Here is a 101,351-nt window from a genome sequence, read left to right as displayed (position 1 = left end):
CTGGGCATCTGTTGACATTTATTTATTTATTTTTAATTGACTTTGGAGGTTGTAATTTTATTGCTTTAACTCTCAGGATCTAATTTGGTTATGCCTGGCAGGAAAAGCAAAAATTATTATAGTTGGATTGGAACCCTACCTAAAATTTCCATTCATAGAAATATTTCCATGCAAAGCAGCACAGCTTCCCCTTTTGGTTGGTTGGGCAGATTGCAGCTGGCGCACTGATCCATGGATAGCTGATTATATGGAAATTAGAATGAAAAGGTCAATTTACTAAATAAGGATCTGAATACTCCACTTACAACTACTATGTCATCTTGTTATAGAAAGTAAGACATTTAAAATAGAAAAAGAAGAAGAGTTGGTTCTTATATGCCACTTTTCCCTACCCAAAGGAGGCTCAAAGCGGCTTACAGTCGCCTTCCCAAGCATATAATAACAAAGCCAGGATTCCTGGAGACATTTCAACTTACTCATTTATAGTTTGTCCTCTGCTGTACCTTACAACTTTACTAATCCTGAATATGATGCTGTGGATAGTTATAGCTGCCACTGCTACATCATAGCCATCTGCACAGATAGACCCCTAGCATGGCTATAGTATGGCCTTGTCTTCAGACACAGTCAACTCTGCTTTTTGAATTTTGACATATTATGTGCAGCTCTCTTCTATCCATGCACATAGTGGTCTCCATAGTCTTGACATAAAGGTATATTTCTGAAAGGACAGCTATCATGTTTTAATTTCAAAAGACAATAAATGGAACAGAATCATCTTCCATTTCATTAGTATGGATGGTACCACATATCTTTTAATTATTAACCTAAATGACACAAATACTGAGCAAGATTTTCAGTTCTCCAGATGTTAAATAAAGATGGGACATGAAACAGCACGCCATCATGTAGAAGCATCCTGTAGGGCAGGCGTAGTCAACCTGTGGTCCTCCAGATGTTCATGGACTACAATTCCCAAGAGCTCCTGCCAGCAAATGCTGGAGGACCACAGGTTGACTACCCCTGCTATAGGGTATCTACAGAATTCTCCAGCTGTCACATAATAGATTTTCCCAGCCAGACAGGCACAAACAAGAAAACAATGGATGCCTCCAATAGAAAATAAAGGCTTGAAAAACTATTACTTTGTTTGCTGCTTACATCCATCAAAATAGTGAAACCATCTTCAGTTTGCCTTCTAAAACAGGCCAAAGGTAGACCCAGTTTCAAATTCAGTTTTTCCAGTTAACACAGATCTGAATTGTGTAAAGATTGCCATGAATATCAGAGTAGTTATACATATAAAACCAGATGCCTCAATAGTAACTTCTAAGAGATATTTCTGTTATTTTGTATTTTGCATCTGGACACTGATAAAATACTCTTAACATTTCAAAAGTACAATTTAACATAATTATCAGCATGTGTACTCATAAGCAAGCCCCACCATTATAAAGGTTAGGCCTACAGCTATAGCAAGGCAGAACCTGTAGGCAAAAACAGTGGCTTTTCGACTGGATCAGCTTTCTGCCTGTTTGTTAGAATTCTAAAAGCCTGAACAATATATTTATTATGCATCAAAAACTGGCATGATCACAAAGCAGTGTTTGGTTTCTTCATGTTTACCAGAACTGAAATGGGTTAGTATATTCCTGCAGAAATTCTTACTCTTTCATACTCATTACATCATGGGCACTATCAGTATGATAACTCACAGCTGAATATGCAGTCTCAAAGTTTCTTCACTCAAAGCTGATTTTTCATTTATTTTCTGACGCTGTGCGCCACAGAAAGATATTAATGCAAAATTGATATGGAATACATATACTTACTATGAAATTTGATCGTGCTTTAAGTTCAAACAGCGTGACTATTTTTGACCATTTTTATTGAACTAGCATAGAATACTACTGCTTATATGGTAGCAATGTTCGAGGAGAAAAAAGCATTGGGTAACATTCAACATTTCAATATGAATAAACCAGAATGCTCTTGCAGTCCTTGTGTATCCATTCAACATCTGACATCATAAATCATGCCAATGATCATTGCATTAACTGTACAATAAGGTATTTTCCCATGTAGAATTATGGATGCATTTAATTTTGAAAGGCTAGAAAATTTTTCAGGCACACAAGCTACTAACATACCAACATCATGCTCTCAAAACAATCCTAGTGACTATGGTTTTGTTCAGTTATTACTGATAATATTTCTGGTTTATATCAGGTTTAAGCATAGGCAATAAGTTACTTACATATGCTAACCAAAACAATGTTCCCTCTAAATTAACATTTGTTGGAAGGAAAGCATTTGAAATTTATTTCATTATTTTTCTACAGTGCAGTGCAAATAAAAGTAAAACAGCTTTTCCTGAGTTTTCATAGAACATAATTTCTTACAGTATCACCACAATGTTTAAAATATGCACTCTTTAATCCTAGCCTTAACAAAACTTGATTAAAAACAGCCTGGTAATGCAGGAGGAAGCAGAAAATGATTAAATCCTTCATTGTTACTTTCTGCATATGATTACATAGCACTGGAAAGGTACATTTGTCAGTCTGATACCAGTCTTTTTAATGGCTGTAACAAATTATTAGAATATTTAAATTAGAAGTTCTGATTCATTCTTCAACAAATGCAGTAATGCCCAACTTCCTGTTCCCTCTCTGGGAAACCAAAGTAAAACAGCAGTCTAGAAGCGACCTGGGAATGTATGTTGTTGTATAAAGAATCTCAAGATAAATCCTTCTGATGTTGATGATTACAGACTATGTGTTTCTAATTCAATCTTATCTTCAGTTTCCAAAGGCTGAGGTTCAATTTGAGGAACAGGTGGCCGTAGTATGAGTTCTGGTCCTCCTCCATAGATTGATTGGAGAAAATTCCATGTTTCCTCAGAAATCTGTCCAGAATCAGCTCCTGAAAAAATCAAGGTTTTGTTTTTATTTTTTCTCTTTTGTAAAGCTTGTTGAATGAAACTGGGCTAATCAGTGTCTCAGCCTAACCACTGTATAAGGTTGCTGTGAGAATAAATGAGAGATGGGGACAATGCTGCCTTGAACTATTTAGAAGAAGAAGAAGAAGAGTTGGTTCTTATATGCCGCTTTTCCCTACCCGAAGGAGGCTCAAAGCGGCTTACAGTCGCCTTCCCATTCCTCCCCCCACAACAGACACCCTGTGGGGTGGGTGAGGCTGAGAGAGCCCTGATATCACTGCCCGGTCAGAACAGTTTTATCAGTGCCGTGGCGAGCCCAAGGTCACCCAGCTGGTTGCATGTGGGGGAGCGCAGAATCGAACCTGGCATGCCAGATTACAAGTCCGCAAGGCAAGAGAAAAATGTGATAATTATTTGTTCAAACTTTCTTCACAAGAGGCAAAGTTTCAGCCTTATTCCAGGGAAATTACAAGCCCAGCAGATTCTAAATTATCTTGTTCCAGGTGAGAATGTATCCATAGATTTATATGATGTGCACGTAACTCCAGCAAAATTACAAATTATGTGCTTATTGACTACTTCTCATTTATTGTTACAATGTGATTTTAGATTTTTTGTAAGCTGTTTTGAGTCTGCCTTTGTAGAAGAAAAATGAAATAAAATGATAAAGTATTCAAATAAATTCCTACCACTAAATATTACAATTCAAAAGAAGTCAGAAAAACAACAAAAGGTTTGACAACCACTAGGAAGAAAAAAAAATCTAATCCCTAAATACTTGTTCATTGCTCTTTGGTTTTAAGCAAGAAGAGTTTCAGCCTGCATATGTTTTAGATGAGAACTGTCATGCACAGATACCCCTCTTTGCCTTGATGTGCCTGTGAGAAAGTATCCTGGACACAAGATATTTTCCCAAAGTATCAGACTGTTAACTTTTTAATAATGGAAACCAGAAAAGCTGAAACAGCGTACAGACTAGAGAAGTGTGGCCAAAGTGCTTAAACAAAGTGTTACAAGCAAATATATAACATACAACAAAAATAGATAAAGCAGCAGCCTTGCACAATAGGTCCCATACCTTGTTTCAAAAGAACAGTTCCACATTTACTGACAGCAATTTTGGTATTGTCAATGGGCCCTGGAGGATCTAGTAAAAGAGAAAAGTATGTAAGGATTTTAAGAGATATGACAAAATGATAAGAATTTCACACACTGTGTGCCTTCAATTTTTGCTTTAAACATAGCATAATTTGTTAAGGATTATGCTCTGTATATTCTGGCCCTAGTGGTAATAACATTTTAATTATGCTTAGCATCCAAACATGCATTTTTGAAGAAGAGTTCACTGAATTGTAAGTCACAGGACATCTTCAGCTTGACTTCTCTTCAGCAGCTACCCTACTTTTTATTGTTCACGGTTTGAACAGAGAATTGTAAGCAGACTATCCTTCACAATTCTTATGAAGATTTTAAGATTTTTAAAATTAAAAAAATTCTATGCTGCCTTTCAACCTACCCCTAGGGGTCCCCCAAGGCAGGGAACATTAAAATGTATTAAACATTAAAAACAGCCTTTAAAATACAAATAAATTACAATTTAAATCTTTTTATTTAGAAATATGCTTGCAAGCAAACAAGGTGTCCCTGATTGATTTAATAGAGCATCATTGATACCAATGTGATCTCCTGCAATGTGCCAAATTATGCATTAGGATCTTCTATTTCTGTTTGTTATTATTTCTAAATTTTGAGTTATTTCTATATCACCACAGCAATTATTGAGGCATACAAAACGAACATACTATATAAAGCATGTTATCTTCTTGGCAGAATTTTAAAAGCCACTCACCACTTTCCTTGCCCTTCACAAATCCCTCCCATTCTCTAAACCACTGCATACTTATACAATAGAATATGGACGGAGATGACTCCTCTTGGAATGCTCTATTGAGCTGAAAGACATAAAACAAATTCTGTTATAGGCAGGGCATCCATAAGGAGTTGCAGAGGTTACTTCATTTCATTTAGTAGCCCCCACTGCACCCAGGTAAGTTGTGCATATTGCATGACAGCAAGTTGCCTAATGGTTACTGCTGGACCTACCTCTGATGAATCCTTCCTCCTCCACAATGGTCACTAACATCTCAGAAGACAAGTATCTCTTAAATGCACTGATTCTATTAATTTGATGAAGTTAAACAATCAATGCATTTTCTGCAAACTAGGGGCTTTCCCCAGGTTTGCAGAATGTTTTCTTCTATTCATGGCTACAGTCTCCAGATTTAGATATCCATAGATCAGTGGTTCTCAACCTGGGGGTCGAGACCCCATTTGGGGTCACCTGGCTCCTTCCCCAGGGTCACCAGGTTGGTGGCCAATGCGATAGCAGCGGTGACAGGCAGCAGAGCCATGACACTGGCCGCCTCCATGCTGCCTCCCTTCCCAGCCACTGGTTTTTGCAGAGAGGCGAGGGCAGCGGTGGGAGGGTCAATGTCACAGGCCAGCAAGGAGCTCAAAGCGACCCCAAAAGCACATTTACTCACAGGTAGCTAGGGTGCGCAATGTGCCTTCTCCTCCTCTTCCCCACCACCCCAGGGGGAACACTAAGCAGCTCCCTTTCCAGCCATTGGTTTTTGCAGAGAGGCGAGGGCAGCGGTGGGAGGTCGTGGAAGATGCCCCTTGAGCTAGCTGCTTCCTCCGCAGGCAAGGGCTGGCTTCTTGTCCTGTCCTCTCCTGTCCTGGGCAGCCAGTCGGCATGGGGATGGAGCCAGCAAGGCAACCAAAACAAAAGGGTGGCTGGATGCTGTCCCCCCCCCCCCAGCCCGATGCCAACGCCAGCTCCTGTGGCTGCGCTGGACAACCTGCCCTTCCTTTCTCGCCATCACGTGCACGCCCAGCTACCTTTGCACACATAGCTTCTGAAGAAAGAGACGGGGGCTTCTCAGCCCCTTCCCCATCTAACCTCGGTGAGGCGACCCTCCAGCCCGGCTACCTGCCTGCCTGGCGCATCCCCCCTGGTGGGCGGTGGTGGGTGGTAGCTGGCGGAGCCGGGGGCGCCATGGCGCTGGCCTCCTCATGCCACTGTTCAGGCACTGCAGACCCCACAGGAATGGCCGCTCCAAGGCCACCTGATCCTAGAATGAGGCTAAGCTGCAACGCAAGAGAAGAGGAGGAGATGCCACCAGAGCAATGGGAAATGCCGATGTCGCCCTCAAACTGGGGATAGAAAGGGGGCTTGGAAGAGGGAGGAAAGCAGGAGTTGGGTGTAGGGGGAAAGTGTGAGACACTCCAGCAGACAAACCTCAGCTAGCCAGGGAGAAGGGAGAAGGGTGGGGGAGCCTGGCGTTCCCCAGAGGAAGGGGTCATGACCACCAGTGGCAGCAGCGGTGGCAGGAGTCCTGGCATTAGGAAGGTTGATAACCACTGCCATAGATGGAACCATGTTGAGAATTAGATGTATTTACAACCTAATTTTCCCCTTCCCCACTATTTTTCCTTCCCTTCCCTAAAAACCTCCGCAGCTTTCCCCCTTTTTCCTACTTCCTTTCCTCCCATCTATCTGCTCCCATCTTCAAGCTTTCTTTCTTCTTCACTTCACTTGGGAAAACTTAAGTCCAGTTACACAGTATTGGCTTCTGGGCTGGGAGGTACCTATATTTTCACCTAGATCCCTTTCCACAAATAATTTCATATTTCCTTCTTCCTGGCAATCCCTATATCCTCACGTTTCCCTGTTTCCTTCTCTCCATCCCTTTTATCTGCCCCATCCATTCTTCAACTAGACTTATTGTTTCATTCAGGTTCCACTTTTCTCCAAAATGACTTGGAACAATTTTTTTTTTTTGCTTCATTTTACCCTCGCAACTATGCTTAAACTAAGAGTTGGCTGAGAATATGTCACTGGCCCAAAGTCAGTCAACTTGAATTACAGAATGAAGATTTCAGTTTTAGTCTGGTGCGGCTGCTGGAGAGCAAAGGGGGAAGGAAGTGATGGCTTTGGTTTCGACTAACTGAGTTCTTTTATCTCCCAGCAACCAGGTCAGCCCTCCTTTCTCCTTTCCCACAATGGCCACAATAGAGGACATTTGTTTCTTGCAGGTACAAGTGCTGATTCTATTATTTGGGGTGAAGGAGTTAACCATCCTTACATATTTTTGTATTAGATTTTACTGCAAGCAAGAGTTCTACTCTTAAAAAGAAGAATGAATGACTATGCTTAGTGCTACAATAATCTTGCTATGCAAGATGCATGAATGAACTGGCCCCATAACACTTGAGTGCACAGTATACAAGGCTGTAAGCTTCTTCCCCGCCCCTCAGCTTCATGCCACATGTACAGTATTTGCTGGCGTATAAGACTACTTTCCCCCCCTGAAAAACACGCCTCCAAGTGGGGGGGTCGTCTTATATGCTGGGTGTACTTCAGTTGGTATAGATATAGTTGCCCATAGTAGCCCGTAGTACTGTATTTTGAGTGTAAATGTTGGGGGGTCGTCTTATACGCCCAGTCGTCTTATACGCCGGCAAATGGTAATTATTTCTTAACACAGCCAAGACTGCTGTTTATTATGACAGAAAGAACTATAACTTTTATTTTAGAAATTTAATCTTAAATATACCCAAGGAAGTAGACACTTGAAATTTGCTCTACTATGAAAACTGTGAAACTTTCTTACCCTACTTATTAAACAGTACTTCTTAAAAGGATTTTACAGAAATGTAATATTTTTATTAAGATAGTTTAAGAGAGTAGCTGTCTTTGTCTGCAGTAAAAAGGTAAATTCAAGTCCAGTAACACCTTAGAGACTTAACATTTTGAGATATAAGCTTTCAAGAGTTACAGTTCCCTTTTGACTCCTGAAGCTTTTACCCTGAAAAACATTGTTATCCCTAAAGTGCTACTAGACTTGAATGTAACTATTTGTATGAAGTGTGCAAAACTGCTTTTAAAATTCAATAAAATTAGGCAAATTACTACTTTAGTAAGGGAGAAGAAACATTTTACCCGAATAAACATTTCCAATTCTGTTTTCCTTCGTTTCTCTATTTTCTCTGTTTCCACTTGACAAGTATGACAAACATATAGATGGTTAACAGCTGGTCCTCCACCATACCTGTAACAATACATTATATTATTACATATTTCTTTATTGCAAATAGTAGTGAATGTCAAAAGTTGTACATTACAAAAAGTTTCTCTCAGCTTGAACTACATGGCCTATCATTTTTGCTCTCGCTTTCTACATATTTACTTGCCTTTTGTCACTAGAAACAAACCTTTCTACACTAAAAATCATGTATCACTGTAAACTATAATAAGAAATAGGATCCAATTCATCTTATATCAACCTTCAGAATACATATTTTAATTTGCACACTAAAACCTAATAAAAATTCAAGCATACTGCATGTGTAGTTTCACCTGTCTGACACATACTACTTTAGAAAGCATCTTCCATCCAGGTGAAATACACCTGCTTGTGGAAAGCTACACAGCAGAGCAAAGTATTGCAAATCCATCTTTCTCTCATGGTTGGGATGAGCTTTAAGAATACAATCTCAATTAATCCAACCCAGGAAGACTCTACCATGAGATTCTGTGGAGCATATGCATCATTTTCTTCCAAGGATAAAAACACCTATCAATTGTTGAATTTTTTTGACATGTACAGATTAAACTATTCAGGCTTCTTTTTTTACTCACTTCATTGTTTCAGCTTTTTTACTTTTATTTTTTAAAAATCTCCAAAAAGTAAAACTGATACATGATGGACTAGCAAACCAAAGGGTTACACATAAATGACCAAGAGGCATGGGTCTGCTTACCCCTATAACAACTGCAATGGTTTCAATGAGACTCCAAGATTCATTTTTTTACCTAGAAGTTTATGATTTTTATGGGTTTAATCCTCCAATTGGTCAAACCCACTGTTTTAGAAATGGGAAAGTTATTTCTAACATTTTGATGGAGGTAGAAGATTAAAAGTGAATAAAAATCTGTAGGACAAGAATGCATTGTAGTATAGAGTTATTATGGAGAAAGGTAGTATTTCATACTTTGGGGATATGTCACAGATCTACTTGTACTAATGTGACATTTCTTTAGCATATGGACCAGAGGACAAAAACATTCAGTTTACTTTACAGAAACTGGAGCCTACCTGCTATATAGGTTATCCCAGATGTTTTGAGGTAGCATTATTACTAGGTCCTCTACAGAAGTAGCCTTGTGTGGAGGAACTCCTATGAAGTAAAGAAAAGATTGAAAACTTTTACTGTTCTTGGAAGTCACAGCAAGTGTTACAAGAGTAAATCATATAGTTCAAAAGACCTTATTTTAAAAGAAACAAATGAAAATTACAATGAAAGATAATAATTAAGCAGTCTGTATTATCAGCAGACTTGCACAATGTGGGCAAATTATGTAAGATATATTAACTTGAAGTGTAGCTATGATAAAGTTATCTTGATTTGTATAACATTTAACTGGTACTGTCACATTCCAATCTACAACTTTGCATTATTATCTCCCAGCACTCTTCTGCAAACAGTTTGAGAAAGCAGTGTCAAGTTTGATTTATCTTTCCTTTTTCAAAAATAGGTGAGGGGAATCAGGACAGTTCCCATTTCCAAATAAAAGAACTTTGGTCAGCCATGCATAAGTTTACATTGTCAACTCAAGGCAGGTGTTGAATTAAATAACCCACTTCGTCAAATAGATTTCTAAGAATTAAGTTGTAAAACAGTGTTGCACTTATTCATTTAGTTCTGTGCAGGCACACATGAGACTGCACATGCACACAAGCCAGCCACCCCCTCTACCTTCCTCAGTTCTCCTTAGCCATTGCCATGAGCCAAGAAATAAAGAGTTATGAAATTAAAACGAAGCGGGAGTTATCTTTGACTAATTGTGCCATTCATGTGTGGGTTCCCCTAACTTGCTGAGTAAGTTTGCTTTGATATTTTTCCAAATCAGCAATGTGGATGGCCTGAAGGGACGTCTGAATCATAATTGCCCATTCCCAAATGGCAGTGGCTTCTTGGCACAAAGGGAGGGAAGCTTTATCCCCCATTTCTTGATATAAAACCTGACTATGGTGTTATCCTTCTCAATTTGGACCACATGTTCACATAAAATAGCTGCAAAGGAGTTAAGGGCAAAACAAATAACTCTTAATTTCTAAGATTAATATGAAGATCTCATTCAGCCTCTGGCCATGTGTCTCTGACACATTTATCCCCACACTGAGTATCCCAACCAGAAAGGAAGCATCTGAGACAGGCAGAGGGAACCACAAAGACGGTGGACGCCATAAGGTCTAAGGGCTTCTGAATAGTAATAACCCTTTAAAAATGATTTAAAATTATCTGTTTGACCAGCCTTTTGATGGACAAGGCTTTGTCTTGTGATAAGAAAATTCACACTTTCAAGGAGTCTAACAAAGCTCCATCAAAGGACACTTGCTGCAAGGGAACCAGATCTGATTTTTTCCCATGTACTTAATATACCCAACTTTTGACACCTCTTGAGGGCATGGCAATTGCATTTATAACCCAGTCTTAGAGAGCGGACATTAAATAGCCACTTGTCCAAATAAGGGAAGATGAGGCATTTTTATGAGAGTGACCACTGCTGCCATACATTTAGTAAAAATTCAAGATGCAATAGCTAAAACAAAAGGCAGGACCATTTACTCATATGGAACTAAATTTAAAATGCAAATATTTCCTATGTTCGGAATGAATGAAAATGTGAAAATATGTGTGCTGGTGGTCCAAGACAGCAATCCAATATTCTGGGTTAAGCAATTTCAAAACAGAGCTCAAGGAGATCATTCTGAATCATATGAACCATTATGAACCCTGAGGAAGAAATTGAGACCCCTTTGATCCATATGTGGTCTCTCCATCAGCCTTCTCTCTTTAACGTTCAGTGAGGTAGAAGGAGGAGTATTGGTGTACTAGGCCTGAAGGTGCCAAAAGAAGTGGTGGGGCAGGAAACATGACAATATGTTCCTTGAGTAGATCCCCAGAGCACATGACTGTTAACAGCTTCAACTGGGAGAGGTCTCTCCTGTTCTGTTACCAGCTGGCATGTGTCCATGTGCATTCCCATGGATAACTGCACAGAATGATGATAATGCCATATATAATTCTGCCCTTAAAGGTTGAGAACGAGTTTGGTGTAGTGGTTAGGAATGCGGACTTCTAATCTGGCATGCCGGGTTTAATTCTGCACTCCCCCACATGCAGCCAGCTGGGTGACCTTGGGCTTGTCACAGCGCTGATAAAAGTTGTTCTGAGCAGTGATATTAGGGCTCTCTCAGCCTCACCTACCTCACATGGTGTCTGTTGTGGGGAGGGGAAAGGAAAGGTGAAGTAAGCCGCTTTGAGACTCCTTCGGGTAGAGAAAAGCGGCATATAAGAACCAACTCTTTTTCTTAATTCAAAATACCATCCAGAAGTAATGGCAAGGAGCTGATCTCTAAAAGGAAATCTGCATGGTAATAAAGCAACACAGACTAATACACATTAATTTCTAACTTGGAATGGCTGAATAGAATGCTAGGTGAAAAGCTTTTAAGTGGGATGAACTAACTTAAGCAGCACTTCTATAGATAAAATGAAACAAACACCAGACAGCAAACCTAGCATTTACAGATATTTAAAATAAAACTAGCTATTTACAAGATTGTATATGTTCTAAAATTCTGTTGTAATGTTCAGAGAAAACAGGATTAGAAAATTGGGAATGAACCAGCCTGCACCCAAACACAAATGTTTAAACCATATATGTCCATATAATCCTTTTTCGACCTTTTGATCATGGAGGACTCACAAAATAATTTTTCAGACTTGGAGGGGCCCTGGAAATGATGTTAGCTGGCCATGCCCCCTACCACACCCCTAGCAGTGACATCACTACCTGCACCCTTAGCCCTCCTTTTTCTCCCTCTCACTGCCTTTACTACTACTATGGTGGCTCTGCCTCATGTAGGCCAGAAAAAAGAGTGGGAGCTGAAAATACAGCCTGGACCCCCCCCCTCACACACACACCTTGGCACTTTAGAGTTTCTGCAGACCCCCTTCAAAGCTCCCACAGACCCCTGGTCTACATAAAACCATTCTCATCTTCATTTCCCAAAATTTGATCAAATTATCTTTGTGATGACTAAAGTAGTAAGATTTTCACTTTTTCTCCATAGCAAACTGAAAACATACTTGGAATAAACCAAGAGCAATTTTATGAACCATAATAATGGTAGAGTAAAAATGTTTACAAGATTCAAGCATAGACATTCAATGAATTTTCAACAACAAGTTTGCCTTGCAAAGGCACCATAGTAGTCCCATTTCATGCCAGTGACATTCACTATCAGGTGATTCAATTCAATGTGCTGGTTTTGCCCTTAGACAGCATGGAATTACAATATCTCTGAACTCACACAATAATTAACTAAGGCCATCTGCCCTCATCAGTTGTGTCAAGTGAAAAAGGTGATAAAGGATGGCTTTTAGAGTGATACGAACAAAAAAGCTGTGGAGTTTTCTTATGAAGAATGTTTAAAAGCTACATTTTTCAGAAAGGATGTAAAGCAAAACACATTTTGTTGTTTTAAGGCTTCTATCATGGTTTTTATATTTATTTATTTATTTTACATATAGGTAACCTACAGAGAAGCAGCATACATTTTTCAGAAAATAGGAAGACTTTGCAGGATGACCTTCCATCTTAAAAGGCTGATTCTTTTTCAAAACTGAACTCTCACCTCCATGAATACAGAGAAAGTCATTATTTGAAATAGGTCCTGGTTCTGCAAAGGTCCGGAATTTATTTAGCCATTGTCGAGAAATATAAAATTGGAGGAGGCTTGGTTCCATTACATTAAGGCTTGATAACCTCTGTCTCTCTTTTTTAGCTTCTTCATTACTTTTTCTATTACAATAATGAAACAAAAACATTAAAAGATCAAGTATCATCATGCACTGTCTGCAAAGTTATTATACTGTCTGTTTTCTTAGTCACACATCTTAAAGCACCCAATTAAAGCTTCCATGAACAGGTTGTAAGTATTTCTTCAGATCATATTGATCTCAATGTCTGTAGAATTTTAGTTTTAGAGATGTCTGAAGTAATGACACATGAAGCATGGCAACATCTTACTGGAAAATGCTAATTAAAAATAAAAGTAATGTCAAATATTGATGTATTCTAAACAGAAAACATTTTAGAAGTATTTTAAGCTGCACTGTTACTTTATCATGTAAGGTATATACAGATGTATATGCACTTCTGGCCTCACATGAAACTCTTGAGGGCATGGGTGATCCCATTCATTCTAATAGATGGACTCAATCTACATACATTTCTGGGACTGCTGAATAAGCACAACTGAAGTTAACTGCAACATGTATTGATAAATAACCAGATACATCACATAATTTTGTTGTTAGTTTGCAAAACTTACATTTCCTGTCCCATTTATAGAAATTCTTTGCTCTTAAAATTTTAATAGAAGCCTTTTCTCATGACCAAGTTTCAAGGAAAGCTCTACAATAAGCGCTGGTAAGTTTCAGACTACTACAGTAAAATCCCTTGTTCTCCAACTCCCAGCTGATGAAGTGCCAACAATTTCTTCTGCTGAAAAAGCATTTTATTGGCTTGTAGAATCCTTTCTGCATGCATCCTCTTATGAATTAAAATGAGGGAACACAGACTATCCATTCAAAGTGGTTTATAAACAGAGGTCAAACTGCAGTAACTTATCTGAAGATCTGTGTTACTATCTGTGTACATGTGCTAGAATAGAACTGGATATTACACTTGAAAATATCTGGACATTTAAACACTTCAGCTTACATCCTGATTTTACATACGCTGCTGTGGTACAACAGTGCTCTATGTAGCCATAGCTAATCTATAGACTACCATGTTACAATGAATACCAAGTTTCCTAGCACCAATCTCTACTGAAGCAAGATGAATACTGCAGAAAACCCAAGGCATGACTTTACTTGTATAGTAGCTTGGATTCCATCAAAAGTTTTACTTTCTATCAGTGTAACATGACATCTTTGCTTCCCTATTCCTGCTATAGCTCCATAATGGTATTCCTGGGAGAAGCAGCATGATGAGGTCCGGAACAAAAAGCAGGAATAGGTGAAAACTGCTTCTCCATTAGAGGAATCTTTTCACAGGATTCAACCCATATTAGGAAATCTTGCAAAAATACAGACCCAAAGTAGGGAGTAGGAAAAGAGAGCTTATAAAAATTAGTCTCTGCAGAGAGACATTGAACAGACATGATATTTATCTTGGGCCCCAATTATACTTAACAAAGAACATTAATTGGAAAAAATGTTACCTTAAAATTTATGCAAATTTGTACAGACCAAAATTTAACAACTGTTTCTGATATATGAGTGTGATGAGATTTGTTACCTACTAAAATATACCCCAATAAATATCATCAAATTTTCTCACCTATAGAAAAGAACATAAGCTTCTGCATTTTGGACAGCTGATTCTGGTACTTCTGTGACACTCTGATCATCAAATTCATACCATCGATTATTTAAGTTGTTCCGGCAATAAGCTATATAATGTCCATCTATACACAAAAATAACAAGGAAATTCAGTTTAAGTAATTCAGTGTAAATCCTTGATTCTGTCAGCTGTATAAAATGCAGCATGCAACAAGACATAGACCTGGAGAAAAAATATATAAATGTACTTACTGCTAGCAGTCCCATGGTGGCAGATAACTGATAAGAGATTGTATGTCACTATTTGAGCTGGACTGTCCTTAGCAAGAAAAGGCTGAAGATCAAGTCCTTCCAAAGGAAAGGACACATGAGTTCCAATTTTTGTTGAAAACATAAGTTCATGCCTGAATCTTTTTAGATGAATACATAATATCTGTAATGAAGAAATTACAGAATCTTTAAAGAATTTATTAGCATCTTATCTCAACATAAAGTTACCAGGCAATTTAATGCTACCCTCTTGGTTATTATATACCATGTCTACTGCCTTCTCTTTAAAAATGTGATCTTTGCAGTGGGTGGTGATTAGTTTAAAGAATTAGAGAGGCTTTCCAACACAAGTATACATTACAATTAAAGAAAAAAACACAGAAGCAGTCATGTATGAATCTCATAACTATTAAGCTGGGAATTTATTCAAAAAAAGCAACTGGTATGCTACTCATAAAATCAAGGCTACTTTTCCTCTTCTTATGTGTAAGGAAACCATAATGTCTACAATAACTGTACTATTAAATATAGTGACTACTTCTCTGATAAGAAATTTTTCCAAAGCAATATTGCACTGATTCTTCAATCATCTTTGCTGGGGTCCAAATATTCCTTCTCATCCCCTAAATAATTATTCACTCCCTAAAGTACTAGTAATAGTTCTTCCCTAATTTTCAGATAGATGGGAAGGATAATTCTTTTCACTAACTGCAATTTGTTTACCCAAAATTACAGCTATAAAGTTTCTAGATATTTAATGCCAAACTCCCCCAATGTTTTTGCAGGGAAAATTGATCAATACTTCAAATGCACTTTGGGCGTTATGTTGCAAATTTGCTGGAAGTCCCTGGCTCAAGAGAAGTGCGTCTGGCCTCAACCAGGGCTAGGGCTTTTTCAAGTCCTGGCCCTGACCTGGTGGAATGAGCTCCCAGAAGAGGTGAGGCCCCTGACTGAACTTTAGCAATTTGGACTATATAAAAATTAAAATACCTCAGGAAAGCGTTGAACTTTGCAGAACTTTACTCCATTTCTTAACCTACAGTAAAACAAATATTTTAGTTAGATTCAAGTGGGCAGCCATGTTGGTCTGAAGCAGCACAACAAAACAAAATCTGAGTCCAGTGGCACTTGTAAGACTAACAAAGATTTATTCAAGGCTTGAGCTTTAAAGTGCAAGCACTCAGCTGGTCTGAGCAAGAGTGCTTGCAGACAAAAAAGCTCACACCTTGAATAAATCTTTGTTGGTCTTAAAAATGCCACTGGACTCTGAAAATATTTTAGTTGTGAACAAGGAATAATTAATATTTTACAAATGCATTTTTGAAGTCTTATATTGTATGCACATGTTGACTGAGCTGTTTTACTGTCCCCACTTGGAAGTGGAAGGAAGCAAAACTGACCAGTGAAATAGATATGAGCCATTTTACTCATCTGCTTTGCTTCCCCCCTTCCAAGAAGGTAATGATGAAATGGCTCACTATTAGGCTGAAATGACTGTGAGCCATTAAATATGTCAATTTCACTCCCCCCAACCCCCACCTCACACACCACTTGGAAGTAGGGGGAAGTGAAATGCCAGCCATTTTATCCATACTGGATGACAAACGCACCCCTTACTCCCAGCTTTGGCTTGGGTCCAAACTGTCTAGTTCAGGGAAATTCCAACTCAGTTCAAGCCTCACTTCAGGGGCTGCCCTGAACTCAATCTGAACTGCAATTTTTAGGTCTGTATCCATCCCTAGTATTAAGCATTGAATCCTTGAGCTAGTAGAACATAGGGGACACACATCAGTTTTATACTGACACTCCCCGCTAACCAGCTGCAGTTACACAAGCATTCCAGAACCTCCATATCAAATGTACAGAAGGGCATGTTAGGGAGGGCATGTTCTCTCAGAAGGGAGAGCCCTGTTACATGTGCGGGACTCTGGTCATAATTCTTTGGCGTAGATTAAATCAAGCTTTGGAAAAATGAAGTCACCCAAGCTGGCTGCATGTGGGGGAGCACAGAATCGAACCTGGCTCGCCAGATTAGAAGTCCACACTCTTAACCACTACAGCAAGATGGCACACTGAACTGGATGTTGCTTGTAAGGCCAGACCCCTTTTGCTATAAGAGATACTGTTTGGTAATCACTCCCATTCCCCCTTGCAAAGGGCAAGCTACACATATTCATATTTGAGATGTTCCTCGGGAGGTGGTGGGTTCTCCTTCCTTGGAATTTTTTAAGCAGAGGCTAAATAGCCACCTCAAAGAAATGCTGATTCTGCAAATTTAGACAGATGGTAAGTGGCTTCGCAGAAGGGCTTGGCTCTTGTGGCCCTTTCTTGCATGTCCAGGGAGATGCCGATTGTCACTTTGGGGTTGGTAAGCAAATTTCCTCCAAGCCGGATTCTGGGGATTTTTGGGAAGGGTGCATCATCTAGTCATGGAATTGGGGTCATTGTGGTGGGCAGATATTTGTGAATTTCCTGCATTCTGCAGGGGATGGATTAGATGACCCTGGAGATCCCTTCAACTCTATGATTCTATGTTAACTAGGTATTTCTACCTGCCCTATGAATGAAGGAAATTTCAAGCCTAATTTTAGCAGGGTTAATTTACTTTAAAGTAAGTAAGCTTAGAACTGGATTCTACGTTAAAAATGTATTTTTAAAATAAGTGATTATAAATCCATAAGAATAACTTATTTTCTAAATGTACAATTATTGTAATATACAATGTACAATTATTGTAATTTTTTCTAGTTGGGCTTTGATCTAAGAATTAAGAGATCACTTACTTTTTACACTTCTCACAACTGTACATATTGTCACCTGCGGGCACAAGGACGGATGCGCAACCATTATTATATTTAAAAAACATCTCTCCAACAATGTAAACTAAACCACTTCTGATTGTGTAAGACAAAAGAAAATTATAGTATTTTATCATCAAGAACACATTTAATGTGTGATTAACAAATTGCCTTTTATAATTTCTTCAACAAGTTACTCTTCTTGATTAGGATATCTTTTTATCATCAATAGTAGCTTTGCTCTCCAATTAAAGTATTGCATGATAATAGGACAGAAGAAATTCCTCCATTGAATTTTCTCAGCCTTTGTCCATTTGTGGATATATATTAGGGTTGGGCGCTTTTGTGTCCGAAGCGGCCATTCCCGCGCGAAGCAGCCAGCGTTGTGGGGAGGGGAGGCACAGGCATCAGTGTGCTGACTGGCACACACATGCAGGCGCAGAACTCTGTGCCTGCGTGTATGTGCCAACTAGTGCGTCCGTACCTCCCTCCCCGGCAGTGCGGCACTGGCTGCTTCAGGCAGGACTAGACACTTTGGACACCAAAGCACCCAACCCTAAATAACTGCAATTTCAATAACAGCTTAAAAGGAGTATCATGAAACATTTTAAATCATTTTAAAACCTGTAAACTTGTGCAGAAAGTAACAGAGATATGACAGACATAATATGAAACTTAATATTTTAATAAGAGAAAACATAATTATAAATATAATAATCTCTTACCTTTTAGTTCATCTCTGGCAAAAAATGCAGCAAGACAGTCTTGTAAGGTTACTGTTGGACCCCAAAACCAGCTAGGAACACATGAGACAACAAATCTGAAATATCATTGATTAAAAAAACAGCAAATGTTCTGCCAATACAGCAGAAACATCAATTTAAGGTACCTAAACATTGGAAAGAAACCAACCTTTTAAAGTATTCCACAAAAAAGGCTATCCAGCCTTGAGGAGCATATGCTTCACCACATGAACCTGCTTTAACAAGAGAGGTCTGATGACTTGCAGAATGCAGCTTAGCAAGGTCTTCCTTACCTGGAATAGGTAATGACAAGTCCTGGAAAGTCTCCAGGGTAATAGAAATCTATGGCATTAAAAAATAATAACAACAATCAGGTCAACAATAATTTCAGTTCATCAACTCATCAATTTGTATCTCTCCTGATAACATCCTGCAACACATTCACACCTGGGGGGGAGGGGAAAATGATGCTGTGGGAAGGGACCACTGGATCCTCATGGATAATAGTCACAGGAATAAGGGGCAGAGATGAAAAGGGAAAATCAGATGAGATCATTTATTCATACTTCTAAAAAGGTAAAGGTATCCCCTGCGCAAGCACTGGGTCATGTCTGACCCTTGGGGTGACACCCTCTAGCGTTTTCATGGCAGACTCAATACGGGGTGGTTTGCCAGTGCCTTCCCCAGTCATGACCGTTTACCCCCCAGCAAGCTGGGTACTCATTTTACCGACCTCGGGAGGATGGAAGGCTGAGTCAACCTTGAGCCGGCTGCTGGGATTGAACTCTCAGCCTCATGGGCAGAGTTTTCAGACTGGAAGTCTGCTGCCTTACCACTCTGCGTCACAAGAGGCTCATATTCATACTTCTATTTATGCCAATAAAGGTACTCTGAATCTGAATCTTCATACTTCTATCAGGCAAAGATGGCAGAAGAAAATGCCAACAATCAGGAATTATCACAAGAAATTATTTATACAAGATGTCTGAAAAATCATTTTCTATCTAAGGGAATGTAAGAATGCAGGAGTGTACATTTGTTCCCTATTGAAATAGACTGTTAAGGGTTAATGCCTTACAGAGTCTTAGAACCTTTGAATGACAGGCTGTTAAAACAAAATTCTATGGAGAGCGTCAGTTAAAGAAATGACTGTTGAGAACTGACAGTTGAAGTGGTGACAATAAAGCACTGACTGGGAAAGAAGAAAAGAGTGTCAGGATCAGAGAGAATCCCCATTGAAGGCAAAAAAGGAAATTGCTTTTAGTTAAGAGAAGTAATCCCTGCCCAGTGAAAAGGAAATATCTCTTTAAAAAGGAGTGATCCCTGGGAACTTGGTTGTACGTTCCTGCCTTCCAAATGTGCAGTGTCAGTGAAACTCAAAAAACTATGCTTGTGAGTTAAAGCAGAAATTGAAAAGAAAGTCTCTCTCCTCAAAGTTTCAAAAATGTTATGGAACAGCAAAAGACATTTATTTGTTTGCAACATATTAATGTGATAACAAAATTACCTTAATTTTTAGTATCAGTTTACCTCATACATCCCACCCCTGTTCTACCTGACCTTTTCCCCTTCAAGTGAAATAATTAATTTTTAAATTTTCAAAAGCCCCTCATGTGCCATCACAGAAGTAAAATATAAATAGGTTATTTTGTCTCTTCTCTAAAGTCCCTGGGTTTGGCCCATCATCAGATATATAATAACTTGACAGGGTGGGGCAACCAAAGGCCAACAAATAAGAAGAAAATAGATATAGGGGAGGGAGAGAGGAGGAAGGATCCTGTCTATGGAAGATGAAAGAGGGTAATATCGCCGTACTTACTCGGTCACATGTTAAACACTGAACTGAACTTATGATAGTCCCATCAAATATGTCAGAGATAACACTTCTATATTTTTTGTGTTTCTTCTTTCTGGGAGAACATACAGTTGGAACTGAAACAGAAGGTTAGAAAGGGCATAGTGTAGTAACTTTTGATCTGCTTCCTACTGTTTCTTTGGACAAGAATACCATCATATGAACCTGCTCGAACAAAGATCCTTGTCAGAAGCTCAGCTCTGCATGCCCCACTTCCCTCAGTCACAGGTGATGCAAGTATATCTGTGGTGTCTCATCTAGAAAATTCTTTCCTAATGTTCATTTGATTAATGCCTATCTAGATAACTTTTAGCTGGCAAGTTGCTTACCAGGACATTCACTACCATTTAAAGCAATTCTAATTAATGTTGATGTTGTTATCAATACAGAGTAGCATTGTATTGTACCTTGTATTGTATTGCCTTGTACCAATTATCTTATATTCATACTGCCATATGTGCTATAAGCTGTCAACAGTAACAAAAGTTAGGCATGGTATGTATCATATACAAGTGTGTGTGTGTATATGTGTGGAAATTTTAAGATGGATGTAGGGAGGGCAGAGTTTGGAAAAAAGATGAGGCCCTTCAAAGCAGCCATTTCTCCACCAGGAATAGATCTCTCCCATCTGGAGATCAGATACAATTCAGGCCCCACCTGGAGATTAGCAACTTTAGACCTGGCAAACATTGGGTAACTTCATACAATCTAATTTACATGTCTCAACTAAACATAGCTGCTTCCTACTGATGATTTTTTTAAAATGCTTCAAGCAATAAACTGAAGCAAAAAGATTTTTGACACCTCTTGCAGAAATTGTTCATTATACTTTAAGCCATAATTTGCATAGGCATTTCTTTTGCTCTATGGCATTGTACCCTGTTGAGATCACTTCTCTCCCCAAGCCTCACATCCCAAGGCTCTGCCCCCAAAATCTCCAGAACATCTCAATCTGGAGGTAGCAAACTTGAGAAGAGAAGGAAGCAGAAAATTGCGAGAGTCTGTAGGGACAATCAGGAAAGGGAAAGAAAAAATAGTGGGGGGAAAGGGAAATGCAATGTCTCCTACAAGGACATCCTTGTAGAAGATTCCCTTCTGCAAGTCCTTGTGGTTTCCTGCTTGCATTAATATATTCCCCTCTCACGTATTAGATACCCAAACACTAGCTTTAAGAGCAAGATTATGTTGCTATGATCATGTAGTACTACATAGTGGACCAACAATTAAGATTTGATACTACTACAAAACCTTGCTTAATTCAGTGGAGCAAAGCAAGGATTGTTGAAAACTGTATATGTACAAGGCTCTCCTTCAGATTTGGATTTTGAAGATGTCATACCACCAGAAGAATTTGAAAAGGAGTGGCTCAGTGAGAGTAAAATGATTACAAATTATAATCTCCTCAGAAAATAATATTGCAAAAACAAATGTGCCAGAATGATGCAATTCCCCAATGCCATGCAGAGAATAAACAGAAGCTACAGTGTTCGTGTTTGGTCCCCAGGTATTTGTATGTTCACCCTTGTTCTACTACTTGTTATTGCCTTAGTTTGTTGTTTGAAAATAAAACCAGCAATACACAAAAGCATCAATTTAACATCAAGGGTCGATGCACAGAACTCCTAGTGCTTAAGCACACATAGGGTTTTTGCTTAAGGATGCATAGCTTTGGGATACTAAATCAATGGAAAGCTGTTTGCTTCCAATCTTGCATTAGAGATATAATGTATTTTCTCAAGGTACAAAGAAAGAATTCTCTAAAGATAGCCTAAGAAGGCTCAAAACAGAGCCCGCTTCAAGCATGCATATGGTGCTGGGTGACAGGGCTGACACCAAACACATTTCAAATTCGGAAGATTGCATTCAAGGTTTCTGTGCACACTTGATACCCAAACTATGTGATGCACAGAAGCTACAAAGAATTAGCATCTACCAAGACTGAGAAAAATACTGGAACTTGTATGTAAACTAGAGACAGAGTGACGCATGCTGCATTTAAGCACCTACAGCAGCCTTTTTCAACTTTAACTATTGAGAACCCCCTGAAACATTTATCAGGCTTCAAGAACCCCAAGAAGTGGCATGATTGTGCAGAATATGGTTGGGAAGCAGACTGTACATGCCCACCTGGGGCCCCTCCTGCAACCCCCTCCAGGCCCATCACTGACCATTTTGGGGGTTGACATAACCGTATACGGCAGTGGTTCTCAACCTGGGGGTCGGGACCCCTTTGCGGGTCGAATGACCCTTTCACAGGAGTCACGGCAGGGCAAGCAGCTTGGCAGGGGGGCATCCACACAACAGCCTTGCGGAGTAGATAGAGATGGAACGTTGGTCTGTCTGGAGTAGCGGAAAAGAGAGATCGGCATGGTGGGACAAGAGGCAGAGCTGAACTGAGAAACCCTGGGGGGAAATTTAATTTCTGTAAAAGAATACTTGCATAATTTTATAGTTGGGGGGGTCACAGAATTAGGAAGGTTGAGAACCACTGGTATACATTCATATCACTTGATAAATGTTTAACAAATTTACAAAATATATCAAATATTTAATTAACTCCCACCCATTTGGGAAACCCTTCCAAGGCTGTCAAACCCCCCAGGGTTTCATGAAACCCTGGCTGAGAAAGCCTGACCTATAGTATCTCTCAGCTAAGAAATTAACAGCTTATATCTCAGAGGATTTCTGCAAACATAAGGGTGAATGATTTTAGCTGACTTTTCCCCACATGATACTCCTTCCACTCAGATGACCAGCATTTCAAGGTGGCAAATGGGATGTCCTCTTCAGAGGGAAATCTCTTCCCCCTTCTGAAATTATCTGTGGGATACAAGCCAGAGCTGGGAGCAATACTACTGAAAACTGACACTTCTAGAAAATAGTTATTTTTACTCATATTTTGCCATACTACTACAGCTTGTAGTAGCTGTAGTAGTATACTACTACAAACGAGATCTTGGGGTACTTGTGGATTGTAAACTAAACATGAGCAGGCAGTGTGATGCAGTAGTAAAAAAGGCAAATGCCATTTTGAGCTGTATCAACAGGGACATCACATCAAAATCACAAGATGTCATAGCCACATTGTATACGGCACTGGTCAGACCACACCTGGAGTACTGTGTGCAGTTCTGGAGGCCTCACTTCAAGAAGGACGTAGATAAAATTGAAAGGGTACAGAGGAGAGCGACGAGGATGATCTGGGGCCAAGGGACCAAGCCCTATGAAGATAGGTTGAGGGACTTGGGAATGTTCAGCCTGGAGAAAAGGAGGCTGAGAGGGGACATGATAGCCCTCTAAGTATTTGAAAGGTTGGAGGAGGGCAGGATGCTGTTCCCATTGGCTGCAGAGGAAAGGACACGCAGTAATGGGTTTATACTATAAGTACAACGATATAGGCTAGTCATCAGGAAAACATTTTTCACAGTCAGAATAGTTCAGCAGTGGAATAGGCTGCCTAAGGAGGTGGTGAGCTCCCCCTCACTGGCAGTCTTCAAGCAAGGTTGGATACACTTCTTGGATGCTTTAGGCTGATCCTGTGTTGAGCAGGGGATTGGACTAGATGGCCTGTATGGCCCCTTCCAACTCTATCATTCTATGATTCTATGATTGTTCCTTAACATTTTATTTGGGATTTTCCTGTCAGGAGCAAAACTCCTCTCTTTCCTCTCGCAAGGTGAAACTCCTCACTTGGCAGAAAGGAGTGGTAGGATTGATTTATCATTTATAAATATCCTTGCAATTATTGCCTAACTTGAAAAATTCCTGTAAGGCAGGAAGATTTTCACCATTTCTATAAAGTATTTACATATACAAATGTACATTTCTGGAGAAATTTAGATCCATCACCTGGCTTTGTATTCTATGAAAGTGTACCGCCAGTCAGATGTGAATACGATACATGATTGGCATGCATATATTCTGAGGAAGGATGGGCTGAAGACTTGTTTGGATTCACTTATGCTATGATTTGCTCTGCTATCATTCAATTGGCATCTCACAATGTCAACATGAAAATGCTGAGGAGGAAATCAACAAATTAACTTTTAGGAATATGCAGAATGATCAATGAGGAAATAGTAAAACTAGGAAATACCTTTTTTGTGTGAGGATACAAGTCCAGACCAGAAGGAACCTGATTTTGGAGGGCTGGTTGATAAACGTGCATTCCCCACATCTTTGGAAGGCAAACTTTGTGGCAAAGACACCTCATTCATAAGGACGTCATTGATGTAGTCTGTAAAATATACACACATCACCTTCACAAACAGCATCATGCCTTATATTTTAGACAAAGCAGAATAAAGGACTCTGGAAATGTCAGCACTACCTGCTGATTTGTTTTTAGTTTAGGTATGCAGTGAAAATTCAATATCCTTCAGAGAAACTAGGGAAAGACTAGCATAAATAAGGGACAAAATAAAAGACTATGGACAGACAGATGATGAAACATTGCGAGGCAGACAGCCAATGATGTAGTAACAGTATAACAGCAATAACTGAGGGCAGGGAAAGATTCCTGTTGGCAGCTGTGGAACAGGTTGCCTAAGGAAATAGTGAGCTCCTCACTGCCTGTCTTCAAGCAGCAGCTGGACAGATACTTACCAAGGATGTTCCTGAACTAAGCAGGGTGTTGGGCCGTATGGCCCTTTACAATTCTATGATTCTAATAATTTTTACATTGTTAAATTAAGGGTGCTTTTTTCACCTTGCTTCTGGTCCAAGTTTTATATTTACAGTATGTACCAGCATCCATGATTGCTACATATACCAATACGGTCATATGATCTTTATGAGACAGATAGGTTAAAACAATAAATGTTCCTTCTATGATTGGTATTCCAAACTGAACAATAAATGCAAGAACATTCCATAACAAAAATCACAAGTGGGATTATTCAAGCAATGTTACACCATAGCACAACAACCCAAAGTGTTGAGGAATCCAAATTCAAGCTAATTTATATCCATTTTTCTATTGTAGCCAGTAATATAATTACCTGAATGTTTGCTGTGAATTTGCACTTTGACAGTTTCTTGGTTATGCAAAAATTCAGTTGTTTCAAAGAAACCATTAATATCTTTTTCTAAGTCTTCCATGGAACCGGTTCTGTTCATGTTGGTACTGAAGGACTTCTCTTTCTGGAAATCTTTATATATGTTTTCATCATCCTGAATTAGCATAGCATCTTCTGCATGGTCCTCTGTAACAGATTTTGACCAAACCTCATTTTCTCCCTTTTCAGTGTTACTACATGACTGAAAGTCTACTTCAGAATGGCTTTTATCTTCTTCCATGCTGTCTTCTGCATTCACTAGGTTAGTATCTTCAGCTTCCATGACAGGTTCCTTTAGCTCTTCATGGAGTAAATCCATTAAGCAACGTAAAAATTCTTGTGCATCCTAAAATTAAAAAGCATACACCTCTTTTAATCAGATTAAAACCTTTATAATTTCTTTTATAAATTTCTATTCTGCACTTTTAAAATAATGCTTGTTATTCATTTAAGCTAAAACTGCCATAAATTAGTCACTTTATAGACCAGGTACATAAAACACCAGATTAATTGAACAGTACTATTTATCTTTAAGCACAACATTCCTGACAATTGCTAATATTGTTATAAGCAAAAAAAAACAAAACAAAAAAAACTAGCAAGTTGCTCATTCCTTTCTTGGGCTTCAACCAAATTTACTGTCTCCAGAGCTTTTTTCTATACCGTAAAAATCTACATGGTAGGCACAATGAACTGCTTTATATGAAAAAAATAACTACAAGTTTGGCAGTTTTCCTGTAATCTCAAGATTCATATGCATGGTCATTACCCATGTATTTTCTGTATATGCTTTAACTTTTAATATTTTTAGCTCTCCGGATTTTGCAACCGTATATGACAAAATAATTTGCCACAGCTGTATGCATAAAGAAAGTTGTAAGGAATGCTTACCTGTTGGGAGTATCCACGGAATGCTGGATTAACTGTTTTAATTCCTTGGAACAAATTTGTGGGGACGACAGCTCCAGGCCTGGGAAAAAAAGCTTTTTCTTTAGTAAAACTGCAACTACTAAGACTTTTTCAGTCTACCTTTATTCATGTGGGCAATGAAACGCAATGCAAAAAATATTCCCTCAATGTACTTTGTATTGTTGACTCTAGAAACAAATGCTTACTTCTCTGCAACTGTTACATTATGTCTAACAGAAGCTGGCTTCAAAGTTACATAAATATAAAAAACTTAACAATAGCCATTATTTGTTAACAATAGCCCCACTCCCATCCCATGACCTCAAAATAATAAGCCACTGAACAATGATTGTCACAGTGAGCAGAAATCTTCCTCCTGAAAAGGAAACCTAAGTTCTTGAAACATTATGGTATTCTGTGGAAGGAGAATGATCAAAATCGATTCCCTCTCTTCACTGCAACACAATGAAACAGGCCGCAGAACAGGTCATCACCAATCAGATATCTGTAGACAGAAGCACCAAAAGTAGAACCTCTAAGGGGGACTAGTCTGTAACCCTGCAACATTGAAAGGCTTAACATGTACAAAGTAACCTGCTATTATTATGAGACGTTTATTTCTTCAGTTAAGTGTAATCCAAAGTTACCTGTCATCAAAACTAGCCAATTTCAAATTGCAGCCATTTTTCATTAGCATGGTCTTGTGTGTATGAATATGCTAACTGCTTAAAATATTAAGCCTTTGATTTTATGTACATTATAAAAGTTAAGCAGCTGTTACATCCATCATAAAATGTCTCCAGTTAATTCTTTGTCATGGTACATGAATAAGCCTGGAAGGAATCATACCTAAATAGTTATCCCCTGATTTCTTGTAGACTAATAATGCTTAAAATGTTTTTACTTGCCCAAAAAAGAAAGGTTGTAAATCAGGAAGAAACAGATTTAAAAGGCAAGCACGGTTAGTTTATAGTACCAAAAAGAGAAGAGATCACATGATTAAGCTTCCAGCTCTTTCTGGGGATAACCTAATTTACAGCATCCTAAGCTCTTTGGAGGAAGGGTGGAATAGAAATGTTATTCATATAGTGCCAAGTCATGCCTACAGCTATATTCAGACATTAAGCCAGTATGAAGCTTATGTTGCCAAGTCCTCACTTATGCCTCTTCCTGCCCTAACTTCTTATACAGAAAGAAGTAAAGAAGCTTTGGTTTAAAAACCAACTCCAGTTACTCATGACATACAAATGCAGATACTCGAGTTAACAGGAATTCATATACCCCATCACAAGCCATAAATCTAAACCACATCTCCCTCCTAATAATTCCAGACTTGTGTCTGTGACAGCACACCATGGCTGGCCTCCTTATCAGGGCCAAAGGGAGATGCCAGGTGCCACTGAAACCAGCCAAGGTGGCAGTGGCTCTCTTCCAGTCGGATTATGGACAGCTGCTCTGGAGACAGGCTGCCAGTAGCAGGGTTCCTTAGTGGGAGTCCTACTGTGCTGCAATTACACCTGTTCCAGCGCTGCTGACAGCACAGGGACCCACCATCTCCTTCACCACCCACAGATTTTTTTTAAATTATTTTAAAAATATGGAATGCTTCACGAATTTGCGTGTCATCCTTGCGCAGGGGCCATGCTAATCTTCTCTGTATCGTTCCAATTTTAGTATATGTGCTGCCGAAGCGAGCACTCCACCCACAGATATTGACTCCCCCCTGAACAAACCTCAGGCAGTGAAGGGCAGCCCTATGACTGACTGGCTGGCTCTGAGTTCACCCACTGCCTTGCCTTTCACCTGCCGACCTCTCGGGGTTGAGGTGCATTGCCCAAGTTTTCTCCAGCCCATCGTTGCAATGTTACTAGTTAGGAAAACTAATTGAGTAAATCCAGGAATGTCACTGCTAACAAGTTTATTTTAAACCTGGATATTTTTCTTCACATTCTGTGAGAAAAGAAAAGAAAGAGGAGAGGAGAAGATGTAACATAATGTCAGCTTCACAGACATTTATTTATTTGTTACATTTCTATACCACCACCGCCCCTTTATGGCTCAGGGTAGTTTACAAAGTACATGGAAGTACTTTGCCATGCATCTTCTACTATACAGAAGTTGAACCTTTCAGTTAAATTCCTTAGAAAATATCCCTGCCACTGGAGACTGATTTACAAAAAACATCCCACAATGTAAGTGCCACTATACCTGCTTTTATGCCACAGTTCTGTCATCAGCTTGTAGTAACTTTTGCAAATGGCTGGTTTCTTATCAGTCTGAGCTAAATTTCCACAGTCAAGGAAAAACTGTCTTAACTGTGGACTGTTAATATGGAAGAAAAAGACCATTAGTATTTTAAAGTAGCATAAAGGATCAACACCTTAATTAGAGATTGATTCAGGTAAGTTACTGTATTGGTGTGAAGAGGCAGAACCAAATATGTCTTCAGAAGTATGTATGTACATGAAAGCTTATACCCAGAATAAAACTTTGTTGGACTTAAAATGTGCCACTGGACTCAAACTTTATTATACACTGTAACTCTGCAGTTAGCAAAGCAAATTCACTAATAAAAGGTATTAAATACCTCCATGATGGGAATTATAGGCTCATACCTTGTTTTGGCAGGGCAATGTTATCTAAATCAGGGGTAGTCCACCTATGGTCCTCCAGATGTTCATGGACTACAATTCCCATGAGCCCCTGCCAGCAAGCTGGCAGGGGTTCATGGGAATTGTAGTCCATGAACATCTGGAGGACCACAGGTGGACTACCCCTGATCTAAATGACCTTGTAGAATCATCAATTTAATATACTTACAATAACAGAAAGGTTGTCTCCACCATTAAATTAGTACTAGTACATGGTCAAAGTTAAGTCCTGGCGAAGGCACAATTTCATAGTGTAGCATTAAGGGATGAAACTTAAGAAAAAAAATTCAGAGAATCAGATTGTTGCAGATTATGCGGAAACGAAGCGAAGGCGAAGGCAACAGTGGCTGGGCAGGGCCAGTACTGAGCACCGGTCAATGCTCCTCGACCGCCCCTGCCACCCGTCCTCACACTCCGGATGGTGGAGCCAGCCATGCAAGATGGGCGGTGGCAGCACAGCAAGCAGGGGTCAGCACTGGGCCTGGCCAGCTGCTACCTCTGCCACCCATCTTCTGCAGTTGCCTCTAGTGCCACCTGTATTCCATGGTCACAGGAGGAATGGGTGTGGCAGAAGCTGGCGAAGCCCAGCGCTGAACCCTGCCTCAACCATGCATCTTCTGAGGCTGGCCCCACACTCCTGATGGCGGAGTCAACTGTGCAAGGTGGGCAATGTAGCAGACAAGTAAAACTTCAAAAGTCACTTTCTTGCCCCCAAGACTATTTGGCTTGTCTGAAGATAGAAACGGCATGTAACATCACAGAATCAGAGAGTTGGAAGGGGCCATACAGGCCATCTAGTCCAACCCCCTGCTCAACGCAGGATCAGCCCAAAGCATCCTAAAGCATCCAAGGAAAGTGTGTATCCAACCTTTGCTTGAAGACTGCCAGTGAGGGGGAGCTCACCACCTCCGTATTCAGGCTATTCCACTGCTGAACTACTCTGACTGTGAATTTTTTTTCCTGATATCTAGCCTATATTATTGTACTTGCATTACTGCGCGTCCTTTCCTCTGTAGCCAATGGAAATCCTGCCCTACTCCAAGTGACAACCTTTCAAATACTTAAAGAGGGATATCATGTCGCCTCTCAGCCTCCTTTTCTCCAGGCTGAACATTCCCAAGTCCCTCAACCTATCTTCATAGGGCTTGGTCCCTTGGCCCCAGATCATCCTCGTCGCTCTCCTCTGTACCCTTTCAATTTTATCTATGTCCTTCTTGAAGTGAGGCCTCCAGAACTGCACACAGTACTCCAGGTGTGGTCTGACCAGTGCCATATACAATGTGACTATGACATCTTGTGATTTTGATGTGATGCCTCTGTTGATACAGCCCAAAATGGAATTTGCCTTTTTTACCGCTGCATCACACTGCCTGCTCATCACATTCACAGTGAGTCCCATACTTCACACCAGAACTGAATAACTACAAAACCCTGTACAAAATATTCATGCTATTTAAATACAAATCAACATGAGGTATAAGAACGTACAGTCTGTGTATATCCATTACTTCCTGCAAGTTTCATAGAGGCAAGACTATGAAAAGGTACAAAAATAATTATTTTTCTTACCAATTTGAAAGAGCTTGCAAAGCTGCATTCATGTAACAAGTGTTTCCAATGTTCTTCAAACCTGTCAAACCTACAGTGAAGGAAAAACCACTAAGCAAACTAAAACAAAAAGTTTAACAAAGCATACACAAGATATAATAATAGTGCCTCGCAAACATCCCACCCTGTTATGTCTGCAAAGCTTCTCAGAAGTCAGTATTAGCTTGCAAAGATATTACTATACCTTAAAACAAATATATAAGCTGGTTAAGTCTACCAATCCCAAGTTTTATCACCCCTACCCATCCCATCATAGAACTATCTGATCACAATGATCTTATGAATAGTGATAATTTCCCTTTTCCTTACAATTCTTAAAAATTCTGTAACTCTGTCAGGATGTAGACTTTATACCTAGGAACCCTAGTCTACATCCAGAAGTCCTTGTGCATTAGACCTTGCTTTCTTCAGTTCTGTAACTGCTGCCCTTTTCTTTAATGTTTCTTTCCTTAAGATTCCCAGTTCTCAGCAGATGGCCTGCTCTAAAGCCTTCCTGTCTCCCATAACTACTTTCACATTCCCCAGTCTGCCAACGTTAATCCTAGCCACATTGACGAGTTTCCGTTTCTGGAGAGATGAGCTACAAACACTATGTCAATTTTTTCTCAATCGTTTTATTCATGTTCAGTTGGATAGTTTTTAAATATTGCATTTCATCTATGACAGCCCCTGTCTACTTCCCTCCTTCAAAGGCAAGATTTTTCCCTCCAATTTTCTTTTCCTTCTGTAATTGAGCCACTCTAGCTGTCTGTTTTCCTCTTTCCTCTAGAATTCTGGTTGTCCCACCATGACACAGTATGATATTTTGGCTGTTCTCAGTCCAGGAACCTGAGCGGAGGAATGTGACCCCCCCCCTTATCTTATACAACTTAAATGGCACTCAAAAAATTTCCATATTCCCAATTAACAAAAGATTATACTCAACGTAGAGTAGAAAGGTCAGGTGAAATCAGGAGTAAAATTCTTGAAGCACAGTAACTTAATATAGATAATGAGGTAAAATATGTGCTTTAATTCTTTCATTTCAGGATACTAAGAGTTTCTTACGCTATTCAGAGTTACTTAAAATCTTTATGCTGAGAGGCTTTTGTGTCAGTGTTTTTCAAACATGCCAGCACTTTAATATCCTCTGACTCCCTCCCAGAAGGCTGGTATACCCTTTCCAGAACCCAAACGCGTTCTCTTGAAACTCCAGTTCTTGTCTTGAGTTTTTAACTGACTCTGAAGGTCTCTAAAGGCAGTTTGTATGCACACCAGAACAGGGATCTCTGAACTCCCTCAGTGTTAACTCCCTGTTTCATTCAGTAGGGAATTTTCTTCTCTCTTGAATGAGAGTCTTTATTCAACTACCCACTTGTCCTTGCCAATTTTCTCCAGTTTTCCTGTCTGTGATAAACCGTTCTCAATCAGCGTGAATTCCAACTGTCAGTACTCTTCTCTGATAGGGCTGAATTCAGACTCAATCCTCTTCTTCATCATCCAGTTAAGAAGGTTTTCTGCTCAATCGGATTGTTTGGATCAGCCTGTGATTCAAGGCTCTGGCTCTATGCAGAATCAGACCTCCACAGTCTTTAACTGTTTACACAGCACTTCTAACCTTTTAGAAGTGCAATCCGACACACCATCTCATTCAACTGATTAAGGTATCACTATTATAAATGCAATGCAAATTCGCACAAAATTTGTATTTTAATAATGAATAATTCTTCTTCATTCAAACTAAATTGGATTTAATACATTCAACATTTGGGCTCTCCCCCACCCATTGAATTCTCAATCAAAAATCATGATGTTAATATTGTTTCTTTGCCACAGAACTTCAAGATACTTTTACAATACTTTCAAATTTCCTAGAAAACTAGTATTTTCTTCCTATTTTGCTATCTGGCTTATGGTTTGACAGACTCTAAACTTACTATTTAGCCAGATAAATATTTGCTTGGGACAAGGAGAGTGAGATAGCATCAGATTTAATAAAGTGAAGAAAAATCTGTATCAATTATTAAAACTGGACTTTCTATACTATAGGAACACATAGCACTAAAGCAAGGAACAGGTACCAAGGAAGGAGATATAAAAGCTCTTATAACAAACAGGATTCTTGTAGCACTTTAAAGATTAACAACACCTTAAAAATCAGCCCACAGTAACATGCTTTGCCAGGCTGGGTAGCCCACTTCATTTCACTCTTCCTCCTTTCCCCTACCATCATTAAGTGCTCATTTGTGGAAAACAGCTCAATTCCTCACACCCACCATCAGCCTCAGACAGACATGAGCAACACATGACAGCTGGATCAAAACAGGGGAACTGAACCACCATATTCCATCTTGCTATCCAATTAATTCTTACTTGCTGCCACAGGCATTTCAACTGGACAACATGCATCAGGCTAGGTGAGAAGGCTCTACTCTGATTTGGGACAGTCACATCCTACTATTGAGCAAGAACTCTACTGTAATTTCCAAGGGATGGCTGTTTTTCCCAGCATCCACCATAAGAGACAACTCAGCCTAAAAGAGTCAACATTAAAGTATCTTACCACTTCAAAGTATTATGAAGGTTGGATATTTTGGAGAAGTAGAGGCAGTAGTTTTTATGAACCCAAATTACATCAAGCAACAGGAGGTCCCATGATAGGAATAGAATACTGTGGTGTACAGAATGTATGCTCCTTTAAGAGGACTGCATATAAGGATCAAAGAGTTGGTCAGGCAAGCGGCAGGTTTCAAGCGTGTTTTATGCTGTTACTGCATTGCATTCTATGAAGTTGTTATTGACTGAATAAAGGAGTTTTGGAATTAATCTGGAGGCATTATTATAAGGCCCATCAGGTAAGGATAGGGAAAACATAGTTAAGAGTTTGTTTCTCCTCCAACTCTTTTCCCAACAGAAAAAAAACCCCGTGTCCTGTCAGCTCATTGTCAGATCAAAACAATCACTGAATGTAAGTGGGAAATGAGTTGGAGCCTCAATCACATGTATCACTTAGATCTGACTAAATGAAGAAATGAGGTACTAGGCTGTCATCACTTAGCCTGCAAGAATTCTTGGCACAACAGCCCTTACCAGGCACCTTGTTCAACAGTCCCCACAGTCTGAGGGCTTGTTTTTGGTGTGTGCACTTAAAGACAGACTAAAGATTCTGTTGGTGCCGTGTCCATCCCCTTTTTGGCTGTCCAAATTGTTACTGACACTGCATGTTGGACATTACTAGGTTGACCATGTCCTAGTACAGGATTTCACCTCCTCCATCCCTTTCTGGAAACCGTGAGCTACTGAGAGGTCTTAGTTCCCTGCCTATGCACTTCTTAGGTACTGCAGCCTTTTTGGAAAACATTTTCTTCCCCCACTTCAGATTTTGATCTCCCTTCTTCTCTGGCAGAAACTGCTAGAGGCATCCTTAAATCTTGTTCTCGCTCTGCCTCCTAGTGTCCTGAAGAAGAGTTGGTTTTTCACTGTCTGAAGGGGGTCTCAAACCTGCCTTCCCATCCTCTCCCCACAACTGCCTTCTCTTCCTCTCTCCTACCCTCTGTGAGATAAGTGGGGCTGAGAAAGCTCTGACAGCTCTGTGAGCAGCTGGCTGCATATGTGCAGGAACAGGGAATCAAACCTGGCTCGCCAGATTAGAAGCTGCTGCTCTTGACCACTAAGCCAAGCTGGCTCTCACCAAATGGGGTATGCTTGATTGGCCAGGTGAGCAGGTAAGAATTTCAGTACAAGCAGGTCACTATGGGAAAAAAAATTTTTTTTCTGCCCTTCTCTAAGAATTCAGGGTGGATTACAACATTAAATAAAATTTATGTATATAAAATTATAAGTACAAAGAGAGGCATATAAATTATATTAGGTTTTAAAGCATTAAAAGCAGATGAATTAGAAACCAAATTGCCCAAGCTCTCTCATCATATGAAAAGGAGGCACTGGTTTATACAATGTAACCCGTCTATTGAAGCATTGATGGATGGATCCTGATGGGGAGGGCCAGCAGATTTTGGTGTTATTTTAGGTCTCAACCATAGGTCTGGCAGAACAGCTTGTCTTGCAAGGCCTGCAAACTGTCCCACAGGGTTCTGATCTCATTTAGCAGAGCATTCCACCAGGCTGCAGCTGAAATGTTGCTCACTAGATCTTAATGGTCTTTTGAGGACATGGTGGGAGAGGTGATCCTGCAGATACAATGGTCCCTGATTGTTTAGGGTTTTGAAAGTGAGAACCAGAACCTTGAATCTGATATGCTCAATGTGGAGCCAGTGCAGCTGGGAGAGCACAGATTGTATATGGGCCCACCATTGGGTCCCAGTGAGGACCCATGCAACTGCATTCTGGATCAGTTGAAGCTTTCAGAGCAACCTCAAGGGTAGCCCTGGATGTGACCATTGAATGGATCATAGTGGCTAAATTAGATGACAACAGATAGGGTGCTAATTGTCATACCTGGCGAAGGTGATAAAAAGGCTGGTGGGTCACATTTGTGATCTGGGCCTCCTTGGATAATGAGGCATCTCCAATCACACCCAAACTCTCGACCATCACTGAAGTTGTTAGGTGGACCATGTCAAGAGCTGGGACTTGCAGCAACCTACTTGTGGCATGCTGGCCCAGCCAGATGACCTCCATCTCAGCCAATTCCACATGAACCAATCTGCCATGGCCTCCAGAAAGTATGGGCGTGTAGATGGATGGCCATCCATCAACAGATATAGCTGGGTGTCATCATATGGGTTTCAGTCTACATTAATTCATACTGTCTCCTTGGAACAAAGTTATATTCTCTGTTTACCAAAGGGGACTTTTGATATATTCTTCAGTAACAGTATCCTGTTGCAATTTGATGGATAACTTCGGTAGAATGGACCGGTGAGGATCAATGTTATGCTGATGTCACACCTCCTTTAAGGGGAGTCTCCAAAACATGGTGTTGGCAACCTTTAATTCAGTCACTTAGCACGTAGGACATGACAACTATCAGTTATGCCCTCCATGCTTTTTAATAACTATGTGCAGCCACTTGGAACACATGCTCTGAAGATCTGTGGAACTGTGCCATCAGTACACCAATGATATTTTTCCCCATCTAAATTCAGGGAGACAAAAGTGCTGAGCAGGAAACAAGGACTTCATGAGGGTAAAAGATCTGGAATACCTTTGATGGTGGTTCAGAAACTTCAGATGTGCAAATTGACAAAAAGGTCCTTGCTTAAGTGTGCTATAGGAATCAAAGCTATTGTTAGTCCTGTTGCACTGGCTGCCAATTTGTTATCAAACTCAGTTCAAAGTGCCAGTTTCAACTAGAATAAATGGCTTGACTCCACAGGGTATATGAACTACCATACACGCATATTAGTCTGCATGGATTTTGAGTTCCATGTATAGTCCTGGTTGCTGGGAAATGAGAAAACTTCCCAGGCCCTAGTTAACACAAGCAGTCTGTCAACATCAGTTTGATTTCATATAACAGTAAGGGGAGGTACAAAGGAAAGCAGATGCCACCTAGCTGTTGCTGCTTTGCCTCTGTTTTTCTACTTCCTCACTAGCAAGTATGCAACTGCAGGGAAGTAAACATGCCACGGTTGGTTACCTTAGAAAGGAAACTACAATTCCCAGGCTCTCTATTAGAATTTCAAAAATCCCATTAAGAACTGAGCTAGAGCAGGTGAAGCAGATGAAAATCAGGCAACCTTTGCCTGCATTCAGGAACAATTAAAAATATACAAAGACAAAAAAATAACAGAAGAGAACTGCTTAATCTATAAAGGTGCCACAAGATTCTTATTTATTTTCAGTGCAATACTAACACAACTACCACTGGACACATAAAAATGCCAAAGCTCCCTCATACTATAGCAAAAGCACTCCAGGAAAATCTATCCTCTAAGATTCTGCATGCATAGTATTTGCAAGGTACATATAAAAATATTTGCCACATTTTTAATAGGTAAAATAGGTTTCTACAAGTTCTCCCCATTCACTTAAGTGATTGCCCCCTTCCCACCAAAGTCTGCTGCAGCCTCCCAAAAGCCTCTGAAAAGCAGGGAACCCTCAGGAATAGTACGTAATACAGTGCAGGGGGCTACAGCAATAAGGGAAACAGAAATTGTCCCCTACCCACTCCTGTGAGAACTTTTGCTACTTCTGCACAGACAAATATAGCAGCTACAGAAAGAATAATGGAAATGATTATTCAGTGTAAACTGACAACATACCCAATGTATAGATTGTAAAGACTTCTACAGAGTTTATGCTGAGGGCTTTCTTCCTACACTAACAAAATAAAATCTTGCTTTGATTTTCAGATGCCTCTCACCTCAATTCACAATTCAGACATGACTTAAATGATTTCCATACCAGTATTGTCCAGTAAAGTATTAAATCCACAGATAATTAATACCACATCGTAAAATGGGAGCCCGAAAGCATCACAGCCTTCAAGGTGGGGAGAAAGGAGGACTGCCACTGTTCCAGAACAGTATTACTCTGAACTTCAGGGATGCCTATCTCAAACATATTAACCATCATGATTACTAATTACCACATTTTAATATGGGGCCCTGATTTTTTTAACACTCTAATACAACCATTTTAAGACAAAGGTATTTACCTATACATGGATAACTATTTTAAATATCAACCTGAAAATAGAGCTCTAATTTACAAGGAGAACATGGACATTAAATTCTTTTAAAATTATTACAGTAGTAACTTGGAGCAGCTAACTATATTCAAGTACATTTTTCTATTACCTCTTGCCTTGAATTCATCTTCTTCATCTATCTGTACATCTAGGTCATCAAATGTTGCAATCAGAGGAATTTTCAGTGTTGGGATACTAGGAAATCTAATATCCTTTAGGAAAGAAAATATAAAATGCATTTTTCAAATGTTTTCATTTGCATACAGGCTCAAAAACAAACATATTACAAATCCAGGATCCCATGAAACCCAAAGCAGAAAAGTACTCATGATCCAGGGTTTCCCTGCCCTCCCCCACCCCTGGAGGTATTTCTGATTCTGGGGAAATCTGTTTTTGCAGAACGCTGAAGAATTTCCATGTACTAATAGTCAAGATGGCAGTAGTGGAAAGGAATGAGATTGCTCTTTTTGCCTCTTGTATAAGCTGAACTTTGCTCATTGAAGAGAAAGAAGCAATTTTACCCCTTTACCTCCCCATTATGGCTGCCCAAATGGTCCCTTAACCCAAGAAGTAAACTATCCCAAGATGGAAATGGCTGGTCAGAGGGGAGAAGATTCTGTCCTAAATTCATACATTTAGTATGTATGTATGCATGTATGCATGCATGCATGCATGCATGTATGTATGTATAAAGGTAAAGGTATCTCCTGTGAAAGCACCGAGTCATGTCTGACCCTCTAGCATTTTCATGGCAGACTCAATACGGGTTGGTTTGCCAGTGCCTTCCCCAGTCATTACCGTTTTACCCCCCAGCAAGCTGGGTACTCATTTACCGACCTCGGAAGGATGGAAGGCTGAGTCAACCTTGAGCCGGCTGCTGGGATTGAACTCCCAGCTTCATGGGCAGAGCTTCAGACTGCATGTCTGCTGCCTTACCACTCTGCCCCACAAGAGACGTGTGTGTGTGTGTGTGTGTGTGTGTGTGTGTGTATGTAGCTAGTCTGGCAGGGTCAAAATGCTTCTTTGTAATGCAACAAAGAGTGATTCTGTATTAATAGTGCTATACAAATGCTTGATTTACAAGCAGGTTCTAACATGACCCTTCCCAGTTCTGCCACCAAATTGAGGAGTTTAAAAAAAACGCTATTTGCAGAAAATAATCTAGTACATGTGTATTGAGTATATAAAATTTTAGTTTCAGTAAGATTAAATACTTTCACGAAAGACAAATACCAATGACTAATAATGAAAATGAACAGAACACATACTCTTATTGATAATGTGTTAAAAACTAAAAAGTGATAAACTAGTCTATCAGAATATATAGTTATAATAATCTGTCTTTAATAGACTTGTAAATAACATTTTATACTTTATTTCTCTTATTACCTATTTAACTTCTTTTCAAATCATTAAAGCCTTATATGGTATTTTGTCTGCGTGGTACTTTTGTGAATTTGTACTTGTTAGTTGCGAAGTCATGTCTGACCCCATGGACAATGATCCTCCAGGCCTTCCTGTCCTCTACCATTCCCCGGAGTCCATTTAAGCTCTCACAGACTGCTTCAGTGACTCCATCCAGCCACCTCATTCTCTGTCGTCCCCTTCTTCCTTCGCCCTCAATCGCTCCCAGCATTAGGCTCTTCGCCAGGGACTCCTTTCATTCTCATGAGGTGGCCCTCAAGTATTTGAGTTTCAAAATTTGTAGTACTTACATGTAATTTTATTTAAATGTTTTATTTGTAACCACATTCTTCTATATTGCTTGGGTTCCCTCTATAGCAGTGGTCCCCAACCCGCGGGCCGCAGCCTGGTGCTAGGCCGTGAAGGTCATGGCACCGGGCCGCAGCTCCCTCTCCCCGCCCCCCCACAGTAAAAAACTTCCCTGGCCGCAAGCTTGCGGCCCGAGAAGTTTCTTACTGCGGGAGGGGGGGAGAGGGAATCAGGGCCGTGGCCGCGCATGTGCAATTTCGGCTGCGCACGGCGCATGCGTGCATGTGCGGCCCAGCCGCGCGTGCGCAATGCGCGCGTACGCGGCATGCACAGGCGGGCAGTTGCCCTGCCAGTCCCCAGCCTCAAAAAGATTGGGGACCACTGCTCTATAGGAATACCCCCTCCTGAAAACTGAAAACCAAGGCACCCTTAAAACGAAGAGTACATGCACAAGCAGAGCATGTTAGAGTTAATACATTATCTCAAGCAATTTCAAGATATAAAGATCATCCACGGTATTTCAGCTGCTTCTGTTTTGAAAGTGCAATTCTTCGACTGTATTTGGTTACACTTTTTAGAAACCCCAGAGAATCGCATAACAAAAACCTATTACAAAGATACTTTCATATTCAATGCAAGCCCGACAATTTGCTTGATTACCTGTATGATGTTTTCAGGCTCTTGATGAGATAGCCTTACAGTTTGTAATGATGAATGAGATCTCAGTTTTCTGTCCAAAAACACTTCTTTACTGCATGCATAACACCAGATACGTAGTGTGGTAAGATTAACTGTCAGACAATGCTTTGTATCCTAGAAAACAAAGTTAATGAATTTAACAATTTGAAACAAATCTAACTTCTCAATAAATGTAAATGGGTACATGCAACATTTAAACATTAACTTCACTTCCTGTGACAAAATCTAAAGGCACAACCTCCATGTACAAGTATTTTATATGTTTATATGAACCGTATAAAGCAGGGGTAGCCAAACCGTGGCTCTCCAAATGTCTATAAACTACAATTATCATAAGCCCCTGCCAGCATTGTCAGGGCTCATGGTATCTCTAGATTAGGGGTTCCCAAAGTGGGTGCAATACCCCCCAGGGGGTGGTGAAAGGGTTCAGTGGGACAGTGAGGAATTTGGGGGCAGCAGGGGGACAGCAGACTGACTATTCCTTCTGCAGATGCATATTCCTAGTGAGAGACGTTCCAAAGTGGGTTGCCATTGCCTTTCTCTGAGTAGTTGCAACCCTAAACTTCCTTGGTGGTCCCCCATCCCAGTGCTGACCAAGGTCAACCCTGCTTAGCTTCTTGAATAAAACAACAGCTTCAGAAGGTGGGACCATATTCCTGGTGAGCTCTTCCCCCAGATCTCCAGGAAATTCTTAACCCAGGATTGGCAACCCATCTCCAAAAATCCCCATCTTTGTGAGGCTAGAAAAGCCTTCTTCTGCTTGCTTTTGGCTAAAGCAGTGGAGAAAGAAACATACTGCAGTGATATAACCCAGCAGTCCACAACCTTTTGCAGACCGCAGACCGCTGAGCTGGGATGTGGGGAGAGGGCGACCTGGGGCCCCACGCACACGCAGCAGCCCCAGCGCAAACGCGCATGTGCGTTTGCGTCTTGCGGGGTGCAAGCGCGCACGCGTGGCAGTGCTGCCCATGCGGACTTGCCGCACGTGTACGGTTGTGCCCCTGCTGGACGCAAACGCGCATGCACAGCAAGTCCGCACATGCACATTTGCGCCGCCGGCATGCCAGCGGCCGCGGCTCCCTCTCCCCACCCCTCCAGGCCGCAAGGAGATCGGCCGCCAAAGCAGCCGATTAGCTTGCAGCCCGGCAAGCTTCTCCCCCCCCCCCTGAAGCAAGAAGCTTGCCGGGCCACAAGCTAATCGGCCACTTTGGCGGCCAATTTGCTCACAGCCTGGCATGCTTCTCGCTGCGGGGGGGAGGGGGAGAGGGAGCCATGGCCCGGCGCCGAGGCCTTCGCAGCCCGGCACCAACCTGGAGGTTGGGGACCACTGATATAACCCACTCCTGTCAATATTTCTGGCTGCGTTATTCTGTACCAACTGTAGATTCTAGACAGCCCAAGCTAGTGAAAGAAAGCCCTGGTTACGGCTGTTTATCCAACAGAAGGCTGCGTTCAGCAGCACCCTCAAGTGACAAACCTCCTCCAGAACAGGATCCACATCTAGAACAGGAGCTATCCCAATTCCAGGATCAACCTTCCCCCATTAAACCTGTTTTGACAGGATTAAGTTTCTGTTAGCTCTCATCTACCTCAAAACTGCCTCCAGGCACCTGTTTGTAGTTTCCACCGGCTCCCTGGGAACTGCTGGAAGGGCATGATAGATATGAATGACGTCCACATATAAGAGGAAACAAAACCAAATCTCCAGAAGATTCTTTCAGTGACTTCAGGTAGATATTAAAAAGCATGGATAACAAAATGGAACCTTGCAGCCATACAACCAGAGTTCAAGCAGCAGTTTCCCAACACCAGTCTAAAATCTACCTTCAAGGTAAGATCAAAATCACTCTGACCGTTTATGCACTGGATGTTTCATGCCGGGCTGCATGCTGGAGTTTTAGTCATGGCAGGTTGCCCCATCTCTTCCTGCACCACATGTGCACCTGCACCCGATGTGCCTCATCCGCCCCTGATTTGTGCTCCTGCACAGGAGCTACAGTAGTGAAGTTCCCAGTACATAAACGGTCTCTGAGGCTCAACCTCAAGAGGAGATCTGGAATAATACCCTGACTGGAGGTATCAAAGTTGCTGAGAAGACCAGGAGAATGAAGGACTTTTATTAGTTCACTTGAAGGATGCAAGATCTTCATCTATCCAGTGTGCTTGCTTAAATATTGTGCTGCTTAACAGATATTCCTTGAGTGCTGAATGCCCATTCCCACTCCCACCCACCAAATATGGAACAGAATGGCTTCTGAAGTAAACAGAAATTTTCAGGACAACGTTTTTATAAAGGGTTTAGAATTCCTAAATGAAGGAGATTGTTTGGATCCATTCCTGTCTGGTTTCAGGCCTGGTTATGGGACTGAAATGGCCTTATCAACCCTGCTGGACCTGTACTGTGAGAAGGACAGGGACAGTGAGATCTGTTTATTCTTTCAGATAGTCTATGCTTCTATTTGAACACTGACATGTATGACACTAAAGCATGCTACAGCTAGATATGGCAACCGATCCACTAATGGGGGAATTTGGAGCACTGCTGAGCTCACCAAGAATGTATGCAACATAATTCAAATAAAAGTTGCAGTGCTCATAAAATTCTGAATTATGGGAACAAGTTGATCTGATATATGTTGCTTGTAATGGAGAGTGCATATATAACTAACTTTTTTCTTTTTCTGCATGGGGGTGCTCAATCGAAGAGAGAAGCACAAGCTGTTTCAATCACTCACGGACAATCCTCTGGATATATGAATCAAGACTCACAAATTCCCACATCTCACTCTACAGTTAGTCTTAAAGCACAGATTTAAAAACCCTACATATGAGGCCCAGTAGAGAAAGGATGATTTTTTCCTACAAATATGAGGGAATCCCTGCAAAAAAAAGACTCAGTACAACAAGAAAGCTTCACAAAGAAGGTTAACTGAACAAATGTTAAGAATTAACACTTTGCATGTACATACCTGAGAATGTATGGTGCTGTGATCTATATGAGACTCCCCACAACCAACATACGAACATCTATTCTGTCAAACAAAATGGAATAATTATAAAGCAAATGCAAATATAATAGAAACAATCCATGATACCAGTTATTCCACACAGTGAGGAATGTATACCCTTTGCTTAAAGGCACTGCTTTACCACTCCAAAAGCTCTTTCCAAAACTCATGGGAAGAGTCAAAGGCAGCTTGTAAGGAAGCACAGGACATATTTGTTGAAGTATTCCAGTACAATATATTATGTATAATGAAACATACTGGATTTGGACAATGAAGTTCAGAATAAAATTGTGAAGGTTTAAGACAGGCTTTCTCAACTAGGGTTTTGTGAAACCCTGAGATTTCTTGATGGCCTTGGAAGAGTTTCTTGAATGGGTGGGAGCTAATTTTTTTAATTTTTTTAATTTTTCTTAAGCATTTATTAGGTGATATGGCAATATATAATCATGTCAACATACCCATCCCTCCCAAAATGGCCAGTGATGGGCGTGGGAAGGACAGGAGCCCTGGGTGGGCGTGTACACAACTATTCTTCTTAACCATATTTAGCATGATTGCACCACTTCTGGGTTTCTTGAAGCCTGAAAAATGTTTCAGGGGTTTCTCAATGGTAAAAAAGTTGAGAAAGATTGGTCTAAGGTGCAGAGGACAACAAAATATTTTTTTTCCTCTCCAAAGGGAAGGGGTTTCTCATCCCAATGGAAAAATTGAAACTTTGGGACTCCAAGGAAATCCAGGGTCAGTATGAACAGGCAGACAATGGCAAGCCACCTCTAAATGCCTCTTGCCTTGAAAAATTTACATCACCATAAATCAGCTGTGACTTCACAGCACTCTCCACTACCATTGACAGGCAATAAGCTATGCAATTGTTCTATACCAAATGCTCCTGAACATACTCTGAAGTAAAGATAGGTTACATTTACTAAGTATATATACCAATTGATGCATTTGTGAATGATCTGTTCTGACAACCCTTACAAGGGATGGGCATGAGCCTTATAACGGCAGCTTGGTTTGGGGTTGGTGAAGGCCCATGGATTGAACCCTGAATTGAATGGATATCACACAAACTAAACTGGTAAATTTGGTTCTCCCTTTCTCCCAGCCATAGCTTGTCATGGCCAAGAGGGGGGGGGGCATGGATTGCCCTGGAAGAGACTTTCTTTTCCACCTTTCTCCTGACTACAACTCTCTGCAGTCGGGAGAAAGAGGGTGCATATCATCTGGGAAGGGGCTTCATTTAACCCTATAGTTTTGTCCCACTAGGCCTTAGACATTTCCCTTGCTATTAACCTTTTTTGGTTCCTGTATTTTTGTATGGGTTAAGTTTTTTCTCCTTTTTTGGGCCAGAGTCCAAATTTTGGCTGATGAGCCAGTTTGTGTCCATTCCTAATCCCTAATGGAGGCTGTACAAGAGCAAAGTTTACCAAATCATGTATCTGAATGTGAAGGTCTCTTTTGGTTATCATAGCTCATATCTAATTATCTATTATCTAAAGATTTAACACAGTTAGAGCAGTTACTCAGTGGAACACGCTTCCTCTTTGGAGATTTTTAAACAGAGGCTGATTCTGTGAAGGTTGAAGGGGGTGGCAGGTTACAGTGGATGAGTGATAGGGTTGTGAGTGTCCTGCATGGTGCAGGGGGTTGGACTAGATGACCCAGGAGGTCCCTTCCAACTCTATTATTCTATGATCTATGAACACAATTACCACTGTGTTCTGTGGTAACAAATGCCACAAGTCAACGACCCACCATGTCTAGCAGTAGCTTCTTTAGTCTGTCTTGAACCTACCACCAATTTGTTTCATAGGGCAGTGGTCTGCAACCTTCCGGTTGCTGCGGACTGCTGCTCCGGAGTGGCGGGAGAGGGCAGCCCCAGCGCAAATGCGCGTGCGCAGACTGCCGCGCACACGCATTTGCACCGCCGCCATGCCGGCGGCCGTGGCTCCCTCTCCCGGCCCCTCCGGGCCGCCAAAGTGGCCGATTAGCTTGCGGCTTGGCAAGCTTCTCTTCTCCCCCCTCCCGAAACAAGAAGCTTGCCGGGCCACGAGCTAATCGGCCGCTTTGGCGGCCGATTTGCTTGCGGCCTGGCGAGCTTCTCGCTTCGGGGGGGCGGGAAAAGGGAGCTGCGGCCCAGCGCCAAGGCCTTCGCGGCCCGGCACCGGGCGGCGGGCCGGGGACCACTGTCATAGGGGACTGAGTTCTAGTATTAGGGGAGAAGAAGAAAATTATTTTATCAGTCAAGCTGTGCTATCTTATACCCTTGAGTGAAGAATGGTACACTGTGATCTAGGATGGTTGTCCTCTTTCACCAAGCATGCAGCTTCAGGAGGGGTGCACATGGAGCAGTGAGGGAGAAATGGGACACCCACCTAGCCAGCCACATTAGCCAAATCCAGCCTTATGATCAATGGGGTGACACATGTCGCAGCCAGATTGCCTTCACATCCTATCAGTTTTTATGTATAATTCAGTAGACGTCTATCATGTCATCTCTGAAGTAAAAGGCTCCAGATGCTTCAGCCTTCCATACAAGAACACAGAGAACTCACATATGCTATATGCTTACCTCTAAGCATGCCCAAAGATTTGGTCCTTTAACTTTACAGTCCTGGCAAGTGCCCTATTAAATGTAATAAAAATAGCATATTGTCAGTTAATATTCACTAGCTGATTAATTTGAGGAACAAGCTCCTGCCCTACATACTTAAAATAAGAATTCTGTTGATTAAATTCAGTATTCTCTGGTGCTTCTAATATAGATATGTTACACATTCTTCTGTCTGTATGCATGAAAAACTTCTGCTGAAAGCAGGAGAGTAATATCTGATTTTCTGTTACAGGTTTAGTGATATTAAGTAATTAAGTTTGTAAACCTCCTTCCCCTAAGGCTCAGGGCAGTTCACACGGAATGAAAACAAAGAACAGTACACTGAACTCTATGCATATATATATAAAGATAACAGTAATAATAATAGCAATAACCAGAGAAAATAACATTCTAGCAATAAACAATAAACAATCTAACAGACCCAAATTGGTCAGCATACAGGTTCAAGAAAGGGAGGTCTGGGGGCCAGTCAATGTTGTATGGCTTCAGTCGAACTCAACCAAATGCCTGGCAGATGAGCTCCCTTTTGCAGGCCCTGCGGAACTGTTTTAGTTTCATTAGGGCCCTGATCTCCTCTGGGAGTTGGCACCACCAGGTGGGGGCAAGGACAGAGAAGGCCAGTCTGGCCCTGGCTGAGGTCAAGCAGACTTCCTTGGAGCCAGGGATCACTGGCTGGTGGAGGTGGCGGAGCGCAGAGCTCTTTGAGGAGTTTATGCTTAAGCCTGCAGCAAATGTCTATTTTACATTGCAGACAGTGTATTTTATATATTGTTTCAATTTTTACATTGATGTAAGTTCTCTCAAGCACAGAAAAGCAGTTAAAATAGGCTTTTTTCTAAAGTAACCTCTATAGTATTTTTAGCTCAGAACTAAAATACAGGTGCCAGTATTCAAACCAAACAAATTTCTATTAGGGAAGTAGTAAATTGCAACTCACATGTGATTTTTGTATTAGATCTTCCTTGGTTATCTCTCCAACAGATTCCAAATGTGGACAATCATTGCTGAGTGCTGCCATTTTAGCAGCAATTGCTTCAAAATTTGGACCTACCTACATCTTTGAAAGAAAACAGTGTACATGTTTTGAGACATTGTTTCAAGCAACATTACAGTAAATACAAGGAAAATTACATAATCTTATGTAACTAGTGCCAATGTTAGAAATTAAAAATAAATGGGTAAAGGTATTTTATTCAGATCAAAAGAATTGGGACACCTATGAAGTAGTTCTATCAAAATTTCCTACTTTGTTTCTCAATCAGAACATTTCATAACTTTCTGACCTACACCACATTTAAGACAAGTACCATAATTTATTTATTTTATTTATTTACAATAAATAAATTCTCAGACCTTGCCGGCTCATGGCGGTTTAAAAAGTAAAGGTAAAGGTATCCCCTGTGCAAGCACTGAGTCATGTCTGACCCTTGCGTTGTCATGGCAGACTCAATACGGGGTGGTTTGCCAGTGCCTTCCCCAGTCATTACCGTTTACCCCCCAGCAAGCTGGGTACTCAATTTACCGACCTCGGAAGGATGGAAGGCTGAGTCAACCTTGAGCCGGCTGCTGGGATTGCCTTACCACTCTGCGTCACAAGAGACTTGGTTTACATGGCGGTTTACATAGGATTAAAAATTTTAAAGAACTCCACATGAAAACAATACCCACAAAAAAAAAAAGAACAAACCCAGAAGGCAGTAAAATCACTAACTGCAGGATACCCACTCTGTTCCCACTCCCCCAACCCCCACGTGCAAAAGCTATTAACCCTCCAGAAGGCAGCTTCAGAGAGTATTTGGCCTAGCAGATTTCCAAGGGCCCATGCAGGGAGCAAGCCACTCTTCCTGACCCAGCCTCAACCAAATGCCTGGCAGAAGAGTTCCATTTTACAGGCCCTCCGAAACGCTGACAATTCCGTCAGGGCCCTCAGCTATTCTTGGAGCTCATTCCCCCAGGTTGGGGCCAGGATTGAGAAGGCCCTAACCCTGGTTGTGGCCAGACATACCTCCTGGGAACTGGGGACACCCAGCAGATTCCAACCTGCAGAGCCAAGAGCCCTGCGAGGGGCATAAAGAGACAAGCGGTCCCTCAGATAGGTAAGAACCAAAACCTTGAACCTGCTCTGGAAGCCAATTGGCAACCAATGCAGTTGCTTCAGCACAGGCTGGACATGGGCCTTCCAAGATGACCTTGTGAGGACCCTAGAAACTGCATTTTGCACCAACAGCAATTTCTGGGTCAGCATAGTCAGCATAGTTGAAGGCCAGCATAGTGTGAGTTACAGAAATTTCATCTGGAAGTGATCGTTGCATGGATCACCATGGCTAGGATCTGAAGTGGCCTGGGATCTCAAGTGAACATCATCGGGACCTCTTTCTCCACCCACTAGTAGCAGGGGGGGGGGAGTCAGGTTTTATTGATTTTCCGCCATGTTGGTAATATTTTATGTCTTTTAATGGGGTTTTAAAAACACTGTAACCCACCACGAGCTGCAAGGGAGTGGCGGGAAATAAAAATAATAATAATAATAATAATAGGTGGTCCAAGGACAAGTAGAGTGCTAGTAGCCTAGCCGGGCACAGAAGGAAAAATGATGCTTGGGCAACTTTTGTGATCTGAGTCTCCATGGATTAGGAGGCTTCAAAGATCACCCACAAATTCCTGGCCATAGGCACAGCCATAAGCTGCACCCATTCAGGTGGAGGAGGTATGCTTCCTGCTCCTGTCCACTTCCACCCAGCCAGAGGACTGCCGCCTTGGAAGGGTTGCGTTTCAGGTGACCCTTCCTGAGCCATCCAGATACAGCTTCCAAATAACTGGCAAATTTTTCCAATGGGGGAATCCATCCATCAGGAAATAGAGCTGGGTGTAATCCGCAAACTGATGACAACCCAGTCCAAAACTCTGGACCAACTGTGCCAGAGGGCATATATAGATGTTAAAAAGCATGGGGGAGAGTACCGCCCGCTGTGGCACCCCACAAGGGAACGTGAAGGGATCCAACAACTCTTCAACCACTGCAACCCTGTGTCTGGTTCTGGAGAAAGTAGACTAGCCACTGCAAAGCTGTCCCCCTAATCCCCGATCCAGCGAGGCAGTGGGCTAACAACTCGTGATCAACAACGGCTATTGCTGCTGAGAGATGTAAAAGCATGAGGATAGCCAAGCTGCCTCCATCCAGCAGGCGCCGGAGATCATCCATCAGGGCAACCAGCATGGTCTCCACCCCATCTCCAGGACAGAAGCCTGACTGGTATGGATCAAGAGCCGAAGTTCCTTCCAAGAATACTAGGAGCTGGTCCACGGCAACGCTCTCAAGCACCTTTCCCAGAAACACAAAATGCAAGATCAGGTGGTAGCTGGTGGAGTCCAGCAATGTTTTTTTCAGAAGAGACAAACCACTGCCTCCTTCAGCCTTTCAGGAAACTCTCCCGAGAACGACTGAAGATGGCGCCGTGCTAGCTTGGTCCGTGACAAGCTCTTGAGCCAAGCAGAGGGTCAGGAGCAAATGCACCTGGCAGACCTGAGCAGATACGCAAATCTCGCTCACCGGTCGTCCCAGGAACCGGGAACGGCATCCTGAGGGTCCTACAGATCCGCGGAGACTGAGTTCTCTGGCCTGAGTTCGCTGCCTGTGCTCAAGGTCACGATGGCGTCCTTGTCGTAAACAACTTTTTAAGCTTGAAACGACCAGCTGATCCTGCATTCTTCCCAGATTATCTCTTACCAGACTGACAGGAGCCAAAGTCTGGGAAGGTCGGCAGCATAAAGACTGTGAGTTCTGTTTGTTTTCTTATTCTTTGGAGCCAGGCACCAGCCCCCCTCCTTCCCTCCTAACCAATTTACAAGAGAATCCTCTCTTCGGACGGGAGGCAAGCCAGCTAAATACACTCGTTAAACAAACAAAGAAAGAGCTTAAAGAAAAGAGAGAGTTTAAAGATTTGTTGGAGAGAGTTCAGTGGGGGATGCTGACTTGACACGGAAATTGGCAAACTGATAATTTTTGATCGCCCGAACTCCCGCGAGACCTCGCGAGACTTTCTGCTTATAATCTGTGACTGCTTAGAACTATGGAAAACTTAACTAAGGCACAGCTCCTTCATTTGTTATGTGAAGGGAACTCAGTGATACTGAAAGCAATTTAAAAGGTTGAAAAGGAAATCCAAGACACCAAGAAAGAGCTCTCAGACAGAATCGATGGTATGAAAAAAACAACTGATGAAAACCCAACTCAGCCAGCAATAAACCAAACGAGAATTCAGTGTCTGGAAGTTAATCAACAGGAGTGGGAGAGAGCTAGGAATGTAAAAATCAAAAGCATCTTGGAAGAATCTGGGAAAACAGAAGGAAAGCACCGAAAGCCTGGAAGACTATTTAGAGGAGGAAGAGACTCGGATTGAGAAAATATACAGAGTCTACTCAAAGGCGACCGCACGGAGGACGCAATCAAGAGAGATCTTTGTGCGACCTGACAACAAGGAAGAAGCACAAATACTTCAATACCTGCCAGCAGATAGATCATGGAAAAGAGCACAATTCCACCTTTTGCGACCACCTGAAGAATGGGATGAACAGTCGAGCAATTACTTGGTCTCTCTCAGGAAAGGCAGCAGTAACCTTTAGGTTAGGGCCAATATACGATGGGAACTGACTATATACTATTTGGGATAATAATAGATTGTATCCTTATAAGTATTAACAATTACTTGGCTAAGAAAGACAACAGTAACTTTTAGATTAGAACTAACATGTAATGGGAACTGAATGTTTTTTTTCTTTTTTAAGATAATAACAGACTATACTTTTACATGTATCAACAATTACTTTCTCAGCTGGCTGTTTCTTTTTCTCTTAATTTCTATCTTTTGTAAGCGCTTTATATACAATAAAAATAAAAAAAATTAATTACAAGGGAACTCTCCCAATGACAAGGGTCATCCTATCTGGTAGTCACCCATTTTGAGTAACCACGACGGACAGGGATCCAGGTAACAAGTGGTCATCCTCACTGACCCCAGCAACTTGTCCACTTCGGTTAAAGAGAGCCACCTGAAGCAATCAAACAACTTCCTCCATGGCAGCTGCAGAGCTCCCAGTTCACATTCTGTCTCAAACGTGGCAGAAAGGTCTTGGCAGAAAGGCAAGACCTTGTCTGCTAAAAAGCTCGCTAATGCCTCACAGCTCAAATACAATTTACTAATATTTTGACACTCGTGCTAAAGGGCAGTAAGAGATTGGACTACCCTAAATAATTGTGTCGAGTAAGCTTGTGGAAGCAATTTCAGCAGCAAAAAACCCCACATTTTGCCGCCTGCACCACCATCTCATATGCCCTCATAAGTGTGCAATAAGATGTTCTTGCTGCTTCATCACAAGTTTTCCGCCACACTTTCTATAGGCGTTTCACTTCTTGCAAAGCTCCGGGACAATCTAAAACAAGTAGTTCAACACAAAGCCAGGTCAATGGCTGCAAAAACCTCATCTAGACTCTGGAGCTATCAGCCTAGAAACATGGCTGAACAGGTCTTGTTCAATTCTGGCCATTACATTTTGGGATACGTGAGTAAGTTAGTTTCAGAGGACTGGGGAGGGAGAAGAATGTCATGATAATATCCTGATAAAGGTAAAGGTAAAGGTATCCCCTGTGCAAGCACCGAGTCATGTCTGACCCTTGGGGTGACGCCCTCTAGCGTTTTCATGGCAGACTCAATACGGGGTGGTTTGCCAGTGCCTTCCCCAGTCATTACCGTTTACCCCCCAGCAAGCTGGGTCCTCATTTTACCGACCTCGGAAGGATGGAAGGCTGAGTCAACCTTGAGCCGGCTGCTGGGATCGAACTCCCAACCTCATGAGCAAAGCTTTCAGGCAGCTGCCTTACCACTCTGCGCCACAAGAGGCTCTAATATCCTGATAGATAACCTCTATTAATAGGAGATCCATTCCTCAAGTACATGCGGATATGATGCAAGGTTTGAGAGATGGACTGGAGATTCTGTTGGTAGTAAAGAGCTCTGTGGCTGTTGGCTTGAATGGTCAGACTAAATATACCAAGCTCCCTCAACCTTTCCTTAAACGACTTGGTCTCCAAACCTGTCACCATCTTTGTAGCCCTCCTCTGGATATGCTCCAGTTTCTCTACATCTTTCTTCAGTTGTGGTGCCCAAGACACACAAGTGAGGTCCTATAAGAGCGGAGTAAAGCCTTAACAATACCTCACATGATCTGGACACTATACTTTTAATACGGCTCAAAATCCCATTTGCCTTTTTCGCTACCGAGTCACACCGCTGACACATGTTCCGTGTATGGTCTACTAAGACCCCTGATCCTTTTCACATATACTACTGCCAAGATAAGTCTCATCCATTATATAGTGATGCATATGATTTTTCCCACCTAAATGAAGAACTTTACATTTATCACTATTTAAATTCATTTTAGCCCAGTTTTCTAGCCTGTAAAGATCATCTTGTAATCTGATTCTGTTCTCTGGTGTGTTGAACAATAATTCATCCTCACGAAAAAAAAATGTTTTTTTAATTCCCTGTATGTCCAGGATTTGAAGAACTTCTCCCTAGTACTGAATCTTTCCATCCTGAACAAGGTGCTTGGGGGGAATGTGGAAGTGCAGTTCCAAGATCTGTTGGATGACCAGGATTACTTAGATCCCTTTCAATATGGCACTGGGAACATGACTGCTTTGTGGCCATGAATGGGAAGGGACAAGCTAAGAGGGGAAATGAATCTTTACTGGTGCTCTTCAATTGCTCACCAGCTTTCAGTACTATCAGTTATCATATCATTCTGGCCAGTAGCCTTGAATAACTTCTTTTCAGAGGCTCCAGTTCTTTCTGGATCAGAGATATCATTAGGTGGCGCTAGGAGAATATTCCTCAGTGCCCTGGCTAACAGGAATATTCTGTAGGGTTCCATGTTTCTCCCTATGCACCAAAAAGAGCCAATGTCCATAATGTGTCTCAACACAAGGTTGCTCCATGTTGTCACAGTAATACGTGAAACCACAGCATCAATATGGAGAGACTAAAACTTATGCCACCCTTAGAGCTATTCAGGCATATGTGGAACCCTAAATACAAACTATTAGGACAGAGAAAGATCTTCTCCATTGGCCAACAGGCATGTTAATCACATTTAAAATGCCAGCAAATACCAGTTAAGTCCTAGCATGGGGTTCTTTAAAAGAACTTAACTCCAGGATACAAACATCTTCATTGCTTGATGGATAATAGCTTTGAACTAAGTGCACATTTCAATCCTTCGCAATAAAAACCACAGCTGTAACAGATGTGAGCAGTTTAAATATAAATAGCTAAGAATTAGAATATATGAATCATTCAACTGGTGCAACTGCTAACTTGCATGTAATTAAGGTTTTCCACAAATAAAGAATAGATCCTGGTTGAAAATAAACTGCAGTCTTTCTAGCTGTGCAAGTTCTTGACAGTATATCTGTTCTTGTGGATAGTATGTCTACAATTATAAAGTTCTTAAGGTATGTATAATCTAAGGTTTCCACTGAGTTACAAACATTCCCTTGTTATAAGAAAATGCTGATAACTAGCTTTGTTACTTTAAAGTTTCAAGGCAGCTGGAAGGCATTATTGTTTTTCCTTTGTATTATAGGCCTTGGCAATTTCACAAATTCATTGCCATCTAGCTCAGCCTTAGTTACTGCTAAAGAAGCAACAATGCAGTTCCTGCATAATAGTTTCCTTACTTTATGGCAAACATTTATCCTTTGATCTCTTTCAAGCACATTTTCTTAGGAAAAAAGAATGGGCCATAGCTCAATGGGCAACCTATTACATATGCTGGAAGTCCTGAATTGCTCGCTCCTCCCATTAGACCTTGAGCCAGTCACAACAGACAGCACTGAGGTAATGGTCCAATGGTTTCAGTATAAAGCAGCTTCATATGTAAATACAATCCAAGTGCTTTTGTAAACTTCCTGAATTTGGCCCCATGTATGTATTTTAATTGTTAAAAATACTGAGATGGTCCCATCATCTTTGCCACATGCACCATCCAACACAGCATTGTTCAGAGATGCTTTTACTATCTGATCATCCTGTTTTACAGATTACAGTAGATATGAATACAGAGCTAGCCATTTAGATACAAAACAAAGAATAGATATGAAACCAGTTACACATGTTGATGGAATATTTTGCTCTACATTTTTTCCAAGTTGATGGAATATTTTGCTCTACATTTTTTCTTTTTCAAACAAGCTCACCTTCATACAGAAATGTTAATGAAACATTGTCTATTAAAACTTTATCCCTGTCTCACACATGTCATCAAATTCACAGGTTCTCAAGCAGATAATGATGCACTCATAGCAAAATTTTAACAGACTCCTCTCCACATCTTCCTGAAGGATTTTGGACAGTGTCTTGTCTTATGTCCTGCAGTATATTCTGCAGATTGATTTTCTGCAGAACTACATCCCTGCACTACTACAAACAGTGGCAGCCTATCAAGCATCTCTTATTTAACACCGTACTCGGTACCAGATGACCCAAGTGTTCAATATAAAAATACAAACCAGAGCAGGCAATAGATCACACCCCCTTTCCAGTATCTCAACACATGCAGCTGTCCTTTAAGAATTGTAAAGACTACCCAATGACATGAGAGGGATTTTACGATCAAGAATATCTCCTGTTTCCACCTCAGATTCCTACCTTTACATCAAAACTGTCCAACTCTACAAGAGCTTACACACACACATTGAGATTATACGTTGACACTTCTTCACATGATTGCAAGTGGCAACTAAGTACTCAAAAAATCATCAATAAATCAGCACAGTATTAGAACTCTTTTTTTTTCTTTTTTTTTACAAAAATCTGCTTATATTTGATTTTGGCCCAAAATTAGCAATTCCTTTCCAAGACCAGAGGTGCCTAGCCTCCAGCCTGCTTAGAACTCCTGACTTTAAAAAAGAAAAAAGGGTGCTGTCTTTCAACGCAAATATGGTTCCAATGGGAGAACATGGTTCCCAAGGCGGGGATGCTACGACTTGTGACCCGGTATCTGTATATGATTAGCCGGTACTACTAAATCGTTAAAGACAAGCAACCTGCACATTTCAAAGCTAAGTAAGGGCACTGCACCCAAGGTTTGTGTCCGGGCCCTTTCTACACCTCAGGAACAAACTGAGAATTCGCTGGGGAGGGGGGGGAAGAGTTTAAAAATACACCGTCGGGGGGGGGGGAGACTTTCCGACGACAGGAGGAAAATGGAACCCCCTGAACGAATTAACTGCAGTGGCGAGACCAGAGGACGACTCCGCTCCACCAAGCCTACTGCAGACCCGCTCCCCGTCCCTCCGGAGTCTACCCACAGCTTCCATTCCACGCTCTAGATAGAATCACAAAATCATGGAGTTGGAAGGGACCTCCAGAGTCATCTAGTCCAACTCCCTGCATAATACAGGAACGCACAACTACCTGTCCACCCACAGTGACCCCAATTCCATGGCCAAGGGATCCCCCCCCCCCCCGAATCCAGTCTGGCCTGACCTCCACCAGCGTCTTGGCCTGCAATAGTGTACTCAATGGCTCCGCATTAATACCCGTAACTCGAGCCCAAGCAAGTACTCTTCAGGGTGTTCCCGACTTGACGCAGGAATAGCTACGGGCGGCTCACAGCCGCTTCTGCCTCTTCCGAGCAGTCCCTGGACCCACCTCCAGAGTGAGAAGCCGCGCCGCCGCCTCAGCGGGCTCCTAAAGCCAATCCGAGATAACTGCTCACGCACTTGAAAGCACCGGGAAATGGAGGACGAGGAGGAGACGCCTTCCGCTTCCTTCTCGCCCGTTCCCACTCCTCTCCGTGGCCCCACCGGCGAGAAGGCGGCGTCTGTGCAGGCGCACCGCTTCCGCCAGTTGGTCGATTAGACTTGCCCCGCACAAAGATGGCGACTGGCAGCAGGAGGAGAGGGCGAGGGCGACTGATGTAGCCTGTACGAAGATGGTGGCTTGGACGCAGCTGTCTTTCCCCCTTTGCGCCACGGGAGAAGCCACGCTAAGGGCCGGGGAGGAGGGGTTGGTTGTAAGGAACGTGGCGGCTGCAAATCGCCGATGCATTTATCGTTGCAGCAGTCGATGTAGAATAAATAATGGACTTGACGTTTATGCAGAACACACATTGAGAATGGAGGTTTAGCTCCCCAGCAATGTCCCCAGCAATGTCGCTCAGAAACATACACGTTACTTACCGTGTAAGGAAGATTGAGTCCACTGGCACTTCTAAGCCCAATACAATTTTATTCAAGGTATCAGCTTTCTGGGCAAACACAGCCATCATGTTATCCTTTCCTTTGGTTCTGGAAGGGGTTTCCCAGCTGTTTCCCTTTTCTTGTCATATAGACAAAAGTACTAGACAAGGTGGGGTTTCTTGACGCCTAGCCTATCTGTCATAAAAAATACAAGTCGGAAGACAATGCAAAAATCCAGGGATTTATGATGAAATGACAGCCATCATATAAATAAGGTGACTGAGCTCAGTTTTTACTGCATGTTTTTTTTGGGGGGGGGGGCTGCTTTTTGAAATTGCCTTGTAACTGCACGTACACCCCGGTGCCATTATTGCAATTTTCTAGATCTAGAAGATACCGAGTTAGAGGAACTGAGTGGTTTACAGCAGCGGTACTCTTCTGTTAGCCCCATACTGCAGAGAGAGAAGACCGGGAATATTTTACCGCAACCTTGCAATGTAATCCATTGTTCTCATCCTCCTAATCCCATATTTGAAGTTTGGGTTGGTGGTCTCTAATTTCAAAAGGGTGAATTTCATAGGTACTCAAAATTTGTCTCTAATAAATGCTTTAACAACTACTGGTGAAATAAACTGTAATACCCAAAATGTACAAACACTCAGGGTTAAATGTCATTTTGAAAATCCATCCGCCCCGATTTCTTTTAATGACGAACTATGTCTACATGCAAGCGCACGAGGCACAACAGACCTGTATTTAATTCAGAGCCGGAGTGAGAAAGTGGCAATTTTGGGGGCAATTTAAATAGGATTCGTTTTCCTGCAATCTTGTATATTTTGGCTGGATTCCCAGCAGGGGAAAAAATCCAAGAAAATATACCGCAAGGTGCAGCAAAACTCAATCTAATTAAACTGTAATTGACTTCTCAGTCTCATGCCTTCCGGCTTTCCGTTGAATGATTTCACGTTGATCAATCGTAACACAGACAGCTGCGGAGCCCAAATGAAACCGGAAACCCAAGCATGTGTTTTCTCTAGTCTTTCTACCTCTATGGTACTTTCCTCCACCACATTTCTTTTCTTTCTTTTTTTTCCTCTCTCAAAGCAGCCTATAATAGCGTCGGGCTACGGCTGATGCAAAGGAAAATTCGCGGAGTGGCTTGTTTTGGTTTGCGGTAGCTGTTGGATGCAGTACCTGGGAGGTGACCAGGGGAAGCTGGTATTCTCAGGCGCTGTTTCGATTTGGCACGCCAAAAGGAAGGGGAATTTTCCAGCCTATTGCAGGAGGCAGGTAAGCAGGCGGCGACTCTCTCCAAGCCCTGTATAATGCTCCGGGGAAATGAACGCGTTGCGTTTTTCAGATATCATGTAGGCCTGCAATTTGGGATCCTATTTAAGAGCCGGAATTTTTCGGAGTCTGACATTGTTATGATTTGTAGCATTGTGGAGAAAAGGGGGTATGGAATTGGGGGCTTTGGGTTAAGCGGTGGCCTTTAAAGAGAGGGATATTTGGCCATCCTGTCTGAATTTGTCAGTGGCTGCTTTGTTATTTCGTTAGGAGAGGTTCCTCTGCAATTCAACTATATATGTTAGCTGTTGTCTTTCAGTGAGTTATACAAACTGGGTACATAACCCAACTGGAAACAATGAAATGGGGCTGTGTATCTCTTAATTTTAAATGTTAGATGCTGTGTTTCTTTTTCCTCATCTCACTCCTTGCTAATAGGACTTACATTAAAAGGGACAGGGCTGGCAGTCCAGCATTAGAGAAGAAAGATGGTGTGAACCCATTTGGGTGTAATATCACAAATTGAGGGTTTGGTGGAGGGGGAAGTAGGTGAGGCATAGAAAACTCCAGTACCATATATCCAGGGAAAATTCTTAGGAGTATTTTTTTCTCTACAGTTTTGAGATAAATTCTAGTTTCTGATTTTCTGTGAAGAAAGAACATATTCTTTGTGAGGTTTATGGATTCTTTAATACCTTTGTGTGAAACAAAGCTGCTTAGGGAGCTTTAAAATATTACCTAGATTACTTTAATCTAAAATACCATCAATCTTTCTAGCCGATAATTGGGGCAAAATGCTGAAATACCTTTTAAATAAGGTGGCTATTTTTTCTACCTGTGGTTGACATGATTTTCAAAATGGTACTGGAGGCTATTCCTTGAGAAAGTGAATTTACACAAGTTTCTGGATCCAGTTACCATATCTATTCTTTTGCACAGTTGTTAGCTTTTACAGAAGAGTTTGAAGGGTGTTCCCTTAATCTTGTTTTCTCAGTAATGGCATTCTACTGCAAGCCCTCTCTAGGTAAACTTTGAACCCTGAGAAGAAGACTGAAGCCACTGAAAGGACTGAATTATTGTACAGTCTAATATATCTACCTTGTTCGCAGACTAAATCCAACACTGTGTTGGTAATATGATTTTGACTTAATTACATAATGATGCTATGGGAAAGAAGGAGCCATGTCAGAAGATGGTTTCAGAGAGACGCAGTTTTCTTTGAAGACAGTAGCTTTACGAGTGTTCGATCTTCCCCTCTCTTGGTATTCTTCTCTAAATCAGGTAATACAGAGTTGAGATGTTGGTGCTTTGTTACCTAACACTATTTCATTTAATCAGCTACTTCTTCTGTGTATTCCTGTTTGGGAAATAGCATATATATGTGTATAATTGCCTGGAGTTAACTTCCAAATAATTTCAATTTAAGAACAGTTGTACATCTGATAAACTTCAGTTGGTTATATATGTCAGAGAGCAAAAGTTAATCAGAAGCCTCTGCAATACCATATCTATTCAAGTAAATGCACAGATATATTTGAAAAACCAATACTCTATTTTTCCATGTTGTGGTCTAAGGAAATTGCATTAGTTGCCATAGCATCCACTCAGTTTCAAAATATGCTTTGCGGAGTAAATGATGTTAATGAGTTTACAGATTTGACTGTTGAAAGAAAAAAGCACAAACTAAATGGAGAGTTCTGACAGCTTTTATTCTTTAGTGGTAAATAGAGTCTAAATTCTTCCACATCCTTGAATCTTGGTTTTCTTATCAGCATACAGTTTTAAATACTTTACCCAGTTTTCTGCAGCCTTCGTGGTACTGTATATTTGGCTGTTGATTATGGCATAATAATATGTAAGGTGTTTGTGTTAATGATGACAGTTATTTATCATGCTCTGGGGAAAGCTAGTAAAAATCAATTTAGAACTGTCATTTGTTACTTTGGGAATATGTGTCCAACATTTGACCTTAGAACAGGCTTTGATGATGTTCTGGCTGCTAACTGCTGTTAAATCTGTCCAGGGAGTAAAGTTAGCCACCTTGTGTCTAGAAGTAGAGGGCAAAGGTTCAAACAGCTGTAAAGAGAGTGAAAATTATTTTAAAAGTTTATTCAATTAATCCTACCACAGAAGCAATTTGAGAATGTGTGCAGAATGAGAATGTATTTTGAATCACACAGATTAGTTGGTAAGATGTTAACTGCAAAAGTAATTCAGATACATACATAATATTTGCATCCAGTAAAGTACAAATCATTTATAGAAACACAAGTTTACAAGTTGTCGGTCAAACTACACAAAATGTCTGTGACCTGGAAACTAACCTCCTGAACATGTTTGGCACATAACGGTTGTGGGGGCCTTGGTTTGTATAGGCAGGGAAGGGGGTTATCTTCCCCACTTTGGTTCTTCAGGTGATGCCTTAATGGAGAAACATACAGGAAAGGAAAATAGAAGCTCCAGCAAGATTCTGGAAGAAAGTCCAGAAAACTGTGCAGGAGCAAAAGGTAAAACCATTCCTTCCTGTGTATTCCATGTACTCCAGGACTTGCTGTTCACGAGTTGAAGTGCTTGGGAGAACCATTCACAGATCTTCCTGTGTCTTGTTCTAAATTAATGCTTAATTCTTTAGTATAAAAAGAAAAACTCAGTGAAATGTCTGACTTTTGAAGTTAGTATTGTAGGTCTTATTTTGCGGTATTGTGGGCTTTCTTTTTTTAAAAAAAACCTGGAATAAGCAAATTATCACACGGTATAATCTGCACGGGGCTTTTTACCGAGTCCCAGTTTGAATGAATCCCTCCATTCTACGCTGAATTCGATTTGCATTTTTATTTTGGGTACTTTAAATTTTGCCTTTGCAATGAGCATGATTGATTCGTGGTGACCCTATCTTTCCCCCACAATATCTTGGAGTGGATATTATTACTATTATTATTATTATTTAAGTTTCTAGCCCGCCACTCCCAAAAGGCTCGTGGCGGGTTACAAAACGTGCATAAAACCCCTAATAAAATTACCCCCTAAAACAATATAAGCCTCAATATTTCAAAGACCGCCATGAGTAAATGTGCAGCTCTCTGCTCTTTGCAAATTAATTTTTTCTGCTTCGTGCCTTGTGCCTGCAACGCTGTCCTCACAGGGTGTCTGTTGTGGGGAGATGAAGGGAAAAGTGTTTGTAAAGCCATTTTAGGACTCCTTCAGGTAGTGAAAAGCCGGACATTAAAGAAAACTCTGCTAAAGTGTATTTCACCATCATGTACTATTTACTTCCCAGCCTATTTACTTTCCAGTGTTTACTAGCTCTCTTCGTCAAATTCTAGGCTTGTCATCAAGTAAGGAATAAACGCATCGAATTCACAATTAGTTTCCTTTTATCCCTAACTGTGCTGTGCACTAACCATATGTGCTGGCTATTGAGAGTAGTAATGGGTTTAAACTACAAGTACAACGATATAAGCTAGATATCAGGGGGAAAAATTTCACAGTCAGAGTAGTTCAGCAGTGGAATAGGCTGCCTAAGGAGGTGGTGAGCTCCCCCTCACTGGCAGTCTTCAAGCAAAGGTTGGATACACACTTTTCTTGGATGCTTTAGGATACTTTGGGCTTATCCTGCATTGAGCAGGGGGTTGGACTAGATGGCCTGTATGGCCCCTTCCAACTCTATGATTCTATGAGAGGCTTTGTAGAGTGCTTCTGATGAGTGCATTTTATGTAACTGCAAATGAACATGTTTCAATTATCACATCAACCAGCTAGCATACATACATATTATAAAATCTGGGGAAATCATTAAAAATAGTTAAGTCTTTTTCATTATAATTAAAAAATTAAATTTCATTGAAATTGTTCTACCCTCCATATACCTTAAGAAACAACAAATCTGCATGTGTCAAATAAAGTAATTGTTCTAGTTGGTATGTTATTGTTATTGTTATATTGATTTTGAGAGTGTTCTATGTAAATGTTCCAATATGTTTTATGTAAACCGCCCAGAGCCATAGGGAATGGCGGTATAAAAATCTAAATGAATAAAATAAATAATAATGTGAGTGAATTACATAATTCATGCTTCAATTCATTTATTTGCCTCTTAAATACAGTCATGACCAACTGCAACAATCCAAACCATGGCCATTAGTAAAGAGCTCCGTGGCTTATGCTCCATTGTTAAGCAGCACCTATCAAACTCAATACGATTTGTTTCTATGAAATATATATTTAGGATAAGGTCGCTAGAGATAATAGCTTGCTCCTGCTTCTGTTCTGACTGGGTTTATTAGAAGAACAGATGTCTGCAAAGTTTATTGGTAGTTATCTCGAGCTCTTACTGAAAAAAACCTCACGTTTGTTCTGTAAATGTTTATATGGAATGAAGTTGTAAAGACAACTACTAGAGCATTACTCCTTTAAGCATAATACTAGGCATGTCTTTTGGAAAGATACCATGTTCAAGGAAATTGTATCCAAAAGTGTTCAATGAATACATTGTGTCCAGTATGTGCCCTATACTACTCAGGGCATGATGATTTAGTTTTGTTTGGCTTTAAGAAACAAAATCGTAAATGATAAACTTCAACTCAGCAATGTGTTCATCCATCACTTTTCTCTATCTGCAAGTGAAAACTGGGTTTTTATTTAGGACAGTATGATTGCCAGAATACCATGCATAATTTATATAAACGGTGAGATAAATACATTTGTATTTATTTTGGCAAAATGTATTACACAAGGAAGAGGGCTTTAAGTCAAACATTTAGCAAGTGTGCTAAAGAAACCTTGATGAAATTCTGTATATTATAATATGTATTGTTAAAAATATCAACAATTGTTGTTCGGTTTAAATAGAAGAAGTGATATAGTCTTCTTTTTGATATAAAGGTTAAGATCCCAACAGGTCTGAAGAAGCTTATTGTGGTAACTGCAGTGAGTGCAATATCGGTGCTTTTCCTTGCCCATCACTTCAAAAGAAAACGTGGAAAGAAAAACAGGAAATTATCTCAATGGGAACCAGGTCGTGTGGTTTTAGAGTATGCAAAAACAGCTGCATCAGAAAAAGGTATGTGACCTGTTTGCAGAAAGCTAAACTTCTACACATTAGAGTTCCTTGGAAGTAGATGCAGTTGATATCAGAAAGACTTACCAAGTACACATGTTTAGGAGGATGAAGGCTCTTAATACATAGAAAACTATACTCTTGAATAAAAAACTCATGAAGCTATACTAACCTTAGAGTTAGGTGTCCAAACTATTGTAGACTACCAATTCAGTATTGGCAATCAGGAACTGACAGCTCTTAAGCCAACATTTAGCCTTTTGGAATTATGAGAAAAGGCAGTGGGCACCACCCCAAGAGGGCTGTCACAGTGTGGACAGTCACAGAATTTTGGGCCCTCAATCTATGATAGAGGTGTAAAAACTGCTGAATGGGCACATGTAAAGGCAATGCTTACCGAGGTCTTCTGAAACTCCTCTTGTTCCAGTGACATAAAGCAAAGCTTGGATGGGCTCTTTCTGTTAGGGAACAGGTGCTAAATGGAAATCATACAGCTGATTCATTTGTCAGGAATGACCTCAACATTTTGCTAGTCAATCAGTTGGTAGGAACCAAAGTTTCCTGGTTTTGTATGTTCCGATAAAGATGACTGGACTTTCTGTAAGACTGAAGATACAAGTGTGAGTTCTGCTCCTCTGGCCAACCTCATTGGAGAATATTGTAAAGAAGAACACCTTCCATCTGCCAGGCTAGAGGTGAAGGTGCCTGAAATGTGCCACTACTGTAAGAGTGAAACTTCTTATCTGTCCATTAGGATGGACAGCCATAAAGACTTAGCCTTAGAACTATAGAATCATAGAGTTGGGAGGGGGTCATACAGGCCATCTCCCGTCCAGCATGCATGCTTCCCATTTTTGTGACTTGCCACCATTCATTTACAGTTAGCAGTTTGCCACTGCAATGTACTACTGAACAGCTATATGTGCAGTGCATACACAGGTGATGGCATGTGTTCTTAATGGTGTCCTCTGCATTCTTTACTTTCACCTACTCTCTCAGCAAACTGTCACACAGCTACTTACAATGTAAGAGTGAAAATGAGTCCGTAGGCCTGTAGCAGGGGTAGAAGACTGTAAGGGCAGAAAGCATACAGAGCATTTCCAGTACTAGCAGCCCCAGTATAAAACTATATGTATACTTCCTGTCTTCATTTTCTATTTTCTTAAAGCCTTGCTCTAACAAAAAGCATGGTTCTGCTGTTCTATAAAGCAAACAGTGGGTGAACACTTTGTCTACTGACCCACTGAAATGTGATTTAGATATTAAGGGTCTCAATATTCCCTTGAATTGCATTAGTAACATTCTAGAACAGAAAGTGCAAATTCTTCTTCAACCATTATTGAACCTAACTGTTGAAATGCTATAGAAAATGTAGGTATCCCTCAGCTCAAGGCCTTTTTTTAACTGGATACCATATTTTAGCAGCTGAAATTCTTAATCACTGTGTATTTCATTTCAGATTCCAGTTGCTCCAGCAGCAGACAAAATCTAACGCTCTCACTGAGTTCAGCCAAAGAAAAAGGTTCTCAGTTTTGTATAAATGCAAATGGAAGCCTCTTCAGTAAATATTCAGGTTCAGTACAGAGTTTGGCCTCAGTAAGTGTAATCTATTAATACGGTTTGTTATCGTTGAAAATAAGCCATTACCTTAATTTTTCCATAGTTTCTTAGCTATTCACCTTGGCTTTCCTTACAAAGCAGACTTTCTCAGACATTTTGTTGAAGCCAGTCCCAGTAACTTGAGCAGTATACTTTCCCAACCAAGGCTGAAAATCTAAATAGACTAAAAAGAGTAGAAAGTGTATAAGCATGCTAGAATTAAACTGTAATTGTATTCAGGGAACATCATAAGATTTCTGTGTGTGACTATTGATACACACCAACTACATTTGTGTCCATGTAATTATGACAGTTGTAGTGATATCCCCCTGGGAAAAGGACTTAATTATCTTATTCTAGTAAAATATTTGTTATAATCTTTTCCTGCTCTAGGCTAAGATTCTATATGTCAGAGTATCTTAGATGTGTTTTGTAGATTTGGCTGAGGTAGGATAAAAATAATCACAATTTAAATAGTTATAAGACCAGGGGAGCCATTATTTCTTAGATAAGCTGCCATGCAGTTTTCATGTGTAGAACAAAGCAGGGTGAAGATTCTTCTGTAACATTCTGAAAAATACTCTTCTTAGAAGAGATAATTTGAAGACATGAATAATATCATTTGGGTTTAATAGGTGCAACTCCGTTTGGAATCTTTCTTGTTTACAAGTAGTCTCTTTGAGTGGCAGCTAACCTAGTTAATAGATCCACATTGCTATGGTTTGATCCTTTTTGAAGACTGACCTCTCCTTTTAGAGAACAAAATGATTTGATAAGACTAGATAGACGGTCCTTTGAAAATAAGTTTTCTCAGATGCTCTTAATATCTAATGATATGTTTGTCCTTGTGTATGCGCAGGGGCATGGTTAAATGAAACCTCCACTCTCCATGGTTCTGATCCCAGTTGCACTTCTGCATGCCTGAGAATTAAGTTCCAAACATGGAACACACACTTAGATGATAAGTCCAGAGCATACTCAAGGATGATATAATGTACTATTAGAACTTTCATGTTGTGGTTTGTCTCAGTGCTTTTGATCTTCATAGTCCCCTCTAGTGGCAAAAGAAACCAGAGAACTAGCTTGTCTAATGGCATTTCCTTTGGTTTTCCTTATTACTTAAGCCTTTTCATGAAAAGTTCATATTTTTCATCTAAAATGTAAATTTGGCTTCAGTAAAAGATATTTCAGAAAGTTCTTTAAATATTAAATGGACCTTTCTAAATAGCACTCTTCATTCTTCCTCTGCAGAAGTTTAATGACCTCTTGGCCTCTAGCCATGTATATATAAATATCTTCATTTGCTTACCTATTCACATCCTGTCTCAAAAGGTATCTGAAGGAAGCTTTCAGTTCAGTATATATGATAGTTAGAAAGATTTTGCTCTTACAGTGTGAATCATGACTAGTGTGGTTTCTATAATGTGTTGGAATGTAATTTTGAAACCTTCAGACATTCTTTTGCAATGTGTATTGTAATATCCTTATGGCAAGTGTTGTCTGAAACAGCATACATGACAGAGGGAGTGGGGGAAAAGGAGCAACCCTGGAAGAGAAACACATGTCCAAGAGATGGAGAAAGGAATGTGCATAAGTAAGGGAGAATGGGTGGACATATAATTTAGATAGATAAAAGAGTAGACATCTGGGGGATAGGGGAAGCATATATCACCTTGGATCCTTTGCAGTATAACTATGTAAAGACCTTTCTTCATACCACCCCCTCTCTCACCCTGGACAGTATTTTATTCTTGAGACTGGGATAAAAGAATTGTACATATACTGTTTCTAGCTGTATAATATTAATCCTTGAGCATTTTGTTTAGAATCATAGTTAGACGGTACCTCCAGGGTCATCTAGTCCAACCACGTGCATAATGCAGAAAATTCAGTTACCTGCCCACCCACAGTGACCCCAATTCCATGTCCAGATAATGCCTTCCCCCACACACAATAAAAAAACAGAATCCCTGATCAGTCTGGTCTGGCTATCAGCATTTCCCTGGGCATGCAAGAAAGGGCCACAGAAGTCAAGCTCAGACGCAATCCCTTCTGCCCATCCACTTACAATATGCCTAAATTCACAGAATCAGCATTTCGGTCAGATGGCTATCTAGCCTCTGATTTACAACTTTCAAAGAAGGAGAAGCCACCACCTCCCAAGGAAGCTTCTTCCATTGAGGAACCGCTTTAATGGCCAGGAACTTCTTCCAGATGTTAAGCTGAGATTTTTTTTGTTCTGGTCCGACCCTCTGGGGCAACAGTAAATGATTCTGCTCCATCCTCTATGTGACAGCCCTTCAGGTACTTGAAGAAGGCTATCATATCCCCTCTTAGTCATCTTCTCTCCAGGCTAAACAGACCAAGCTCCCTCAGCCTTTCCTCCTACGTCTTGGTTGCCAAACTCCACACCATTTTTGTTGCCCTCCTCTGGACTTGCTACAGTTTGTCTACATCCTTCTTCAAGTGTGGGGCCCAAAGCTGAATATGATACTCTGAGATCCGACCAGAGCAGAGTAAAGCTGTACCATCATCCTGTGCAATCTGGACACTATACTTCTTTTGATTCCCATTTGCTCCTTTTTAGCAACTGGGTCATATTGATGACTCAACTGGGTCATATTGATGACTCATGTTTAGTGTATGGTCTACTAAGACCCCTAGGTCCTTGTCACACATTACTACAGAGACCTGTCTCCCCCAGACTATAATGATGCATTGAATTTTGCCTACTTAAATAAAGAACTTGACATTTTTCACTCTTGAATTTCATTTTATTCATTTTAGCCCAGTTTTCCAGCCTGTCAAGACCATCCTGTATTCTATTTACTATAATAAAGAACATTATTCAAGTATAATGACAAAGTAATTGGGAAAGAACTAGTTATCCTGTCCTAAGGATAAGATTTGATAGCTAGGGATTGATCAGTCCCTACTTTCCTATACTTTTTAAAATTAGGTCCAAAGTGCTACTTCCTGTCCTAGCTGTGTTTGTGTCAATTCAAATTCCTGGGACAAAACTGATGAGGATGATATGAAACTGATCAATATTCCAGTAACTACTCCAGAAAACTTGTACTTGATGGGTAAGTATACAGCCTTTTTGGCATTACATTCTATGTATTTTAAAATGCTCAGAATGAACAAGCACATGCCAGTGTCATCTAATGTCATCACAACTAATGTAATCTTTCAGGGTATGCTAGGACCTTCGCATGGATTAAAAAGATAGATGTGTTGACTGAAAAGGACTCTGAGGCCAACTTAGGGAATCTTTCTGCTCTCAGGGTGTCCAGACCTTTGCAGAGAGCAGAACTAAGCAAAATTCTGAAAAAGCTTGTACATCATTATTCTGACTAGTCTTAATAAAGTTAAGCGCACCTCCCCATTGCCTCCACCTTGATGCGGGGAAAGGAGCAGGACCGCTGCGTCTTTGACGCGGTGGCCCTGCTCCTTTCCACCCGCACACCCGCCCAACGCCGCTTCCCCCCAATCCAGCCCCGGCCCCGCTTCAGCCTTCTGTCATCTGCTGGGGGAGGAGGATTAAGGCTTCTGCGGCCCCACGGACCCAGTCCAGGCCTACGCAGAAGCCTTTGGGAGTCGGGCCCAGGTCCTATGGCATCTAGCGCCCATTTTATTTTCAATTAAAATGGGCTTTAAATCTAGTCTCTTCTAACATGGCATACTCCCTTTTGATCTACCCATGCAATATAGGCCACCATGTCTATATTTAGGGGATGGATAAACTACCACAAACTGTCTGCCAAGTTTCAAATAGCTCAAGTGAGTAGTTCCAGACACAAAGTAACAGCTAAGACATATTGAAAGCTTGATAGCACTGTGTGTTTGTAAACATTTCTTCCAGGAATGGAACTTTTTGAAGAGGCACTGCAGCGATGGGAGCAGGCACTTACATTTCGTAACAGACAAGTTGAAGATGAAGCAAACTGTAGTTCCATCAAGCTTGGAGCAGGTGATGCTATTGCAGAGGAAAGTGTAGAAGTGAGTAAATAACAATGTACAATTTCATCATATAATTCTATACTGTTTCTGTATAACTTCCAAATTGTATTTTAGCTGACAATGAAGAAGCTAAAATTTCTTCTTGTAGAATGTTTTATTATAGTCCAAGTGTGAATGCCATTGTATTGCAATTAAAACAGATATTAGTTAAAAATTCTACTTCATATCTTTTGGTTTTGCTACGTTACCCCACTTTCTCCTTTCCCTGCTCATTGTGGGAAGAAATTATTGGACCCTATTGATGAAAAAGATGATAGTGAAGGAGACAAAATGCCACTGGCTTCCAGTTTCTCGAAGACAGAGGGAATCACCTGTAAGCAAGAGAAAAATAGTGTTTAAAAAACCTACCAACCTCCTCTCAGTTTATCTTTACCTTTCATAAACTTAAAATATAAACAATAATGTGGTTATTTAACATAAAAGGATCAAGCATCAAGATAGGAAAAATTTATACAAGCTCAAACTTACTCAATCCGACCCCAGTACTCTACTTGGTATAAATAGGTCTTAGTCTTCCCTCCATCAGAATCTATCCCTAGTTACTTTTAGTATGCACCCTACAGCGACAATACTCTTCCCCATAACCAAGTTTATTTTGTATACCCATCAGTTAGCAAATGTCAGGGTATCTAAACTTCATTGGTTAAAGATTTATATCCTGGCAGCCTCATCCTTTCATCTGTGCCCGCTGTATTTATTGGGAAGTAAACCACACTTTTAGAATTGTATAACCTTTTTAAAATAAACATGCCCATATGTGTAATTTTCCAGCTGTTCAGTGGCTGCGATTCAACCTCTGCATTAAATTTATAGTTGTATGAGTGCCGTATCCTACAGTTGTTGCATCTGGTTCTCTATAAAGGATGCATTACTGAAGGACTTTGCTGATCCTTATCCTACCAAAATGTCTATTAGCTGTTTAAATATTTGTGAAAGAACTCATTTACATGCTTCAGTTTCTGTCTTCAGGACATCATTAGTGCTGAGTTCATTCATAAGCTTGAATCCTTGCTTCAGAGAGCTTATCGTCTTCAGGAAGAATTTGAAGCCTCTCTTGGGGCCTGTGACCCAGCTTCCTTTGCTAACGATATTGGTGAGTTTCTGGTTTCCATCTGCATTTTTCTTGACCATGTCGTCGGCCATTCTAGGCTATGGGGAATGGGTCATAATAACAGGATGATAAGATAAAACTCACAATTTTATTTCTTCTGCACAGAAGACCAGTTTCATGTAGGTGATTCAGTTCCCATTGGTGTTGAAGTTTTTTGCTTTCTGAATCAGAATATTGAGTCATAATCTTTGTCATTCCTAATCAAGTGGCAGCATTCAAATGACTCAGGCCCCTGAATGTGGTCAATAAATTTTGATGTAAATTTTGAATCTACAGCACTTGGAAAATGTTTATCATTACTTCTGTTAGAATAACAGTAGCTGTTAATATGCTAACAAACTCAAATATTTCACTTGCAAAAAAACTTAAGAGCAGTAGGGGGCAGCATTGTGGTTAGTTTACCCAATAGTATGAATTTGACAGATATATGTCAGGCATTTGGGGAAGCTGACCACCAATACATTCCACAGCTCACAAATTAACAGATGAAAAATTCTGTGCTTGGGGCAAAGCGGGTTTAGTGCTCAGTATTTGTTCCTCAAAAATGCTAGTGCATTTTAGAATAATTTTAAACAGCTACAATGCTTGACTGAGACATCTTGTTTTGTCATTGTTAAATATGAAAGAAGATATTTTCCCCATAAGCTGCCAATGGAAGTCTGCAAAATGGGCAAGCTTAACATCAGTGTGCTCAGTTCTCTTGGTATTAAACTATTTGGATTTTTTATATATTGGATTAGATCCCATAGAGCGGGGGTAGTCAACCTGTGGTCCTCCAGATGTTCATGGACTACAATTCCCATGAGCCCCTGCCAGCAAATGCAAGTGAACGGGATAATAATAAAAGACTAACTTCCACCCCATCTACTGAAATTCTCCATGGGGACCCGATCTGTTATTCTCACAATAAGCAATTCATAATACATGTAAATGATATAATTAGAAACTCTTGGTCTCCTGAAATTGTTTCATGACTTTTTGTATTTTATGAAGTGGAAATATGACAGCCACCAGGGGTCAGCACTCCATCTGTTATTTCCAATGACATTCTAAGTGTACTTGCAGTGACACGCAAGCTAAATTTAGCTAGTTTTCTGGCACGTTTACCTGCCACCTGTTACTGTAAGTCAGTAAACAGAAAGGAGCTCTGATGCTTGAAGTCACACTGAAATCCATTGCCACTGGCATTTATCTGCATGTCAGCTGCTGGATGTCAATTTCCTTTTTAAATTCTTTCCTGCAGAGGCAGTCAGCCATGACTACAGATTCTAATTTTATAGGGACTGAATGAATTCTGTCCTTCCATGTGTCCAGCAGCTAACTCATTCTTCCTGTTTATCTTTTAACTAAAAACATCCTTCTGATATCCCCTGTCAATTGTTCAGATAAAAGAATGCCATTAGGTAGTAAGAGAATGTGATAAGGAGTCTCAGCTTTAATTTCATTTGTAGATTTGTTGTGGTGGTTGCTTTTTGTTATTGGGAAGAGAAAGGGGGCCCTGAAAAAGGCCTTTGATTTGATTTAAAAATTGTTTATTGATCCATCTTGCCCCAATCCTGTCCTTCATTCTACTTGTCTTTAAATTCTGCCCACAGACTTCAAACACAGATATTTTCTACACATTATCATTTTTGTCTATCAGATGAAATTTGTCCCATGCCCTTATCTGACCAGCAAGGATGCAGTCCTCTCTGTTACTTCAGATCCTTTTGAAAATATCTGCGTAACTGAGACATCTTCCCATTATAGTCAACATTTTCTACCCACAAGAATTTTAGCTGAATAATTGAAGAATATTTTTTTAGAAATAGGCATTAGCCATAACCTCCTTGGGACTAAGAGATTGGATTCTGCCAGAATCAACATAACTTCAGACGTGGCAATGGGGAGGTGGGACGTAGCTTGGCAAGAAGACTTGCAATGTCAGTAATGTTATGACAGTGTTGGGATATGAAGGCAGTATAATATGTTAAAACTTGGCATTCTGCCTGAATCCTGTTGTCTGCAAGCATTCTGGCCAATTGAGATTGGGATGGGGAGACAAACCACCTGGGATTGAGGTATGTTAGGAAAGGAGAACGATGAGCTGAACCAGTGGTTGTAAACAACCATCTGTGTGATTGTGTAGAAGACAGTCCAGCTCAGTTCAGATCCCATACAAACTGGTTTGTACAAACTGTCTAGGACACAGCATGAACAAAGCATTGTTTGTTTTCATTTTATTTATTTATTCATATTTATATGAAGGATCCTAAAGGCTCAGGGTGGTTTACATATAACTGAAACCATACATGAAACCATACATATAGTAAAAAGGTAAAGGTAAAGGTATCCCCTGTGCAAGCACCGAGTCATGTCTGACCCTTGGGGTGACGCCCTCTAGCGTTTTCATGGCAGACTCAATACGGGGTGGTTTGCCAGTGCCTTCCCCAGTCATGACCGTTTACCCCCCAGCAAGCTGGGTACTCATTTTACCGACCTCGGAAGGATGGAAGGCTGAGTCAACCTTGAGCCGGCTGCTGGGATTGAACTCCCAGCCTTATGGGCAAAGCTTTCAGATGGCTGCCTTACCACTCTGCGCCACAAGAGGCTCTTTTATACATATAGTAACATATTGTTAATTGATAAACCGGGTGACGGTATAGCAACAGTATAACAGCATAATATAAACAGTAGTAACTCAAGCAGGTTCAGGAGTCTTAGTGGGTTTCTTGGGCAGGGGGGCAGGGGCCCTACAGATGTTGGTTGGTTGGCTGGCCTGGCCTCAGCCAAATGCCTGGTGGAAGAGTTCCCTTTTGCAGGCCTTGCGGAACTGTTTTAGTTCCGTTAGGGCTCTGATCTCTTCTGGGAGCTCGTTCCACCAGGTGGGGGCCAGGACAGAGAAACCTTGGTTGAGGCCAGGCAAACTGCTTTAGGGCCAGGGACCATTAACCGGTTGATGGCGGTGGAGCGTAAGGCTCTTTGGGGGCATAGGCAGGGAGGCGGTCCCTCAGGTACACTGGGCCCTGACCACGTATGGCCTTGAAGGCGACAGTCACCTCCAGGCTGGATTTCTGTAACTCGCTCTACGCAGGCCTGCCCTTAGCCTTGACCCGGAAACTACAGCTGGTCCAAAATGTAGCGGCCAGCGACACCGTGGAGATTCCACATCCAGCCCATCCTTCATCAATTGCAATGGTTGCCGGTTGAATTCCGGTTAAGGTTAAAGGTTCTCAAAATTATAAATCCCTCCTGAGAATTTGGGGGTGACTCATGTATGCACATGTCATTTATGCCATCAAGGTATGTACACACCAAAGCTGGTTTTGTGGACGGTGGAGGAATCATGTTGGTTGTGTAGGAGATGAGCACAGGTCACTGCCTGTTCAGGCAGCCTAGTGAGCCTCTTTGTACTCTGAGTTATCCCACAATTATTTATCTGCTTATAACATATTTATACCATCTTTTGACCCACTTCTGTTCCCAAGATGGAAAGACACATTGGAGATTCTTCAGACATTAAAAACAGCTTTTAAAATACATATACAGAATGCTTAAAACAAAACATGTCAACGTACACCACCAAGGAGGACTAATGAGAGTTAGTGATGGAATGCCAAATAAAACAAAAAAAGGTCTTGCTTCTTGAGGGAAGACAACAGTAGAGGGAGACAGGCAGATTTCACTGGGGAGGGGTATGAAAGTTTTGTCATAATCACCAAGAAGGCCCTTTCCTGGGTAGTCACTTGTGTAGGCTCAGATGGCAGAAGCTCCCAGTATAGGGCCTATTAAGATGACTACCATGGTTGGGTAGGAGACTTTCTGGTGAGCTGACCCCAGGCCATATAGGGTTTTAAAGGTCCACACCAGTGTCTTGAATTAGGCCCAGAAGTAAATTGGGAGCATATGTAGATAGCATGATATGGTTCCTATGATCCCTCTAATCAGCATCCTGGCTGTAGCATTCTGTCCCAACGGTAGTTTCTGGCCGGTCTTCAAGGACTGGAGAGGTCATTGCAGTAATCTAATCTAGATGTGACCAGGGCATGCACCACAATGGTAGGATCTTTTCTGTCCAAGAAAGGCTGCTGCTGACTCACAAGAGGTGCCCTTGCTACTGCTGTCATTGGTTTATCCTTTAGGAAACCCAGGCCCTGTAGCACCCCAAGCTATAAACCTGTTTCTTTGGGGGAGTGCAACTGCATCCAGAATAGGCGCCATCTTAATTCCTGTGTCAGCTTGTTAACTGTCATATATTCTAAAACTGCAACCAGTCACTTGTTCATAGTTTCCACAGCCTCCCTGGTTTGTGTATAAGCATAAGTAAATAAGTTGTGGGACTCAATGGGCCAGATGCCAAGGATCCAAGCAGCAGTCTCTCAGCACTGCACTGAAACTTGCGTTTGTGGTCAGACTAAATCACTGCCAAATGGTGCATCCCAGTCCCAACCCTGAAAGGCTGTCCAGAAGGATACCATGGTAGATTATATTGAAAAACAGACCCTGAGAGGTTCAGGAGCATTAATAATCGCACTGCTCCTCTTCATGTGCTTGTGCAGGTTGTCCATCACAGTGATCAAGGCTGTTTCAAGCCCATAACTAGGCCCCAAACCAGATTGAAATGGATACAAATGATCTGCTTAATTCAAGAATCCCTGAAGTTGCCAAGATGCCACTTGCTCAGTCATTTGGCTTAAGAATGGTATTTTTGAGATAGGAGGGCAGTTATTCAGCTCTCCAAGGTCCAGAGTAGGTTTCTTTAGAGGTGGATGCACCACCGCCTGCTTTAAGGAAGGATCAACAGCCCTTTCTCTCACAGAGACATTAATTATCTTTTTGGTTCCTTTCGCTGTGATCCTTTGTGCCTTGCCCCCCAAACAGTATTTGGAGTTTATACAACACAGAGTTCTTTTGCAAAGACTCTTAGCAGTGCCTGGGAGGGTGGTAGTCCACTTTAGTACCTGGGGTTGGAGGGGTGGAAATTTAAGCTTTTGGGATGCATCAACAGGTATCCTTAGAGCCCAATTTCGTTCTCCCTCCTGAAATCTTTATGCTGATTCCAAGATTGCTCCCTTTGCTCTCAAATGGAATAAAAAAATTGATGAGATGATGAGATTAAATATTTCTGCTCGTAACTGCATGGAGAAGGTTGAAGGGATAATGTGCATCTTTATGCTTCTAATTAAAATTCTTAATAGCTAAACCCATGATGGTATTCTTGTGCATGTGTCAGAGAGTAAGGAAGTACTATAGTTATCAACTTGAGAATGTTCTAGCTAGTGTTTAAAGTAGCTTCTGATGTACTGGGATTATAACATAAATCATCACCAATCATTTTAGTCACTTTTGAATATCATGAGGCCATTTGAAACTTTGAAGTTATTAATCACAGTGTAATCATAAACCAACTCTGTTACACTTGAGTTTAATTTGGGGGCCTAATTCAATCTATGTGGTTAGTTCTGAAGGCATAGACTTCAGTCATACCTGAAGCATTGGCATTAGTCACACGCTTAAAGTTATGCTGGTGAGTGGAGGATTGAAAGATGACACTTCTGCTTCTCCCAGCATATTCACATGGAATGTGAAGGCGGTGTGGTGGCCTGTAGTTCCTGCGAATGCTTTTATTGTATGTGAAGGAAAGATCACATAAGATTAATTTAGACGTCTACAAATAATGTCATTTCTTTCTTTCTTTTGCTGTTTTCCTATGAAATTAATTTTGCATCTGAAGTGTTTAGCTGCTGTCAAACTGAATTGACCTGAGCAAACAAAACAGTAATATTTCTAAAGCTGTTCATGGATTTACCTATATGCCTTTTGCTTTATTGCATCACATGTAATTCTATTGTCTTAAAAATAAATTGGAAACTATTTTTGCAGCTTGCAAGTTCCTGAAGTCTATAAGTTAATAATAAAAGTATTATTATTATTACTAGCTGTAAAGCCCAATGCATCCAGGGATGCAATGGACATTAGAGGGGCCCCCCTCCCAGGGCCGTTGACGTCCCTGCCGTTCCACCTGCTTCTCTCCATCACAAGCTGGGCTCCCTCTATATCAGGGGAACGGGGGCTCGGCAGGAGTCTCCGCCTGTCTGCTGCCCTCCCCGGCCGGGAGCCCCACTGTAGGCAGCAGGCTGGCCCCACACATCGCCCCAGTGTATGCCACCACTTCCAGTGCCGGCAGCTCAGCCATACAGGGTGCTGCGCAGAGGAGGTGGCAGCCTGATCCCTCCCATAGCCTTTGTTGGTGGCAGTGCCACAGTTGTTATGGGGCTGGCGGCTCCAGCGCTGCCACCTCAGCACCATAGCCGCTGCACAGAGGGCCAGGCAGATGGGTGCAGTTCCATCGCTCTCCACAGCCAGAGTGGGTGTGGCTGTTGGGGGCTGGCCAATCTGGGCTCGCCCAAGTTGTCCTCCATTCCAGGGCCAGACAGACCTGAACAGGCTCCACCTTATAGAGCCAATGGTTAAAAATTTGTACCTTGGACAGCTCAGGACAGCTGACAACAGACACAAAAACCGTCATACCAGTAAGGTATTAAGAGGTTTAAAACATTAAAAAGCTACCTCCTTCTGATAATTTGGCTTTCTGAGCATTGGCCAGATCTTGGAAGGATTTTTTTTATTTGTAGGAGGGCAGATGGGTTGTCAGGCAGAGAGGCTAGCATCTGTGATGTTCTTTCCTGGCCTCAATCATAGGCCTGGTGGAACAGCTCCATGGTGCAGGCCCTCCAGAATTGTCTGAGATGACATGCTGTTCCCCCTGAGTCAGAAGAATATGGTTTTCCATCTCCCAGATCGGTTCTGTGTTTGTGACCATGTACAGAGATGGGTCATTATGTGAAGGATTTTTTCCGCTCTTCAGCCTGTTTTTATTGTCTGCCTTTCCCTAGCCTTTGCATATGTCAGTGGTTTGATGATAGTTATTTGTTTAAAAACATACATCACTATAACAATTGTTCAGTGTATTGCAGAATTTCTAAATAAATGTGCAACAAATTAGCATTTTCAGTTGCTCTAATTAGGGCTGCCAACCTCTAGGAAGCATGTGGAGATCTCCAATTATTCCAGTTAATCTCCAGATGGCCAAGATCCGTTTCCCTGGAGAAAATGGCTGCTTTGGAGGGGGGGGGGACTATGGCAATATGCCATGCTGAAATTGTTCCCTTTCCCAAATCCCTCTCTCTCCATAGCTGGGAACTCTAGCGCTAACTCAGATTTTATACAGCATGGAGGACTTCAAATATTGCCCAATTCAATTACATGATCAAATAAACCAGACACTGCAGTATAGTGGACAAGTTTTAATATCTTTTTTCTTCTCAGCTATTGTGGCAATTAAAACTGTCCTATAGGTTACAGAGTCATCCTGTTCTGACCAGAAGTCAGAAGTTCTTCGTGGAGTCTGAACCATAACAAACAATACTATGTAGGCCTCCGAAGTCTCTCTGAAAATGCCCTGTATGCACAGTGTGACATAATTATATCTTCAGCTGAGCCTCCTCTACATGTGCACAACTGTAGATCTGCCAAACTCACAAAGACTCATCAGATGATCTCATTTCCCCGTTCCTTCTCCTCCTCTTGGTTTTTGCATTTGCCTGCCCTGGCAGTTCAATTCCTTGTCTCCCACTTACCCCATCATGTTTTGTGTTCTATTTTTCTTCTACCCACTTATTTTTGTTTCCTTCTTCCATCTTCAGCTTTCTGCTTTCACTTTTTTTGCTTCTCTCCTCCAGCTTTGCCTTCTGTCCCTTCTATCTTTTACGTTTTTAGACTCCACTGCTTTCCCATGGACACTGAGATTTAGAATCCTTTGCGTTATTGACTGGAGGTGGCTAAACCTTCCAAATGGTTGCAGAGATTTCACAACAGTCTTATCATAGTCTCCTTGCTATAATAATTTATATTATGGGGCATAATTTTGTTCATTTCTTTGTTTACCATATAACTGGTCAAGGTCAGTTTCCTTCCTTTCAATCTTGATTACGTACCTTTGACCCCCTCTCCTCCCTACCATGTCAAGCCTCCACTTCTTCCTCCTGTTCCTATTGCTTGGGGCTTAAAAAGCCCCAGTCTTGCTGGCCTTCCCAAGTCATTTGCAGGTAAATGTCATCTTAGAAGGAGCCTGGGATGGTGAGGGCACGATGAGGGGACATGCTGTTCCACTTCTGGTAGGAGATGTGACTTCTATCACTTCTGATAATCACTATTCTCTATCCAGAGCTCCTGTGATAACTTGCAATTTTCTGCTGTGGTGGGCCCTGTGACAGCAAGACAACCATAACTAAGCCACATTTGTTTATTTACTTCATTTAGACTTCACCTTACTCCTTGGTGGGGACCCAAAGTGGCTTTCATTACTATCCCTGCCTCCATTTTATCCTATTAGCCAAGCTTATTTATTTTACTTATTTATTAAAACAATTATATTCTGCATTTTCTCATGATTCAAGGCAGAAATGCTATAAGGTAGGCTAAACTGAGCTGACCTTGAAGTATGATATCCAAACTTAGCCGTCCTTATTTTTATAGAGCATTATAGCAAACTAGTAATCAAGCCCGCTGCAGCTAAATGCAGCGGGCGCTAGGCACTTACTGTTGGTGAGTCGGCGGCTTGGGCGGCGGCGGGGTGGCGGTGACCTGACGCGGCGAGAGGCGCTTCGCGCCTCTTGCCGCGTCAGGCCGCCAGACAGGGAACCCCCGGCAGCCGCGCTTCGCGCGATTGCTGGGGGCTCCCTCGGGCGGCGGCCTGACGCGGCGAGAGGCACTTCGCGCCTGATGCGGCGAGAGGCGCTTCGCCTCTCCGCCTCTGCCGGGGGCTCCCTCGCTTCGCGCCTCTCGCCGCGTCAGGCCGGGAGCAACTGCGAGCCACGCTGCTCGCGGCTCGCAGTTGCTGGGGCTGGGAATCGGAGGGACGAATCAGCAGGCGCTTCGCGCCTGCCGATTGGTCCCTCCGATTGTCTGTCGTGAGGAAGGGTCCAATCCGGACCCTTCCTCATCACGGACAAAGCCCACCTCAAGGCCCCTTAACCGATTATTTAGTCCGTGGCGCCCGCGGCGCCACGGGCGGTTTAAAGATTGGTAGAAAGTGGAAGAGGTTCATGTCTGCTTATTGAAGTCTTGCAAAGGTGTTCTAAATTTAACTGCTGAAGGTTGGTAAGATACAGCTGTGGGTATTGACAGTGAGAAGCTAGCTGCAAGCTTATAGAACAGTGTGACTAAAGGCTTCCAATGCAGATTTGTACTCTTGCCTCCTAGTCTTCAGGTCTGTGTTCAGAAGAAGGAACATAGCAAAATAAAATAAATGTTCCTGCCCCTCATTTTTGTCATGAAGCACCATACCATATGAAATTTACTTGTTCTACTGCCTCTTATCAGATATACTTTTATTTACAGGGAGAGAAAATGCAAGTTACTAGGCTTTAACCTTCACTGTATCCTTCAAGTTTCAGCAAGTAGACTATGACTTGTATAAAAAAGAAATTGAAATTATTACTGATCTTCAGTGAATCATTGCAACAAAGCTGGTGGTACTTCTTTGCTGTTCCTTCTTTGCTGCATGGGTTTTAGTTTGTTTTCAGTAGTTGGAACAGGTAAATAACATGGTTTCTGCACAGTGGAGCAGAGATAGTTGGAATTAAAATGTACAACCCATTTTTCCTGGTGAACCCTCTCAGGAGAGCCCCAGCGTTTCACTGTAGTTCAGGAGGTAGCAGGCAGTAAGTGACATAAGCTTTCAGCATAGTTGGGAGAGGATTGGGAATCGTCTGGCACAGTGCCCAATGTGATGCTGTGCCAAAGAGTGGGTTGGCTGTTGGGAACAGGTGGTTGGAAACAATGATCTGTCTGGCTGTTTTGATTGCAGTAGAGATTATGAAGAGAAGATAGGACTGTTTGTTCACATGTTTTAAAGGTGTTTTTCTGTAGAAGGTGCTGCTATACTTGAATGGTGTGCAAGTAGCGGAGGCTTCTTAACATAAGCATCCTTCCTGAAAATATTCATGTTTTACGTGTCACAATGATAGTGCATTGAGTATGTTCTTTTTAAATATTTCTGCCCATCAAAAATGCATGGGATCTATGACCCAAAATTTGTACATGTTTTAAAGAAACATTGAATTGAATTCAGTGAAATGAGGTGTACTTTAAGTGGAAATAAAATCAAGGAAGCTCTTGGAATACTAGGCATTATTATACTGATGATAATCCCTCCGCTAATGATACCTCGGCTATACTGGCATAGTGGCTTCTTGTCAAATTTTACATCAGTTACTGATGCAGTCATGATCTTGTTTGTTTTAACCAATTCATTGCTTGTCTCTTCAGGGCTGCCTGCAAGGATAAAATAATTTTTTGTCCTCAGAAACCTGTATTTGAAGAATGCAGTTTACTACTTGTATAAAGAGTCAGCTGTGAGTTGACAATAGTATTTGGGGAGAAGAAAACACACACATGTTTAACAGTTGCTCCTATAGTCAGCCTTCCTCATATGCTAGAATTTATTTTTTTGTAAACTGTTCTGTTTTCCAATAATTACCAAAATTTAGTTAGCATTTAAATATAAATATGCTAAAGATATGTTCAGTGACTCTACCCCTGTTGAAATGGAAATTATTCCATTTATTATTATTTATTATTTATCATTATTATCTTAAATAGGCTTCTTTCTAATAATTCTGCTTTAGAAAATCTGCCACCTGAATAGAAGTTAAAGAACTATGTCTTCTAAAATATGTATGCTGGAAGTATATAAAGTAACATGCTGGAAGGCCCTGCCTGCACTGCATGAGAATCTGGGACAGGCTGCCAAGGGCAGTCGTGTGGATCAAGCAGCTGAGCATTCCAAGGGCTTTCATTGTGCTGGTGTCTCCTATCTAAAACTGTCTTAAACATTTGTTTCATACATACGTGTATATATATAGTGTGCATGTGTGTGTGTGGAAAGGTATTAAGTTATTCTTTAATGAATAGTTTTCTTTACAGCATTTGTCACTGAGTTTGGTGAAAAGTTGCATTGTAAACTGAGTTTATAGTTATAGATACTTAAAAGTGTTTGTCTCACCATTCTTTCTCCCTCTTTCAATGGTTCTCTTATTTGAACTGTGTTAAAACCTTGCTATAAATTTAGTTAGCTAGTTTCTGTTATCTTCATGAATTTTTGTACCCAAATGGTAAATGGAGGTTGATTTCTAGTTTTTAAAATGTTCAAAATTATATCTGCTACATAAAATAAAAAATAGAAACAAGAATATATTTAAAGACTGATTCAGGTGGGTAGCTGTGTTGGTCTGAAGAACAAAGTTTGAGTCCAATGGGACTTTTAAGACCAACACATTTTTATTCAAGGTTACATTGAAGGGTTTTCCTTTAATTTATTCAATTGAGTCAATGAAGTCAAAGCATCTAAACTTAGAATGTTAAAGAAAGTTTGAGGAAAATCATGGGAGGGGGAGTGGCATTGTTGGAACTGCTATGGACATTTTAAACTGAACACTGTAATGGCTTGCACAATAGTGAGATAGAAAATGGAAGAAAGCAGTTTCCCTCAAAAGCAGTTCAACCATGCTTTGCTAGCCCGATGCAAGTATGAACAAGTAAATAAATTCTGCTAGAAGCCAGTTACTAAAACAGGAGTTACAGGAAAAAATCCAATAGCACCCAGTTACTAAAATGACTGGAATACAAAGGCAGCTCGAAAATGGCCTTAATATAATGTAAGATGGATGTTGCCCAAGACCTTTGTCCATGTTCATTTTTCCTGTTTCCTGATTATGCAAGATACATTTTATCTCCTGATAAATTCTTGTTGTCCTTTTCTGTGTGATGAGTAGTCTACAACAGTGGTCCCCAACCCCCGGACTGGGACTGGTCTGTGGATCAGTCAGTACCTGGCCACGGCTCCTCCTCATCCTCCTCCCTGGCTGCTGCCCTGGGGGTTGCCCCGTCACTCTGCTGCCGGCTCACCTTTGGTGCTCTCTGGTGGCAGCCATGGCTGGGACTCCCCCATGGCGTGGCACTATGCAGCTGCTGCTGGCAGCGCCCCCCAGCAGGCGGCGGGAGGTTAGGGGTGCCAGTAGGAAAGCAAGTGGAGCCAGGAACTCAGGTGGCGGCAGCAATGTCCCTCAGCAAAAGACTACCCCCCTCCCCCGGTCCTCAGTAAAATTGTCAAGCATTGACCAGTCCCCGGTGATAAAAAGGTTGGGGACCACTGGTCTACAAGGAAGGATTCAGAGACTGTGGGGCTTATCTTGCCTGTGGTTATTCAGGTTTGCCTCAGCATGGGGAGGTAGCCTGAGGAAGCTGGGATCCTTCTTGCACAAAGCCCAGGGAGGAAAGAAAGCCAAAATGTTTCCCTTCCTTTAATTTAAAACATTCATGGCTATAACTGGGCTTACCATTCCACCAGTCTGAAGTGGTGGCAGAGTTTGCTGTCAAAATGTATTTGTTTTAAATGGTGGCCTAAAATTAAAAACAAAATGTTAAGATTTAATACCTCCTGTATTTTTACATGAGTTTTAGCCAATGGTAATCTATCAACAGAAGGGCACTTCCTGGGAAAAGAAGGGAACATGATTTTTCCCACCTCTTTCCTACACACAGGCATACACACACTACAGACCAACATACTGTGATGGATTCTGTGTTTACAGGGTGTTTACAGCTCTGTGTTTATAGGGTGGTGAGTTTCACCTGTTCCCCCCTCCTGGTGGTTGATTTTGTGCTCCAGGAACAGGGTATTGGAAGTAGTTCTCCATACCTGGGTAACCTTATCACCAATAGTAAGTTTTGATGGTATTCAAGTTCTGAAAGGTTAGTGCTAGGCTAGTTTCTTTTTCAACTGTCTTTGGGTGAATGATCACTTAAAATAAAGCATGTCATCATCTACCCTGAGCCTTTTCAATATTCACAAGGGAGAAAAATGGCGTTTAAATATCTAAATTAAGTAACATACCTCACTAGTCGCCATTAGCTGTAATTATGTAGCATATGCAAAAGATGTTGTAATGAACATTTTTCCCTTTTAAGATAAAGACACGGACATCACCGTAAAGGATAATACAGATGAATTCAGTCTGCGAGATACATTAAGCATTGCCTCTACAGATTCATTTGTTTCAGCTGCAGAGGTATGTTGAAGTAGCACTTGCTATTTTATTGCATAACCACCAGACCCTTGAGAACTAGGATTTTCTTTTACTCTGTGGTCTCTACTAAGCAATAATAACTACTTGTACAACATGGTGTCTTAGAAAAATGCATGCAAGTTAACAAAGTAAGTGGCTTGATAGTGGTTTTCTAACATTTATTATGTGTAGTTTGTCTTTCTCAATGGACCCAAGGTGGATCACACAGAGTAAGTTAATACTGTCAACAAGATGGGACATTCAATAAATAATGAAATAGGATTCGACTTGTAATATAATCTAAAAACCAGAAATGAAGCAATGCATAAATGTTAACATGACATGTAAATGATACAAAATGACAGAGTAGCATTACAGCAAGCTATACACAGGGGTATGCACCACTGGTCCCTAGCCTTTTCTGGGCCGTAGACTGGGGGGGGACGGAGGTGCGGGCGCTGGTGGGAGGCACAGGTGCAAACGCAAAGGGGGGAGGCGCAGGCGCGGCAGCTCCGCGCCTTTGCGTTTGTGCCCGCTGGTGAGTGCTGTGCTGAGCGCCAGTGGGCACAAACACGCAGGCACAGAGCAGCTGCACTGGCACATTTGCACCTGTGCCTCCCCCCTCAGCACGGTGCTTGCCGGTGGGCACAGGCACAGATCTGCCATGCTTGCGCGTTTGCACCCACACCTCCCTGCCCCCGTGGTGCAGGCCGCACCATGGGGGGAGGGAGGCAAGCTGGTGCCCTCCCTCCTCCCTCTGCTATGGTACCGAGGGCCTCAGGGGGTTGGGGAACACGGGTATAGACCACAGTCCTAAATAATTTGTCCAATTAACTAATACAGTTTTTGGAGATTCTACCAACATTTTTTCATATAAAGGTATGTTTCACATATAAAATATACATGATTCCAACACTTTTAGCCATATACTTTGTGGTTACACTTGGAAAGATAAGCACAACACTAATTATGACTGGGATTATTACTATTATGTATATTTTTAAAGGTCCTTTCCAGAATAGAAAATTTGGATTTTCTTTTTGAGGTCAAGGAACTAAAATTGACCTGCTTAAATCTGCATAGCTCCTCATTCATCTGTTCTTAATCCTTCCATGATAAAAAATAATTTGAAGATTGCTCCTAAATAGTCTCCCCTTCCTTGTACATCTTGTCTTTTCTGGTACATGCCACAGAAGCTGTTCTGTGTGCATTAGAGCTCAGCTGTTGTTGCAAACTTTTAATATGATGCAACAGCTATTGACAGCTCTTATAAAATTCCATTATTACTTAGTCTATCTCATGTTCTGTGTAGCATCTTTAAAAAACTTAATTGTAAGCAGGTGATGGATTAAGGACACATTAATGTAATTTTGCAAAATAAAATAATTAATCAGCAGCTTTATAATGCAGTCATTCCACCCTTTACCCTGTAATTTTGGATTACATGAATGCTGGTTAATATATTTCTACTTCTCTGGGCTATGATTCAGTGATAAATCCATTTCTTATTCTTCTTTCTATTGAATTCTAAGTTTTCCATCAAAGCAATAATAGAATAATATTCTCTATATAGTATACATTTTTTCTTGATTATATAGCTTAAGTGATAATGAAAAGTAGATGTCTTTCCAAGCAATGCTGTACTGCTGCTCACTTACCACATTTGCAATAGTCTTTAGGGAAATTATCTAATAAACTTTAAACTGTTCTAGCTTGCAGAGCACAAAGAGAGCCGAAACAGTTACCATCTAGATTCCTTTTGCCACTGTCCATTATATGAAGAAGCAATGCAGCTGGCAGAAGAGGGCAAGATTTATTCTCGAGTCTTGAGGTATTTCATATTGTATAATTATTCCATTTCTAAAACATTGCCTTTGAACAACGGTCCCCAGACTTGCTTATACAGAAGTGTAAGTCTGCCTCTGATACTGATCTTTATTATGTTGTGTGCAGGACTGAAATGTTGGAGTGTCTGGGTGACAGCGATTTTCTTGCTAAACTCCATTGTATCCGACAAGCTTTTCAGGTAAAGCTTAGTTGTCAGAGAGTATATGATTCTTTTCTGCCACTTGACCCAAATGCTACATAAAAAGAAAATGGAAATGGGCTTCAACATCACTCACATGAACTGTGTTGCCAAATGCATTTGGGAACTAGTCCCACTGCAGAAGCAAGTAGTTTCTTTAGGAATAGCAACCCCCGGTTAAGACATAAAATTGAAGAAAAAAGGTAGCAATAGTCAAATTGATGCATATTGTTATTCTTGTTTTCTTATGTTTTCTTATTGTTTGTTTTTTAGAAATACCAGTCAAATCATTAAAGAAAAAGGAATAGCAACATTTTTATTTAGGACAGGGAATAAACACACAAAGAGATTAGCTGTAGAATTGTTTTGTATGACAGGTTTGAATTTCAGTATCTGCAAAGGGTACACCTCATATTGCATGATGCAACTGCTTAGGGCAGAAAACTCTTAGATAACTAAACAGTAGCTGTTTAGGAGTAGTTATTGTTTCTGGAATGCATAAGTATTTCAATTTGAATACCTCCTCTGAATGACCAAGTAGTACTGGAAACAATATTTTGATGCATCTCTGAAGGAATAAACCTTGAACTCTCTGAATACCAGTGACAGGATACAACATCAGAAGGCCTCTGCTTCTATATCCTGTTGTTGGCTTTCCAGAGTTACTGGTTGGCCACTATATAAGACATGATGCTAAACTAGATGGACCACTGGTCTGATCAAGCAAGACTCTTCTAAATATGTTTATTTTAAGAATGAGCTCAACAAGGCATCTGCTGCCAGTTTGCTCCTCTGCTAAGGAAAATGAAGACCAGTTAGGGAGGGTGGGTAGTGGTGAACCTATTACAAGGTTGGCTCATGCTTAGCTGAAGCTGTGGTAGCCCTCCAGACTTTAGAAGCACTATGTTGTCATCATCTCTCCTCTTCTAATGTCCTTATACAGCATGCACAAATGGCTTGGGAAAAGGTTTACCTCATATTGCTCTAAGCTTTTAGACATGGCTATTTAGAAATCTAACATATTTGTTAGGAATGGCAGTTCAACATGCCAGAGGAAATTTCCCCCTAACATGGACAGCCCATACCTCTCTTCTCTTTGGGTTCTCCCAATTCCCACTGAGGAGCAGAAGCATCACAAGGAACTGCTTCTACCTGCTCCAAAATCCAGTACAGTATGAGAAATCTTTACACACAGAGTCCAGGGAAGGTGCAGATAATGGGTATTGGACCCATTCCAGTCCGGTTTCTGGCCTGGCCATGGGGTGAAGACAGTGCTGGTCACTCTGAAAGATGACCTCTGAAGGCAACTGGACTGAGGCAGGTCCAAAGCTCAGTGAGACATATGAAAACTCAAAGCAGAGATCTTTGTTGCCCAAGTCTGTGGAACTTGTCCTTAGCAACTTTGTTTAGTGGACACCTATGTTCAGAATACAGTGGATTTTAAATAATTGCCAATTATATTAAATTTGTAAGATTCCATTGTCTGCTTTACAAAAGTAGAGAATTGTGTTTCCAAGACAAATGTGCATAGCATATTCACATCTAGGCACATCAATATAAATCCTACTTACATTTCATCATTCTTTCTTCCTAAGGATTTTTCATTTTGTACATTAGTAGAAGCTTGTCTATTAAGATAATATTTATTAATAAATAAAAAATGATTTTTACTCCACCATTTCAAAATGGTTCAAGGTGGCTTACAATAAAATAATCCACAATAAAATCCCCATACAGCTAAAAATTCCAATACAGCATAGAGGTGGCAGACTAAAATCCCTTCCCAACCCCACTTCCAGGAGGTGCATAATGCCTTGGGGGGGGGGGGGGTTTATAGGGAGTGGCATAGATCTTACACGCCTGGGGGGAGGGGAGAGCCCAGATCTTAACTGCCTTATTGGTAAGTCCCATCAGCACACATGCCCACATTTTTGTAGAACAAACGAGTGTTCTGTATGGCTTCATGAAAGCACTCAGGATAGTTGCCTTTAGCTAGTGGTCTTGCTCTATTTGCATTTTTAATGTGCAACACACTATAATAAAACGTTTCTTTGCCTAATCTATTTTTACACATTTCTAGCTTTATAACATGTGGTGGTTCTTTCCAGGTAATTCTCTCAGATACTGCCAATAGATTGTTTCTTGCAGAAAGTGGAAGGAAAATTCTGTCTGCTTTAATTGTGAGAGCAAGAAAGGTAAATCTGTTTTCTTATTGGCCTTTATATGAGATGTTTAATGTTTAATGTTCAAAGTATTTTACTGTCTTAGCTGTTCTCTGAACTATCTCGTGACAGGAAATGTAAGTGCTATTTTGTAGATAAACAAGTGAGGCTAAAAGCTAGTTGATGGATAAGTTGAAGGACTGCAATCTGGATTTTCAGATAGTCAGGTGGATAGGGAATTGGTTAGAGAACCGCACTCAAAGAGTTGTTGTCAGTGGTGTTTCATCAGACTGGAGAGAGGTGAGTAGCGGGGTACCTCAGGGCTCGGTGCTCGGCCCGGTATTTTTTAACTTATTTATTAATGATCTAGATGAGGGGGTGGAGGGACTACTCATCAAGCTTGCAGATGACACCAAATTGGGAAGACTGGCAAATACTCCGGGAGATAGAGACAGAGTTCAACGAGATCTGAACACAATGGAAAAATGGGCAAATGAGAACAAGATGCAATTTAATAAAGATAAGTGTAAAGTTCTGCATCTGGGTCAGAAAAATGAAAAGCATGCCTACTGGATGGGGGATACACTTTTAGGTAACACTGTGTGTGAACGAGACCTTGGGGTACTTGTGGATTGTAAACTAAGCATGAGCAGGCAGTGTGATGCAGCGGTAAAAAAGGCAAATGCCATTTTGGGCTGTATCAACAGAGGCATCACATCAAAATCACAAGATGTCATAGTCCCATTGTATATGGCACTGGTCAGACCACACCTGGAGTACTGTGTGCAGTTCTGGAGGCCTCACTTCAAGAAGGACGTAGATAAAATTGAAAGGGTACAGAGGAGAGCGACGAAGATGATCTGGGGCCAAGGGACCAAGCCCTATGAAGATAGGTTGAGGGAGAAAAGGAGGTTGAGAGAGGACATGATAGCCCTCTTTAAGTATTTGAAAGGTTGTCACTTGGAGGAGGGCAGGATGCTGTTTCTGTTGGCTGCAGAGGAGAGGACACGCAGTAATGGGTTTAAACTACAAATACAACGATATAGGCTAGATATCAGGAAAAAAATTTCACAGTCAGAGTAGTTCAGCAGTGGAATAGGCTGCCTAAGGAGGTGGTGCTCCCCCTCACTGGCAGTCTTCAAGCAAAGGTTGGATACACACTTTTCTTGGATGCTTTAGGATGCTTAGGGCTGATCCTGCGTTGAGCAGGGGGTTGGACTAGATGGCCTGTATGGCCCCTTCCAACTCTATGATCCTAGTTAAGATTAGAGATGTAATATTTACAGAAATATTGATGTTGTAGATAGAAGATAAATATGGAGGGTCCGCCTGAAATTTTAGGGGAAATTGAAATATGTTTTCAATTCAGTCAATGCATTTTATTGCTTTAAAAACATAAAATGTATCATTTTGTATATAATTTTTAGTAATGCAGATAAAGACTAAAAACATTAGATGAAACTGCTCCGCCCAAAGACAGGATATGAGATTTATCCTAATCAGTATGGTATCCTGATATCTCCCCAAATTCTCATATAAGGTTCATCAATTCTGATATGAGCCTACAGCCTTGCAGGGCTGATCTAGATTGATTTGACCTTTGACTAAAAGAGGGTCCATTACTATATTACGGTCCCCTCCCCTGATCACAGGATAATCCCCAAGTACCATAACAGATTAGAAAACTGCAGTAGGTCTATAAATGTTGATTAGCACAAATGTGAATTCCTCCTATTAACCAAAAGGAAAATATATCTCCAGTTTCTGTTGTGGAATCTAGATCCATGTGGAGATATTTTATGTATTAGAACTGCAACTTCCCTAGCCTTATAGGAGTTTCCAGAACAGTAGGCTTCTCCCACCTATCTTTTAGTGAGCTGCTTGTGTTTTCCTTTATGAGTCTGTTGAGATACAGCTTTACAAGCATGTTGCCTTTTAAGGTTGTAGGGTATTTGTTCATTCTTATTGGGGCTCCAAAAAAAAAGAAAAAGAAAAATAATGCCTCGTATACTTATAGGATGTTCTGACCATAGAGTTCTTGATTGTTCCTAAAGTTACAACGGTAGCTCTAGGAATCACCAGAAACATGGACAGAACTTCCTGTAAGTATGAGGACTTATTTTTCATTTTAATGTTTCTCCCAGTACAATTACCCTTCCCCCAAAATTTGTTTCCAATGTTCAGACACTGAGCAAATTAACATCACTGGGAAAGCCTGCAATAAATTGGTGGTCTCTTTCCTATCCATCTGAAAACTTTCAGTCCTCATCCTGGTCTTCATATTTCTAGTTAGGGCGACCTGTGTGGTAGGGAGACATTTTCCACGTTTGTTTACAATATGAATTATATGCAAATGTTGATGTTATCTTCAGTCAGAAATTAAAGTTATTTGGCCCAAAACAAGGAATGTTTATATACACAGACTCTTCATGTGTACTCCTATTCATGCACAGACCTTCACATTAACTTCTGTTCCTGTGACAGTTCTGCATAACTATAACTATAGTGTGGGTTTAACATTAAAACTGATGAGATACCTACAGAATGCACAGAGAGGTTTGACTTGGAGCCATTTATTCAGTTTCCAGATTATGCAACTTTTCCTTTTTCAATTCAAAGAAATTAGTTGAAGATCAAAACAGTTAAATACTATTTGTTTTTAAAAGTTAAGTGGAGTCATGCTTAATTTTCATGCTACTTCTTGGCCTGTCCTCACAGAATCCAAAGAAGTTTGAGGAAGTTTTTGATGAGATGATTTCTTTCTTAGAGCAAGCAGATCATTGGTCTAATACCGAAATGGAGCTTGCTGCTTGGGGAGTAAGTGTATGCTGCTCTTCTATATCTCTTGTTTGTAATTGTTTGAAATTGTCAACTGCTATATTTATAAACTGTGTTTAAAAACTGCAGTTTCCTTACTGATTTTTTCATAGTTCACCACTATATTATCTTTTCAGTAGTTTAATTAAGCAATTTATTTCAAATCAACCAGACTACCTGGATTTTTTGTAGAGATCAGAATATTTTGTTCTTTAATTAATTCTGCAAATGTGTTCAGTAACTTCTGCTATTTTGAACCTAATGTAGGTGAAACATATAAATTTCTATGATGTTGTTCTGGACTTTATATTTATGGATTCATTTGAAGATTTAGAAAATCCACCTATGTCTATACAGAATGTAGTCAACAACCACTGGCTAAATTCTTCCTTTAAAGAAACTGTAAGTGACTATTATATTATTCAGCACCTTGATATTTGTATATGATTGTTGCAGAATATGTGATTAGTATTTGCTTTCCTCTGAGCAGTGTTTAAATGTGCAAGAAATGATAATATGGGAAATTTCTGAATTTTTTTCCAGCCTTTGTAGAAATTTGTAACCTTGAAGTTTAGAATAATATGATGTATTGACATTGACTTCCCAAATTTTAATTTGTTTAAAAAAACATAAAAATTAAGTAATTGGTTGCTGGGCTCTTAGTAATTTGTATAATAAAGATAATGTGTATGAGTTTAAATAAATAATTTTTCCATATGTTTAAGTTGTTATTAAGCAAGCTCAAGAAAAATCTGACGAGTCAGCTTTCCCATATCTGCTCGTATGGCACAGGTTTCTTGTAAGCTACAGAAGAAATCATTACTCTTTAGGGTATAAACTGCATAGAATCATAGAGTTGGAAGGGACCTAATGGGTCATCTAGTCCAACCCCCTGCACTATGCAGGACACTCACAACCCTATTGCTCATCCACTGTAACCTATAACCCTTAAGCTTTCACAGAATCAGCCTCACTGTCAGATGGCTATCCAACCTCTGTTTAGAAATTTCCATGTCTAGCATGACAGTGCATTAATTCTTACACAATACGATCCGCTTCAATATTACCAGGCACCCGATGAAAACTTACTCTACCAATGTGTTGTACAGATAGAATTTGACTGTTGATCACTTAACAATTAATATGTAGCTTTGGGTATATATGCATAATTTCAGGACTGAGTCTACTACAAAAGCTTACTCACCATTTTTGGGAACACACAGACTTCTTCAGCTGGATAAAGCTTAATAGCAAATTCCCCCCTTCCCCTGATTTCAGCAGAAGCCAGTCTTGTGCAGCACTGATTGCATGATCTGTGTGTTAGTCTTGAAGCTATTTCCCATCCCCACCTTACCCCACCCCTTCGACTTTAAGGTGATATTCAATAGCTAGAACCTCCTTTTTATTATTTAGGATTATTGTTTCTGATTTTCCTTATGAAGGGTTCTACAGATGCCTAGCTCATTAAAAGATCACAAGCCAGAATCAGTGTTTTGTCTGGGGACTTGAATAAGAAATAAGAAATGCCTTGCTGAATCATACTAGGGCCCTTCAAATCCAGCATTTCCTGTAAAACATTGCCCAGCCTGGTCCCTATGAGTTGTACATAAGAAGGGCAAGAAGGTGAAGGAGTTCTCTTTTGTGTATCTATCTATCATATTTAAAAGGATACACCTTTTTAATTAGTGGTGAATATGAGCACCTCAGTACAGTGGCCGAACGCCCTAATTACCATTGGCAACAGTCTGTTATTTTATAAGTATTTTGAGATACAACTGTTTTAGTCATTTTCAAATGTTCAGAAGGACACAGAGATGGTTGTTACAATGTCCCTGTTACCATAGAAACTGTAGCTCATCTTTGTCACAGCAAATATACTGCTGCTGGCTCATGGGGAGATCTACTTGAGAAAGTTAAGCATGGTTAAGCCCCATCAATAGCAGTTTAAGCTTGTAGTTAAATGTTAATCCCCTTGGATTTCTAAAGGACATAGAACTTTAGTGTGCTCCAGTGCACAAACTGGAAGTAGCAAAAATAAGGCATTAGCCATTATAAGCATACCAGTCCCTTTTGTGATTCCACTAGGCATGGTCCCTCACTTTGTTGTGGTCATGAGCAAAACTTACTTACTTGCCTATGCAGAGAAAATTGACTGTAAGTAGTAAAGCAAAAACATGGAGAACATGGTCCTGTTTCAAGATGTTGGGGAGGAGACGGACAAAAATGGATGCTTGATGGTGATACATGGGTAGAATGTAGCTATTCCTCAGTGATACAGGAAAGGACTGCAAAGATGAGACTCTGAAATTATCCTGGAGTACTGCAAATTGATAGTGAATGGGCCTTTGGACCTTACGTGGTGGCCTATATTAATAAGAGAGGAGATTCTTACTTTCAGGCCATCAGCATTTTTTTTTCTCTTGCCTTGATTTGCAATACAATTAAAAACAATTCCATACGGAAACACACACTGGGTTGTTCCCTGTCATCTGTTGATACTAACTTCACTCTCATAAGAGTCCAGAGGCCATTTTGTCTCCCTCCTCAGTGCAAGCTCGTCCAGACAGATTCTGCCACCCTGCGAGCACAACAGCGCCTTCAACTGGTTGATCATTGGATCAAACATGCTCTGTCTTTATTTTTGTGTTATCAGTAGATTTTTGTATTCTAGTATTGAAATAGCATATCACTTGAATTATGTTTTGTGGGAGACAGAAGCCTAGATTTTGCCATCTGTAGATTGTATTACTCCAGTCCTTATTAGGGCAAAACTGCTTAGCTGTGTCAAAAACTATTTAAACTATGTTTCTTTTTTCCCTATTTTTTACGATGTGGTCAAAACAGAACTATGTCCAGCTTTTTTTTTAAGTTCTCAAATATTTCTGGCTTGAAAGCATCTTTTGGCACAAAAAGTATTCCAGGGACAAGTTGGTTTGAATTTAAGCTGTAATTGTACTAGAAAACAGGAAGCATTTACTAATTTCTTAATTTTTTATTGATCTGCATAATATTATAAAAATCATATTTCAGAAGGCATAAGTAAAAAGTTTAGTCCCTCGCAGGAGCAAATGCATAGTAGTAGAGGGTGCCTATAATCAATGCAGTGAATCAGTTAATATTAATTAAAAGAATGGAAGTTTATGGCATTAGTAAGAATTGTCCCCAGGCAAATTATCAGTCAGTCTCTCTCTCTCTAAGTATAAACTGTCATCAAATTGCAGCTGTCTTACAGCAGCCCCGGCAAGGGGCTTTCAAGGCAAATCAGTATATTGAAATTTTATAGAATTTAACTAGCATTAAGAACAGTTACATGTTAATGGAGCTAATTTTAATTTACAAGTAGCCATTTCCAGAAACTTCAACAAATCTTGTAGTTAAGTTCACTTGTATATACTAAACAGCAGATGTTCATCCAACTCATATCCCCCCCCCACACGCACCCCTCTTCTACTTTGCTATCTGTGTCAAAAGATAGGATGTAACAAAATAGCAAAATGAATACTCTCAAGAAATCTGGCAAAGTAGTAATATTTCATCTTACAACACTGCTGCAGTCCCACTGGTTTTACATGGAAGTATAAGAGAGTTATGTCTTGGTCGAGAAACTGCTTATACAGGGCAACAATTATATACACACCCAGACTGTGTCCAGACCTGTCCATTGCATTTCCATGCAATGCAATCTGTTAATTATCTCAGTTATTGTCTCACTTTTAGAGGATGTAGTCTCCCATGGCTAGTTTTTTCCTTCCTTGCCCTTCATTTGAAAACTGGTTCCTTATTGAAGAGCCACAAATCTTCTGGTGGTTTGGCCTGGACTGATGCTGTATGTTTTCCTGGATACAATCTCAGTCTTCCTTCCATTATTAAGCACATTTTTTAAAGGTGGAATTTGTACCTTTGTTCAATCCCCCCCCCAAAAAAACCCTCCCAAGTATATTTTAACTGAAGGGGGAGGGGCAACAATAAACCAGCTTGTTGTGTTTTCTGGATGACGCGGATTGTTCAGATCTGGGTTTAAGCCTGGTTGGGGGACAGAAACAGCTTTGGTTTCCCTAGTGGATGACCTGCATTGGGAGATGGATTCCTGTTGATTCTTCTGGATCCCTCAACAGCTTTCAATACCATTTATCATGCTATCCCTCGATAAAGCCTTTCTGGGTTGAGATTCAGAGGCACCTTTCTGCAGTAGTTCCAGTCCTACCTGAAGGGTAGATATCAGAAAGTAGTGCTGGGGGACATAGCCCCTTGCTTTTGGGGTCCTGCAAGGTACTACTTGTTCCTATACTCTTTCATACCTACATGAAATGTCAGGGTGAGATCATTCAGAGATTTGGGGTGGTTTTTCATCAGTGACAGCCTTATCTCACATTTCCATCTGATCCCAGGGAGGATGTAGAAACTCTGAAACAATACCTGGAGGCAATGTTGGAGTAGAAGCTTAATTTCAACAAGCCTGATATGAGATTTAGGGTGTCACCCATTCTGGATGGGATTGTAATGCCCATGAAAGAACAGGCCCATTGTCTAGTGATACTCTTGCACCCATGCCTACTGCTGGATAAGCAGGTGGTAGATGTGGCCAGGAATGCCTTTTACCAGCTTCAACTGGTAGCCAGTGGCAGCTTTTCCTGGACAGAAAAGATGTGGCCACTGTGGAATGTGGTCTCATTACACCTAGACTAGATTACTACAATGCTGCATGGAGGCTGTCCTTGAGAAATGTTCAGAAATTTCATTTGGTGCAGAATGCTGCAGCCAGAATGTTGACTGGTCATAAGGACCATAGGATTTCCAGTATTAGTCCATAAACACTGTTCCCAATCTTTCTCCTGGCATACTTGAATGTGCTAGAGTTAATCTTTAAAGCTCTATATGGTTTGAGCCCAACATATCTAAAGGACTCCTTTATGTTCTTACCTAACCACTACAATTGTCTTCAGAGACCCAGCTTCAGATGCCCCTACCTTCTGAGATTATGCAGGTAACAACTTGGGAGGGGGCCTTCTTGGTCATGGCACAAAAACTCTGGAGATCTCTCATCTATCCCCTTCTGTTGCCATCTTTTGCTGACAGGCAAATACTTTTTTTGTTTAATTTGGCATTCCCTCATTGCTCCCTCCTTTCTGTCCAATGTTTGATTGTGGTTTTTGTTTTGTTTTGTATTTTTTGCCAGGGGAATAGTGGCAGAGTCACTATTAAAAGCAAGGATGTTGATCTGGCTGTACCGGAGACATAGGTTTGGGGATGTTAACCCACATTGAGAGGAGGGGGTTGAGAGCACAGATGGGAGGGAGAGAAAGAAGAAAGGGGATGATAAATGGGGGAAGAGGGCTTTTTTGTTTTTAAAGAATCTCCTTTAGAAAAGAGAATGTGTCTTAAGTCAAGTATTTGAAGGACTGTCATATAGAGAAGGGAGCGGAGTTGTTTTCTGTTGCTCCAAAAGGTCAGACAAGAACCAATGGATTGAAATTCAATCAAAAGAGTTTTTGGCTAAACATCAGGAAGAACTTCCTGACAGATCCTCAATGAAACAGGCTTCCTTGGAATGTGATGAGCTCTTTTTAAGTAGAGGCTAGATGGCTGTTTGACAGCAATGCAGATTCTGTGAATTTAGACAGTTCATGAGAGGAAAGGTATGATGGGATAAGCCAATGGTCAGGTCTCTTTCGTACATGGCCAGGGCAATGTCAATTGCCACTATGGTATCAGGAAGGAATTTTCTTCCAGGCTAGATTGGACCAGGGATCCTGGAGATTTTTTTGCCTCCCTCTGGGTATTGAGCAGGGATCACTTGGAGAGTGAGGGGGGGGGGAGGTACTTGTAATTTTTTTTTTTTTTTGCATTGGGCAGTGGGCTAGACTAGATGACTCTTGCGATATCTATGTATATTCGGTGTATGTCAAAGAACCTGTGCACTTAAAATGCCATCATGCATCCAGAATGATCTTTCAGCTTAGCAAGAAACAGCTAGATTTCAAGTGAAGCTGCTGCTTCACTTGAAATCTAGCTGTACAAATAAAGAGGACAACACAGTTGTACTGTAGTAATAAAAGCAAAGCTAGGGCCATCATTTAAACTTGTCATAATGCTGTGTTAAAATTAGGGAAGCTGCTGTTGATTAATTTATATTATGTTAATAGATGAACAAGTAACTTTAAAATGTTCTTATTTAGGCTGTGGCTTCAAGTTGTTGGTCTGTTCTGAAACAAAAAAAGCAGCAAATGAAGGTAAATAGTCTTCGGATTTTTATAGGATTATGAATAGTGATCATTCTTTAGTACTAGCTGTTACTACATAACTTGAAACTAATCTGTTTTTGCAGTGTGCATCCCATGAGTTCTAAATTGCACAAGGCTTCATCTGTACAAATACCATTTTTATAAATGTAAGCTTCAGGGATATTCAAAGACCTGAGATCTTCTACCCAAGCAAATGTTAATGTGCACAATTAAACAGTTGCTCGTAAGTTGTGAAGCAAACTTGTGGCATCAAGTCCAAGTCTAATCAGTATAGAGAAGATGCAATCTCCCCAGCATTTATGCATGGAGCAGAAGATGATAAGATTAATGACAATTCCACTGGTTGGCAAGCTGACCAAGCAGATCTGGTTGTTAGGAGATGGAAATGAAATTTTCAGGTTATCATTAATATTTTTGACTTTATCTTCATTTTTGGCAGTGGTTTATAATTGGCTGGTATGATATCAAAGTGTGAACACCTAACAGACCCCCTGCTGAATCAGATCATATCAGATCTTGTCCTGTATCCTGTTTCACACCGTGGTCAACCAGTTGTCATAAAGTGCCAAAGAACACAGCATTCCTCTTATGTTGCCTCCAAGAACTGGTGTTAAAAGGCCTGCTGTGTTTGGATGTGGCTGGTAGCCATTGCTGGATTTACCTTCCACGAATCTTTTGAGCTTTTTAGCAAATAATTTACACAGTACTTACATCTAATATAGCAATCTGATGCAAATCTGCTGAGAATCCTATTCAAGCAGATTCTATAGGTCTAACTCCCAAGAAAATGGCTTTAGTATTGCACTGTTAAGATGGTGACTGAATGAGGCTAAACTGAGGCCCATTCCGCACAATGGGAAAAGTAACGTGATCGGCACTGCATGGGCCAGCGCAACATTTTGTAGTGTCCTACCTTCATTCTACACTAAAGAGCCCTTCCCGCTTTTCTTTCCATGATCATGGCATTTGCAGCATTCCTCACCTCCTTCTGAGGAGTGAGGAACACTCTACGAGCTTCCAGCGCCTCCCGTAGCTTGCGCCAGTCAATCAGTCCTGACAACCAATTACCTCGCAGCATGGCACATTAAAACCTTTTGTTGGTCTGTTCTGTTTCATGAATTATGCGATGAAAAGAGGATCTGTTTATTCACATATGCATTGGTTGGGACATGTTTTTAAACCATCCGGCAACTTTGCAAATGCCTATTCGTTGGTCCAGTGGCTTTGCCATTTTTAATTAAAAAATGAAGGGGGCGGAAGCGAGGGCGGGACATCTCCTTGCATGACAGCTACTGCCCTCGTCTCCTGACTCTCCCTTGGCTGGCTGCTTGTGGCAGCTGGCGAGATTTCCCCAGGGGAATCCACTTTTTGCGATTACACTGATCTTGCTACAAATTGGGAGATTTAGCGAGATCAGCGCTGGGACAATGCAGGAGGCTGACAGCATCATTTAAATGGCAAAAAAAAGCGCATCTGCGTAAGGTAATGATCTTGTGGAATGGGCCTGAGTGCAGAATGGGAGTTATCACCTAATCTGAAATGAACTATCACTCCTCCATTTTCCTCCCACATTGAGCACTTGCTAACAAGTTACTAACAAGAAGTTTCTTTAATGATCATTTAGCATCTTAATTTGATTTAGCAAATTAATAGTCAGAGGCCAAAAACAATTTACCTTTTCTGTGCTAATTATATCCGCAGGTGCATGATGGATTCTTTGCACATTTTTATGCTATTTGTGAACATATTAGTCCTGTTCTGGCATGGGGTTTTCTGGGTCCACGAAACTCTTTGTATGAGTTCTGCAGCTTCTTTAAGGTATGCGGGTTTGTTATAATGATGAATTGAATATGTATTAATTTTAAGATGCAAAGACTGGAAAGAAATCCAGTAATATTTTATGCTTCCAAAATTTCCCCCAGAATTAGTGTAATGTTTTATTATTTATTTCTTAGGACCAGGTTCTTTATTTCTTGAAGGACATATTTGACTTTGAAAAGGTACGATATTCAACGATAGAGAGTATAGCTGAAGACCTGATGCAACTACTGATTCATCACACCAATCTTCTTCTGGCCTACCTTGGAGCTGAATCATTAAAACATGTCAGCAGTTGTGTCAGTGGGCATGGACAAACAACAGCCAGTAACCTCTTGGATGCAAAAGTACAATAGGGTCCTTAAAAACAGCAACATATGAGCACAATTCTTGCCTTTCTTTCCCTCAAAGAATTACTTTCCCCCCTTAATTTTGAATAAGTATGAGCAAACCTACAATATTGTTAAATATGGACTCAGGGAGGCTTTACAGATATGGAAATAACTGCTAAAAATATTGCTGTGTATATCTGGAAAGGGCATTTTGACTGTCATTGGATTTATATCTCAGTTTGTTTGCTTTTAATAGTCAACTAAAATTCATTTGTGAAATTCTGTACTTTGCCACAGATTACTTGTGATTAAAACTGATAAGGCTGCACTGTATGGTAAATAAGCTTGTCTCAAAGTTTTATATTCTGCAAATTACCCTGTACAAAGTCTCAGAAGCTCTAATTGGCCATTCCTTTCCATCAAGTTATGCATTTTTCCTGTCCTTAGTTACATGTGCAATAAAATAACACTTGCAATGACAATGTATCTAACTTGCCTTGATATTACAAAGTCTTTAACCTCTCATTTGTAGTGAATGATGCAATGAATATGTTCATGCATTGGGTCACAACAGCTACTCTGTGAGCATTGTTAATTAAATGCTAACCCTTACACTTAAGTACCCTGGAGTCCTACATTACACGTTACTGCATAAGATCACTAGCTATTGGGGCCTTAAATAATAGTGTAAATGGTTTAACAGTTAGTTAAATCCCCCTCGTCTCTAGAGAGCTTTTAATACTTTATATGAGTTACGAATAAGCTAAAGCCTTGTCTTGTTTGAATGTAGCATTTGAAGTATTATTTAAGAAAAGACGAATGCCAAGTTCATGCAGCAATACTGAAAATTTCTCTCTACTCTTAAATCTATCTTGGTCTCTTATTAAAACAAAAAATCCTGAGCTCCTAAAAATGTAATCCTTTTCTTTTTACAATTGTGCCATGCAGAAATTTTAATATCTCTTCTGATATAAATGTTCAGAGAAATTGTTTTCTGCCATTTGATATGTTTATAGCATACATGGGTAACTATATGATATGCCGATAAAGTTTCATAGTGAAAGATGATGAACATTTTGAGATGAGGTAAACATGATATTCAAAATACTATACAAGAGCATTGCCATACTGGCTGTTCTGTTTGTCATTCTCTTTCCTAATAATGCCCAGCATGAATTTTCAAATTCAGCCAAAATTCCAGCAGCTCTTCCCTCATCAGTCACTACATGTTGAGATCCTGTAAGTGGGTTAGGGTTTGCAGGAAGGTGGAATTTAGGTAAAGGTATCCCCTGTGCAAGCACAGAGTCATGTCTGACCCTTGGGATGATGCCCTCCAGCGTTTTCATGGCAGACTCAATATGGGGTGGTTTGCCAGTGCCTTCCCCAGTCATTATCGTTTTACCCCCAGCAGGAAGCTGGGTACTCATTTTACCGACCTCAGAAGGATGGAAGGCACAATCAGCCTTGAGCCAGCTGCTGGGATTGAACTCCCAACCTCATGGGCAGAGCTTTCAGACTGCATGTCTGCTGCCTTACCACTCTGCGCCACAAGTGGAATTTATTTAGTAGATAGATACAAAAAGCCTTTATTGGCATAAAGAATAATACAGGTATGGAAATACAAAATAGTACAATTATAAGAATCAGACAGAGTTACTCAATTTTGTTAAAAACAAGGAATTAATTCTAAAATGTTATGATGTAAACCGCCCTGAGCCTCCGGGGAGGGCGGTATAGAAGTATGATAAATAAATAAATAAATAAATAAAAACCTTTGCTAAAAATTTTGCAATGTGGGCGATCTGCTCAGGATCCTTGCTATCAAGAAATTTATTGATAACAGCCGTGTCGTTACTATGGAATTGAAAGGAATATAGACTCAGATACCCCCTGGTGGTATTGAGAAAATTTAGGGCAGAACATAATATGCGGAAGGAGATCAGGGACCATACAGCCGTGAAAACATAGTCTCTCCGCTAAATGAATGTGGTTAAACCTTCCTAAAAGAACATTAGAAGGGAAAGAGTTCAGCCGAGCAAATAAGAGTGCTTTCCTGTCAGAGAAAGCTTCAATGATAGTCAGGTAGGGGGGGATAACTTTATATAGCGGGACAATATTCCATACACGGGGAGAGCAAGATGGAGAAGTAAATGACAGTAAGGATTGATATTCAATGTCCTCTAGTCTCCTTACTATACACTTATACATACTTTTCTCCTCGTGGTCCATCAAAGAATGTATGTCTAAGCCCAATGAGAGGAGTTTGTTAGAGAGTCTATGAGACCACTTGGAGTTATGGGGATCGCTTAGCAGGGCAGCTAAAATATTATTTGAATGAGCCCTAAAATGAAAACTGATCCAGTATCTAAAGGTAAGAGACCAGGCTCTGGTTTCAAGTCTCTGTTGGCCCAGTTCAGCAATTTAAGATGTCATTAGCCACATTTCTAGGGACTTGGAATAATGACCTGAGGAAGGAGGCATGGAGTGTTTCTAGATCGTTATTTATTTAGTATTTATTAGATTTATTGGCTGCCCTTCCCTAGAACAAGCTCGGGGTGGCTAACATCAATAAAATATATGTGCAAAGTAAGTATAAAAACATTCAACAAGTGTTTTAAAAATTCTTAACCTGAAAGCCCTAGAGTGCCCCAAATCTGACTACTTGGGTCAGAGTAATTCTGGCGCTGATCTTATGTCCAGATTTCAGGATGGATGAGGTGAGGGGGCTTACGGATGTCATATTGTGCTTATGTTGGCCTCAACCATATGTCTGGTGGAAGAGTGCTGTCTTGTAGGTCCTTTGGAACTTTGTCAGCTCAAGTAGGGCCTGGATCTCAGCCGGCAACTAATTCCACCAGGCTGGAGCCAGGGCCGAAAAGATCCTGGACCTAGTCAAGACCAATCAGTTCTTTGGGGAATGAACTTGGAGAGGTAATCCCTCAGGTACATAGATCCCAGACCACCAAGGCCTTAAAGGTTCAAATCAATACCTTGAACTTTCCTGACCTCATGTGCTGTTTTAAGTTGCACACCGTTAATGCTGGGGAGTTGTGCTTCTCAGTCTAACCCTTTCCCACCTATCCAAAGGACCTCCATCTTTGAGGGGTTGAGCTTCATGCAGCTTTGCTGAAACCATTCTGCTAAAGCCTCCAGGCATCTGGCCAAGGAATCAGGAAGATTCATTGGCATTCTGGTGACAGCCCAGGTCATATTTTGGACCAGCTGAGTAAATAGTGTTGGGGAGAGAATTGCTCCCTGTGGCACTCTGCACGTGAGTTTGCAGTGATACAGTTGGTTCTACCTAGTTACTGCTGTTTGTCCTCAACTTTGGAGAAAGGAGATTTTAAGGTCATCCCTTGGACCCTTGCATTGACAAGGTGGCAAGCAAGGAGCTTGTGGTTGACAGTATTGAATATGCGCTCTCTATGAGGTTCTAATGGGGACCCAGTCAGCCACGTTCTGAACCAGCTATATTTTCTGAATTAGGATCAAGGCCAAGTGTTTGGCTGGCCATTCATCAACAAGGTAGAGTGGGTGTTATCCGCTAACAAACTGCGCTAGGAAGCACATGAAGATGTTGAATAGTATCAGGGAGAGAATCGCACAACATTGGAGTTGCAGCAATCTAACTGCTCTTCTCCAATAGCAATCCTTTGTCCCCAACCTTGGAGAAAAGAGACCAGCCATTGTCAAGTCAGCTCCTGTATCCCCATGGATGGGCAGCAGTCCCTTGTATTGAATCATTCCAGCTGTTGATACAACCTTGTTCTTCTAGCAATGGTGCATCATCATAGTATTAAATCACTACAGAAAAAATGGAGCAGGGCATGTATGGGCTTGTCTCTCTTACGTATATAAGTTTAATAATTTCTGTGATTTATAGCTATCTTTTTCTTCCAAACACAGAAGTTCAAAGTTGTTCCCAACATTCAATAAATAAAGTAAAATGTGTTTAGAATATACTGAAAACTCTACACTCCTGGCCTGCGGACTGGTACCGCCCTCGGTACCGGGCTGCAATGGGGGGGAGGCACGAGCACGCCTTCCTCCCCCCTGTGGTGCAGCGCAGCAAGCACCGTGCCGCGGGAGGGGGAGGCGCTGGTAGGCACAAAAACGCAGGCGCGGAGCTGCTGTTCCTGCACATTTGCGCCCGCTGGCACCCGCACCTCCCTCTCCCCCCCACCAGTCCCCGGCCTGAAAAAGGTTGGGGACCACTGCTCTACAGTATGCCAGTAATAAACGCCATCAGTAGCCTGTTTAAATCAATTCAGAAGTGGTCTGCTGCCACTTCTACCACAGCCAGTAGGCATTTATAGCCTTCTCCTCTATCCATACTTGTGTTCATCTGGACATCCCTTGACAGTGATTTCCTCGGTTTAATTATTCAATGAGTAAATAATTATTTCCTGACAGGGATGGGCACAGAAAGTAGCGACCCCATGGTTTCCAAGGGAGGAAAAAACAGCAAAAAATCAAGATCAACAGAAGTCACACAGAACAGAATAAAATGCCCAAAGAATCTCTGCCATAGAGAC

General features: G+C 41.0%; 2 protein-coding genes and 1 non-coding gene across 9 annotated transcripts; 1 reads left to right on the top strand and 2 right to left on the bottom strand.

Annotated features, from left to right (window-relative positions):
* Positions 1 to 1,871: 1,871 nt before the first annotated feature.
* Positions 1,872 to 55,254, bottom strand: USP33 (ubiquitin specific peptidase 33). 6 transcript variants are annotated; one of them, XM_077333278.1, is made up of 24 exons: positions 55,235 to 55,254; positions 45,929 to 46,048; positions 44,950 to 45,003; positions 42,336 to 42,398; positions 39,328 to 39,480; positions 37,064 to 37,166; positions 30,282 to 30,351; positions 28,270 to 28,383; positions 26,044 to 26,122; positions 25,096 to 25,498; positions 24,192 to 24,332; positions 20,060 to 20,172; positions 18,410 to 18,582; positions 18,223 to 18,317; positions 17,483 to 17,516; positions 15,690 to 15,735; positions 14,682 to 14,862; positions 14,427 to 14,553; positions 12,712 to 12,878; positions 9,103 to 9,184; positions 7,947 to 8,055; positions 4,791 to 4,893; positions 4,020 to 4,088; positions 1,872 to 2,925 (listed from the first exon to the last, which is right to left on the bottom strand). In XM_077333278.1, exons 2-24 carry the CDS (start codon positions 46,007 to 46,009, stop codon positions 2,768 to 2,770), a joined length of 2,718 nt encoding a protein of 905 aa, XP_077189393.1. In that variant the 5' UTR covers positions 46,010 to 46,048; positions 55,235 to 55,254; the 3' UTR covers positions 1,872 to 2,767. The 6 variants fall into 6 exon arrangements, with proteins under 6 accessions (XP_077189393.1, XP_077189390.1, XP_077189394.1 ...); XM_077333275.1 differs by lacking the exon at positions 55,235 to 55,254 and adding an exon at positions 54,705 to 54,929; XM_077333279.1 differs by lacking the exon at positions 55,235 to 55,254 and adding an exon at positions 54,705 to 54,926 and having other exon boundaries at positions 18,223 to 18,293.
* LOC143836924 (U6 spliceosomal RNA) lies at positions 27,653 to 27,759 on the bottom strand. Its single transcript, XR_013230837.1, has one exon. It is a non-coding gene; the product is annotated as a U6 spliceosomal RNA (small nuclear RNA).
* A 1,015-nt stretch (positions 55,255 to 56,269) lies between the features above and the next one.
* MIGA1 (mitoguardin 1) lies at positions 56,270 to 97,298 on the top strand. Of its 2 annotated transcripts, none has more exons than XM_077333288.1 (16): positions 56,270 to 56,524; positions 57,631 to 57,802; positions 61,403 to 61,580; positions 63,037 to 63,173; positions 66,136 to 66,262; positions 67,042 to 67,178; positions 68,169 to 68,292; positions 81,322 to 81,422; positions 83,132 to 83,250; positions 83,373 to 83,445; positions 85,554 to 85,640; positions 88,326 to 88,424; positions 88,692 to 88,826; positions 94,601 to 94,654; positions 96,368 to 96,484; positions 96,622 to 97,298. In XM_077333288.1, the coding sequence occupies exons 2-16, from the start codon at positions 57,704 to 57,706 to the stop codon at positions 96,838 to 96,840; spliced, it is 1,806 nt and encodes a 601-aa protein (XP_077189403.1). In that variant the 5' UTR covers positions 56,270 to 56,524; positions 57,631 to 57,703; the 3' UTR covers positions 96,841 to 97,298. The 2 variants fall into 2 exon arrangements, with proteins under 2 accessions (XP_077189403.1, XP_077189404.1); XM_077333289.1 differs by lacking the exon at positions 56,270 to 56,524 and adding an exon at positions 56,525 to 56,601.
* The last annotated feature ends 4,053 nt before the right edge of the window (positions 97,299 to 101,351 follow it).

Source organism: Paroedura picta, chromosome 4, assembly GCF_049243985.1.
Source record: "Paroedura picta isolate Pp20150507F chromosome 4, Ppicta_v3.0, whole genome shotgun sequence".
NCBI classification, from domain to species: domain Eukaryota; kingdom Metazoa; phylum Chordata; class Lepidosauria; order Squamata; family Gekkonidae; genus Paroedura; species Paroedura picta.
This window is presented reverse-complemented; position numbering and strand designations above follow the sequence as displayed.

What these genes read in the sequence shown, in the direction of transcription:
- MIGA1 (XM_077333288.1), top strand. Translation starts at nt 57,704, where the DNA reads ATGTCAGAAGATGGTTTCAGAGAGACGCAGTTTTCTTTGAAGACAGTA. An exon ending in CATTTGTTTCAGCTGCAGAG is followed by an intron (nt 81,423 to 83,131) that starts GTATGTTGAAGT and finishes AAACTGTTCTAG; the next exon opens with CTTGCAGAGCACAAAGAGAG. An exon ending in AAAAAAAGCAGCAAATGAAG is followed by an intron (nt 94,655 to 96,367) that starts GTAAATAGTCTT and finishes TTATATCCGCAG; the next exon opens with GTGCATGATGGATTCTTTGC.
- USP33 (XM_077333278.1), bottom strand. Translation starts at nt 46,009, where the DNA reads ATGGCAGCACTCAGCAATGATTGTCCACATTTGGAATCTGTTGGAGAG. An exon ending in TCCGTGGATACTCCCAACAG is followed by an intron (nt 25,499 to 26,043) that starts GTAAGCATTCCT and finishes TTTTAATTTTAG; the next exon opens with GATGCACAAGAATTTTTACG. An exon ending in TGTGAAGGGCAAGGAAAGTG is followed by an intron (nt 4,089 to 4,790) that starts GTGAGTGGCTTT and finishes CTCTTTTACTAG; the next exon opens with ATCCTCCAGGGCCCATTGAC.